Source organism: Mustelus asterias, chromosome 15, assembly GCF_964213995.1.
Source record: "Mustelus asterias chromosome 15, sMusAst1.hap1.1, whole genome shotgun sequence".
Taxonomy (NCBI): Eukaryota; Metazoa; Chordata; class Chondrichthyes; order Carcharhiniformes; family Triakidae; genus Mustelus; species Mustelus asterias.
The window spans coordinates 91,576,888-91,721,066 of NC_135815.1; the positions used below are offsets into that span (position 1 = coordinate 91,576,888).

The window sequence follows — 144,179 nt, forward strand, 5'->3', positions numbered from 1 at the left end:
ACTGTGGGGCAGTAGTGCTAACCACTGTGCCACTGGAATGTAAAGTGGCAGCACACGGGGTTGGACGAAAACAACAACTTGGGTGCATTGAAACGCTGTTGACTCTACAGAGAGATGCAGAAAGCGGCCACTCGGCCCATCAAGCCTATACCGACAACAATCCCACCCTGTCTATCCCCGTAACCCCACTTATTTATCCTGCTAACCCCCTGATGCTGAGGGGTGGATTGGAAGCTTAGGGATGGACGCTTAGGTGGATTGGCCATACTAAATTGCCCATTAGTGTCCAAAGGTGTACAGGTTAGGTGGATTGGCCATGCTAAATTGCCTCTTTGTGTCCCAAGATGGGCGGGTTAGGTGGATTGGCCATGTTAAATCGCCCATTAGTATCAACGGGCCTAGCAGGGTAAATATGTGGGTTTGCGGAGATAGAGCCTGGGTGGGATAGTTGTCGGTGCAGGCTTGATGGGCCGAATGGCCTCCTTCTGCACTGTAGGGATTCTGTGATTCAATGAAGTACAGTATATAACATATCACTGAGAAAGCCTCTCTCTATCTGCATAACTATGTGCATCTCTGCCCTTGCCATAGCCCAGGGAGGCATGGTGGCACAGTGGTTAGCACTGTGGCCTCACAGCACCAGAGACCTGGGTTTGATTCCTAACTTGGGTCACTGTCTGTGTGGAGTTTGCACGTTCTCCCCGTGTCTGTGTGGGTTTCCTCCGGGTGCTCCGGTTTCCTCCCACTGTCTGAAAGACGTGCTGGTTAGGTACATTGGCCGTGCTAAATTCTCCCTCAGCGTACCTGAATAGGCGTCGGAGTGTGGCGACTAGGGGGCTTTCACAGTAACTTCATTGCAGTGTTAATATAAGCCTACTTGTGACACTAATGAATAAACTTTAAACTTAGCCTAATTGCCGCTGAAACCCTAACCATGCCTTTGTCACCTTGAAGCGTGACTAGCCTCGCACATTCTTCCCCCAGTAACTTGTTTAGTGCACATTGCTAACCTGATTTTAAGCCCTTGCATCTGATGAGAACAGAGGGAGGCAAAGGCCTAGTGGAATCAGCACTAGACTATTAATCCAGAAACTCAGCTAATGTGCTGAGGGCTTGGGTTCCCAGAGGGAGCATCTGGAAAGTGCCTGCCTCCGGATGACTGTGGATGCCAAAACTGAGAGAAATTGTTTGGTGGGGGTCGGAGAGGGGGGTGGGGGTAATGTTGTGTGGGGGCAGGAATGGCTGGCTGTCATTTTTCCAGATAGGGGTGTTGATGCTTTGCAGCCTTCTCAGGACCAGAGCCACAGTAGAGGCATAAATCACTCAAGGCAAAGTCACCTGCACCTTCATTGCGGCAAGAAAATGCACATAGAATCTACAAAGGGCTGTGAATGTAGCCCAGTCCATCACCCAAACCTGCCTCCCACCCATTGTCACCGTCAACACTTCCCGCTGCCTCGGGAAAGCAGCCAGCATAATTAAAGACCCCACGCACCCGAACATTGTCTCTTCCACCTTCTTCCATCAGCAGAAAGATACAAAATCTGAGGTCACGTTTTTTGATTTGATTTATTATTGTCACATGTATTAACATACAGTGAAAAGTATTGTTTCTTGCGTGCTATGCAGACAAAGCATACCGTTCATAGAGAAGGAAAGGACAGAGTGCAGAATGTAGTGTCACAGTTATAGCTAGGGTGTAGAGAAAGATCAACTTAGTGCGAGGTAGGTCCATTCAAAACTCTGATGGCAGCAGGGAAGATCACTGGCACAATAACGTAATTGCAGTGTGAATGTAAGCCTACTTGTTGACCAATAAATAAATGTTAACTTTAAAGAAGCTGTTTTTGAGTTGATTGGTACATGCCCTCAGACACAGAAAGGACGTGTAAAGCCTGAGGATAGGCACAGAGAGGGGTGATAAAGCCTGGAGATAGGCACAGAGAGGGGTGATAAAGCCTGGAGATAGGCACAGAGAGGGGTGATAAAGCCTGGAGATAGGCACAGAGAGGGGTGGTAAAGCCTGGAGATAGGCACAGAGAGGGGTGGTAAAGTCTAGAAATAGGCTCAGGGAGGGGTGGTAAAGTCTAGAAGTAGGCTCAGAGAGCGGTGGTAAAGCCTGGAGATAGGCACAGAGGGGGGTGTTAAAGCCTGGAGATAGGCACAGAGAGGGGTGATAAAGCCTGGAGATAGGCACAGAGAGGGGTGGTAAAGCCTGGAGATAGGCACAGAGAGGATTTTGATTTTTGATTTGATTTGATTTATTATTGTCACATGTATTAACATACAATGAAAAGTATTGTTTCTTGCGTGCTGTACAGACAAAGCATACCATTCATAGAGAAGGAAACGAGAGAGTGCAGAATGTAGTGTTACAGTCATAGCTAGGGTGTAGAGAAAGATCAACTTAATGCAAGGTAGGTCCATTCAAAAGTCTGACAGCAGCAGGGAAGAAGCTGTTCTTGAGTCTGTTGGTACGTGACCTCAGACTTCTGTATCTTTTTCCCGATGGAAAAAATTGGAAGGGAGAATATATGGGGTGTGTGACGTCCTTAATTATGCTGCCTGCTTTGCCGAGGCAGCGGGAAGTGTAGACAGAGTCAATGGATGGGAGGCTGGTTTGCGTGATGGATTGGGCTACGTTCACAACCTTTTGTAGTTCCTTGTGGTCTTGGGCAGAGCAGGAGCCATACCAAGCTGTGTTACAACCAGAAAGAATGCTTTCTGTGATGCATTTGTAAAAGTTGGTGAGAGTTGTAGCTGACATGCCAAATTTCCTTCGTCTCCTGAGAAAGTAGAGGCGTTGGAGAAGTAAAGCCGAGAGATAGGCCCACAGAGGAGTGGTAATGCCTGGGGATAGGCTCAGACAGGGGTGATAAAGCCTAGAAATAGGCTCAGAGAGGGGTGATAAAGCCTAGAAATAGGCTCAGAGAGAGGTGATAAAGCCTGGATCTTAGGCCCAGAGAGGGGTGGTAAAGCCTGGAAATAGGCCTAGATAGTTTACAGTGTTAAATTTGTCTAATTTTGCCTGATTAAACATTTCTGACTGAAGTTCTGTAGTGCTCCACGTGAACCAAGTTCACTTTTTCCTGATCTTAAAAACACAAAGGCCTCGTTTACATTATTCACCTGCCTATCCAAACGGCAATGCCCCACTGCCGACATTATAAACATCCAAATAAGCTCTCGCCTCCAGTCAAAAACCAAGTCCTGCTAAACATACGATCACATCTTTCTCAAACAGTGTTATCGCTTTTGAAAGTCGAAGCTGCAAAACTTTCCCCGGCTATTTTTGTGCAGCCAACGAGCGTGATTAATAATTAATAAACTGCGTAATGCCTCCCAGTGCCAGCGCAGTTGGCTTTAAATTCACCAGGTAGAAAAGAAAATGGAGGGGTCACCCTTCACCCTCCACTGTTCCTGTTACTAAAAGGGTTTTTTTTAAAAAAGAAATAATCCCTCTTTTTGTCACAAGTTTTGCAAGTACACAAATTTTGGCTGAAACCTATCATTTGATCCTTTTTTTCTTAACTTGGAAGGTGTTTTTGTCTTGCGTTCTTCCTTGAAGTGTTTAACAAGGTCAAAACTGCCAGGAACAAAGCATGCGTGGCAATCTCATCCAGTGACTTAGCTAGCAAGATGTTCAGGGGTTTATTAGACACTTTCTCCTCAACTCAGCCAGCGCGATGCTTTATTTACCTATTCAAAAATTTAGTGGCGTGTTTATATTTAAAGCGACTTACCTCCCAGGTGGTTTAAATGGTGTTATTTAGATATAATTAAGCTCCTGTTGTCACTTACTGTTTGTGTACCCAGTTCGCGATACGCTGATTATTTTCAGACCTTTATGTCCTTCTGCAACTTTTTAATATCTTTATTTCTTTTCCTGTTGGTTTTTTAGTGTTGACTTAAAACTGTTTTATCGTCTTTTACTGATAGACTGTATTTTATTGGCCAATTTAATTGCAGAGGCTTTGGATTCGAACACATCACAGTAATATATAACTATAAATATTTGAACAGTATATGACAGTCTGGATGCAGCCAGAGCAAGGAGTAACAATTGGAGGTGCCACTAGGTGGACTGTGGAGCACCATTCAGTGTCAGATAACCCTGCCTTCAAAGCTTGGCAGGGTGTCTGAGGGTTGTAGCCAGAGGATCCGCATCACAAATCTACCTCTATCTAACTTCACCCTTCCCGTGACCCTTCTCAAAATGGTTGGCAAGTAGAGCGAATGTCACCAGATTTTTAAAAAAATCTCCGCCATTGGGTTTGCCGCCCCGGTGGGGGCTCTTTGCCCTCCCCGCTCCCCAACGTTCGGTCAGGGAGAGGCACCCAAATAGTCGCACTCGAGAAAAATAAATTTGCCTGGGTCCCCCCCGACATGCATTGGTTACTTCACCCGGGCGTTGGCGGCACCCAATCTTTCTTCTTCAAAGGAACTCCCGTCTCTTGCTCCCACTTTTTATTTTGAGGGGCGACGGTGGTTTTTGGGGGGGGGGTGACATTTTTTTTAATCGTCTGTGAATGAAGTTGGGGTGTGCGGGCGTGGGAGGTGGCTGGAGGGGGGGTTGTTGGCGGTAAAGAGACGTTTGGACTTGAAATGTAAAATCAGCCAGGAAGCAGAAAGGGAAGCAAACAGTGGAGCTAATTTAGACAGGCATAGCTGCCGCTGTTTGTGGTTGTCCCTGACAGCGCTGCTCACTCCAAAGCACCTGTGTTTGCTCACAAGCTTTCTCCAATCTGCCAGAAAATGGCCTCAGCGTGTCACATGACGGCGAGATAGTCCACGCACCATGGGAATACAAAAGCTTGGGCTTTTAGCACAGTTAATCATTAACACGGCTTTCTCTTTGTCCTATTGAAGAGTGCTGACAAGCTTTGATATTTCATATTTGCAATCAGGTTATTGCAGTTCGGGGCAGGTACTTATTGAACAGATCGTCCGCTCCTGGCGCGTAGCTAGCGACCTCACATATTGTCGGGCTTGGAATTGTACTCGCCGGATGCGGGACATTGTAAAGTTAATCTTTCCAGCTGCAGGTCGCATTTACCTGGAGAATTAAAAAAAGAAGTTAATAATGAATGACAATGAAAGTGTCTTGCTGCTTTTTTTTTAAACGTTTGGTTCATCTCAGCCGTCAGTTGCTGATAAGTCTCCACCATCGAGCAAAATAGTACAAAGGTCACTGGACAAAGCAACTGTTGTTCACGTTTTTTTTTAAAGACTTCTGTCAGATTAGGGAGGGCAGACTCAGTCTTTTCATCACGGTGCCACAATAATTTGCAAAATGTTTTTCACGTGCGACCCGGAATTTGCACCCCTCCCATCTGAGGCTGAGGCCATTTTTCCGGGTGGCACGGTGGCACAGTGGCTAGCACTGCTGCCTCACAGTGCCAGGCACCCGGGTTCAATGCTGGCCTCGGGTGACTGTCTGTGTGGAGTTTGCACGTTCTCCCCCGTGTCGGCGTGGGTTTCCTCCGGGTGCTCCGGTTTCTTCCCACAGTCCAAGATGTGTAGGTTAGGTGGATTGGCTATGCTAAATTGCCCCTTAGTGCCCCAAGATGTGTAGATTAGATGCATTGGCCATGATAAATTGCCCCTTAGTATCACAAGATGTGCTGGTTGGGTGGATTGGCCATGCTAAATTGCCCCTTCGTGTCCAAAGATGTGCAGGTTAGGTGGACTGGCCATTCTAAATTGCCCCTTACTGTCCAAAGATTTGCAGGTTAGGTGGATTGGCCATGTTAAATTGCCCCTTAGTGTCCAAAGATTTGCAGGTTAGGTGGATTGGCCATGTTAAATTGCCCCTTAGTATCCAAAAATGTGCAGGTTAGATGGATCGACCATGCTAAATTGCCCCTTAGTGTCCAAAGATGTGCAGGTTAGGTGGATTGGCCATGCTAAATTGCCCCTTAGTGTCCTAAAATGTGTAGGTTAGGGAGGATTAACGGGGTAAATACATGGGCTTACGGGGATGGGGTGTTGGTGGGATGCTCCGTCAGAGAGCTGATGCAGACTCGATGGGCTGAATGCCTTCTGCACTGTAGGGATTCCATGATCTATGATTCTCTTGTCTTTCCCAATCTGTGCCTTTTGCTCTTCTCACCTCTCTGCTTTCCTCCTTACCTCACCCTCCACTCTTATCCCTTGCCCCTCTCTATTTCCCCTCAATTATTCCTCACCTCATTCCTCCCCTCCTGTTCACCTCCCCACCTCCTGCTGCGTCCCCTCACCACCCCCCACCCCAACGATTCCCCTTCCTCCCAGTAGCTCCTACTCCTCTCTTGAAGGTACCCCATTCACTCCTTCTTAAAGTTCACTTGCACTTTCCCTCTTTTTAGGTCAAACCAAAACAAGTAAACAAACTCAGATTAAATCAGGACAAAGTAAAAGGGGCAGCTCCCCAAAAAGGAGGGGGAACAGCCCGAACAGAAATCAAAGTACAAAGGAAACTTAAAAACATCAAATTAAAATGTGATTATTGGGGTCAATAATGCACCCCAACCCCTGCGGTGCCCAGCGGGCGCGGAAAGCGTCAACCTCGCCTGTGGACACCGCATGCTCCCTCTCCAGGGACACCTGGCCGCGAACATAGCCGCGGTAGAGGGGAAGACAGTCAGGATGGACGGCCCCCTCGATCGCCCGCAGCCTGGACCGGTAAATGGCGCGTTTCGCCAGGCCCAGGAGCAGGTTCACGAGGAGGTCGCCATCCCGACCCTCCCCTCTCCGCACCGGGTGTCCGTAGATCAGGAGCGTGGGACTGAAGTGCAGACAAAACATCAACAAAATCACTTGCACTTTCCAACCAGCATGAACCCAGCCAGGGAGAGTCTGAGGCTATTGTCCACTGGGGCCAGGGGTGCAGGGAGACATCTCAACCAGACCGATCCAGGCCTGACATGACATTTGACCTTTGCACTTCCAGTGGGACTCATTGGCCAACTGCTGGGGGTTGTAATTCCAGCTGAATCCCCCAACATCCACCACCGCCCACCCTCACCCCACCCCCCTACACCCCCCCCCCCCCCACCGCAATCCCCCCTCCCCCACCTCCCTCCTGAGGAAGATTCCAATTAACATTCAGACCAATGGCTCTTCCACCCTTAGCTGAGATCAGCTAACTCCTTTGGTGACATGTGAACCTACTGAAAACCCATTCACTGACACAATTAATATCAGAATCTACCCCACCCCCCCCCCCCCCCCCCCCCCCGCCCAGTCCACATGGATTGTCAACAGTTGCCAATAGAATCACGAAGGCAGTATTCATGTTTAAAAAGATACAATTCATTTATTGGGATTTTCAATTTAGAATTTGAATTTTGTCCCTATCAAAGGCCAAACACCATAGGATCCCAACAGTGCAGAAAGAGGCCATTCAACCTATCGACTCTGTACCAACTCTCTGAAAGAGCATCTTACCCAGGCTCACACTCCCCCATCCCATCCCTATAACCCTGTACATTTACCATAGCTAATCGACCTATCCTACACATCTTGGACACTTAGGGGCAATTTAGCATGATCAATCCACCTAACCTACACATCTTTGGGCACTAAGTGGCAATATAGCATGACTAATTCACCTAACCTACACATCTTTGGACACCAAGGGACAATTTAGCATGACCAATCCACCTAACCTACACATCTTTGGACACTAAGGAGCAATTTAGCATAGCCAATCCACCTAAACTACACATCCACCTAATCTACATATCTTTGTCTATTATTGGTCATTTATATAAATGACATTGATGACTATGTGGGGGGTAGGATTATTAGGTTTGTGGATGACACAAAGATTGGCTGGGTGGTTAATAGTGAGGCAGAGTGTCTTGGGCTACAAGAGGATATAGACAAAATGGTCAAATGGGCGGGTAAGTGGCAGATGGAATTTCACCCTGAAAAGTGTGAGATGATACACTTTGGAAGGAGTATTTTGACAAGAAAGTATTCAATGAACGGCATGACACTAGGAAGTTCTGTGGAACAAAGGGACCTTGTCGTGTTTGTCCACAGATCTCTGAAAGCAGAAAGGCATGTTATTAGGGTGGTGTCAAAGGCATATGGGACACTTGCCTTTATCAATCGAGGCATAGATTACAAAAGCCGGGAAGTCATGTTGGAGTTGTATAGAACTTTGGTGAGGCCACAACTGGAGCACTGTCTGCAGTTCTGTTGCCACATTATCGAAAGGATGTGACTGCACTGGAGGGGGGTGGGGGGGGCGGGGGGGAAACGACAGATGAGATTTACCAGGATGCTGCCTGGGATGGAACATTTAAGTTATATAGAGAGGTTGGGTAGGCTTAGGTTGTTTTCATTGGAACAGAGAAGACTGAGGATGTGGCCTGATCAGGGTGTACAAGATTATGAGAGGCAAGGAGAGAGTGGATAAGGAGCAGCTATTCCCCTTAGTTGAAGGGTCAGTCATGAGGGGATGTAGGTTCAAGGTGAGGGACAGGAGGTTTGGGGAGAAGTGAGGAAAAACTTCCTTACTCAGAGGGTGGTGACGGTCTGGAATGCGCTGCCTGGGAGGGTGGTGGAGGCGGGATGCCTCACATCCTTCAAAAAGTAACTGGATGAGTACTTGGCATGTCATAACATTCAGGGCTATGGGCCAAGTGGTGGTAAATGGGATTAGGTAGGAGTTCAGGTTTTTCTAATGTGTCGGTGCAGACTTGGTGGTCCGAAAGGCTTCTTCTGCGCTCTATGATTCTATGATTCTATGATCTTTGAACACTAAGGCACAATTTAGCTTGGCCAAGCTACCTAAGCCACACACATGTTTGGACACTAAGGGACAATTTAGCTTGGCCAATTTATCTAGCCTACATACCTTTAGACACTAAGGGACAATTTGCCATGGCCAATCCACCTGATCATTATATATTATGCCATTACATAATAGGAAGATTATTTCAAAAGGGATTTGAGTAAAATATAATATTCTGATGGGCACACAGAATCAAAGGGAACATTGATAATCAGTCAGCATTGAGGAAACAATCCCATCTCACCATGATAAAATCGGAAAGAAACTAGCCAGAGATTTTGTTTTTCTTTACTGGGATTGGGCATCACTGGCAGTGCCAGCATTTGTTGCTCATCCCTAATTGTGCCTTGAGCAGTCACTTCAGAGGGCAGTTAATAGTCACCCACATTACTGTGGCTCTGGAGTCACATGTAGGCCAGACCAGGTAAGGACGGCAGATTTCCTTCCCTAAAGGATATTAGTGAACCAGATGTTTTTTTTCCGACTATCATTGAAAGCTTGATGGTCACCTGTACTGAGACTGAGAGGAATTTAAATTCCTTTGGCTGCCGTGGTGGGGTTTGAACCCATACCCCTCAGAGCAGTAGTCTAGGGCTCTGGCTTACTCATCCAGCGACATTACCACTACACCACCATCTCCCCAAATACATGATATATTATATCAGTAATTACAGTCAATATAATAGATATTGTAAATCAGTGCTTATACCTCTAAACAACTAATATAGTGATTGTGAGTTAATGTGAAATTGAATTTAATAATCTGTTCATTTGTAACTAACATCAGAAACTGGCTATGATTACTGACAAACTGATTTTTAAAACCCCACTAATTCACCAATGTTCAGGAATCGACTGTTCATCCAGCAGAAGGTAATCTTCACTTACAGGCAATAAAATGAAACAACACTTACTCCAACAGATAAATCAAAGAAAAAGGTTTAATAAAGAAACTTCATTACTCCAACACTTGCGGTCTCACCCTAGGCCATTCCACCTCTCCAACAATTCCCAACAGGTTCTAATTTATACTGAGTTAGCTGGTCAGCTGATCATCACATCATTTTGTCATTGGTTACATAGTTTACTGGGTCAGCTGATCCTTACAGCTTGTTACCATTGGTCACACTACAGATCCATTGTTATCATTGGTTACATTCTAATATCTACTACGCCAACTAGCCTAACATACATGTCACTGCAGTGCCACATAGTCTAGATGCCTCTTCATGTTAGTCATAGAGTTTTGCAGCACGTTTTGCAGGCCCTTCAGCCCATCTATCAAGCACCCACCTATTCCAATCCCATTTCCCAGCACTTGGTCCGTAGCCTTGTTTGCTATGACATTTCAAGTGCTCAACTAAATACTCCTTAAATGTGAGGGTTCCCACCTCTACCACCCTTTCAGGACGTGAGTTCCAGATTCCCACCACCCTCTGGGTGAAAACGTTTTTCCTCACATCTCCTATAAACTTCTTGCCCCTTAACGTAAATTGGTGCCCCCTGGTTATTGACCTCTCGATTAAAGAGGAAAGGTTGCTTCCTATCCACTCCATCTGTGCCTCTCATAATTGTATACACCTCAATCAGGTCTCCCACAAGACCATAAGACATAGGAGCAGAATTACATCATTCGGCCCATTGAGGCTGCTTCGATCATGGCTGACATGTTTCTGAACCCCATTCTCCCACCCTTTTCCCCGTACCCTTTGATCCCCCTACCAATCAAGAACCTAGGTATATCTGTCTTAACTACACTCAGTGACCTGGCCTCCACAGCTCTTGTGGCAATGAATTCCACAGATCCACCACCCTCTGGCTGAAGAAATTCTTCCTCATTTTGGTCCTAAAGGGTGATCCCTTGACTCTGAGGCTGTGCCCCCCCTCAGCCTTCTCTGCTCCAAGGAAAATATGATGTGGAAATGCCAACGTTGGACTGGGTGGACACAGTAAGAAACCGCACAACACCAGGTTAAAGCCCAACAGGTTTATTTGGAATCATGAGCTTTCAGAGCGCTGCTCCTTCATCAGGTGAGTGGAGAGTTGGGTTCACAAACATGGCATAGATAGACAGAGACACAAATGCAAGATAATGGTTGGAATGCAAGACTTTACAGGCAATCAAGTCTTTGCAGGTACAGACAGTGCGAGTGGAGAGAGGGATAATCACAGGTTAAAGTGGTGTGAATTGTCTCAAGCCAGGACAATTAGTAGGATTTTGCAAGCCCAGGCCAAATGGTGGAGGTTACATGGAGTGTGACACGAACCCAAGATCCCGGTTGAGGCCGTCGTCATGCGTGCAGAACTTGGCTATCAGTCTCTGCTCAGTGATTCTGTGTTGTCGTGTGTCTTGAAGGCCGCTTTGGAGAACGCTTACCCAAAGATTGGAGGCTGAATGCCCATGACTGCTGAAGTGTTCCCTGACTGGAAGGGAACACTCCTGCCTGGCGATTGTCGCACGGTCTCTGTTCACCCGTTGTCATAGCGTTTGCATGGTCTCGCTGATGTACCATGCCTCAGGACTTCCCTTCCTGCAGCGTATCAGGTAGACAACGTTGGCCAGATCACATGAGTATGTACTGTGTACCTGGTGGGTGTTGTTCTCACGTGCGATGGTGGTATCCATGTGCATGATCCTCTTGCAGAGGTTCCCGTGGCAGGGTTGTATTGTGTCATGGTTGCCCTTAAGGGCGGCACGGTGGCACAGTGGTTAGCACTGCTGTCTCACAGCGCCAGGGACCCAAATTCAATTCCTGGCTTGGGTTACTGTCTGTGTGGAGTTTGCACATTCTCCCCGTGTCTGCGTGGATTTCCTCCGGGTGCTCCGATTTCCTCCCACAGTCCAAAGATGTGCGGGTTAGGTGGATTGGCTATGCTAAATTGTCCCTTTGTGTCAGGGAGATTAGCAGGGTAAATACATGGGGTTATGGGGATAGGGCCTGGGTGGGATTGTGTCAGTACAGGCTCGATTGGCTGAATGACCTCCTTCTGTACTGTAACGATTCTATGAACATCAAATTAAAATGTCATTAAAGAGGTTGATGATATACCCCAGCCCCAGCGGTGACCAACGGGTATGGAAGGACTCAACAGTGCCCTCGGACACCCCATGCTCCCTTTCTAGGGACACCCGGCCATGAATATAACTGCAATAGAGGGGCAGACAGTCGGGTCGGACCTTGTCCAAGTGATCGATCCTTCATGAGCTGTTACAGTGAGTGTTAATAAATTGGGACATGGCATCAATATCCAAAGCCATTCAGTTTACGGCATATATCCAGGCAGATGCACTCTTCAACACAAGCCACCATATGGTAATCAGTTGCAAGGCACCAAACTAATCCTCCCTCATATGGGTGCACAGTGGCAAGTTTAATTGCCCCTGCTACCACCCTTAGTGCCAATGTCAGTTAAATCAGGACAAACTGGAAACCAAATCCAGGACGTTGTTGGTCGGTGAGGCTCAGTTCCATCAAGGAATCTTTAAAGTCACCAGCAAAGTTCTTCCAGTAAATAGTAAACATTGAAATATATTTGTAAATTATACTGAAAGGAGTTGAACCCTTACCGAGAGCCTGAGAATCTTGCCACCACAACAATGGCCGACCCAACAGGCTTTGTAACACGATAGGCTGAAGTCTTGGACTGATAATGAATTTTGACTCACGCACTTCAAAACAAAGAGAGAGAAAGAAGGGAACAGCCACAAAAGAGAGAGAGGAAAAAAACCAGCCCCCTGCGACAGAGAGCAAGAAGCAGTCACAACACTGAAAGAAAGCAAGGAGAGAGAGATAGAATGAGGTCGATCTTCTCCTGCTGTAAACATGCAAAACCTGGAAATAAAAGTCGGAAGAGCTGGGAACAGGTTTTGAGAGAGCATGTTTTGCACCATCGTAACAAATTAAGATCTGCCCCAGAAAGAGAGTGACAATAGCCAGCACAGGGTCAAATTCGTATTTATTTAATCTGTCAGTTTTGCTCAGTTAAGTACTTCTGTTTCCAACCAGAAGATTTTGCTTTCAAGCCATTAATGTTCGCCAGCGCACCTCAGGTGATTTTGATTTGATTTATTATTGTCACATGTATTAGTATACAGTGAAAAGTATTGTTTCTTGCGCGCTGTACAGACAAAGCAAACCGTTCATAGTGAAGGAAAGGGGAGAGTGCAGAATGTAGTGTGACAGTCATAGCTAGGGTGTAGAGAAAGATCAACTTAGGGCGAGGTAAGTCTATTCAAAAGTCTGACAGCAGCAGGAAAAAAGCTGTTTTTGAGTCGGTTGGTACGTGACCTCATTGTATCTTTTTCCTGAAGGAAGAAGGTGGAAGAGAGAATGTCCGGGGTGCCTATGGGGTCCTTGACTCTGCTGGCTGCTTTTCCTTTGGCAGTGGGAAGTGTAGGCAGAGTCAATGGAAGGGAGGCTGGTTTGCGTGTTGGACTGGGCTTCATTCACGACCCTTTATAGTTTCTTGCAGTCTTGGGCAGAGCTATCCCAAGCTGTGATACAACCAAAAATAATGCTTTCTATGTCGCATCTGTAAAAGTTGGTGAGCGCCGTAGAGGAAATGCCAAATTTCCTTAGCCTTCTGAGAAAGTAGAGGCATTGGTGGGCTTTCTTAACTAGTGGGGGGGGGGGGAGCCTTTAGTTGTAGGACTGTGTCTCTAACTCCGTTCTGCCATTAATTCCTCAACAATCTCTACCTCTGTTCTGCCAGTTACACATTCTGATCACCTTTCTTAGCCTTCTTCATCATCATTTACACTCCCTTTGTCCAATTACAGCCCCCATCCCCCATCCTACCCTTATAGTATAAATCTTGCCTGATTTTCTTTGCTCTTAGCTCTGGCGAAGGGTCAACCAGACGCAAAACGTTGCCTCTATTCTCTCTCCACAGATGCTGTCAGAGCTGCTGAGATTTTCCAGCATTTTCTGTTTGTGTTTCAGATTCTGGCATCTGCAGAATTTTGCCTTTATCGCATTATCCACCTTGCTGTCCTGCATATGAGATATTAAACTGACACCTGTATCAGGTCAACATTAAAGATTTCCAGGGGCTGCGTTGAGAAGGGAGCACAAAACCCTAAGACAGAGGAGCAGAGGTAGGCCATTCAGCCCGTCAAGTTATAACTATCATTCAATGAGATCATGGCTGATTTGATGCGATAACCCTCAACTCCACTTTCCCGCCTTATCCCCGTAACCCTCGATTCCCTTACTGATTAAACATTTGTCTATCTCAGCCTTGAACATACTTAAAGACCCAATCTCGACAGCCCTCTGCGGTAAAGAGTTCTTCCATCCAAAATACCTCTTTTCACCAACATAAAAATCGATTAGCTTGTTCTTCATGCTTGTGGGACGTAATTATTTTTATTAATTAATGGAACACGGGCGTCCGTGGCTGTCCAACATTATGATCCATCCCTACTTGTCCGAGGGCAGTTGAGAGTCAACCACATTGCTGTGGATCTGGAGTCACATGCAGACCAGACCAGGTAAGGACGGCAGATTTCCTTCCCCAAAGGACATTAGTGAACCAGATGGTTTTTTCTGACAATCGGCAATGATTTCATGGTCATCAGCAGATTCTTAATTCCATATTTTTTTCATTCAAATTCCACCACCTGCTGTGGCGGGATTCGAACCCAAGTCCCCAGAACATTAGCTGAGATTCTGGATTAATACTCCAGTGACAATACCACTAGGCCATCGCCTCCACGTAATTGCAAAGTTGCTGCTGAATTTGCAACACAAAATAACAATGACAGTTCTTCTTTTAAAGGTAAGGTTAAAATTAATTTATTTGTCACAAGTAGGCTTATATTTTAGTCTGGAGAGTTTTGGGAGGGTTTTAAGCATTTAAAGTTTATTTATTAGTGTCATAAGTAGTCACATTAATGCTGCAATGAAGCTACTGTGAAAATCCTTTAGTCGCCACACTCCGGCGCCTGTTCGGGTCCACTGAGGGAGAATTTAGCATGGTCAATTTCGGACTGTCAGAGGAAACCCACACAGATACGAGAAGAACGTGCAGACTCCGCACAGACAATTCCTGACCCAAGCCAGGAATTGAACCCTGGTCCCTGATGCTGTGAGTCGGCAGTGCTAACCACTGTGCCACCGTGTGTCCTGTACAGATTAATTTTTTCCTCCTTGGATAGTAGGAACCGTTTAATATGACCACAGGTATTATAGCAGGAGGTTCCCTTTATATGTTGCAATCTAAAAGCATCATACAAACACAAATGGCGATTTGTGAAGCTAAATTGTCCCGTGTAAGGATGCCGGTGCAGGGGGAGTTCAACAACTTTATCTGTTATCCAAGATAAATCAAGGGTTAGGTCTTAAAAAGCTATCTTAACCAAAGCAAACACGAAGTTGCATTGTTTCCCTCCTGATAGAATGTGAGATATTTAAAGAGCATTGAATGGAATGCAAAGCACTATCATCTGGGGCAGTATTAACATACTGAGGCCCTGTAAGCGATGTGATCTTGTGATGTGTCCATGTCAATGACCACTAGGCTGAAGAAATGAACTCAAGAGGGCAGGATGAATTTCTTCATCCTTGATTTGACTTGATTTGATTTATTATTGTCACATGTATTGGGATACAATGAAAAGTATTGTTTCTAGCGCGCTATACAGGCAAAGCATACCATTCTTAGAGAAGGAAAGGAGAGAGTGCAGAATGTAGTGTTACAATCATAGCTAGGGTGTAGAGAAAGATCAACTTAATGCAAGGTAAGTCCATTCAAAAGTCTGATGGCAGCAGGGAAGAAGCTGTTCTTGAGTTGGTTGGTACGTGACTTCAGATTTCTGTATCTTTTTCCCGATGGAAGAAGGTGGAAGAGAGAATGTCCGGGGTGCATGGGGTCCTTGATTATGCTGGCTGCTTTTCCGAGAAGTGTAGGCAGAGTCAATGGATGGGAGGCCACAGCCCCGACTTCCCCTATACTCTTCACCAGTCTCTCAAGCACAACGCTACATGAGTTTCAAGCTCCATTGCCCTCATCCTAGTCTGTACCAAGCCCAATGGATTTTACATAGAAATCTAGAAGCCGGAGTAGGCCATTGGGCCCCTCGAGCCTGCTCCACCATTCATTCTGATCATGGCTGATCATCAAATTCAATATGAGAGGCATAGATAAGATAGATAGTCAACATCTTTCCCCAAAGCTAGGGGAGTCTAAAACTAGAGGGCATAGGTTTAAGGTGATAGAGGAGAGATACAAAAGTTTTCAGAGGGGCATTTTTTCCCATAGAGGGGGGTCAGTGACTGAAACGAACTGCCAGAGGCAGTAGTCGAGACAGGTACAATTTTGTCTTTTAAAAAGCATTTAGACAGTTACATGGGTAAGATGGGTATAGAGAGATATGCCCAAATGTGGGCAATTGGGACTAGCATAGTGGTTAAAAAAAAGGGCGGCACGGACAAGTTGGGCTGAAGGGCCTGTTTCCATTCTGTAAACCTCTATGACTCTATGTCTCTAATATCCTGATCCTCCCTTCCCCCCATATCCCTTGACCCCACTAGCCCCAAGAGCTATACCTAATTTCTTCTTGAAATCACACAATGTCTTGGCCTCAGCTACTTTCTGTGGTAGTGAATTCCACACATTCACCGCCCTCTAGGTGAAGAAATTTTTGCTCACCTCAGTTCTAAAAAGTTTACCCCTTATCCTCAAACTGTAACCCCTGTTTCTGGACTCCCCCACCATCGGGAACATTCTTTCTGTATCTACCCTGTCTAACCCTGTTAGAATTTTATGAGCTTCTATGAGATCCCCTCTCACTCTTCTAACCTCCAGTGAATATAATCCTAACCGACTTAGTGTCTCCTCATATGACAGACCTGCCATCGCAGGAATCAGCCTGGTAAAAGATCATAGAAAATAGAAACTGGGGTAGGCCATTCAGCCCTTCGAGCCTGCTCCACCATTTAATAAGATCCTGGCTGATCTAACACTCACTTAAGTCCACTCTCCTGCCTTCTCTCCCTAACCCTTAAAACCCCTTAGAAAACTATCGATCTCAGCCTTGAACATGTTTAAGGACACGGCCTCCACAGCTTCCTGAGGTAAAGAATTCCAAAGAGTCACCACTTTGAGAGAAGAAATTCTTTCTCAAATCCGTCATCAATGAGCTCCCCCTTATTCTGTGACTGTGCCCTCTGGTCCTACACTCTCTTATGAGTGGAAACATCCCCCCAACATTTACCCTGTCTACCCCCCCAAAAAAAATCTTAAGCTTTATAATCATTTTATTCCTGGTATTTGTCAGCCTTCATTGGTTCCCTGCCATTCAGCGCACTAATCTTAAAATTCACATCCTTGGTTAAAAAGCCCATCTCATAAAGGCTCATCCGCTTGAATTCTGCACTCTTATTCATAAGAACATAAGAACTCGGAGCAGGAGTAGGCCATCTGGCCCCTCGAGTCTGCTCCACCATTCAATAAGATCACGGCTGATCTTTTCGTGGACTCAACTCCACTTACCCGCCCGTTCACCATAACCCTTAATTCCTTTACTGTTCAAAAATCTATCTATCCTTGCTTTAAAAACATTCAATCAGGTAACCTCAACTGCTTCAGTGGACAGGGAATTCCACAGATTCACAACCCTTTGTGTGAAGAAGTTCCTCCTCAACTCAGTCCTAAATCTGCTCCCCCTTATTTTGTGGCCATATCCCCAATTCTAGTTTCACCCGCCAGTGGAAACAATTTCCTTGCTTCTATCTTATCTATTCCCTTCATAATCTTAAATGTTTCTATAAGATCTCCCCTCATTCTTCTGAATTCCAATGAGTATAGCCCCAGTCTACTCAGTCTCTCCTCATAAGCCAACCCTCTCAACTCCGGAATCAACCTAGTGAATCTCCTCTGTACCCCCTCTAGTGCCAGTATATCCTTTCTCAAGTAAGGAGACCAAAACTGCACACAGTACTCCAGATGTGGCCTCACCAGCACCTTATACAGCTGCAACATAACCTCCCTGTTTTTAAACTCCATCCCTCTTGCAATGAAGGACAAGATTCCATTTGCCTTCTTAAGTACCTGCTGCACCTGCAAACCAACCCCTTGAGATTCCTGCACAAGGACACCCAGGTCCCCCTGCACAGCAGCATGCTGCAATTTTTATCATTTAAATAATAGTCCATTTTGCTGTTAGTCCTATCAAAATAGATAACCTCACATTTACCAACATTGTACTCCATCTGCCAGACCCTCGCCCACTCACTTAGACCATCTATATCCCTTTGCAGACTTTCAGTGTCCTCTGCACATTTTGCTCTACCACTCATCTTAGTGTCATCTGCGAATTTTGACACACTACACTTGGTCCCCAACTCCAAATCATCTATGTAAATCATAAACAATTGTGGTCCCAACACTGATCCTTGAGACACACCACTGATCACCAAACCGAAAAGACACCCTCTCAAACAGCCGGAAACTTACATTCTCCTTCTTTCTCCTTCTATTTCAACATCACTGGATGAGCATTCACTCTAAATTTTCTTCCTAAACTCTCCACATCTCTTCCACCTTCCAATTTTTCCACAAAGGTGATCCCTTCGAACACACTTTCATTCACTCCCTCATTTGTTTTTGTAACTCCTGATATTTTCCAATCCAGTATTTTGGGATGTTTCCCTCCACAAAAAAAATCTGAGCTCCGGAACATTTGTGGCAATTCTGAACAACACCTACTATAATTTCATAGAATCATCGAATCCCTACAGTGCCATTCAGCCCATCGAGTCTGCACCGCTTTTCCATCAGAGCATCTTACTCAGGCCCTATCCCTGTAACTCCACATATTTAGCCAGCTAATCCCCTTAACCACACATCTTGGGACACTAAGGGGCAATTTACCATGGCCAATCAACCTAACCTGCACATCTTTGGACTGAGAAGTTAAGTGCGAGTCTTCCAGTATGGCCAAAGGCAAGGAGGGGGCCTGGAAGGATTGGTTCTTAGATTAGTGGAGAGGTAGCCATGATGTAGCCTAGTCAAAAGTCACAGTGGGTGGGATTTTACAGCCCCAACCACCAGTGGTATTTTCCAGTCCCACTGAAGACAATGAAGTAGCCATGATGTGGCCTCGTGAAAAGACACAGTGGGTGGGATTTTACAGCCCCACCCACCAGTGGCATTTTCCAGTCCCACCGAAGGCAATATAATTTTGAAAGACTCATTGCATTTTCCACTCCTAACCCCTCCACCACGACAGAACCATAAAACTCCATCCATTAAGACTTGTGGACTGAACATAAATGAGGGAAAAGCTAAAGTTATGGCTCTTAAATGGCAATGGAAAAGTCAAGATTGGAAGCAATGCCAAAGACAGTGGAATAATAGCATGGCTTGATGATAAACAGCAAAGTTATATTGAAGAATAAAATTCAGGTTAGGTGAGCAAGGGCAAGAGGTATGACCGGTGACTTAATTATTGAAATTCAAAAGCAATCAGCATGAAGCTCACAATAATCGAACACGATCGCCAGTGGAGTGTTGCTCTCTTTGGGTGTGAGAATTGGGCTCTGGCGTGAGGAGATGAGATGAAGATAGCAGCTTCAGGAATGAGGGTGAGGCGGAGGATGCTCTGAATTAGTCGGATGGACAGAAAGGCAAGCAAGTGGGTTCGACCACGAGTAGAAGCTCAGGAATCAAAAGAATTGCTCAGTACAGTTGGAGAGAGAAAGATTGCTAAGAACACAAGAAATAGAAGCAGGAATAGGCCACCAGGTCCTTCAAGCCTGTCCTGCCATTCAATACCATCATGACTGATCTATGCCAGCCTCAGCTCCTTTCCTGTACCATTTCCCCATAGCCCTCTCAATTCCTCAATCTATCAAATATTTATCCACCTCCACTTTAAATACTTCCAATGATCCAGCCTCCACCACCCTTTGGGGCAGAGAATTCCAGAGATCCACCACCCTCTGCGAGAAGAAATTTCTGCGCAGCTCAGTTTAATTCTTGGGGAATTTCGCAGTAACTTCATTGCAGTGTTAATGTAAGCCTTACTTGTGACACTGATCAATAGATAAACTTTTAAATGACCTCCTCTTTATCTTGTAGCTATGTCCCCTTGTTCGAGACTCTCACTGGTGAAAACATCTCATTATCTACTCTGTCAAGCCCCCTCAGGGTCTTATACATTTAAATAATGTCACCCCACACTCTTCTAAACTCCAAGGAATACAGTGAGAAGTCTCACAACACCAGGTTAAAGTCCAACAGGTTTATTTGGAATCACGAGCTTTCGGAGCGCTGCTCCTTCATCAGGTGAGTGGAGAGGTAAGTTTTACAAACACGGTATATGTAGACAAAGACACAATTGCAAGGTAATGATTGGAATGCGAGTCCTTACAGGTAATCAAGTCTTTACAGGTGCAGACAGTACGAATGGAGAGAGATGTGAATTGTCTCAAGCCAGAACAGTTAGTAAGATTTTGCAAGCCCAGGCCAAATGGTGGGGGTCTTGAGAGAAGAACTCTCTCATCCCAGGAATTAGCCTGATAAATCTCCTTTGGACTGCCTCCGACGTTACTATATCCTTTTTTAGGTAAGGGGACCAAAACTGTATGCAGTATTCCCATGAGGCCTCACCAACGCCCTGTACAATTGCAACAAAACCTCGCTATTTTCAAACTCCAACCCCTTTGCAATAAAGGCCAAAATGCTGTTTGCCATCTTAACTATTTGTTGGGCCTGCATTAATAACTGGTTTATGGGACTAGATTTCTCTGTTTGTTCCAGATAGAATCTTGAATCACTTCGTTTATATAGCACCCTACATGTCCTCACCATTTTAACACATACTTGGTACTTTTGAAGCGTACTGACTGTAGTAATATAGGAAAAGTTCCCAATATTGTGCACAGCAAGATCCCACAAATGAATGATGACCAGATAATCAGTTTTTGTGAAGCTGATTGGAAGATAAGTCTTCAAAACAGGAACAAGGAATCTGAGGGGAAATGGGCACCAGGTTTAACATCTCATCTGAAAGATGCCACAGAGGGAGCGCAGCGAAGGTTCACCAGACTGATTCCTGGGATGGCAGGATTGGCGTAGGAAGAGGGATTGGCTCAACTGGGCCTGCATTCGCTGGAGTTTAGAAGAATGAGAGGGGATCTAATTGAAATGTGTAAAACTCTGACAGGGCTGGACAGACTGGATGCAGGGATGTTGTTTCCACTGTCTGGGAGAGTCTAGAACAAGAGGGTCACAGTCTCAGGATATCGGGTAGGCCATTTAGGACTGAGATGAAGAGAAACATCTTCACTCAGAGGATGGGGAACCTGTGGAATTGTCTACCACAGAAGGCCATGGAGACCAAGTCATTGAATATATTTAAGAAGGAAATAGATAGATTTCTGGATTCTAAAAGTGAGAAGGAATATGGGAGAGCACTGGACTATGGCATTGAGATAGAGGATCAGCCATGGGCGTCACTTGCTGGCCAGCATTTATTGCCCATCCCTAGTTGCCCTTGAACTGAGTAGCTTGCCAGGGGCCAGTTGAGAGTCAACCACATTGCTATGGCCCAGGTGTCACATGTAGGCCAGACCTGGTAAGGATGGTAGATATCCCACACTAAAGGACATCAGTGAAGCAGATGGGTTTTTCTGACAATTGACAATGGTGGATGGAGCCATTACAAGGGGGCATAACTATAGGGTTCATGGTGGGAGATATAGGAAGGATATCAGAGGTAGGTTCTTTACGCAGAGAGTGGTTGGGGTGTGGAATGGACTGCCTGCAGTGACAGTGGAGTCAGACACTTTAGGAACATTTAAGTGGTTATTGGATAGGCACATGGAGCACACCAGGATGATAGGGAGTGGGATAGCTTTGATGCGCGATTGATTCACACGGGAGGCTAGGACGTACCCGGGAATAAAGGCTTTTATTCACAACAAGGTTGGAGCACACTACTTAACAATATTATCCCAGACTAAGGGCTACTAGGAAGTAGCAGTGACCTTTATACTCCTGTAAGAAGGCGGAGCTGAACGGAGTGTACCACATAAACAATAATAACAGGTGGAACGCCCAAACCCTAACCCCAACAGTAACAAGAGTAACATATGTACAAGTACCCATAGTGATAACCATCTATGGTTCACCACAAGCTTGATCTTGGTTTCAGATAAAGCTCGGCACAACATCCTGTGCCGAAGGGCATGTTCTGTGCTGTACTGTTCTATGTTTCATGGTCATCAGTAGATTCTTAATTCTAGATTTTTTAAAATATTGAATTCAATTGAATGTGCAAGTTTAGTCTTCAAGAATGGAGGAGAGGGGAGAACGGGACAACCAGTTCGAGTCCCATCTTTGAGAATTGTTTAAACGCAGCTATATTTAGTGTCAATGAGCAATTTTGGGCCCCGTATCTAAGGAAGGATGTGCTGGCCCTGGAAAGGCACCAGAGGAGATTCACGAGAATGATCCCGGGAATGAAAAACTTGACGTATGAGGAACATTTGAGGATTCTGGGTCTGTACTCGATGGAGTTTAGAAGGATGAGGCGCAGCACGGTGGCAGAGTCATTAGCACTGCTGCCTCACAGCACCAGGAACCCGGGTTCAATTCCGGCCTTGGGTCACTGTCTGTGTGGAGTTTGCTCATTCTCCCCGAGTCTGCGTGGGTTTCCTCCGGGTGCTCTGGTTTCCTCCCACGGTCCAAAGATGTGCGGGTTGGGTTGATTGGCTATGCTAAACTGGCTCTAGTGTCAGGGGAATTAGCAGGGTAAAGACATGGGGTTACGGGGATAGGACACGGGTGGGATTATTGTTGGTGCAGACCCAATGGGCCAAATGGCCTCCTTCTGCACTGTAGGGATTCCACGAGGGAGGATCTCACTGCAACTTGCAGAATACTGAAAGGCCTGGATAGACTGGACGTGGTGAAGATGTTTACATTAGTAGGAAGAAACTAGGATCGAGGGCCCAGCCTCAGAGTAATGATTTAGGACCAAGATGAGGAGGAATTTCTTCAGCCAAAGGGTGGTGAATCTGTGGAATTCATTGCCACAGAAGCCAGGTCATTGAGCGTATTTAAGACAGGGATAGATAGGTTCTTGATTGGTAAGGGGAATCTAAGTGTACGGGGAAAAAGCGAGAAAATGGGGTTCATGATTGAATGGTGGACGCGATGGGCTGAATGGCCTAATTCTTCTCTTATATCATGTGGTCTTTTGGTCAGTGGGACGGTCTGTCTGAAGGTGATCATGTAACAAGAAGAAGACGGAGTGGTATATGAGAAGGTCAGAGAGGGGGAAAACCTATAAATGTCACAATGCTCGAAAATGCATTAGATGGCCTAGTTTTAACAAGTATATCCCAGGTATGGCCAAACAACAGATAAATGTTTAAATTCCAAATTAGCGACAGAAAACAAACCTTTTATCCATGCAGTAAAAGATGTCTTATATCAATAAACTTCAAGTTCTGTGTTTATTTACAACATAATTGAAAGCTTTAAAGTGATTTGGGCTTAGAGACTGCCTTAAACAAAGCAATCTCGCCATAGTAAAGTAGGCCGAAAGCCTGCACCATGGTTTCTCTCAGTTTATGGCTAACAGGGCATGAAGGGTACGGCAAGCTGAATTATTGAAATAGATGTCATTTAAAAAGACTGGGCGGCTTTTATATTTTATGTTGGTGGAGGAATTCATGTTTCAGTTGACTTTTGATGATGTTGGATTATGTGGTGAAATGCCAATGCAAATTTATTTTTCATTGCGTACATTTCAAAACCATCGGCACACATCGGGCCCATTTGCGTCAAGTGGCTGGTGTTTTCTTTTCTTGACTAAATCCCGTCAATAAATATAAAGATCAATACTTAGTCCATTCACAGCCAACACTCTGTCAACCAGCCTCGCGCTGTCAAACAACAAATTATTGACTAATCTCTCAATACGCACAGCCTCATGGAAAAGGCAAGCCAATTCAAATGTTATCTTTCACGCACAAATATCCGAGAATTAACGTGAGACTTGCCATACAGCTTTGTCACCTCTCCCAGGAACATCACAAGAACAAGAACAAAGAACAAGGAACAGTACAGCACAGGAACAGGCCCTTCGGCCCTCCAAGCCCGTGCCGATCTTGATGCCCTAACTAAACTAAAATAAAAACTTTCTACCCTTACATGGCCAATATCCCTCTATTCCCTCCCTATTCATGTACCCATCCAGATGCCTCTTAAATGTTGCTAACAGTGTTTAGCACTGCTGCCTCACAGCACCAGGGACCAGGGTTCGATTCCCAGCTTGGGTCACTGTCTGTGTGGAGGTTGCACATTCTCCCCCGTGTCTGCGTGGGTTTCCTCCGGGTGCTCTGGTTTTCTCCCACGTTCCGAAAGATTTGATTTGATTTATTATTGTCATATGTATTAACATACAGTGAAAAGTATTGTTTATGTTTCTTGCGCGCTATACAGGCAAAACATTCCGTTTATAGAGAAGGAAAGGAGAGAGTGCAGAATGCAGTGTTACAGTCATAGCTAGAGTGTGGAGAAAGATCAACTTAATGCAAGGTAAGTCCATTCAAAAGTCTGACAGCAGCAGTGAAGAAACTGTTCTTGAGTCTGTTGGTACGTGACCTCAGACTTTTGTATCTTTTTCCCGACAGAAGAAGGTGGAAGAGAGAACGTCTGCGGTGCGTCGGGTCCTTAATTATGCTGGCTGTTTTGCCGAGATAGTGGGAAGTGTAGACAGAGTCAATGGATGGGAGGCTGGTTTGCGGGATGGATTGGGCTACATTCACAACCTTTTGTAGTTCCTTGCGGTCTTGGGCAGAGCAGGAGCCATACCAAGCTGTGATACGTCAAGAAAGACTGCTTTCTATGTAAAAGTTGGTGAGAGTCGTAGCTGACATGTCAAATTTCCTTAGTCTTCTGAGTCTTCTGAGACGCGCTGGTTAGGTACATTGGCCATGCTAAATTCTCCCTCAGTGTACCTGAACAGGCACTGGAGTGTGGCGACTAGGGGACTTTCACACTTACTTCATCGCAGTGTTAATGTAAGTCTACTTGTGACTAATAAATCAACTTTTTAATGTGCCTGTTTCCACCACCTCCTCTGGCAGCGCGTTCCAGGCACCAACCTCTCAGTGTGGAAAACCTCCCCTGCACATCTCCCTTAAAATCTCTCCCTCTCACCTTGAACCTGTGCCCCCTTGTAATTGACACTTCCACCCTGGGGAAAAAGCCTCTGACTCTCCACTCTGTCTATGCCTCTCATTATTTTGTAAACCTCCATCAGGTCACCCCCCCCCAGCCTTCATTTTTCCAGTGAAAACAATCCTAGTTTATTCAACCTCTCCTCATAGCCAATGCCCTCGTGACCAGGCAACGTCCTGGTGAAGCTTCCTGCACTCTCTCCAAAGCTTCCACGTCCCTCTGGTAGTGTGGCGACCAGAACTGCACGCAGCACTCCAAATGCGGCCTAATCAAGGTTTTATATAGCTGTAGCCTGATTTGCCAACTCTTATACTCAAGTCTCAAAACAGCCCCCATACAAAGAATCACTTTGCAATGCAGTGGCTATTGCGACTTACACAATCTAGCTCTCATTTCATACATCAGGAGATTCCACAAACTCCATATATTCTGAACATGTACATATTCAAAAACTCCAAGCAATTTGTAAGGGACCGCTTGGCAATAAAACCAAAAAGGTCACCAAATGCCATCAAAAAATTGAATGCTAAATAAAGAGAGCTAACTGATGAGTTAGTTAGCAGCGCGGTGGCACAGTGGTTAGCACTGCTGCCTCACAGCGCCAGGGACCCGGGTTCAATTCCAGCCTCAGGTGGCCTGTGTGGAGTTTGCACATTCTCCCCGTGTCTGCGTGGGTTTCCTCCGGATGCTTTGGTTTCCTCCCACAGTCCAAAGATGTGTGGTTGATTGGCCATGGTAAATTGACCCTAGTGTCAGGGGGATTAGCAGGGTAAATATGTGGTGTTATGGGGATAGGGCCTGGGTGGGATTGGTGTCGGTGCAGGCTCGATGGGCTGAATGGCCTCCTTCTGCACTGTAGGGATTTGATGATTCTAAATTTTGTATCACCCTGTCTGCTTTTATTAGTGTTGCTTGAGGAAGTGGAGTTTTACTTTATTCATTCTTGGGATGAAGGTATCATTGGTTAGACCAGCATTTATTGCCCACCATAGTTGCCCTTGAGAAGGTGGTGGGTGAGCTGCTTTCTTGAACCGCTGCAGTCCATGTGGTGTAGGTACACCCCCAGTGCTGTTAAGGAGGGAGTTCCAGGATTTTGACCCAGCGACGGTGAAGCAACGGCGATATAGTTGCAAGTCAGGATGGTGAGTGTTTTGGAGGGGAACTTCCAGGTGGTGGTGTTTCCATGTGCCTGCTGCTTTTGTCCTTCTAGATGGTAGTTGTTATGGGTGTGGGAGGTGCTACCTAAGGAGTCTTGGTGAGTTCCTGCAGTGCATCTTGTAGATGGTACTTACTTCTGCCAATGTGCATCAGTGGCGGAGGAAGTGAATGCTTCTGGATGGGGTGCTAATCAAGCGGGCTACTTTGTCCTGAATGGCATCAAGTTTCTTGAGTGTTGTGGGAGCTGCACTCATTCAGCCAAGTGGATAATATTCCATCACACTCCTGACTTGCACCTTGTAGATGGTGGACAGGCTTTGGGGAGTCAGGAGGTGAGTTACTCGCCGCAGGATTCCTAGTCGTTGACCTGCTCTGGTAGCCACAGTATGTAGCTCGCCCAGTTCAGTTTCTGGTCAATGGTAACCGCCAGAATGTTGATAGTAGGGGATGATACTGCCTTCGAATGTTGGCTAGATTCTCTCTTGTTGGAGATGAACATTGCCTGATCTTTGTGTGGTGCAGATGTTACTTGCCTCTTCTCCACCCAAGCCTGGATATTATCCAGGTATAGCTGCATTTGGAAGTCCAGGAGGAACTTCTTCACACATAAGGTTGTGAGTCTGTGGAATTTCCTGCCCAGTGAAGCAGTTGAGGCTACCTCATTGAATGTTTTTAAGGCAAGGATAGATACATTTTTGAACAGTGAAGGAATTAAGGGTATGGTGAGCGGGCGGGTAAGTGGAGCTGAGTCCGCAAAAAGATCAGCCATGACCTTATTGAATGGCGGAGCAGGCTCGAGGGGCCAGATGGCCCTACTCCTGCTCCTCGTTCTTATGTTCTTATTTGGACATGGACTGCTTCAGTATCTGAGGAGTCGCGAATGATGCTAAACATTGTGCACTCATCAGCGAACATCCCCATTATTATTCAAGGCAGGTAAAGCAGCTGAAGATGAAGTGATGTCCTTGAACTGAACAAAGAACAAAGAAAATTACAGCACAGGAACAGACCTTTGGCCCTCCAAGCCTGCACCAACCATGCTGCCCGACTGAACTAAAACCCCCTACTCTTCCAGGATAGGGGGTTTTGAGATGATTAATCTCCAGCAACCGCAACCATCTTCCTTTGTGCTTCATATGACTCCAACAGAGATTCCCACCTATTCCCATTGACTCCAGTTTTGCTAAAGCCCCGTGGCGTTACACTTGATCAAATGCTGCCTTGATGTCATGGGCAGTCACTCTCACCTCACCTCTATAGTTCAGCTCTTTTATCCATGTTTGAACCAAGGCTGTAATGAGGTCAGGAGGTGAGTGACCCTGGTGGAACCCAAACTGGGCATCACTGAGAGGTTATTGTTGAGCAAGTGCCATTTAATGTTACTATTGGTGACGCCTTCCATCACTTTACCGAAGATCGAGAGAATCACCAAGCAGAAACTGATAGCCACGTTCCGCACGCATGAGGACGGCATCAACCAGGATTTTGGGTTCATGTCACACTACTTGTAACCCCACCATACTGCCTGGGTTTGCAAAATCCTACGAACTGTCCTGACTTGAGACAAAACAAAACAAAGAACAAAGAACAATATAGCACAGGAACAGGCCCTTCAGCCCTCCAAGCCCGTGCCGCTCCCTGGTCCAAACTAGACCATTCTTTTGTATCCCTCCATTCCCACTCCATTCATATGGCTATCTAGATAAGTCTTAAACATTCCCAGTGTGTCTGCCTCCACCGCCTTGCCTGGCAGCGCATTCCAGGCCCCCACCACCCTCCGTGTAATATATGTCCTTCTGATATCTGTGTTAAACCTCCCCCCCCTCACCTTGAACCTATGACCCCTCATGAACGTCACCACCGACCTGGGGAAAAGCTTCCCACCGTTCACCCTATCTATGCCTTTCATAATTTTATACACCTCTATTAAGTCTCCCCTCATCCTCCGTCTTTCCAGGGAGAACAACCCCAGTTTACCCAATCTCTCCTCATAACTAAGCCCCTCCATACCAGGCAACATCCTGGTCAACCTCCTCTGTACTCTCTCCAAAGCCTCCACGTCCTTCTGGTAGTGTGGCGACCAGAACTGGACGCAGTATTCCAAATGTGGCCGAACCAACGTTCTATACATCTGCAACATCAGCCCCCAACTTTTATACTCTATGCCCCGTCCTATAAAGGCAAGCATGCCATATGCCTTCTTCACCACCTTCTCCACCTGTGACGTCACCTTCAAGGATCTGTGGACTTGCACACCCAGGTCCCTCTGCGTATCTACACCCTTTATGGTTCTGCCATTTATCGTATAGCTCCTCCCTACATTATTTCTACCAAAATGCATCACTTCGCATTTATCAGGATTGAACTCCATCTGCCATTTCTTTGCCCAAATTTCCAGCCTATCTATATGCTTCTGTAGCCTCTGACAATGCTCCTCACTATCTGCAAGTCCTGCCAATTTTGTGTCGTCCGCAGACTTACTGATCACCCCGGTTACACCTTCTTCCAGATTGTTTATATAAATCACAAACAGCAGAGGTCCCAATACAGAGCCCTGCGGAACACCACTAGTCACAGGCCTCCAGCCGGAAAAAGACCCTTCCACTACCACCCTCTGTCTTCTGTGACCAAGCCAGTTCTCCACCCATCTAGCCACCTCCCCCTTTATTCCATGAGATCCAACCTTTTTCACCAGCCTACCATGAGGGACTTTGTCAAACGCTTTACTAAAGTCCATATAGACGACATCCACGGCCCTTCCCTCGTCAACCATTCTAGTCACTTCTTCAACAAACTCCACCAGGTTAGTGAGGCATGACCTCCCTCCCACAAAACCATGCTGACTATCGTTAATGAATTTATTCCTTTCTAAATGCGCATACATCCTATCTCTAAGAATCTTCTCCAACAACTTCCCCACCACGGACGTCAAGCTCACCGGCCTATAATTACCCAGGTTATCCTTCCTACCCTTCTTAAATAACGGGACCACATTAGCTATCCTCCAATCCTCTGGGACCTCACCTGTGTCCAGTGGCGAGACAAAGATTTGGGTCAGAGGCCCAGCGATTTCATCTCTCGTCTCCCTGAGCAGCCTTGGATAGATTCCATCAGGCCCTGGGGATTTGTCAGTCTTTAAATTCTCTAACAAACCTAACACTTCCTCCTTTGTAATGGAGATTTTCTCCAACGGTTCAACACTCCCCTCCGAGACACTCCCAGTCAACACATCCCTTTCCTTTGTGAATACCGACGCAAAGTATTCATTTAGGATCTCCCCTACGTCTTTGGGCTCCAAGCATAATTCCCCACTTTTGTCCCTGAGAGGTCCGATCTTTTCCCTGGCAACCCTTTTGTTCCTAACGTATGAATAAAATGCCTTGGGATTCTCCTTAATCCTGTCTGCCAAGGACATTTGGTGACCCCTTTTTGCCCTTCTCATTCCCCGTTTGAGTTCTTTCCTACTTTCTTTGTACTCCTCCAGAGCTCCCTCCGTTTTTAGCTGTTTGGACCTAACATACGCCTCTCTTTTCTTTTTGACCAGACAATACACACCTCTTTAACCTATGATTATCCCTCTCGCCACTCACACTGTGTGTACCTGTAAAGACTTGATGACCTGCAAAGATTCGCATTCCAACCATTCTTCACATTCTAATCTGTATTTTATCTTGCAATTGTGTCTTTGCCTATATATGCCATGTTTGTGAACTAACCTCCACCCTCTGAGGAAAGAGCAGCACTCCAAAAGCTCGTGATTCCAAATAAACCTGTTGGACTTTAACCTCGTGTTGTGAGACTTCTTACTGATAGAGAGTAGACTGATTGGACGGTAATTGGTTGGATTGGATTCGTCTTGCTTTTTGTATGCAGGACATACCTGAGCAATTTTCCACATTGCCGGATAAATGTCAGTATTGTAGCTGTACTGGAACAGCATGGCTAGGGGAATGGCAAGTTCTGGAGCACACGTTTCCTGGAGGAGCCCAAGATGACACTTCTGGCTGAAGATTGTTGCAAATGCTTCAGCCTTATCTTTTGCACTGATGTGCTGGGCTCCTCCATCATTGAGGATGGGGATATTTGTGGAACCTCTTCCTCCAGTGAGTTGTTTAATTGTCCACCACCATTCACAACTGGATGTGGCAGGACTACAGAGCTTCGATCCAATCCGTTAGTTGCGAAATTGCTTAGCTCTGTCTATCACTTACTCATTCATAAAATCATAGAGTGATAAAATCCCTACAGTGCAGAAGGAGGCCATTCGGCCTATCGCATCTGCACCAAGAACAATCCCACCTAGGCCCTATCCCCGTAATCCCACATATTGACCCCGCTAATCCCTCTAACCTACGCACCCCGGAGCACTAAGGGTCAATTTAGCACGGCCAATGCACCTAACCTGCACATCTTTGGACTGTGGGAGGAAACCGGAGCACCTGGAGGAAACCTACCCAGATACGAGGAGAACATGCAAACTCCATACATACAGTGACCCAAGCCGGGAATCGAACCCAGGTCCCTGGAGCTGTGAGGCAGCAGTGCTAACCACTGTGCCACCGTGCTGCCCTAATTATGCTGTTTGGCATGCAGGTAGTCCTGTGTTGTGGCTTCACCAGTTAATTTTTAGGTATGCCTGGTGTTGCTCCTGGCATGCACTCCTGCACTCTTCATTGAACCAGGGTTGATCTTCTGGCTTGGTCGTACTGTTTGAGTGGGGGGATATGCCGGGCCATGAGATTGCAGATTGTGGTTGAGTACAACTCAGCTTCTGTTGATGGCCCAAAGCCCCTCATGGATGCCCAGTTTTGAGTTGCTAGGTCTGTTGAAAATTTGTCCCTTATAGCAGGATGGCAGTGCCACACAACACGATGGAGCATTGTGCCATGGGATCGTTAGTGTTCAGCTGAATCAATGGAGCAGAGAGAGAGGACTTTGGCTGACTGGTTCATCCAAATGCTGGTACTTGGGTGAAGCAAAAACCCAAACCATGAGTACCCTCGATTATATGATCAAATCCAATGATGATTGAATCCAGAGGCTCTGATTTCAGAGGTCATAGTACTCTCAACTAAACGCATGATTAATCTCTAAGATTTGCCCATTTTCTTCGCATTTCTCCTTTCTTTCCCCAATGCTGCCCTATTGAATAATACCAGTTTCAATCACCCCATCACTGAATCATTGATTCACAGTAAGAAGTCTCACAACGCCAGGTTAAAGTCCAGCAGGTTTGTTTGGAATCACGAGCTTTCGGAGCGCTGCTCCTTCATCAGGTGAGTCTGAAAGCTCGTGATTCCAAATAAACCTGTTGGACATTAACCCGGTGTTGTGAGGCTTCTTCTTGTGCCCACCCCAGTCCAATGTCAGCATCTCCACCTCATGGCTACCACCAACACCACAAACTACCGCCTCAAAGTGGAGAGGATCTCCAAAACAATCGCGAATATCGACACAGACATCAAGTAACAGGGACTCACCTGATGAAGGGGCAGTGCTCTGAAAGCTCGTGATTCCAAATAAACCTGTTGGACTTTAACCTGGTGTTGTGAGACTTCTTACTGCGCCCACCCCAGTCCAACCCCGGCATCTCCACCTTGTGGAATCATAGAAAACCCTCCAGTTCACAAGTGGACACCCAGCCCATTGGGTCCACACCGACTCTCCAACAGAGCATCCCACCCAGGCCCTATTCCTCCTGTAACCCCACACATGTATCCATGGCCAATCCACCTAACCCACACACTTTTGGACACTAAGGGGCAATTTAACATGGCCAATCTACCTAACCAGCATCCCTTTGGAATGCAGGAGGAAACCGGAGCACCTGGAGGAAACCCATGCAGACACGGGGAGAATGTGCAAACTCCACAAGGACGGTCACCCAGAGCTGGAATCGAACCCGGGTCCCTGGCTCTGTGAGGCAGCAGTGCTAAACACTGTGCCACCATATTGCCCCGAACCACTGTGGCATGGTAAATGATGTAAAGGAACAGGGACAGGGCCAGATCCCCCAAAAAACAGAAAGACACCATATTGAATAACAACCTTGCTTACAGAACAGTACAAAGATTTTATTTGATTTATTATTGTCACCTAGAATCATAGAGTCATAGAGGTTTACAGCATGAAAAGAGGCCCTTCGGCCCAACTTGTCCATGCTGCCCAGTTTTTACCACTAAGCTAATCCCAATTGCCCGCATTTGGCCCATATCCCTCTATACCCATCTTACCCACATAACTGTCCAAATGCTTTTTAAAAGATAAATTGTACCCGCCTCTACTACTACCTCTAGCAGCTTGTTCCAGGCACTCACCACCCACTATCCGAAAAAATTGCCCTTCTGGACCCTTTTGTATCTCTCCTCTCTCAACTTAAACCTATGCCCTCTAGTTTTAGACTCCCCTATCTTTGGGAAAAGAAGTTGACTATCTAGCTGATCTATCCCCTCATTATTTTTTAGACCTCTAGAAGATCACCCCTCAGCCTCCTACGCTCCGGGGAAAAAGGTCCCAGTCTATCCAGCCTCTCCTTATAACTGAAACCATCAAATCCTGGTAGCTTCCTAGTAAATCTAATCCATGTACTGGGATACAATGAAAAGTATTGTTTCTTGCGCACTTTACGGACAAAGCATACCATTCATGGAGTACAAAGGGGAGAAGGAAAGGAGAGGGTGTAGAATATAGTGTTACAGTCATAGCTAGGGTGCAGAGAAAGATCAGCTTAATACATGGTATATAATATAAGGGAATAGGAAGCAAAAGAGAAAAGAAGGTTCACCTGGCCCAACTTAAAACGCAGATGTAAGTTATGTTCCACATTTTATTCTTTGTGTCCATGCTGCTTGTCTTTGGTACTCCTTATTCACTTATCCTCACTCTAAGTTAGTAAACCTGTCCAGGTCTCCAGACACAGGTTGCACCAAAATCAAAACGTTTTTTTCTAAATCACTCTGAACAGCTTCTGATAAAAAAAATGTCAAGTCTAATCCAACAAACCACAATGATAATCTCATGGAGAATCAGAGAATCTGGTGCAGAGGGGGGCCATTCGACCCGTCGAGTCTACACCGACCGCAATCCCACCCAGGCCCTATTCCCGTAACCCCATATATTTAACCTAGCTAGTCCCCCTGACACTAAGGGGCAATTTAGCATGGCCAATCGAACTAACCCGCATATCTTTGATGTGGAGATGCTGGCGTTGGACTGGGGGTGGGCACATTAAGAAGTCTCACAACACCAGGTTAAAGTCCAACAGGTTTATTTGGAATCACGAGCTTTCGGAGCGCTGCTCCAAACAGCACTCCAAAAGCTCGTGATTCCAAATAAACCCATTGGACTTTAACCTGGTGTTGTGAAACTTCTTACCGTGCCCACATCTTTAGACTGTGGGAGGAAAGCAGAGCACCCGGAGGAAACCCATGCAGACACGGGGAGAATGTGTAAACTGCACACAGACAGTGACCCAAGCTGGGAATCGAACCCAGGTCCCTAGCGCTGTGAGGCAGCAATGCTAACCACTGTGTTACTGTGCCACCACTATAAGTGCATGAAGCCAGGGAAGGTCAAGAGGGAATTAAAATGCAGTTATTTCCTGGTGCAGTTTACTCCCAACTTGGCTTGATTGGAGTTTTAACCTGCAGATTGTGCATTTTGCGTGGACCGTGACATTTTGCAATATTTTTCTGTTCTGGCGTCTCTTGATAAAATAAATGCTGGGACAAATTGAATGGCAGCTGTGATGGATGATGCAATGGTGTTATTGCACCATTGATCTTGTCATTATGTTTTTCCTTGTGTTTACTAACCCAGCAGGTGGTGTGTATAAGGATCAGCACCTGCCACGGTGTGGACCAATGGCCAATTAATTCCCATTGCCGTTCTTCCAGTCAAGCGCCACAAGGTCTGGAAACACCCCAAGCAAAGATGGAAACAGCTTTCCTCGCGGATCCTCGCTGGAATGGGGGCAGAGGAGATTTACCAGGATGCTGCCTGGGCTGGAGAATTTTAGTTATAAAGAGAGATTGGATAAACTGGGGTTGTTTTCCTTGTGGGGGGGGGGAGGGGGGGGGGCGGCAGTTGCAGTACGTGATTGAGGTGTACGAAATTATGAGGGGCATAGATAATCAGGAAGAAACGCTTGCCTTGGTGGAGGGATCAAGACCAGGGGGCTTGGATTTAAGGTAAGGAGCAGGAAGTTTAGAGGGGTTGTGAGGAAAAATGTTTTAATTAGGGCGGCATGGTGGTACAATGGGTTAGCACTGCTGCCTCACAGCGCCAGGGACCCGGGTTCAATTCCGGCCTCGGGTCACTGTTTGTGTGGAGTTAGCACGTTCTCCCCGTGTCTGCGTGGGTTTCCTTCGGCATCGAGCCTGCTTTGTACCTGACCAAAAATTGCTTGAAGCTTAACATAGAATCATAGAATCTCTGCAGTGCAGAAGGAGGCCATTCGGTCCATCCAGTCTGCACTGACCACAATCCCACCCAGGCCCTATCCCTATAATCCCCATGTATTTAACCGAACTAGACCCCCCTGACACGAAGGGGCAATTTAGCATGGCCAATCCACCTAACCTGCACATTTTTGGAGTGTGGGAGGAAAGCGGAGCACCCGGAGGAAACCCAAGCAGACATGGGGAGAATGTACAAACTCCACACAGACAGTGACCCAAGGCTGGGACTCAAACCCGGGTTCCTGGCGCTGTGAGGCAGCAGTGCTAACCACTGTGCCGCCCTGATGTTTACTTATCTTGGATAAAAAAATGTTTAAGTTCTATTCATGAGTGTCACATGTAGGCTTACATTAACACTGCAATGAAGTTACTGTAAAAACCCCCTAGTCGCTACACTCCGGCGCCTGTTCAGGTACACTGAGGGAAAATTTAGCACCTAACCAGCACGCCTTTCGGACAGTGGGAGGAAACTGGAGCACCCGGAGGAAACCCGCGCAGACACGGGGAGAATGTGCAAACTCCGCACAGACAGTCACTCAAGCCAGGAATCGAACCCGAGTCCCTGGTGCTGTGAGGCAGCAGTGCTAACCACTGTGCCACTGTGCAAAATGTACTCCTCATATCGTTATGAACAGCATAAAAAACAGTCAGCCTTTCAAATAAATAAAGGATTTCAAGTTACCAATATTTACTATTCATGTTTCTCAAGGGTTTTATAGTGTGATTTTACTGAGATCAAAGAAATAAAGAGCCAGCAGGATTCTGAGCTGCATTCTCTGAATCACGCAGACATATTATCATCTCAGGGCCATTTTCCCAACAGTTAGTCACCGATCAAATGAGTGCAATGGCATAAAGCTGTCCAACATTCTCAACACCAGGTTAAAGTCCAACAGGTTTATTTGGTAGCAAACGCCACTAGCTTTCGGAGCGCTGCTCCTTCGTCAGGTGAGTGGGAGATCTGCTCATAAACAGCAAACAGGGCATATAAAGACACAAACTCAATTTACAGAATAATGAATAATGAACAGTATTATTCATTATTCTGTAAATTGGGTTTGTGTCTTTATATGCCCTGTTTGCTGCTTATGAGCAGATCTCCCACTCATCTGATGAAGGAGCAGCGCTCCGAAAGCTAGTGGCGTTTGCTATCAAATAACCCTGTTGGACTTTAACCTGGTGTTGTTAGACTCCTTACTGTGTTTACCCCAGTCCAACGCTGGCATCTCCACATCACAACATTCTCAACAACAGCCATGGGACTGACGGAGTCAGCACTATCACAAGGCCGACCTTCACCCCTCTCACTAGATAACTAGACAATGGGGAGATGTACTGCCACAAAACTGCAAAGTTCCTAACTCGACTGGGTCGGCTGGGGATTGTAACTTTAATCAGCTTTGCTTAGAAACAAAATGCTCAATATCAGGCCGAAAGCTGGTAAGACTCATTTTTGTTTGAAATTAAATTGCTCCTTCACCGCCTGCCATTGCATGGAAAGACAGGATCATGGATACATAGGAGCAGGAGGAGGCCATTCAGCCCTGCAATGCTGCTCCACCATTCATTATTATCATGGCTGATCATCCAACTCAATAGCCTGATCCCCGCCTTCCCCTCCACGTTCTTTGATCCCCTTCACCCCAAATACTACATCTAACTGCTTCTTGAAAACGTTTAATATGTTGGCCTCAACCTCAATCGGGTTCGATTCTGGCCCCAGGTGATTACATGTGTGGAGTTTGCACATTCTCCCCGTGTCTGCGTGGGTTTCCTCCAGGTGCTCCAGTCTCCTCCCACACTCCACAGGTTAAGGGGATTGGCCATGCCAAATTGTCCCTTAGTTTCCCAAGTTGTGCAGGTTAGGGGTATTAGCGGGGTGGATGTGTGGGTTTAGAGGGATAAGGCCTGGATGGGATGCTCTGTCAGAGAGTTGGTGCAGACTCAATGGTCTTAATGGCTTCCTTCTGCACTGTAAGATTCTGTGACTGGGAGAAGATTTCTGTCTAAGACCTTTCAGCCATAGAGCACTGAGGAGAGGGGAATTGTATAGAACACCCTCAATCTGCAGGACTCACATTGAATGTATATAGCGAATATTACAGGTATCGCAATTGTATTGAAGCACCTTGGGGCGGCACGGCGCTGCAGTGGTTAGCACTGTGCCTCACAGCGCCAGGAAATTGGGTTCAATTCCCAACCTCGATCACTGTCTGTGCAGAGTTTGCACATTCTCCCTGTGTCTGCGTGGGTTTCCTCCGGGTCCTCCAGTTTCCTCCCACAGTCCAAAAGACGTGCTGGTCAGGTGCACTGGCCATGCTAAATTCTCCCTCAGTGTTCCCGAACAGGCGCCGGAGTGTGGCGATTAGGGAATTTTCACAGCAACTTCATTGCAGTGTTAATGTAAGCCTACTCGTGACTAATAAATAAACTTTACTTTAACTTGTTCTATGTAGACAACTTAAATAACTACACCATTTGGAATGACCATTTTGAAGTGTCAGTATTTTCTTTTCAGTGTAGTCAGTGCAACATGATCCATGTGGAAAACTTGAATGTTATTGCACTTTGTGTGATGGATATTTTGAAATGTTTGTTACATTCTTTCAGGTATTTTATGAAAATATTTTTGCAAAAGAAAATCCTTCACGGGTGCCATGAAATCTTTTGCAGCCATCTGAGAGGGTAAATAAGGCATTAGTTTAATGTCACCTCCAAAAAACAGCACCGCTGGCAGTGCAGCACTCCTTCAGCACTGTGCTCAAGTCACTGAACTGGGACTTGAGTCTATGACCTTCCGATTCAGAGGCTGGAATGCAGCGTTCGTGCTAAGACTGACTCAAATGAAGACATTTCCGGTCTCGCACACCCTGTCACCGTCGCCAATGAGAATGGAAAATTTGCCGCTCAGCCAAATCACCATTCACTGCAGCGGGGCTGGAGAACCCAGCCGCGGGCACGGCCGGAGAATTCAGCCATCAGATGCATGTCACCATTTTTAGAAATCAAGCCAACCAGTAATATTTGTGCGCAGGAGCCCCGCTATGGTACGGAACACGGTGTAACACGGCTCTGTCTTGGACCCCAGAGTTTTCCTTCTGCCAATGCGGCCATTATCCTTCTCCAGGTCCAACCCATTGTTGCCAACTGTCCCAGTATGGGCAGGAGTCTACCGGAATCGGCATCAATCTCCCGGCAGCCGATTGAAAGCAATCCAGGAGTTTTTAAAACAGTATTTGAAGCAAATATATTAGCATAATTTGTATGGAAGCTCATCACTCATTGCGCAATGGTGATCTGATTGTGTGCTTGGCAGGTGATGACACAAATCGTAAACTAGCACTGACGCACACGTGTTATGTGCTCATGAATGCTGTGGCTTGTTCTTTCCACCAATCATAGAGTCATAGAGATATATGGCATGGAGTGCGGCCCTTCGACCCAAGTGGTCCATGCTGACCATCAACTAAAAGGAGCAAACACTGCTGCTATCATATAAGCTGAATACTGGCAAGAGGTATGCTGAGAGTTACTGAGGTGGATTTAGTCCCAGTTGATTTTGTTGAAGAAATGAAACTATTTTGCAAGTTGGTGAGATTAATGCAGGAAGTTTCAGCTGGGCTTTTGCAGTGGGTACAATAGACGCCTCTCCAACTCCCACTGTCTCCCCAACTCCCACTGTTTCTCCAACTGCCAATGCCTCCCCAACTCCCAATGCCTCTCCAACCCCCAATGCTCCTCCAACTCCCACTGCCTCCCCAACTCCCACTGCCTATCGAACTCCCACTACCTCCCCAATTCCCACTGCCTCTCCAACTCCCATTGCCTACCCAACTCCCACTGCCTCTCCAGCTAGTCCCAATCTCTGCAAGCCATGCTTCTCTTGACACGATCTGGACCATTGCGGAGAATCGGATGTTGCGGGGGGAGGGTAGGGGGACATTCCAATTGGGCCCTCATCTGCATCCCATCAGTGGGACACAAATCAGTTTCCCACCAGCCATTAGCGGGTTTCCAGATCTGCTCTGGCACACGGCACACTGGCGTAAAATTGATTCTTGAGCCTCCCACTGAATGCTTCCCCCCCCACTCCCCATTGCCAAAACTTGCCATTGAACCAGCCGAAGAGTGAATTCCACACACGCCACAAGATATGGACTGTCTTATAGTGGAGACCTAGTTTATTAAGCTCATCACGTGTTGTCGGGTAACAACTCCACTGGGAAACTTAAGATTTGGAAATTTTGGTCTTCCCTTTTTGCGTTCGAGTACATTTGGTGAAGCGATGGCCTAATGGTATTATTGCTAGACTATTAATGCAGAAGCTCATCTCATGTTCAGGGGACCCGAGTTCGAATCCCGCCACGGCAGATGATGGAATTTGAAATTCAATTTTTAAAATCTGGAATTAAGAATCTACGGAGGATGTCCAAAGATGTGCAGGTTAGGTTGATTGGCCATGCTAAAATTGCCCCTTAGTGTCCTGCGATGCGTAGGTTAGAGGGATTAGTGGGTAAAATATGTAGGGATAGGGGGGTAGGGTGGGATTATGGTCGGTGCAGACTCGATGGGCCGAATGGCCTCTTTCTGTACTGTAGGGATTCTATGATTCTATGAGGACCGTGAAACCACTGTCGGAAAAACTCATCTGGTTTACTAATGTAGGGAAGGAGATCTGCCATCCTTACCTGGTCTGGCCTACATGTGGCTCCAGAGCCACAGCAATGTTGCCAACTCTCAACTGCCCTCCAAGGGCAAGTAGGGAAGGGCAATAAATGCTGGCCCAGCCAGCGACACCCATGTCCCAGGAATGAAGAAAAACTATTTGTAATAAAGACAAACATAGCAAAATGAAAGCATATGTCTGACAAAAGCCTTCCCAATCCAACATGAGTAAATTATTAACTTGTTTCCACCCAAGTGGCCAAGGGAAGGTCAAGAATCCTCACTAATATCAAAGTGGCAATTCCTGCCACTTACACTGGGTAACAAGTCAATGTCCGCAATCATTATAATTTCACGAGAGGCAAGACACACTGATAGAATCAGTTCACGGAGGCTCTTCAATCCACCCGGGCATGTATTGTTACACTGGTCGGAGCTGGAGGCTCACAGCGGAGACAAAGAGCACTAAAACTATGCAATCACATTGAGGTAAGGAAGGCGAAGAGATAAGATAGAGAAACAGAGTTGGTCTGAATGAGCAAATGGGTGCACAGCGCAAGGGCCTTGTTTCCACTTGCTGTGACCTATGAATGGCACCAGGCAAGTATGTTGGCAATGTTTAACAAGCCATTCATCTCTTGCCTGTTCCCAATAAACACAAACCCTTGTTTGAACCACGGACCCATTAGGCTTATTTGCAGTATGTTATCAAGGAGATTAATCTCCTTATCGCCACCATATTAAATTCATAATAAAGCCTATTTTATATTTACATTTAAAGCCAAAATGTGAAGGTAGATGTAGCCGCCTTGATTCAGGCCAATTTATTCTGAATTATTTTCATTTTAAACAATTTAGCTTCAATTTTTGGTGTATTTTATTTATTCACGGACCAGAGTTAATTCGATCACTGTATATCCTGGTTCACGTGACCAGTGTGCAGTTGAAACCACCTGCCCAGGCTTTTTTCAGGTTATATGACATGATGTAATTAAAATGCAATTATAACAACACATCCGTGCCACGTGACTGATACGCTTTATCCACTGACCTTTTAATGTATGCAACCAGGTGCTTTTACGTAGGTTTCATTGGAACATTTTCGACAGTGTCGGCTGGGCGCTTGCGAGGAGTAAACTTGCAGGGGCCATGGGGATAGAGTGGGGGAATGGCACTGTCTGGATTGCTCCACAGGTATGCATTCAATGGGCCAAATGGCCTCCGTCTGTGCCATAACCTCTCTAGGGCTCTCCAACATATGGACCAATCATGAATATTGGATCAGGAGAAAGGTTGTAGCAATGACTTGCATTTATCCCAATGGAGAGGTGATGGTTTAATGGTATTATCGTTAGACTATTAATCCAGAAACTCACCTAACATTCTGAGGACCCGGGTTCGAATCCCGCCACAGCAGATGGTGGAATTTGAATTCAATAAAAAATATTTGGAATTAAGAATCTACTGATGACCATGAAACCATTGTCATAGAATAATAGAACCCCTACAGTGCAAAAGGAGGCCATTTGGCCCATTGAGTCTGCACCGACAACAATCCCACCCAGGCCCTATCCCTGTAAACCCACATATTTACCCCCGCTAATTCCTCTAAACTATGCATCCCGGGACGCTAATGGGTAATTTTGCATGGACAGTCAACCTATTCTGCACATCATTGGAGTGTGGGAGGAAACCGGAGCACCAGAAGGAAACCCGCACAGACACGGGAGAATGTGCAAACTCCACACAGACAGTGACCCAAGCTGGGAATTGAACGCAGGTCCCTGGAGCTGTGGGGCAACAGTGCTAACCACTGTGCCACCATTGTCGGAAAAACCCATCTGGTTCACTGGTGTCCTTTCGGGAAGGAAATCTGCTGTCATTACCTGGTCTGGGCTGCATGTGACTACAGAGCCACAGCAATGTGGTTGACTTGCAACTGTCCTCCAAGGACAACTAAGGATGGGCAATAAATGCTGGCCAGCCAGCGACGCCCATGTCCCATGAATGATTTCTAACAAATTATCAGAGTAGAGTTGCCGCAGAGCCACAAAAGGAGATATTAGGCCAGACCAAAATATTGATCAAAGAATTTCACATGAGCTTGTGAGATTTTTAGGCAGGGATAGATTTCCCCCACATTCATGATCACAAGGAATCATGACTAAATATTTCCTCCCTCCCTTCCCTCTTTCCTGTAGCAATGGTACCTCCTGGTTGAGGTAAAAAAAACAGGAACCCAAGTTAAAAGGGAAAAATAGATCAGAAAATTCTTTGTTTATGCCCTTCGGCAGTTTTTTATTAATTATTTCATAGAATGTGAGCACTCCTGGCTAATTGCTCTTGATACTGTGGTGGTGGGCCACTTCCTGAGTGGCTCGCTTGGCCATTTCAGAGGATAGTTAGGAGTCTACGACGTTGCTGTGGGTCTGGAGTCACATGTAGGCCAGGCCAGATAAAGACAGCAGATTTCCTTCACCATATGAGTTTTTACAACAATTTAGTAATTTTGTTGCCACCATTACTGATTCTAGCTTTTATTACAGATTTCTTAATGAATTGAATTTAAATTGTACCATTTATTTACTCATACCTACAGTGATGGGATTTTAACTTAAATCTTCAGATCATTAGTTTAGATCCCTAATTCAGCTGAGGAATGTGATTGAAATATCCCGTTTATGGAGAACAAGTCAATGTAATTCTGCAAGTGGATTGGAGGAGAGGAAAATGAGGACAAGCCTGTGGTGATTGCCCCTTTCAGGGCAACACAGCAGAGTAAGGGTCACATGGCCCATCCGACCAATTGGGACTCAGAGGGTGGGATTTCACAGCCTCGCTCGTCCCGAAACTGTAAATCCCCCCCTTTCCATTGTCCGCCCCTCGCCCGCTCCGATTCCCGTGGCGGGCAAGGCGGTAAAATTCCTGCCAGAGTGTAGAATCATCCCATGGTGAGAAGGGCTCCAAGGCAAAGCGATGTTTTGGGAGCTAGCTACAGCTATGAGGCTGCTTCACAGCTCTTACTTTTAGTGTTCACTAATGAAGATTGTGAAAGTGCATCTCTGCCAGTCCCAGGACAGTTGGCTGTCAGCCTCATATACTCGATGTCATGCCAGCACTGCCTTAAAAAATAAAGACCTCAAACTTAGCCAGCTGAACTCATTCGAGGTCCTGGAGCTGTGTATAACAAGGTCATCCTATAAATTCATTAATTGTAATGGAACAGAATGGTTTAAGTTTTTGAAGTTTATCTGTTAGTGTCATAAGTAGGCTTACATTAACACTGCAATGAAGTTACTCCGAAAATCCCCTAGTCACCACACTCCAGAGCCTGTTTGGGTACACTGAGGGAAAATTTAGCATAGCCAATGCACCTAACTAGGATGTCTTTGGAGCGTGGGAGGAAACCAGAGCACCCGGAGGAAACCCACACAGACAAGGAGGACATGCACACTCCACACAGACAGTGACTCAAGCCAGGAATCGAACCTGGGTCCCTGGTGCTGTGAGGCAGCAGTGCTAACCACTGTGCCACCCTGCCGCTGAATGGTATTGAGGTATCACAGAATTACAGAATCGTTAAAGCACAAAAGCAGGCCATTCAGCCCATCACGTCGGCTCTCTGAATGGGCGAGTGCCATTCTCCCCACAACCCTGCACATTGTTCCATTTTGAATAACAGTCTAACTCCCTTTTGAAAGCCTCGATTGAAGCTGCCTCCACCACACTCTCAGGCAGTGCATTCCAGACCCTAACCACCCACTGTGTTACTATGTCAAGGTATTGTGCTTGGGCCCCAAGGTGTATCGAGGGAAGGGAAGTAAAGGATGGGTTCCAATCTCTGTGCAAGTTCCTATGCCAAGTTGTGCCAGACTCCTCCATGTAATTTAACATTGTATGGAAGCTTGCTGTTCAGCTTCCCAGGGCATCAGGCAATTAGTTGTGTACACTCATCAGTATTACTCTGTAGGCTGGTTCATCAATCTCTTTCTCTGAGTCCTCTGCAGCAGAACATATCGAACGTTGGAACTATAGAAAAATTACAGCACACAAGGGGGCCATTCAGCCCATCTTGTCAGTGCCAGCCCGAGGACATCCAGGCGCCTTTTTTAATCCCACCTCCCTGTACCCAGCCTATATCTTGCAGCTTACAGCACTTAAGGTGCAGATCATAGAATCATAGAACCCCTAGAGTGCAGAAGGAGGCGATTTGGCCCATCGAATCTGCACTGACTCTCTGACAGAGGACCCCGTAACCCCACATATTTGCCTTGCTAATCCCCTTAATCTGTACATATTGGGACACTAATGGGCAATTTAGCATGGCCAATCCACCTATCCTGCATATCTTGGGACACTAAGGAACAATTTAGCATGGCCAATCCACCTATCCTGCACATCTTGGGACACTAAGGAACAGGTTAACATGGCGAATCCACCTAACCCGCACATTTTTGGACTGTGGGAGGAAACCAGAGCACCCAGAGGAAACCCACGCAGACATGGGGAGAACATGCAAACTCCACACAGTGACCCGCGGCAGGAATTGAACCCAGGTTCCTGTAGCTGTGAGGTAGCAATGCTAACCACAGTGTCACCATGCCATGACCTCACCCAGTAGCCAGTTGGCACCTCTGCTATCCTTGCCACCTTCACTGGCAGCAGTCCACTTGTGCCCATTGAAGATGGCCTGCGATCATTTTTACAATAATGGGGGAGTCTTGTTGGACAGTTAATGACATGTTCGTGGTTTAGGAATTGATGTCGAAATTGGCCATTAAATTCAGGAGTATAAGAGTCATGCTCTGAGCCTTTATGAGAATAGTAAGAAGTCTCACAACACCAGGTTAAAGTCCAACAGGTTTTCCCCTTTATGAGAACACATGCAAATCATATTCAGAAATCTCAGTGCCATAAAGTACCTAATTCCTGACCCTTCCCTCCATGCTATTTAACCATGAAAGCCTTATCCTAAACCTTTCCCCAGGGAAGTACGAGGAGTTACTTCCTCTCTCATGCCCAATCGCATGTGCCAGTAATCCTCTCTTTTCCACTTCCCACCCACTTCCCACCCATAATATTCCTGTAGGATTCCCCTGGAGAATTCCTCAGGGGCAAGAGATCACACCTTGACTTGCTGCAATAGATGAGTCCAGCAAAACTGATGTTCCTTCAGGCAGTACTCAGTACTCTTGGCAAGTTCCCAATGGAGCTAAACATATAGCAAATATTGGCAGGTGGAGATATTATTGGCTTAGTTTTACTGCACCTCACTTGCCCCCCCCCCCACCCCCCCCCCCCCCACCCCCCCCCCCCCCCCCCCCCCACCCCCCCACCTTCCCCGCCCTGGCCAAACAAGATGATAGTGACATATTTATAAGACATGGAAGACATTATAAACTAGGGAAGTCAAAATTTATTATTTTTTTGCTTATTTAAGAATGAACTTTGCTGAACCAAATGATGGCTGCCACAAGTCATCTGATGTCTGGAATCAGAAGGTGACCTGCAAGGCATTATACGGATTGTACTGGAGATGTGCCCTACCATGTTGCTCATGGAATCTCTTACCAGGGACTGTCAAGGTTCATTTCAAAAATAAATTGTTGACAGAAAATGGATGTCATTCGCATCTTTATGATCTGTCCATCTAGTAGGGTCCAAGGGTCTACCAAGCTAGTAGCTACATAGAACAGGATCATCAATATTGATAATAGTTCTTTCAGAGGCTAATGAGTGAGCCATTATAAACCACAACAGAAAGACTGACCCAGACACCAAATAAATGTCCCTTTATGAAATCATTGTGGAGAAAGTAGGTCACATGACTGGGGTGACCATTTTGAAATTTCTATATACAGCTGAGAACTCAGAGGCAGAGGGAGTGTGCTGATTTCATTCCAACCTGCAGACATCAGAAAGCAGAACTCTTATCTATAAAAGTCTGATCTTTTTCAAAGCCAATTTCACTGAAGGTTTCTGGGAATTACCTCCCAAGCCGAACAAATCTCTGAATATCAAACTCTTCTCACTGCCCCACCATCATCTTTCAAGGAATTCTGCACTTCTACCTTCAGCCTAAATTGGAACTTTTCCGTAAAGGAAGAGCTTCTGGGTCTAGATTTTGGACAGGCTGAGTGAGTGGGCAAGGATCTGGCAGATGGAGTATAACGTTGACAAATGCGAGGTTATTCACGTTGGAGGAAATAATCGCAAATTGGATTATTATCTAAATGGAAAAAAATTGCAACATGCTACTGTGCAGAGGGACCTGGGGGTCCTTGTGCATGAGACGCAAAAACCCAGTCTGCAGGTGCAACAGGTGATCAAGAAGGCAAATGGGATGTTGGCCTATATCGCACGGGGGATAGAATATAAAAGCAGAGATGTCTTGCTGCATCTGTACAGGGCATTGGTGAGGCCGCAGCTGGAATACTGTGTGCAGTATTGGTCCCCTTATTTGCGGAAGGATATATTGGCCTTGGAGGGAGTGCAGAGAAGGTTCAACAGGTTGATACCGGAGATGAGGAGTGTTGATTATGAGGAGAGACTGAACAGATTGGGTTTGTACTCGTTGGAATTTAGAAGGCTGAGGGGGGATGTTATAGAGACCTATAAGATAATGAAGGGGCTGGATAGGGTAGAGGTGGAGAGATTCTTTCCACTTAGAAAGGAAGCTAGAACTAGAGGGCACAGCCTCAAAATAAAGGGAGGTCAGTTTAGAACAGAGTTGAGGAGGAACTTCTTCTCTCAGAGGGTGGTGAATCTCTGGAATTCTCTGCCCACTGAAGTGGTGGAGGCTACCTCGTTGAATAAGTTTAAATCATGAATAGATGGATTCCTGATCGGTAAGGGAATTAGAGGTTATGGGAATCAGGCGGGTAAGTGGAACTGATCCACTTCAGATCAGCCATGATCTTATTGAATGGCGGGGCAGGCTCGAGGGGCTAGATGGCCTACTCCTGCTCCTATTTTTTATGTTCTTATGTTCCAGACTCTGGCAATCAAGTGAATTGATATCCATACCTGCGGCCTTTTTGTTGTACTGGTAAGGTATTCATAGTTGTAAAACCTCTCTGTCCTATCCCTTACCATATACTTGTGTATGTGATCATCCCTCCTGGGTTTGAATGTGTGAATAAATTAAGCATCTGATTTAATCCTAAAAGAGTTTACTGCGAGTCACTTTAAAAGGTGACGACACAAACAAAGAGTTTTTGGAATAAGTGCCACAGTCCATTTTGAAACAAATAAGCCCTACTTAGAGACAGAAGTGAGAGAAAAAAGGAATTGACTTTTTTCTCCCTTCTCTATCTGTAAAAGTAGCAAGAACAGGGGCGGGTTGGAAAGAAGAAAAAATGAAAATCCCACCAAAATTGTGATCCTGTTCAGCTAACACCCAGTTTATGTTATTTTGTTGTTTACTACAATCATTCTGCCACACTACCAGAAGGATGTGGAGGCTTTGGAGAGGGTACAGAAAATATTTACCAGGAGGTTGCCTGGTATGGAGGGCATTAGCTATGAGGTGAGGTTGGAGAAACTTGGTTTGTTCTCACTGGATCGACGGAAGTTGAGGGGCGACCTGATAGAAGTCTACAAGATTATGAGAGGCAGGGACAGAGTGAATAGTCAGAAGCTTTTTCCCACGATGGAAGAGTCAATTACTAGGGGGCATAGGTTTAAGGTGCACGGGGCAAGGTTTAAAGGAGATGTAAGAGGCAAGTTTTTTACACAGAGGGTGGTGGGTGCCTGGAACTCGCTGCCGGGGGAGGTAGTGGAAGCAGATGCGATAGTGACTTTTAAGGCGCATCTGGACAAATACATGAATAGGATGGGAATAGGGGGATATGGTCCCCGGAAGAGTAGGGGGTTTTAGTTCAGATGGACAGCATAGTCGGTGTAGGCATGGAGGGCCAAAGGGCCTGTTCCTGTGCTGTAATTTTCTTTGTTCTTCTTTGTTCTTTCCTTCGCTACCAGCACAGTGGTTAGCACTGCTGCCTCCCAGCGCCAGAGACCCGGGTTTGATTCCCGGCTTGGGTCACTGTCTGTGTGGAGTTTGCACATTCTCCCTGTGTCTACATTGGTTTCCTCCGGGTGCTCCGGTTTCTTCCCACATTCCAAAAGATGTGCTGGTTAGGTGCATTGGCGAAGGTAAATTCTCCCTCAGTGTACCCGAACAGGCGCTGGAGTGTGGCGACTAGGGGATTTTCACAGTAACTTCATTGCAGTGTCAATGTAAGCCTTACTTGTGACTAATAAATAAACTTCTACCCTACTTACAGAATAATGCAGCATTAGTGAAATCTCCAGAGATTTTTTCATTCCTTCATGCTATGTTGCCTACTTGTCCACGATAAGGTGGTGATGAATTGCTTTCTTGAACCACTGCCATCCATGTGTTGTAGGAACATCCGAAATGCCGTTGGGGAGGGAATTCCAGGATTTGGACCCAGCGACAGTGCAGCAATGGCGGTTTTAGGGTGGCACAGTGGTGCACTGGTTAGCACTGCTGCCTCACAGCTTCAGCGACCCTGGTTCAACTCCGGCCTTGGGTGACCGTCTGTGTGGAGCTTGCACGTTCTCCCCGTGTCTGTGTGAGTTTCCTCCGGTTTCCTCCCACAGTCCAAAGATGTGCGGGTTAGGTGGATCGGCCGTGCTAAATTTCCCCTCAGTGTTCCAAGATGCGTAGGTTAGGGGGATTTGCGGTGTTAATACACAGAATTACGGTGATAGGACCTGGGTGGGATGCTCTGTCGGGGAGCAGGTGCAGACTCAATGGGCCGAATGGCCTCCTTCTGCACTGGATTCTAGGGATTCTATGATTGTTCCAAGACAGGATAGTGAGAGGCTTGGAGGGGAAATTGCAGATGGTGATGTTCCCATGCATGTGCTGCCCTTGTCCTTCTGGGATGGTAGAGCTGTGGGTTTAGAAAGTGCTGCTGAAGAAGGCTTTGTGTGATGCTGCAGTGCATTCTACAGATGGCACACACTGCTGCCACTGTGCACTGGTGATGGAGACACTGAATGTCTATTGCGGTGGATGGAATGCAAATCAAGCGGGTTGCTTTATCCTGGATGCTGTTGAGCTTCTTGAGTGATGTTGGGGCTGCACCCATCCCGGCAAGTGAGGAGCATTCCATCACACTCCTGACTTGTGCTTTGTAGATGGCGGCCAGGCTTCGTGGAGCCAGGAAGAGAGTTACGTACTGCAGGATTTACACTCTCTGTTCTTGCAGCCACAGTATTTAGAGAGCTGGCACAGTGCAGTTTCTGGTCAATGGTAACCCCCCAGGATGTTGCTAATGTTGAATTCAGTGATGGTAATACGATTGAATGTCAAATGGAGATGGTTGGAATCTCTCTTGTTGGAGGTGGTCATTGCCTGGCACTGGTATGAGGTGAATGTTTCTTGCTATTTATCAGCCCGCGCCTGAATATTATCCAGTTGTTGCTGCATGTGGACATGGGCTGCTTCAGTAGTTGAGGAGTTGTGAATCGCGCTGAATATTTCGCAATATTCACAAACATCCCTTCTTCGAAGCTTATGATGGACAGAAGTTCATTGAAGAAGCAGCTGAAGATGGTTGGATCGAGGACGCTACCCTGAGTAAATCCTGCAGCGACGTCCCCTGACTGGGGCGGCGTGGTGGCACAGTGGTGAGCACTGCTGCTTCACAGCGTCAGGGACCCGGGTTCAATTCCTGCCTTGGGTGACTGTGTCTGTGTGGAGTTTGCACATTCTCCCCGTGTCTGTGTGGGGTTCCTCCGGGTGCTCCGGTTTCTTCCCACAGTCCAAAGATGTGCGGGTTAGGTTGATTAGCCATGGTAAATTGCCCCTTAGTGTCCCAAAGTATATAGGTTAGGGAGAATAGTGGGGCGTTATGGGGTAAGCCTGGGTATGGGTTGGTGCAGACTCGATGAATCCTTCTGCACTGTAGGGATTTTCTGAGTTTATGACTGAAATTATTGTCCTCCAGCAACCACAGCCATCTTCCTCTGTGCGAGGTATGACTCCAACCAATGGAGAGATTTCCCCCTGATTTCCCTTCGTAAAACCGAGTGAATTGGATCATAGTTGCTTTTCACTGTTTACTTGCTTTGAAAGTAAAGCAGCTTAATGAGTCGCATCATCTCCTTGTCAAACAAGCATTTGCTTTGAAGAAACATATATGAAGGAAACCCACACAGACATAGGGAGAACATGCAGACTCCACATTGACAGTGACCCGAGGCGGAATTGAACTCGGGTCCCTGGTGCTGTGAGGCAGCAGTGCTAACCACCATGGCAGAGTGGCACAGTGGTGAGCACTGCTGCCTCATAGCGCCAGCAACCCAAATTTGATTCCTGACTTAGGGCACTGTCTGTGTGGAGTCTGCACGTTCTCCCCGTGTCTGCGTGGGTTTCCTCCGGGTGCTCTAGTTTCCTCCCACAGTCCAAAAGACGTGCTGGTTAGGTGGATTGACCATGCTAAATTCTCCCTCAGTGTACCCGAACAGGTGCCAGAGTGTGGCGACTAGGGGATTTTCACAGTAACTTCATTGTTAATGTAAGCCTACTTGCGATACTGATAAACTCTAAACACCTTGAACAGTGAACTTTAAAGTACTGCTTGATAAAGATGATAACTTCTTTTGTTGAAGATGCACCCACTTTGACAATAAATGAGTCACAATCAGCCGACAAAGGAGCACATTGCCCATCGAGAACAGGACATGTCTCCCAGCAACACTTTCCAATACAATAAAAAAACCTCACGTGGGAAGTTTACAGGGAGCCATCATGGCAACATGGGGAGTGGCACCGATCACCGTTCAGTTAATGTTACGACATCATTTGACAGTATAGTTATAATGTTTGTAGGTAATCCAAAAATCAACAGAGTGTTTCAAAACACTGTGGCATGGCATAACTGTTGAAATATAGCAACAGCCCAACCAGTATGTTGTAGCGTTTTTCGCCCAGGGAAGATAGCATTTCGTCAGATCATTTGCCAGATCACTTACAGTGCACACATTAAGCTATCAAGACACTGCTTACATGTTGTTGAATGATACGCATTCTTTTTGACAGTAATATTGAATAATTATTATGGTAGTGTGGAGCAAGCCTAACCTGACAGTGAAATTAGCATTGCAATCAGCTCCACTTGCATTCCATCAAACTCATTAATACTTATCCCGATCTTGGATATTTAATTGTATTTGGGCATCTTATTGCCCTGACGTGGCAAGTTTATTGTGCTGAAATTGGATATTAATGATATTTATAATTATGACCAAGAGTTTTTTGATTTGATTTGATTTAATTTTTGTAGCTTGCACTGGGATATAGAAAGAAGTATTGTTTCCTGCACACTATACAGACAAGGCATACCATACATAGAGTACATAGGGGAGAAGGAAAGGGGACCCGTGTTGCCTCTAGGTGTCAAGCTCTGAAATTCCCTCTTTATATCTCTCTGCCTCTCCCTTTCCCCCTTTAAGGCTCTCTGAAAATCCTACCTAATTGACCAATCTTTGATTTGATTTGATTTATTATTTTCACATATATTGGGATACAGAGAAAACTATCATTTCTTGCACGCTATACAGACAAGGCACACCGTAGATAGAATATATGGGGGAGAAGGAAAGCGGAGGGTGCAGAATGTAATGTTATAGACAAAGCTAGGGTGCAGAGAAAGATCAACTTAATGCAAGGTAGGTCCACTCAAAAGTCTGGTGGCAGCAGGGAAGAAGTTGTTCTTGAGTTGGTGGTGATTTCAGGCCTTTCTATCTTTTTCCCGACAGAAGAAGGTGGGAGAGAGTATGTCTGGGGTGCGAGGGGCCCTTGATTATGTTGGCTGCTTTTCTGAGGCCTACCATGCTCTCTCTCCTTTTCTTGTTTCCCACGCAAGTCAAATTAAAGTTCAAAGTGTCGGGGAGTGTGTCAAATTTAGTGACAGAGCCACAGAGGACGCTTTGCATTGGTGAAACCCCCTGTCAGCTGTGATATGAAAGAGTCCCGGTCAAACAGGGAGACTGTGTCACCACCCAGTGTCACCATCTTCAGCTGCTTCTTCAATGAACTTCTGTCCATCACAACCTCCTTGCCGATCCACACGGTCATTGACATGAGAGTTGCGAGGGCAAAAGGTGTGTTTTCAAAATTAAATTTCACTCGTCCATATTTCACCTTACATCGGACGGAATTCTCCCATCCTGTCCTTTCTGGTTTGGTGAGAATCTGACGTGAGCCAAAATGTCGGAAATCCACCGACGGAAAATCACGATGCAGTTCTCCCAATGGCTAGAGTTTTTTAAAGTTTTAACGTTTATTTATTTTAAAGTTTATTTAAGAAAAACTTGGACAGGTACATGGATGAGAGGGGTGTGGAGGGATATGGTCCAGGTGCAGGTCAGTGGGACTAGGCAGAAAAATGGTTCGGCACAGCCAAGAAGGGCCAAAAGGCCTGTTTCTGTGCTGTAATGTTCTATCGTTCTATGGTTCTAATGTCACAAGATAGGCTTACATTAACACTGCAATGAAGTAACTGTGAAAATCCCCTAGTCGCCACACTCCGGCGCCTGTTCGGGTACACGGTGGGAGAATTTAGCACCTAGCCAGCACACCTTTCGAACTGTGGGAGGAAACCAGAGCAAAACCCACACAGACATGGGGAGAATGTGCAGACTCCACACAGACAGTGACCCAAGCCGGGAATTGAACCCGTGTCCCTGGCGCTGTGAGGCAGCAGTGCTAACCACTGTGCTATCGTGCCACCCCTATGGGTTAATGGCGGGTCAGTCATCCTACTGACTGATGGCAAGAATGCAATTTTCATTCATTTGCATCTCCTGAATATTCATTAAAACAGTTGTCCAACTCCTGCCCCGTCAATCCTGCAGTGGGAAATCCCGTCAGTGTTAATCCCCATTGCTAATGAGTGCTGTGCGCAAAGGGGTCCTCAGTTTGCCAGAGACTTCGGGGTGAGTGCAATAACTTTCCACCATAGTGCTGCATACTCTGACACAGCGTACACCACTCTAACTGGGCAGGACTGCTTCCTCCCTCAATCTCCCACGTTGAGCTGGACAGCACTGTGCTGCTGTACCCGTGCACCCTCCTGTGTCACCGTGTCAATTCAGTACTGTGTCTGATGTTGTGGAGCACAGGATGGAGGGCAGTTCAAAGTCTCTTGTCTGACAAAGCCTCATGATGGCAGGCAGATGGACAAGGAATCATAGAATCCCTACAGTGCGGAAAGAGGCCATTCAGCCCATTGAGTCTTCACCAATCTCAATCCCTCCCAGGCCCTAGCCCTATATTACCCGACTAATCCCCCTGACATTAAGTGGCAATTTAGCATAGCCAATCAACCTAACTAATCTTTGGGGTGTGGGAGGAAACCGGAGCACCCGGAGGAAACCCACGCAGACACGGGGAGAACGTGCAGACGCCACACAGACAGTGACCCCCCCCCCACCCCCCCAAGCCGGGAATCGAACCTGGGCTAACCACTGCACCACCGTGTGGAGGGAAACTGGACCTGGATAAAGAACATAAGAAATAGGAGCAGGAGTAGGCCATCTAACCCCTCGAGCCTGCGTCGTCATTCAATAAGATCATGACTGATCTGATAGTGGTTTAGTTCCACTTACCCGCCCGCTCCCCATAACCCTTAATTCCCTTATTGATCAGAAATCTATCTACCTGTGACTTAAACATATTCAACGAGGTAGCCTCCACTGTTTCAATGGGCAGAGAATTCCAGAGATTCACTACCCTCTGAGAGAAGAAGTTCCTCCTCAACTCTGTTCTAAACTGGCTCCCCCTTATTTTGAGGCTGTGTCCTCTAGTTCTTGTTTCCTTTCTAAGTGGAAAGAATCTCTCTGTCTCTACCCTGTCTAGCCCCTTCATTATCTTATATGTCTCTATAAGATCTCCCCCTCAGCTGCTGCTTGCGTAGCTCACAAACAAGGGGGTCAAAAGTATATCACACTGATTACTGGATGGAGATGGACAAAGGCACCAGATGCGGTGGGTGGAAGTCCAAGTTGGGCACAGGTGCCTTGCTGGTAATGGGCTGGGGGGGAGGGGTGGGTATTTGAATCAGTCTTCCTCTTGAGGGCAGTTCACCTTTTTCCTCTGCACTGCCTGGTGAAGACAAGTGGACTGGAGAGAGTGATATGAGTGTGCTGGACTGGGATTTAAATATGGCGCCAGGACCTTTGAACCTGTCAGCTGGGGGTGGGCAGATGAATCAGCTGCCAGCTTGCCAGGAGAGTCAGAGGGGACCCTGCGGTGCATGATTAACGAGGCTTCAAGCGCAGAATCTGGCGCGGGATCTTGCTATTCTAGTGGGTGGGGCAGATGATGAAACAACATGCCACCTCACTCAGTCTTAAAATGGGAAAATTCTGCTCACTGGTTTTTCACCTGATTCATATGAGACTCATTGTTATTTGTTGAGGCTAGCTTGGTCCAAGAGATTCATGTGCAGACATGCCTCATTGCTGCCACACGTTGATGTTTACTGGGGAGTTCGGGACATTCTCAGGAGGCTAAGGAAATTTGGCATGTCCGCTACGACTCTCACCATCTTCTACAAATGCACCGTGGAAAGCATTCTTTCCAGATGTATCACAGTTTGGTATGGCTCCTGCTCTGACCAAGACCGCAAGAAACTACAAAGGGTCATGAATGTAGCCCAGTCCATCACGCAAACCAGTCTCCCACCCATTGACTCTGTCTACACTTCCCACTGCCTCGGAAAAGCAGCCAGCATAATCAAGGACCCCATGCACCCCGGGCATTCTCTCTTCCACCTTCTTCTGTTGGGGAAAAGATGCAAAAGTCTGAGGACACGCACCAACTGACTCAAGAACAGCTTCTCCCCTGCTGCTGTCAGACTTTTGAATGGACCTATCTCGCATTAAGTTGATCTTTCTCTGCACCCTAGCTATGACTGTAACACTACATTCTGCATTCTCTGCTTTCCTTCTCTGTATACGATTACATGTGACAATAATAGATCAAATCAAATTATTGTAGAAAAACCAATGTTGTGTTATTTTTTTGTTCACTGTTTATTGAATGTCCGTTTCAGAGTCCAGTATCATGCTCCCCATTTTATGGGACATGGCTGAACTTGTAGGGTTCATGTCACATTATCTGTAACCCCCACGACTTGCCTGGGCTTGCAAAATCTCACTAACTGTCCTGTCTGGAGACAATCCACATCTCTTTAACGTGTGCTTAACCCTCTCTCCACTCACATTGTCTGTACCTTTAAGACTTGATTACCTGTAAAGACTCGCATTCCAACCATTATTTTGTAAATTGAGTTTGTGTCTTTATATGCCCTGTTTGTGAACAGAGCTCCCACTCACCTGACAAAGGAGCAGCGCTCCGAAAGCTAGTGGCTTTTGCTACCAGATAAACCTGTTGGACTTTAACCTGGTGTTGTGATACTACTTACTGTGTTTACCCCAGTCCAACGCCGGCATCTCCACATCATGAACTTGTAGGCACAGCTGGCCCTCCCATCGATGCACTCTATAAGACTCTGAGATCAGTCCAAGCAGGGATAATTGAAATACTGTCGGTGAACTCGGATTCTTGTACAGGCTCTGCCAGCTAACACTCTGAGATGGACCCACAGGCGTAGAATGTCCTGTGACTGACATTGTCCTCTCTTTATTTTTAACTATGAATGACTGCCCCCAACACCAAGCCCCACCACAGTCAGGAAGCCAGCCCCTTCGCATTTCATCCCCACATGCCCCCGACCCCACTCCACAATGCCCCTCACCACTGACTTATCCTTATCGGCCCTGGGCCTCTATGCAAGAGTCCATTCTCCTGCCCCTCTCCCTATTTTTTGGTACTTTACAGTACTTTGATTCAAATCAAAAAAGCCAATTCAAGTTAAGTCCACTCATGATCCCTACACAAGGGACAAACAAGATCCAAACTGACTAGACAAGACGTTACATCCCATCTTGGGCTCGATCAAACAAGTTCCAAGCTGACAAGAAAAGACACAGTTTTGGTCCCCTTATTTGAGGAAAGATGTAGTGGCATTGGAGGCAGTTCAGAGGAGGTTCACTAGATTGATTCCAGAGATGAGGGGTCTGTCGTATGAAGAGAGATTGAACAGTCTCGGCCTATACTCTCTGGAAGAATGAGGGGAGATCAAATTGAGGTATTAAAGATGATAAAAGGTCTGGATAAAGTAGACGTGGAGCGGATGCTTCCTGTTGTGGGGCATTCTAGGATGAGAGGTCATAGTCTTCGGATAAGGGGCAGCAAATTTAAAACAGAGTTGAGGAGAAACTACTTCTCCCAAAGGGTTGTGAATCTGTGGAATTCGCTGCCCCAAAGTGTGGTGGATGTTGGGACAGTGAGTAAATTTAAGGAGGAGTTAGACAGATTTTTAATTGGGAATGCGTTGAAGGGTTATGGGGAGAAGGCAAGAAAATGGGGATGAGGAGCATATCAGCCATGATCGAATGGCGGAGCGGACTCGAGGGGCCGAATGGCCTAATTCTGCTCCTATATCTTATGAATTTATGAACTTATAAGACATTACATCCCATCTTGGGCTCAATCAAACAAGATTCAAGCTGACAGGGTGAGGCATTACACCCCCTCCCGAGCTTAATCTGATGTTTCATCTTAGCCAAAAGGCTGGATTGGCTTTGGAAAATTGCATCAGGTAAAGTCCTGGTTTAACCTCATTGGCTACCCTGATCCTTTACTCTATCCTAGCCTGGGCAAACCACCATCGCAGGTGTCAGCACACCCCCAGTGCAATGGGTTAGCCTCGTTCCCTGCCTGGTCATGGATGGGTCATGATCATGGTGCCATGTAGTCAGACAAGGAAAATCTGACCCACAGTTGCCCAAAATAGAATGTACGTCTCCTTTAAGCAACCATGGACCAGGGGCCACATTGTTCTCATGCATCACTGACTTTGTCCCGAGGATAGGAATCATAGAATCCCTACTGTGCAGAAGGCGGCCATTTGGCCCATCGAGTCTGCACCAACCACAATCCCACCCAGCCCCTATCCTCGTAGCCCCACGTATTTACCCTGCTGATCCCCCTGACACCAAGGGGCAATTTGGCATGGCCAATCTGCCTAACCCGCACATCTTTGGAGTGCGGGAGGAAGCTGGAGCAGCCGGAGGAAACCCACGCAGACACGGGGAGAACGTGCAAACTCCACACAGACAGTGACCCAAGTCCACCATCTTCCTGCCCCTTTCCCTACTTTTTGTGTACTTTAATTCTCATCAAATTATTTGGCCCATCGAGTCTGCACATTTTCCCCAGGTCTGCGTGGGTTTACACTGCATGGGCTTTTGTCAAAGGCCATTTTCACCCCAAAGATGGCATGGCAGCATGGTGGCACACTGGTTAGCCCTGCTGCCTTACAGTGCAAGAGACCCGGGTTCGATTCCCATGGTGCTGTGAGGCAGCAGTGCCAACCACCATGCCACCAGACTTTATTAAAAATTGTTTCTCACTACTGAGTCTCCTGCAAATGTACAAAAAAGCACAAAGCTGCCACGGATTGGTGTAATGCTGGAGATGCTGCTAGCTTTATCTCTGCATTACAACTCACCACCATTCGGAAGTTGCCATTTTGCTTCTTGCCTAATTAAGGATGCTACACTTCTGAGCTCCATAAAACTGCCCCTGGAGAGTTTAAACCTGAACAGCATAACCTAAAGAGGAGGATTTGAATCTAAAAAAAAGTTTATTTATTAGTCACAAGTAGGTTTACATTAACACTGCAATCAATGTACTGTGAAAATCCCCTAGTCGCCACACTCCAGCGCCTGTTTGAGTACACTGAGGGGCAATTTAGGATGGCCAATGCACCTCACCAGCACATCTTTGGATTGTGGGAGGAAACCAGACCACCGCAAGGAAACCCACGCAGACACAGGGAGAACGTGCAGACTCTGTACTGACAATGATCCAAGCTGGGAATCGAATCCCGATCCCTGGCTTTGTGAGGCAGCAGTGCTAACCACTGTGCCACCGTCTGTACTTACGCAGTTAGGTGGCAGATGGAATTCAATGTGAAGACATGAAGAGTGCTTCAGATGGGAACAGAAAATCCAGGAGTGAACTGGAGAGTGGAAATGAAATAATTTGGATAGGCAACAGAGCCAGGGTTTCTAACTAACAAAAGGTTTATTCTGATGTAACAAGGCTTCCTGGCAATGAGTGAAGCAAATCAGGTTTTGGGCTACGTTAAAAGATCGCTTGGCGGCACAGTGGTTAGCACTGCTGCCTCACAGCGACTGGGACCCGGGTTCGATTCTCCCTTGGGTCACTGTCTGTGTGGAGTCTGCACGTTCTCCCCATCTCTGCATGGGTTTATACCGCGTGGGCTTTAGTCAAAGGCCATTTTCACCCCCAAGGTGGCATGGTGGCACAGTGGTTAGCACTGCTGCATCACAATGGCAGGGACCCAGGTTCAATTCCCGGTTCGGGTCACTGTCTGTGCGGAGTCTGCGCATTCTCCCCGTGTCTGGCGGGTTTCCTCCGCGAACTCCAGTTTCCTCCAAGTCCAGTCCAAAAGATGTGCTGGTGAGGTGGGTTGGCCAGGCTAAATTTTCCCTCAGGCGCTGGAGTGTGGCGACTAGAGGATTTTCACAGTAACTTCATTGCAGTGTTAATGTCAACCTACTTGTGACACTAATAAATGAACTAAACTAAATGCAACATTGTGATTGTAGAACCAAAGCTATTACCGGGGCGGCACGGTAGCACAGTGGTTAGCATTGCTGCTTCACAGCTCCAGGGACCTGGGTTCGAATCCCGGCTCGGGTTGCTGTCTGTGTGGAGTTTGCACATTCTCCCTGTGTCTGCGTGGGTTTCCTCCGGGTGCTCCGGTTTCCTCCCACAGTCCAAAGATGTGCGGGCTAGGTTGATTGGCCATTCTAAATTGCCCCTTAGTGTCCCAGGATGCATAGGTTAGAGGGGTTAGTGGGTAAATATGTAGGGATATGGGGGTAGGGCCTGGGTGGGATTGTGGTTGGTGCAGACTCGATGGGCCGAATGGCCTCTTTCTGCACTGTGGGATTCTATGATTCTAATGTTGACAGCTGTAATAGGCATTAAATACAGGACAATGGGATAAAAGCCTAGGATTATATGGGATAGCTTTTCCTAGGCTGCCAAGGACAGAATAACCTGAATGGCTCCCTTTAATGTTCAATCTTTCCATGTAAATGGTGACGCAGGCATTAGGTATGGCAATACTGTAACCACACTGATATTCTTGTGAAACCATGTTTCATGAGAAAAAAATGACTATGAATTTATTGGTTGGAAACAACTAATTGAATTTTGAGGAAAATTAAGGTCACATTCTCGTGACTTTTTAAAAAAGTTTATTTATTAGTCACAAGTAAGGCTTATATTAACGTTGCAATGAAGTTACTGTGAAATTCCCCTAGTCGCCACACTCCGGCGCCTGTTCAGGTCAATGCACCTAACCAGCACGTCTTTCAGACTGTGGGAGGAAACTGCAGCACCCGGAGGAAACCCACGCAGACACGGGGAAAACATGCAAACTCCACACAGACAGTAACCCAAACCGGGAATCGAACCCAGGTCCCTGGCGCTGTGAGGCTGCAGTGCTAACCACTGTGCCAACGTGCCTCCCACTTGGAATCACTGACAAAGATGGCTGCACATTTGCATCACTGTACTTTCTGCATTATGTGGGTGTGCATGACCTTTGAGTCAGTGTGTAATAGTCAGAGGGTGGAATTTTACATTCCCGCCCACCAGCTGGATTCTCTGGTCCTGCTGAGGTCAACGGACGTAGTGACGACTTGTCACATTTTCCAGCCCCGCCACGCTGGGGCAGTATCATTCCACCCAGCGGGTTTTCATTTGTTTTCAGCATCAGGTTAGGTACAACAAATACTATTCTCTTTCATTTTACAAAACTCAAGGAAACCCGAACATGTGTGTCTTTTACTGTCACAGTATATCAACAGTTAAATATTCATCGAATTGGCAAACATGGATTCAACATGGAGTGGGAGCCATTCAACACCTCACCTGATCAGAACAATATTCACTCTGTTTTAGAGGCATATCATTTTTCAGATGTGTGTGTGTGTGCATATCTATCTATCTGTCTGTCTGTCTGTCTATCTATCTAGCTTTCTATCTATCTATCTATATAGCTTTCTATCTATCTATCTATCTATCTATCTAGCTTTCTATCTATCTATCTATCTATCTATCTATCTATCTATCTATCTATCTATCTATCTATCTATCTACCCATCTTTCGACCTATCCATCCATCCATCCGTCTATCTATCTATCTATCTATCTATCTATCTATCTATCTATCTATCTATCTATCTATCTATCTATCTATCTATCTATCTATCTATCTATCTATCTACCCATCTTTCGACCTATCTATCCATCCATCCGTCTATCTATCTATCTATCTATCTATCTATCTATCTATCTATCTATCTATCTATCTATCTATCTATCTATCTATCTATCTATCTATCTATCTATCTATCTATCTATTTGTCTAGCTGTCTGTCTGTCTGTCTGTCTATCCATCTATCTATCTATCTATCTATCTATCTATCTATCTATCTATCTATCTATCTATCTATCCATCCATCCATCTATCTATCTATCCATCCATCCAACCGTCTATCTGTCTGTGTCTGTCTGTCTGCCTGCCTATCTATCTATCTATCTATCTATCTATCTATCTATCTATCTATCTATCTATCTATCTATCTATCTATCTATCTATCTATCTATCTATCTATCTATCTATCTATCTATCTATCTGTCTATCTGTCTGTCTGTCTGTCTGTCTGTCTCTCTATCCACCTGTCCATCTCTGTCTTTCTGTCTGCCTGTTTGTCTGCCTGTCTGCCTCTCTATCCGCCTGTCTGTCTGTCTATCTCTGCCTGTCTGCCTGTCTATCTGCCTGTCTGTCTGCCTGTCTATCTGCCCGTCTGTCTGTTTGTATACAGGGGATAGGCTGAGGTGTGGATAAAAATGGCAGCATTGGAAAGGCAGAATGTGGCAATCTGAGAGAGAGCACATGGGGTTTGGAGCTTAGCTGTGAGGTGAACAGGATGTGAAGCTGCCACACAGTTTGGTTCAACCTGACTGACTGGGCAAGGATGAGGCTGAAGGATGTCACAACAGAAGGAAGGTTAAGTGACAAAATGGCACATCTGCTCCACAAATCATAATCAGCCCTCATGAACACCCATAGACAGAAAGCAATGGAACTCAAATATTTTTTGACAGTATTTTTTTAAATGTTTATTCCTTCGTTGGATGTAGGTGTCTGACAAAGCCAACATTTGAATAACAGTATGAAATGAGTGCGTACGCTATATTTATTTATTAGTGTTATAACTATGCTTACATTAACACTGCAATGAAGTTACTGTGAAAATCCCCTCGTCGCCACACTCTGGCACCTGTTCGGGTACACTGAGGGAGAATTTAGCATGGCCAATGCACCTGACCAGCACGTCTTTTGGACTGTGGAAGGAAACCAGGACACCCGGAGGAAACCCACACAGACATGGGGAGAATGTGCCGGCTCCACACAGACAGTGACCCAAACCGGGAATCGAACCCAGGTCCCTGGTGCTGTTAGGCAGCAGTGCTAACCAGTGTGCCACCGTGCCATGCAGGGATGCAGAGGCACCATCTGGTAATATTGATGATTTATTCCCCTTTGTTGAATGCTGCAATGTGTAAAATCAACTACACAAATTATATTAGTGCGTTGCTCAGAAAATAGCAGGCTGATTTTCTCACACAGTTTCCCCCAGGGACTGCTGAATCCCCAAATGGCTAAAACTGTGCACACATTGACTTGGGCTCTTCAGGAAATGAGGTAACGGAACAAGTCTATATACTGGTGGCACGGTGGCACAGTGGTTAGCACTGCTGCCTCACAGCACCAGGGACCTGGATTCGATTCCAGCCTTGTGCGCCTGTCTAAGTGGAGTTTGCACGTTCTCCCCGTGTCTGCGTGGGTTTCCTACGGGTGCTCCAGTTTCTTCCCACAGCCCAAAGATGGGTTAGGTGGATCGGCCATGCTAAATTGCCTCCTAGTGTCCAAAAATGTGTAGCCTAGATGGATTAGCCATGGGAAATGTGGGGGTTACAGGGATAGGGTTAGGGCCTGGGTAAGATGCTCTGTTACAGAGTTGGTGTAGACTCAATGGGCCGAATGGCCTCTTCTGCACTGTAGGGATTCTATGACTGGGATGAAATGCCAGCCACAAGGTGATATTCCTGGTTTCCTGCCTTTTCTTCCAGTGTTGAAATTTCTAGGACAGCCAGACTTTGATTTGACTTATTTTTTATTGTTACATGTATTAGTATACAGTGTAAAGTATTGTTTCTTGCACGCTATACAGACAAAGCATTGTGTTCATTATGTAGTGTTACAGTCATAGCTAGGGTGTAGAGAAAAATCAACTTAATGCGAGGTAGGTCCATTCGAAAGTCCAACAGCAGCAGGGAAGAAGCTGTACTTGAGCCAGTTGGTACGTGACCTCAGACTTTTGTATCTTTTTCCCGATGGAAAAAGGTCGAAGAGAGAATGTCCGGGGTGCGTGGGGTCCTTGATTATGTTGGCTGCTTTTCCTGAGGCAGCGAGAAGTGTAGACAGAGTCAATGGATGGGAGGCTGGTATGCGTGATGGCACAGGGGCACTCAAAGAAACTGGCAGGTGAGTTGCATCAGGGCTCCTTTCAGATCAGAGGGGGTCAAGCAGTCCCGGCAGAGACCAGAAGGCAGCCCAAGCAGACAATCAGCTTCATCAATCCTTATGAAGCATTGAGGCTTCGAGGCCAGTGGCCACAGGCACTCAGTTTGTCAGTGGCTTTGAACTTTACTGCCCTGTGTTGGGTGCAAGGCCTCCGTGAAGGTGTGGGGTTGGTGGCAGCAGGGTGGGTGTGGTGGAGGCGGACGGCCTGCGATGCGCCTCCTAACCTGGCACAGGAAATTACAAAGACACCGAGGCGTGGAGCAGCACACCTTCAGCCCTAACCCCAGGACATGTTCCTCACCCTTCTAAAATTAGTGCAAGTCCAACATTCTCCGATCTCACCCGCGGCTGGGATTCTCCGGTCTCACTGCAGTGAATGGAGTGTTAACAGAGTGCCGAATTCTCTGTGCCCACTGGCAGCGGTGGGCGAGTTGTGCGAGCTTGGAGAATTCCAATCACTATTGCATCCAATAATAAGAAGTCTAACAACACCAGGTTGATTGGGATCGTCACCTGATAAAGGGGCAGCGCTCCGAAAGCTCGTGATTCCAAATAAACCTGTTGGACTTTAACCTGGTGTTGTGAGACTTCTTACTGTGCCCATCCCAGTCCAAGGCCGGCATCTCAACCTATAGGATTCAAGAGTAACATGACTGACCATCTAACAAACATCAGGCATTTTAAAGTTAAAGTTTATTTATTAGTCACAAGTCAGGCTTACATTAACAGTGCAATGAAGTTACTGTGGAATTCTCCTATTATTCTAGCTATATCCAAAAATGCGTGGGTTAGGTGGATTGGCCATGCTAAATTGCCCCTTAGTGTCCAAAGATGTGTGGGTTAGGTTGATTGGCCATACGAAATTGCCACAAAGTGTCAGGGGGCTTAGCAGGTCAAATATATGGGGTTATGGGGATAGGGCCTTGGTGGCATTGTTGTCGGTGTAGGCTTGATGGGTCGAATGGCCTCCTGTAGGGATTTTATGAGATCTATAAATTCAAATCTAAATTCAATTGACAAATTCAATTGAAAAAAGACACTAGAAGCAGCAATGGTAAAAAAATGTCTTTACTTGAAAAAACAAGAGAATGATGCAGAGCAAAATACAATCTGCTTGCACTTTCGACTCAAAATACAATCTCCTCCACTTTCGACTCAATGGCCTTGACAAATTTTTGGGTTGGTTGTAAATAAAGTGGGGAAGATCTATGTTTCCATGTGCTAAATGTGTTGTACCCCAGTCACGTTTCCACAAAGGAGTTGACAAGAGGTGATGATATCCGCCTCTGTTTCCCTGTTTCGGTGATCGATACTAATGTTCTCACGACTGTGGAGTCAGTGATCTTCCCTACCCAAAACACCTTGACAGAATTCAGCATGGAGCAGTGTTAACTTGTACTCAATGCCAACACTCTGCATTCGGAAGTATTCTTAAGTCATATGAATCAGTGAGCTGAAAACCATATCGATTGCAAACATTGAACAGGATCACTTAATTAAATGTGATCAAGAATCAAGAGTACTGTTTCTTTTGTATAATAAACCATCTTCATAGGAACATAGAAACAGGAGTATCATGGAATCATAGAATCCCTACAGTGCAGAAGGAGGCCATTCGGCCCATCGACTCTGCACCAACCACAATCCCACCTAGGCTCTATCCACTAATGCTACTTATTTACCCTCCTAACCCCCCGATACTAAGGAGCAATCTAGCATGGCCAATCAACCTAACCCGCACATCTTTGGAGTGTGGGAGGAAACCAGAGCATCCGAAGGAAACAGTGAAAATATGCAAACTTCACACAGACAGTCACCCAAGGCTGGAATTGAACCCGGGTCCCTGGCACTGTGAGGCCATTCAGCCGTTCGAGCCTGCTCCACTATTCATTTTGATCATGGCTGATTATCGAATTCAATATCCTGATCCCCCTTCCCCCCCCATATCCCTTGATCCCTTTAGCCCCAAAAGCTATATCTAATTTATTCTTGAAATCACACAATGTTTTGGCCTCAACCAAATTCCACACATTCTCCAATCTCTGGGTGAAGAAATCTCTCCTCACCTCAGTTCAAAAAGGTTTGCCCCACATTCTCTACGTATGACCCCTAGTTCTGGGCTCCCTCACCATTGGGGACATTCTTTCTGAATCTACCCTGTCTAACCCTGTTAGAATTTTATAAGTTTCTATGAGAGGCTCAAATTCAGAAATGGCTAGCTGCTGTGAATCCTGATTTGATAGTTCCTTGCATGTCTCCTGATCTGGTCTTTGATTTGATTTGATCTGTTGTCCTTCTTGCTGACGTGTTGCAACTCTGATGTGTTTCGATGAAGGAGTTGATAAGAGGCGATGATGTCCGCCGCCATCTCCCCGTTTTGGTGATTGATATTTATGTTCTCTCAATTGTGGAGCCAATGATGTTTAGAGACCTTTCTTTGTAGCTCAGGCAGTCCTGTATACCAGATGTAGCTATAGATATATATGCTGTGTACATCATTGGCATAATTTTATGGCCCCATTGCAGCAGGCGTGGGACTGGAAAATACGGTGATCCGTGCAAACGTCCATTGACTTTGGCAGGACCAGAAAATCCTGCTGGCGGGATGAACCAGAAGATTCCGCCCCGTGAGTTGTATAGCAGAGCTATAGTGACAAGGAAGAAACCAAAGTGGACAGGGGAGGCATTGGCATAGTGATATTGTCGCTAGACTAGTGACCCAGAGACCCCAGCATCAAATCCCACAACGGCTGATGGTGAAATTTGAATTCAATAAAAATCTGTAATTAAAAGTCCAATGATGGCCATGAAACCATTGTTGGTTGTCAGAAAAACCCATCTGGTTTGCTCATTGTCCTTTAGGGAAGGAAATCTGCCATCCTTACCTGGTCTGGCCTACATGTGACTCCAGGCCAACATGTGACTCCAGACCCACAGCAATATGGTTGACTTGCAAATGCCCTCAGGGCTGGATAATTAATGCTGGCTCAGCCAGCTACACACACATCCTCTGAATGAATTTGTTAAAAACTGGCCTTTGCCATTCTCTGGTCACAGGCGGGATGAGAAGGAAAGGAAAGATTGCCAGATTCCCAGCCCCTTGTTATTTATCCAGCGATTACTGCTGGAATGTGAATGTTTGTGGTGGAGGACAGAGTCAGATACAAAGCCTCCAACCCTTCTGTGATGGTCCATTAGACTGCTGGTCGTCAGGGTTAGGGAACTACAAGCATCTATGAAATGGTGGTTCAGTGCAGGGCAACGCTCTACAAGAAAGAAGAGGTAAATGTTCACTCTATTTATTCTAATACTTCAATTATAGCTGTGAGTCTTCCAGTCCTGTAAAACAAAGACCAAAGAACTTACATTTACATAGTGCCTTTCACAACCTCAGGACATCCCACCATCTCTGATAACACGTTCCCAATGCTGCCTTGTACACACTTGACAAGCAGAAATGAAAAAAGCATAACTTTGAGAATACTTTTCATTTGTATCATTATGAGGAAGGATAAGGGCGGCATGGTGGCATAGTATTTAGCACCGTGCCTCACAGCACCAGGGACCTGGATTCAATTCCCAGGTTGTGTTACTGAGTGCAAGGAGTCTGGACATTCTCCCCGTGTCCGCGTGGGTTTCCTCCGGGTGCTCCGGCTTCCTCCCAACACTCCAAAGATGTGCCTGTTAGGTGGACTGGCAATGTGAAATTGCCCCTTAGTGTGAGGGGAAGTCACTAGGGTGAGCGCATGGAGTTATGGGGATGGGGCCTGGATGGGATTGTGGTCAGCGCAGACTCAATGGGCCGAATGGCCTCCTTCTGCACTGTAGGGATTCGATGAAGTGTTATTCTTGACATGTATTACCGTCAGTGAAAGCACTTAGCTACAAAGAACAAAGCCACTGTTAGCTGCACGCAATGTTTAGGTCAGTTTATTTATTAGTGTCACAAATAGGCTTACACTGCAATGAAGTTACTGTGAAAATCCCCTGGTTGCCACAGTCCGGAGCCTGTTCGGATACACTGAGGGAGAATTTAGCATGGACAATGCACCTAACTTGCACGTCCTTCAGAGGACAATAGTTTCTGTCATACAATCAAAGAATCCCTACGGTGCAGAAGGTGGCCATTCGGCCCATCGAGTCTGCACTGACTCATATCTAGGCTTACCCCATAACCCCACATAATTACCCTATCAACCCCCCTAACCTTGGGACACTAAGGGGCAATTTACTATAGCCAATCCAGCTAACCTGCACATCTTCGGACTATGGGAGGAAACCGGAGCACCCGGAGGAAACCCACGCAGACACGGGGAGAACATGCAGACCCCACACAGACAGTGACCCGAGCCAGGAATCGAACCTGGGTCCCTGGCACGGTGAGGCAGCAGCGCTGACCACTGTGCCACCGTACCGCCCAAGCAGGTTTGAGAAGCGGACCTGAAAAAGGCGTAACTTTGAGCATACCTTTCATTTGTACCGTTACAAGGAAGGATAAGTGTTATTTCTGACACCATCAATGAAAGCACCTAGCTCCAAAGTACAAAGCCACCGCTAGCTTAACGCAATTTAGCAGATAAACAAATAGCATTTCCCCAGTACATCTTGAGGCCGGACAATAATGTATCACATTATTATCTGGGGCCTCACTGTATACTTTGCCATTCAGTCTAGCGGCAGTCCTGTTGTTACCGAGAGGAGCTCCCGGCACCAAGATTTACTTTGACTGTTGAATATGTTTGATTATCGGAGGCTTTATAGAGAAGTTTTTTTTTCTGTTGTTGTTGCTGTTTTTTGTTCGGGGGACACTGTGTGTGTGTATGTGTGTGTGTTTCTTTGTGTGCGCGCTAACTGTGGGTCGGCATCGAGCAAGGATGAGCAAGCGGATCAGTGCGGACAAACAGACAGGTGCTTGTCTTCTCTAGAGACACGCGAGGTCACTTCTTAAGGCTACACTATAGACAATGTGAATCCTTTGGCTTTTCATGCTCTGCTTTTGACCACCCAGCAGGAAAGAGATACTGAAGGTTTTTTTCTTGTTCCCCCCTTCCTAAAAGCCCCGACAGCTGATGAGAATTGGCCCCATCTTCCTGTCTGCTTTCAGGTGTATTTTCTCTCTATTATTTTATCCTCAACACTGGTTAATTGGACTGCATTATGGCCAGGCCTGACTAACTATGTACCTCCTATTTGTAAGCATGCCAGCGCTCGGAGGAAAAGACTTACTGGATTCCTCTGAGCGACACTGATAAGGCTGTTTTAAAAGCAAGGGAAGAAGGGTTGAAGAATTTCATGGGTTTCCTTCAGATTTTTAAAAATATTGACTTGAACACATGAGCGGTCTTTCGAATTAATTGCACGCCGAGCCTGCAGCTTTTCCTACTGCTTCTATTAGCCGCTGTTTATCTTTCACCCTCGGGAGGGCAAACTAACCCTCCAGCACCACCACCCCCACCCCACATGTTTCCCCCACCCTCACACACTCCCCACCCCCTCCACACACACTCCCCACTCCCACCCCGACACCCAGATAGAAAACATCTCCACCGTGTGGATGTGTCTCTTAAGCAGGGAATGAAAAATATCACTGCAAGTCATGGCAGGAGCTAAAGATGTATAGAAGATAAAGGTGGCAAATGATTAAATAAGTGGGGGGGCGGGAGGGAGAGCCTGCAAATATGGAATAAAAAGTGAGCAGTCTGAAACCACAAGATCAGAGAAAGATAAAGTTAGCCCCCCCATTCTGTCCCAACACCCACCTCAGATCTGTTTACCCCTTTTCAAGGGACTGACTTGAGTTGTTTGCGCATTATTAAAGTTAAAGTTTATTGTCACAAGTAGGCTTACATTAACACTGCAATGAAGTTATTGTGAAAATCCTCGAGTCGCCACACTCAGGTGCCTGTTCGGGTACATTAAGGGGGAATTTAGCATAGCCAATGCACGTAACCAGCACATCTTTTGGACTGTGGGAGGGAACTGGAGCACCGAGAGGAAACCCACGCAGACACGGGGAGAATGTGCAGACTCCACACAGACGGTGACCCAAGCTGGGAATTGAACCCGGGTCCCTGGCGCTGTGAGGCAGCAGTGCTAACCACTCTTCCACTGTTCTGCCCAAACAGGGACTTGAACTTTGGACCCTCAGATTAAAAGTGTGATGCTCTACCGACTGAGCTAACCAGACCCTGATCGTCATAGGGTATTTGTAACACTGGGTCATACCCGCATTGTTTTTTAAAAAAAAATATTTATTAGTGTCACAAGTAGGCTTACATTAACACTGCAGTGAAGTTACTGTGAAAATCCCTGAGTCGCCACACTCCGGTGCCTGTTTAGACACACTGAGGGAGAATATAGCACAGCCAATGCTGAGGGTATGGGGGTAGGGCCTGGGTGGGATTGTGGTCAGTGCAGACTTGATGGGCCGAATGGCCTCCTTCTGCACTGTCGGGTTTCTATGATTTCTATGAATGCGCCTAACCAGCACGTCTTTTGGACTGCAGGAGGGAGCCGGAGCACCCAGTGGAAACCCACACAGACACGGGGAGAACGTGCAGACTTCGCGCAGGCAATAACCCAAGCCGGGAATCGAACCCAGGTCCCTGGCTCTGTGAGACAGCAGTGCTAACCACTGTCCCATTACCAGCATTTCCAGTGATCAGTTAGGTCATATAGACAGCAATAGCAAAGAGGAACAAATAAATGGATTTTGACCCTCATGTTAAGTCTCAAGAGTTAAGCAGTTTCCTTTCCCTTTGATTTTTGCTATGTTTTCTCATTTTGTGAGAGGAAGCTACAGTAACAGCCAGTGTGAATAATGGAGGCACTTTTGCTCTCATCTTTATTCGGAGGCGAGGCATCCACCTCTGTTCCACATCTGGCTAGTGCAAGACTTCTGATGTGGATACCCTGTTATATGTCCCAAGAAAAGGAATCCAGATTAGAAAGGATAGGGCTGGTAACTTGTTCTGGAGATCTGGGTGTCCATTCTCAACCTGCTTTACAAGACATTTTCTGCAAATTTCCCATTAGAAACATCCAGAAGTAGAATTAAAGCAAGCTGTCATGCTAAGTGACAGATCCTCATTTACAATATTCTTCCAATCAGCTTTGTTTTGTCATTAAGTTTTAAGTTTATTTATTAGTGTCACAAGTAGGCTTACATTCATGTAATTAAGTCACTGTGAAAATCCCCTAGTCACCACGCCCTGCGCCTGTTCGGGTACACTGAGGGAGAATTTAGCATGGCCAATCCATCTAACCAGCATGTCTTTCGGACTGCGGGAGGAAACCGGAGCACCCGGAGGAAACCCACGCAGGCACGGAGAGAATGTGCAAACTCCACACAGGCGGTGACCCAAGCTGGGAATCGAACCCGGGTCCCTGGCGATATGAGGCAGCAGTGCCAACCACTGTGCCACCGTGCCACCCACAAAAAGCGGGTGACGTCTAAATGGGAGGGGAAAAAACATTTGGGAAGAAATCAGAAATAGTTTTATGTCGGTTTAGTCTCAATGACACACGGGCGAATTTTCCAGTCCCGCCTGCCACAGGAGTTGGAGCGGGCGAGGGGCGGATCATGGAAAAGTCTGTTGACCCTTTAGATCGTAGCCGGGATTTTCTGGTTTCAGGGTGTGTGTGGCCGGAGAATCCCACCCACAATCTAAAAGCGTCATAATTGGCGGAATCTTCCCCCAGAAATTCCAAGTGTGATAAAAGTCCGAATACATTTTGACACGATATCCAGCGTTCCGCTTTCAAATAATGTGGAGAAAAGGCTGGTTGCGTATGTTTTGTGAGGCAGCGGATGCCATCAATTTAACTGGCAATCTTACAGTGGCTTTGCTTGTAGGTGGAAGAGTGTTTTTTCCAAACCTTAAAGAGTTAATGCCTCCAAGTCTCTGAGCTAAAACAGGGCAGAGGTGAAGGTAGATGCTGCAACAGCACATGCAGTTTGGATCATTGTGATCTGAAGTGATTGCAATCTCAGATAGGACTGCAGTGTAAACAAGAGTAAAGATAGCCTGACCAGCGAGAGGTTCTGCCTTGCATACCATAGCCTGCTAACTATACCTTAGTTAACTAACTTGTGGGATAATATGCTCCTCTGGCCAAATGTATAGGACAGCATTTGATAAAAGCAAATTACTGTGGATGCTGGAATTAGACCTGCTGAGATTTTCTAACGTTTTCTCTTTTGGTTATAGGACAGAGTTTGTTTTGTTCACTTTTATCCACATATATGGGGCGGAACAGTGGCACAGCAGTTAGCACTGCTGTCTCACAACGCCAGGGACCCAGGTTCGATTCTGGCCTCGGGTCACTGTCTGTGCGGAGTCTGCACATTCTCCCCGTGTCTGCGTGGGTTTCCTCCAGGTGCTCCGGTTTCCTCTCACAGTCTGAAAGATGTGCTGGTTACGTGCATTGGCTACTTGTGACCAATAAATAAACTTTAACTTGTTCTATGTCGACAACTTAGATAACTTTGCAACATTTGTAATGACCATTTTGAAATGTCAGTATTTTCTTTTCAGTGTAGTCAGTGCAACATGATCCATGTGGAAAACTTGAATGTTATTGCACTTTGTGTGATGGATATTTTGAAATGCTTGTTACATTTTTTCAGATATTTTATGAAAATATTTTTGTAAAAATAAATCCTTCAAAGGTGTCATGAAATCCTTTGCATCCATCTGAGAGGGTAAATAACACATTGCGTAGGTGGATGGGAGGTGATGGCCTAGTGGTATTATCACTAGACTATTCAATCCAGAAACTCAGCTAATATTCTGGGACCCGGGTTCGAATCCCACCATGGTAGATGGTGGAATCTGTAGTTATGAATCTACCGATGGCCATTGCCAATTGTTGGAAAAAACCCATCTGGTTCACTAATGTCCTTTAGGGAAGGAAATCTGCTGTCCTTACCTGGTCTGGCCTCCATGTGACTCCAGAGCCACAGCAATGTGGTTGACTCTCAACTGCCCTCTGCAATGGCCCAGCAAGCCACTCAGTTCAAGGGCAGCTCGGGTTGGGCAATAAATGCTGGTCCAATCAGCGTCCCACGAATGAATAAAAAAAACATTGGCCATGCTAAATTCTCCCTCAATGTCCCCAAACAGGCGCCGGAGTGTGGTGACTAGGGGATTTTCACAGTAACTTGATTGCAGTGTTAATGTAAGCCTACTTGTGACACTAATAAATAAATAAACTTTAAATAACGATTTAAAAAAAACACACAATAGCAAATGATCTTACTCAATTAGGTTTTGGGGACATATTCAAGCGGGCGCTCCCTTGCAAACTATTATTCCGATGGTTATCCATGGAAATGCTTTCAGTCGGTAAATGGTGGAAAATGTCCTCTCAGAAAATAAAGACAATGCAATCAACAGCTAGGAGTGCTGAACAAAATGTCATACAGTTAATGTGTTAAGGGAATTAAAGGGGAAAGTCTGAGGCCTTGCTCATCGGAGCTTGGCAGCTGTGCTCTTATCTGGCCGGGGGAAGATGCTTTGGCAACAAAAGGAGCCTAAAAAGCCCTGTTGATGCATGGGAAAGCCATTGGCCGAGCATTGTGGCTGTCCTTCTGCTGAGTAAATAGTTCAAACTGTTCATTCGCATCTTCTATTCTCTCCCCGGCACATTGTCTGTGTCCTTGCATTTTATTCCGCGAGGAAGATTGCTCCCTGGGCCTGTGAGCAAACAGTCCAAAAAAAAGAGCCAACTATCTTCTCCGCCAACCACCCCCCTCCCCCACCAACCCCCTCCCCCCCCTTCACCCCCCCCCGTCCGTTCCCTGGAGAACTTGCATTTTTTTTTCCAGCTTCAAGCTGTCAGACAGTTGAAGAGTTGATGTCAGCATCCTGAATTAATTGCCTTAAGTAGAGAGGAGACCACATTTGTCACCAAATGTGCAACAAAGCGGTTTCCCGACATTTTTCCACTGTTTTCTCTTCCAGCCGCATACCTTTTTTCACCTCGCCGGCCACTGCGGACAAGAACGAGGATCTATTTATTCCTTTGCGTTTGACAATAAATGATTTCTTTTTCTCTTTTGTCGGCCCTTGCTCTTGTTTCCTGTCCAGTGTAAATGAAAGGGGGTGATAGGGTGGGGGGAAGAGTGGGGTCGGGGTGGGGGGGGAGGAGGGCGGGGTGGGGGTGGGGGGAGTGTGCGGACGGTGAAATTGTTTTCAGCTAAACTGTTTGAAGAAGACCGTGATGAAGACAAACATTGTGGACAAGCATCAAGGAAGAAACCTACCCAAACCAATCGCAAATCGGACAACACAAAACATCCCAACGACAGAGCCCATCGGAAATATAATCCATTGGCACTGTTGGAAAACATCTCGTCTGATCCTGCCGCACGTTGTCCTGTTAATTCTGCAATTTAAAAAAATAGTTAAACCAATTTGATCAGAAAATTCGATTAGATTAAAATAAAGTATCTATCATCAATCTATCTGTCGCCTGCCACATCATAGAATCCCTACAGTACAGAAGGAGGCTATTCGGCCCATTGAGTCTGCGCCAACCACAATCCCAACCAGGCCCTATTCCCGTAACCCTACATATTTATCCTGCCAACACCCCTTAAAGGGTCAGTTTATCAAGGCCAATCAACCCAACCCTCACATCTTTGGAGTGTGGGAGGAAACCGGAGCACCCGGAGGAAACCCAAGCAGACACGGGGAGAATGTGCAAACCCCACGCAGACAGTGACTCGAGGCCGGAAATGAACCCGCGTCCTCGGCGCTGTAAGGCAGCAGTGCCACCATGTTAACAGCTTTCAGCTAGAATCATAGAATCCCTGCAGTGCAGAAGGAGGCCTTTCGGCCCATCGAGTCTGCACCAACCACCAACCACCCAGACCCTAACCCCATCACCCCATGCATTTACCCTAGCTAATCCCCCTGACACTAAGGGGCAATTTAGCACGGCCAGTCAACCTAAACCGCACATCTTTTGGCCTGTTGGAGGAAACCGGAGCACCTGGAAGAAACCCATGCAGACACGGGGAGAACGTGCAACAGGAAAGTGGCCCGAGGCCGGAATTGAACCCGGATCCCCTGGCGCTGTGAGGCAGCAGTGCCACCATGTTAACACCTTTCAGCTAGCTTGCTCTGACATTGCTTAATGGTCATTTATTTTTGCGATTAAACTGCATGATTCAAATCCATCGTATATTCAGTTTTATAATGATATCGTGGCTGGAGCCCATGTGAATCAATGGCCCCCTCATTTGTGGAGTTGCATAAAAGACATTTTATTATTTTGAAGCGGTCTGTGTTAGACTGATCTCATCTCGGCCACGCACTCCCTCCCCACCAGCCTCGCCTACCCCCCCACGCACCCCTACACCCCCTTGACTCAGCAGCTGCTCATTTCGTTTTATCCTCAGTGCGGAGCTGTCCCACATTAAAATGCGGCACGCAAGTGGTGCAGATTTGTTTGCTGCACTGTTACTGCAGGGTAAAGATGCCAACCTCACGCTGCCAGTTTCAAACCAGCTGTGAATCAAAAGTAATTCGAATGGAGCTTGAGTAAACAGCCGGCCTCAGATGCCTTCTGGTTTCCTCCTGCTTCCCACCAGCATCGCTCCCGCCGCCTTGCGTAACACAACGCCGCTGCAAGTGTAAAACAATACCCTCCAATCGGTGTCTCGCATGAGGGCCGTGGTAAAGACCATAAGACATCGGAGCAGAATTAGGCCACTCGGCCCATCGAGTCTGCTCCACCATTCAATCATGGCTGATATTTTTCTCATCCCCATTCTCCTGCCTCTTCCCCCTGATCCCCTTATTAATCAAGAACCTATCTATCTCTGTCTTAAAGACACTCAATGACCTGGCCTCCGTAGCCTTCTGCAGCTAAGAGTGCCACAGATTCAGCACTCTCTGACTAAAGAAATTCCTCCCAATATCTGTTTTAAGGGATCCTCCCTTTAGCCTGAGGTTGTGCCCTCTTGTTCTAGTTTTTCCTACTGCTGGAAACATCCTCTCCACGTCCACTCTATCCAGGCCTCGCAGTATCCTGTAAGTTTCAATAAGATCCCCCCTCATCCTTCTAAACTCCAACGAGTACAGACCCAGACCGTTCCTCATATGATAAGCTCTTCATTCCAGGGATCATTCTTGTGAATCTCCTCTGGATCCTTTCCAAGGCCAACACAACCTTCCTTAGATACGGGGCTCAAAACTGCTCACAATACTCCAAATGGGGTCTGACCAGAGCCTTATACAGCCTCAGAAGTACATCCCTGCTCTTGTATTCTAGCCCTCTCGACATGAATACTAACATTGCATTTGCCTTCCTAACTGCCGACTGAATCTGCACGTTAAAGGGTGGATTAAGTCACCTCTGTAAACAGGGCAGACCTGTGGTGTTTTCACTAAGATCCACCTGTTTCTTCATGGGTGGGACCTAAAGCATGGGTGGGGGCTTCAGAGTGCCACATGGGTAAAAGTACACCTGCAGCTCATTATAACCATGGAGACGTGTTTATTCTACGGGCGGGAACCATAGCCACATTTCTCATCATGGTTGGAACGTTCTATGCCACCTCCAAAACTCAAGAGTTATCATTTCCATTCGCACATTCCCCTCTCACTTTTAATGTTTCATCCTCCTGAATTGATTTGATTTGATTTATTATTGTCACATAGAAACCATAGAAACCCTACAGTGCAGAAGGAGGCCATTCGGCCCATCGAGTCTGCACCGACCACAATCCCACCCAGGCCCTACCCCCACATATTTTACCCGCTAATCCCGCTAACCTACGCATCTCAGGACTCTAAGGGGCAATTTTTAACCCTGTATTGGGATTGGGATACAGTCAAAAGTATCGGGTGAGATTCTCCCGGCCTCCCAACCGCCTGTTTCCTGCCGGCGGGAGGTGGCACATTGTTTGCTAGTGACGGGATTCTCTGTCCCACCGCTGTCAATTGGAATTCCCATTGGTGTCAACCCCCGTGCCGGCAGGAACACCGCGGGAGGGGGTGCGCTGCCGGTTGGACTGGAGAATCCCGCCGGCGTAAACGGCCGGAGAATTCCGGCCATTGTTTCTTGCGCTCTATACAGGCAAAGCATGCCATTCATAGAGAAGGAAAGGAGAAGGTGCAGAATGTAGTGTTACAGTCATAGCTAGGGTGCAGAGAAAGATCAACTTACTACATGATAGGACCATTCAAAAGTCTAATGACAGCAGGGAAGAATGGGCGGCACGGTGCCACAGTTAGCACTGCTGCCTCACAGCACCAGAGACCCGGGTTTGATTCCCAGCTTGGGTCACTGTCAGTGTGGAGTCGACATTTTCTCCCCATGTCTGCGTGGGTTTCCTCGGGGTGCTCCGGTTTCCTCCCACAGTCCGAAAGACGTGCTGGTTATGTGCATTGGCCGTGCTAAATTCTCCCTCAGTGTACCCAAATAGGTGCTGGAGTGTGGTGACTCGGGGATTTTCATAGTAACTTCATTGCAGTGTTAATGTCAGCCTACTTGTGACTAATGGATTAACTTCTAACTTGAAGAAGCTGTTCTTGAGTCGGTTGGTACGTGACCTCAGACTTTTGTATCTTTTTCCCAATGGAAGAAGGTGGAAGAGAGAATGTCCGGGGTGCGTGGGGTCCTTGATTATGCTGACTTGGCAACCCAATCACGAAGATGGCATTCATACCCAGAGGGCATTCTGCCCACGATCCCACGGGGAGCCAGCCTGTTGCTGGACTTGAGATGAATTGTTGAACGAGGTTTTTCTGAATTTCTTGTGCGAAATCCATCAGTTGTTTGGTGGAAACGAGCATTAAGTTTTTAATTTAAAAACCACTTTGCGTGTTTATGTTTATGCATTGCTGTTACAAGTAGGTTTACATTAACACAGCAATGAAGTTACTGTGAAAATCCCCGAGTCGCCACACTCCAGCGCCTGTTCGGGTACACTGAGGGAGAATTTAGCATGGCCAATGTACCTAACCAGCACATCTTCTGGACTGTGGGAGGAAACCGGAGCACCCAGAGGAAATCCACACAGACACGGGGAGAACGTGCAGCCAGTGGCCCAAGCCGGGAATCGAACCCGGGTCCCTGGCGCTGTGAGGCAGCAGTGCTAACCGCTGTGCCACCGTGGTGGTGTTGGCGCTTGCCTTCCGAAAAAGGCAGCAACATGGAGAGCTGAGGGAACAATTTTACATTCCAACTTCAATCAAAACTAGACTTGGATGAGATAATGCTGATTTTAACTCTGATAGAATATGCGGTCGAACTGCTCATGCGACCGAGATCAAAGTTACAGACAATCAGCTCAGGACTGTATTAATCCCTCCGAGTTATTGAATGATCTCGCTGCATAGAACTGATCAGTTTGGGGGAGATTAGATAGACCAATTAGTGGCTACATAGAAAAGCCACCCACAAGTCGAAGTTCCTAAAAGCCATTGTGTAAGGTTTCCACTTGACTTTTCATTGTCCCGTTGAACAAAGCCAAGTCTTCTATCCTTTTGGGATCGTCATACAATAGCTGGAGATAAATGCAGAACTTTAAAGTGCTTTAAATATCCCCCCAGATAAAAGAGTCCTGCTTCACTCTGTCCCTTTGTTTTCAGTGACATTTCTGACATGTTACCTCGTGAGGGTGGGGGGGGGGGGGGCGAAATTAGGCTGGCAGGTGGGCCCAAAGCGACTGGAGTGACTATTATTCTGAGCTCGGAAATATTGATTCTGTCAAATGAACTGTAGTTAATCAGTAACCATTGAGAGGTACCGGCGAAGTCGCCCGAATCAGATAAGGCAGCTGACGGCAGTTTCTGCCTTCAGGTCTCTAACTGGGGAGTTAGGCTGAGTCGCAGTCACAGTGATTAATGTTCTTTTTTAACTCAGCACCTTTCGTTCTCGTTCCCGCATGTCCATCCTTGCTCTGGTGAAGCCCAACCCAAAGCTGGTGGAGCAGCGTGTCATCTCCCGCTTGGGCACGTTGCAGCCCTCAGAACTCGATGTTGGGTTCGGGCACGGAATACTACAGTGCAGAAGAGGCCCTTCGGCACATAGAGTCTGCGCCCACGCATGAAAGGCCCTGACCTGCCCACCTAATCCCACTTGCCAGCACTTGGCCCATAGCCCTGAATGTTATGGCGCGCCAAGTACTCATCCAGGTACTTTTTAAAGGATGTGAGGCAACCTGCCTCCACCCCTCAGGGCAGCTTCAGATTGTGACCTCTCACCTCTGTCGTGAAACCCTTTTCAAAATATTTCATAGTTCGGGTGGCACGGTGGCACAGTGATTAGCACCACTGCCTCACAGCGCCAGGGACCCGGGTTCAATTCCAGTCTCGGGTGACTGTCTGAGTGGAGTTTGCACATTCTCCCCGTGTCTGTGTGGGTTTCCACCAGCTGATCTGGTTTCCTCCCACGCTACAATGATGTACGGGTTGGGTTGATTGGCCATGATAAATTGCCCCTGAGTGCCAGGGTAAAAGGTTACGGGGAGAAAGCAGGATTAGGCTATTGAGTTGGTCGATCAGCCATGATTGTAATGAATGGCCTCCTCCTGCTCCTATCTTCTATGTTTCTATGTAAATATGTGGGGTTACGGGGTTAGGGCCTGGTTGGGATTGTGGTCAGTGCAGGCTCGATGGGCTGAATGGCCTCCTTCTGCACTGTAGGGATTCTATGATGCGATACATGTATTGCCTCAATGCAAACCCCCCTCCTCCCCCATCCCCATCCCACACCGGGCCTTCCATCTCTTGCTCTTAAAGTTGCTACATTTTGTTGCCATCTCTCCCAGCTACACTTTAATCTCAAACACATTCTCCCTCCCTTCAGTCCCGACGACAAACCAAAAGGACTCGAAACGTTAACTCTGTTTCTCTCTCCCTTACGGATGTTGCCAGACCTGCTGAGATTTCCCAGCATCCTCTGTTCTTGTTTCAGGTTCCAGAATCTGCGGTTTATTATTAGCCAGTGACCAACATCCTGTTTGCAACAACAGTAACAACAACAACTTACATTTATATAACACCTTCAATGTTGAAAAAAACGCACCAAAGCTCTTCAGGGAGGCCCAAGGCAACATGAACACAGAATTAGTGGAAAGATTGGGAGAGGTGATTGAGGGTTTGGTGAAAGAGGTCAGTATGGGGTTGCCAACTCCATTCAGAGAATTCTACAGTGCAGAAGGAGTCCGTTTGGCCCATCGAGCCTGCGCCGATCACAATCCCACCCAGGCCCTATTCCCATACATTTTTCCTAGCTAGTCCCCTTCGTACTAAGGGTCAATTTAACATAGCCAACCCACCTAACCCGCACATCTCTGGACTGTGGGAGGAAGCCGGAGCACCCGGAGGAAACCCACGCAGACATGGGGAGAACGTGCAAACTCCGCTCAGACAAAGTTAAAGTTTATTTATCAGTCACAAGTAGGCTTCCATTGAGACTGTAATGAAGTTACTGTGAAAATCCCTGAGTTGCCATACTGCGGCGCCTGTTCGGGTACACTGAGGGAGAATTTAGCATGGCCAATGCACCTAACCAGCACGTCTTTCAGACTGTGGGAGGAAACTGGAGTACCTGGGGCAAACCCACGCAGACACAGGGAGAACGTGCAGACTCCGCACAGACAGTGACCCAAGCTGGGAATCGAACCCGGATCCTCGGTGCTGTCAGTAGCGGTGCTCACCACTGTGCCGCCCCTAATGACCCAAGCTGGGAATCGAATCCGGGTCTCTGACCTGTGAGGCAGCAGTGCTAACCACGGTGCCACCATGCTGTCCTGTGATTTAATGTATACCTGGAGGTTCTGTCACATGACTTGCCCCCCACACTCCAGCCATTAGTCAGCCAATGTATCCATCCTTATGACGCATGGCCTTCCTACACCAATGGAAAGGAAAAAGACTCATTACGCAATTGCATGATGGTTAACTATCAGCCACACAGCCAATATTTTTCGATCCAGTAAAGAGAAATATTCAAAGGAAATGACAAAAAATATATACTTTTGACTGTCCCAGTAATTTTGTTTTTCCAGAATTGCACGCAGCAGTGTCCTGGACATTGATCTTCAATTCCGGAGGTTCCAGGCCAATCCTGGAGGGTTAGCAAACTAGATGTACATGTCAAGAGCCTGTAGTGTTGTGATACCACAAAAACCCTGTTCAGAACAGCTCCAAATCAGTCGTGCCCACACCAAGAATACATTCTCATTGCCCCTTAGTGTCAGGGGGATTAGTAGGGGAAATACGTGGGGTTATGGGGATTGGGCCTGGGTGGGATTGTTGTCAGTGCAGGCTCGATGGGCCAAATGGCCTCTTTCTGCACTGTAGGGATTCTATGATTCCAGGTTTACGCTATCATCTCAGTGTGAAAGGCCCCTGATTTAACCTTTAAAATGCCCTCCTGTTTTAAATCTTAGAAAGTACTAATAGGGATGGCAGAATGGCACGGTGGTGAGCACTGCAGCCTCACAGCGCCAGGGACCCAGATTCAATTCCGGCCTTGGGACTGTGAATATGAGGACACTCATGACTAGCTTTTTATTCCAGATGCATTTGATTAATTGAGTGAACTTAAAATCCCCAGTTGCTGTGGTGGGATTTGAACTCATGTGACCCGATTAAATACACCCAAAAACCATTCACTTAAACAGTGTTAAAATCAGGCTTTTCTTGGGTTTATTTGCCCAGGCCCCTGGATTGTTAATCCAGTAACATATCCAGGGCGGGTTTGCATTGAGGCGATACATGTATACCATTATAGAAACCCTACAGTGCAGAAGGAGGCCATTCAGCCCATCGAGTCCCCATCGAGACAACAATCTCACCCAGGTCTTATCCCCGTAGCCTCACGTAACTCCAGTAACATAACCAATGTGCTGCTGTGGAGTTTACAAAAAAATGTATATTTTTCCATCAATTGAATTCAAAGCAACATGCCAAAGGCCCAGTGGAATTAGGAAGAATAACCAACGCAACACACTGAGGGAGAAACCAAGATGTTCAACACACATTAGGACAGCAGCCATGCTTTATCCTTTAGCTGTATTTAGAATCATAGAATCCCTACAGAGAGAAAGAGACCATTCGGCCCATTGAGCCTGCACCAACAACAATCCCACCCAGGCCCTATCCCTGTAACCCTACGTATTTACCCTGCTCACCCCCCTGACACTAAGGGACAATTTAGCATGGCCAATCCACTTAACCCGCACATCGTTGGAGTGTGGGAGGAAACTGGAGCACCCAGAGGAAACCCACGCAGACACAAAGAACAAAGAACAATACAGCACAGGAACAGGCCCTTCGGCCCTCCAAGCCCGCTCCGCTCCCTGGTCCAAACTAGACCATTCTTTTGTATCCCTCCATTCCCACTCCGTTCATGTGGCTATCCAGTTAAGTCTTAAACGTTCCCAGTGTGTCTGCCTTCACCACCTTGCCCGGCAGCGCATTCCAGGCCCCCACCACCCTCTGTGTAAAATACGTCCTTCTGATATCCGTGTTAAATCTCCCCTCCCCTCACTTTGAACCTATGATCCCTCGACACGGAGAGAATGTGCAGACTCCACACAGACGGTGACCTGACCCAGGAATCGAACATGGGTCCCTGGCGCTGTGAGGCGGCAGTGCTAACCACTGTGCCACCATACCGCCCAAAGCCGATTAAGATAAAAGTAGCTAGAAATCAGCATTAAGAGTTGATACACACTGGATATGCATTCGAACATTCACAGTAATCTACGCTTCGCTCCTGCACATGCTCTCCCCAAAATATTCCCCCCACTCAGTTCACACGTTTGCTTGCAAGCTCTACTGGGCATCTGCCAGGTGTCCTGAATTTAGTTGGCAGGAAAATAGCAAGTGATTTATCACAGGACTTTGGAATAAATGCTGGCCCTGGCTGAAATCACCTGTGCAACACCTCCGACTTGTTATTCCGATCCAGGACTGGAGTAAATAAATTCCGACTGTTTACTCTCGGGAACGTTCAATAAACCGGCTACAGTATAAAATCACAGGGAATGCTAATGTCCAGCTGTGGTGGAAATGGGGCTTGTGAGGGCTGTTAAGGGTTCGAAGGAAAATGAGTTTGGACAATCTCGTGCATGTTCCCAGTGGACGGGTTTGCAGCTGAAAATTCCTCCCACACTTGGCACAGTTGGTGCTAATTTGGCAATCTTCATCGGACTTGGCATAGGGTTGGACCATTTGGGAAGCAGAAATTGCTCTTCTCATCATATAAAACTCACTAACAATTAGACCAAAGGCAATAAAAAGCCGATGATCATCAAGTTGCCACAGATACGCACGTTCGCTGAAAGTAGGCGCACTGATACAGCAGGCAGTAAAGAAAGCAAATGGTATGTTGGCCTTTATAGTGAGAGGATTTGACTATAAGAATAGGGATGTTTTGCTGCCATTGTCTAGGGTATTGGTGAGGCCACACCTGGAGTATTGTGTGCATTTTGGTGTCTTTATCTGAGGAAGGATGTCCTTGCCATAGAGGGAGCCCAGCGAAGGTTTACCAGGCTGATTCCTGCGATGGCAGGTCTGTCATATGAGGAGAGACTAAGTCAGTTAGGATTATATTCACTGGAGTTTAGAAGAGTGAGAGGGGATCTCATAGAAACTTATAAAATTCTAACAGGGTGAGACAGGGTAGATTCAGAAAGAATGTTCCCTATGGTGGGGGAGTCCAAAACTAGGGATCGTAGTTTGGGAGTAAGGGGTAAGTCTTTTTGGACTGAAGTGAGGAGAAATTTCTTCACCCAGAGAGTGGTGAATGTTTGGAATTCACGACCACAGAATGTGGCTGAGGCCAAAACGTCTGATTTCAAAAAATAAATTAGATATAGCCCTTGGGGCGAAAGGGATCGAAGGATATGGGAGGAAAGGGGGGGGATCAGGATATTGAATTTGATGATCAGCCATGATCAGGATGAATGGCGGAGCAGGCTTGAAGGGCCGAATGGTATTTATTTCTATGTTTCTCGGTTCACCTTCGCCTTAACCATTTGGAGTGAGAGAACTATCAAATTTAGGATATGGAGGCAACTAACTGATAACGCACTAACTCGTCTCCTTCGATTTAAACTATATGGGTGACTATTTGTTGCCTTTATTTCCACCAGTTTTCCACACCACCCACGTGGCCATTCTTCAAGTCCCAGATTAGCGTGTGAGGACAGGCAAGCTATTCAACTGTGGAGAGCACAACAGTAAAACTTATTCTCCCCCTCACACAAATATCACTAAGTGCACCCTTTCCATCAGGAATCACTGGCTAATGATCAGGGATGGGGCCAATGTATGTTTTTTTAGGTAAAGTGAAACCAATTACTTCACACCCTCTCCCCCACCCCCGGAACAATCCCCTCTCCACGCCACTGACTTCCAAACTCTGGTCAGCGATTTATGGCATAGGCCAAGGATCTGCCATGTTACACTCAGGTCATACCATCAGCATGCATTTACCCAGTTGGAGCAGGGATGATGTGCCATTTGTATTGTCAACGTATGAAACTATATACTTCTCAGAACTCCCTTTTCCAAGACTTTAGACTGGATTTTCTGGCCTCTCTATCGACAGAAACAGGACAGCAGTGCTCCCAAAATGGTGGATACTGGCATACCAAAGGCGGTAGCTGAGGCAAAGGCTCCTGTTGCTAGGAGGCTGGAATAAAAGGCTTGATGTATGAGGAGTGTTTGAGGAGTCTGGGTCAGTACTCAATGGAGTTTAGAAGGGTGAGGAGGGATCTCATTGAAACTTACAGAATGCTGAAAGGCCTGGACAGAGTGGATGTGGGGAAGATGCTTCCATTCGTAGGAGAGACTAGGATTCGAGGGCACAGCCTCAGAGTAAAGTAGAACCGAGATGAGGAGGAATTTCTTCAGCCAGAGGGTGGTGAATCTGTGGAATTCGTTGCCCCAGAGGGCTGTGGAAGCCAGGTCATTGAGTGTATTTAAGACAGAGGTAGATAGGTTCTTGATTGGTAAGGGGATCAAAGGTTATGAGTGAAAGGCAGGAGAATGGGGTTGAGAAACTTATCAGCCATGATCGATGGGCCGAATGGCCTAATTCTGCTCCTCTATCTTATGGTCTAAACACAAATTGAGGTCTTTTGACATACTCGATTACCATTTCTGACCTAAGTTGCGAGGAGTGCATGCCTCACACTTTCTGACCTCCAGCAGCTGATTGCCTTACTGGAGACTTTACATTCCCTTCGATCTTTTACTAAAAACTGTCAATTTAAATTGTCCCTGCCCAATAGCCCGGCTGTTAAATCTGTCCGAGTACACGGATTACTGGCTGGTCGATTTTGAATTTATTAAATTTGACAATGTTTTAAAAGCATTCTGCAGTTGAAAGTTTAAGTGTTAATATGCTCAGAGCCGGTTGGGTGGGGGGAACAGTCGCGTATATTCCTCTGTGACAAAAAAAATGATGAACGCTGTTTGCTAATATCGCTGCCTAGGTTTCTTTTTGAAGAACCCATGTGACTTTAATGTTTATGACATTTCTACTTGGCTCACAAAACGAACAAAGGGTCCGTGTGTATCTCTGGCCCCTTCCTGGGTACCTTGGTAACCAGGATTCAGCACATCGGACAACTGTTACCCAGACTTTGGTGCCAAAACTCATCCGTGTCCGGATGCTCATTCTTCACTTGCGATCGGAATCGTTGACGCTTTCAGGCCCGGGATTGGGACATGAGTTTTAAATATTTCAACTGGTTTCGGCAATGCCTTTTTATTCTGCATTTATCACTTTCAGCACAACCACACGCTCAACCTTTGAACGAATAATGGCGGCGTGAGCCGCAGGGAGGTAGCCGGAAGCATTTCATTCAAAGAAGGATGCTCCTTCCACAGCATGCGCATGACAAAAAAATTCAATCACTTGCCAGAACGACAACAACAACTTACATCGACAAAGCACCGTTAAAGCAATCAAATGTCTCAAGGCGCTTCACAGGAGCTTGACAAAGTGAAGTATGACCTCATGAGGAGGTATTAGGTCAAATGCCATCGCCTCTACTTGCTCAGGAGGCAAAAGAAATTTGGCATGTCCATTCCGACTCTCGCTAATTTCTACAAATGCACCACAGAAAGCATTCTTTCCAGATGTATCACAGCTTGGTATGGCTCTTGCTCTGCCCAAGACCGCAAGAAACTACAAAGGGTCGTGAATGAAGCCCAGTCCATCACGCAAACCAGCCTCCCATCCATTGACTCTGTCTACACTTCCCACTGCCTCGGAGAAGCAGCCAGCATAATCAAGGACCCCACGCACCCCGGACATACTTGCCGGAATTTTACTGCCTCACCTGCGCGAGGCTCGTAAGATCCCACCCGAGGCCAACCAAGAATGCCGCTCGGCGAGCCTCTCGGCCATTCTCTTCCACCTTTTTTTGTTGGGAAATAGATACAAAAGTGTGAGGTCACGTACCGACCGACTCAAGAGCAGCTTCTTCCCTGCTGCTGTCAGACTTTTGAATGGACCTACCTTATATTAAGTTGATCTTTCTCGATACCCTAGCTATGACTGTAACACTATATTCTGCACCCTCGCCTTTCCTTTTCCCCTTTGCACTATATGAACAGTATGTTTTATCTGTATAGTATGCAAGAAATAATACTTTTCACTGTATCCCAATACATGTGACAATGATAAATCAAATCAAATCAAAGATTGGTCAATTAGACAGGATTTTCAGAGAGCCTTAAAGGGGGAAAGGGAAAGGCAGAGAGATATAAAGAGGGAATTCCAGAGCTTGAAACCTAGAGGCAACTGAAGATACTGTCACCAATGGTAGACCAATTAAATAGAAGCAAAATACTGTGGATCCTGGACTCCTGAAATAAAAACAGAAAATGCTGGATTAAACTCAGCAGGGCTGGCAACATCTGTGGAGAGAGAAACAGAGCTAACACTTCAAATCTAAATGGCCCTTCTACAGAATTTGATTGGATTTGATTTGATTTGATTTATTATTGTCACATGCATTAGTATACAGTGAAAAGTATTGTTTCTTGCACGCTATACAAGCAAGATATGCCATTCATAGAGAAGGAAAGGAGAGAGTGCAAAATGTAGTGTTACAGTCACAGCTAGTGTGTAGAGAAAGATCAACTTAATGCAAGGTAGGTCCATTCAAAAGTCTGATGGCAGCAGGGAAGAAGCTGTTCTTGAGTCAGTTGGTATGTGTCGTGGGGTCCTTAATTATGCTGGCTGCTTTGCTGAGGCAGCGGGAAGTGTAGACAGAGTCAATGGATGGGAGGCTGGTTTGCATGATGGATTGGGCTACATTCACAACCTTTTGTAGTTCCTTGCGGTCTTGGGCAGAGCAGGTCTTGGGCACAGCCATACCAAGCTGTGATACAACCAGAAAGAATGCTTTCTATGGTGCATCTGTAAAAGTTGGTGAGAGTCGTAGCTAACATGCCAAATTTCCTTAGTCTTCTGAGAAAGTAGAGGCATTGGTGGGCTTTCTTAACTATAGTGTCGGCATGAGGGGACCAGGACAGGTTGTTGGTGATCTGGACACCTAAAAACTTGAAGCTCTCGACCCTTTCTACTTTGTCCCCATTAATGTAGACAGGGGCATGTTCTCCTTTATGCTTCCTGAAGTCGATGACTGGAACAATTCGAATTGGGAATGCAAAAGAGGCCAGCACTAGAGGAGCTTAACTAATTCCGAGGTCGTGGGGCTGGAGGAGGTCACGGAGATAGGAGGGGGAAGAGGCCATGGAAGGATTTGACAATGACTTGAAATATAATGGACTGTGTCACCTTCCTGCATCTCAGAGAGCATAAACCATGCATGTTTCCCACCCGTGGTCACTATTCCACGCACTAACCCGGTGTGTGGTCAGAACAGAATGGACTTGAACTGTAATGGCCCTGCTGTCATATGGATGTTGACAATCGCTACCCAACCTCATACATAAGGACTGAGGTCAGGATGATAGAATCCCTACAGTGCAGAAGAGACCATTCAGCCCAGCGGCTCTGTACCGACTCTCTGACAGAGTATCCCATCCAGGCCCTCTCTCCCGTCTATCTCCGTAACCCCACACATTTACCATCTAACCTACACATCCTGGGACAAAAAGGGTCAATTTAGCATGGCCAATCTACCTAACCTGCATTTCTTGGGACTGTGGGAGGAAACCAGAGCACCCAGAGGAAATCCACACAGGCACGAGGAGAACATGCGAACTCCACACAGATAGTCACCTGAGGCCAGAATTGAGGTCAGAAAGGGGCGGCACAGTGGCAGTGGTTAGCACTGCTGCCTCACAGCGCCAAGGTCCCAGGTTCAATTCTGGCCTCAGGTCACTGTCTGTGTGGAGTTTGCACGTTCTTCCCATGTCTGCATGGGTTTCCTCCTGGTGTTCCGGTTTCCTCCCACAGTCCTAAGATGTGCGGGTTCAGTTGATTGGCCATGCTAAGTTGCCCCTTGGTGTCAGGGGGATTAACAGGGTAAATGCGTGGGGTTATGGGAATAGGGTCTGGGTGGGATTGTATTCGGTACATGTGTGGCAGCAGTGCTAACCGCTGTACCACCATGCCACCCCGATGGACAAGGTGCCAAATGGCAACAAACCGTCAATGGCCTAAGAATTGCTTAGAAGTCAGGGGTAGATCTTGACTTTGTGCAATAATGCAAAAGGAAGGAGCCACCAGTTTGCAATCAGTCACTTTCCCTCATCTGCCTCAGTGCCGGAGCTTAATATTTCAGTTCCATTTTTGACTTGACCTACTCAACGGCACATGGCAAGTGCTGCTCCATATGTTTTCAAGGGAGAATGGCTACAAAGCCATTCTTCCTTGTAAAACATGACTGCAAACAGATGAAGACACAAACCGCTGACCTGATGATCTTTCCTCACTACGTCATTGGCTTTTCATTCGAGTTCCACATGGAGACTTCAATTCATTTTACATCTTTCCAAGCAACGGGCAATTGAGCTGTCATCCGAGCAAGGACATCTTTCCTGAAGTGCTTACGGTTCTGAGCTACGGAGCGCACATATTAGAGTCAGGACGACACCAACTAGGTTGATTGGCCATGCCAAGTTGACCCTAGTGTTAAGGGGATTAGCAGGGTAAATACATGGAATTATGAGGATAGGGCCTGGGTAGGATTGTGGTCAGCGCAGACTTGATGGGCGGAGTGGCCTCCTTCTGCACTGTAGGGATTCTATGATTCCACGATGAACTAGAGTCATAGAGATATACAGCACGGAAACAGGCCCTTCCACCCAACTCGTCCATGCCGACCAGGTTTCCTAAACTGAACTAGTCCCATTTACCTGCGTTTGGCCCATATCCCTCTAAACCTTTCCCATCCGTGTCCCTGTCCAAATGTCTTTTAAATGTTGTAATTGCACCCACTTCTACCACCTCCTCTGGCAGCTCATTCACGCACCACCCTCTGTGTGAAAAAGTTGCCCCTCGGGTCCCTTTCTCTTCTCACCTTAGACCTATCCCCTCTGGTTTTGGGCTCCCTGACCCTGGGGGAAAAGAGCTTGGCTATTCACCTTATCAATGCCCCTCATGATTTTATAAATCTCCATAAGGTCACCCCTCATCCTCCTACACTCCAGGGAAAAATATCCCAGCCTATCCAACCTCTCCTTATAATTCAAACCTTCCAATCTGAACACAAATAAAGGTGAAAGAACACAGAGTATAATCGAGGGATTTGGAATGTGATCTTGAGGTCATGATAGGCTTGTCACTTTCAATATGGAGACAATGTGGAGAAGCTTTTTTTTTACTCATTCATGGGTACCTGGGCATCACAAGTGAGGCCAGCCTTTATTGCCCCTCCATAATTACCCTTGAGAAGGTGGTGGTGAGCTAGCTTCTTGGAACCCTACAGTCCATATGGTGCAGGGATACCCACAGTGCTATTGCGAAGGATTTTGGCCCAGCAACAGTGAAGGAATAAGACCATAAGACCATAAGACATAGGAGCAGAATTAGGCCACTCGGCCCATCGAGTCTGCTCCGCTATTCAATCGTGGCTGATATTTTTCTCATCCCCATTCTCCTGCCTTTTCCCCATAACCCCAGACCCACTTATTAATCAAGAACCTATCTATCTCTGTCTTAAATACACTCAATGACCTGATCTCCACAGCCTTCTGCGGCAAAGAGTTCCACAGATTCACCACTCTCTGGCTGAAGAAATTCCTCCTCATCTCTGTTTTAAAGGAGCGTCCCTTTAGCCTGAGGTTGTGCCCTCTGGTTCTAACTTTTCCTACGAGTGGAAACATCCTCTCCACATCCACGCTATAAAGGTCTCACAGTATCCTGTAATTTTCAATAAGATCCCCCCTCATCCTTCTAATCTCCAACGAGTACAGACCCAGAGTCTTCAACCGTTCCTCATACGACAAGCTCTTCATTCCAGGGATCATTCTTGTGAACCTCCTCTGGTCCCTTTCCAAGGCCAGCACATCCTTCCTTAGATATGGGGCCCAAAACTGCTCACAATATTCCAAATGGGGTCTGACCAGAGCCTTATACAGTCTCAGAAGTACATCCTTGCTCTTGCATTCTAGCCCTCTCGACATGAATGCTAACATTGCATTTGCCTTCCTATGAATGGACAACATATTTTCAAATCAGGATGGTGAGTTGTTTGGAGAGGAACTTGCAAGTGGTGGCGTTCCCATGCATCTCCTGTACATGTCCTTCTAGGTGGAGAGGCTATGGGTTTGGAAGGTGCTGTTGAAGGAGTGAGTTGCTGCAAGGCACCTTGTTGCTAGCGCACACTGCTGCCACTGTGCGTCAATGGTGGAGAGAGTAGATGTTTAAAGTAGTGTTTGGGTGTCAATAAAGTGGGCTGCTTTCCTAGACAATGTCGAGCTTCTTGAATGTTCTTGGAACTGCATTCATCCAGGCAAGGGGAGAGTATTCCATTGAACCATAGAGAAGTTATGGCACAGAAGTAGCCCATTTGACCCATCCTTCCATGCCAGCCCAGAACACCCAGTGCCCTTTCTAATCCTTTCTTCCGGGCCCATAGCCCCAGTACACTGCTCTGACTTACGCTTTGTAAATAGTAGACAGGTTTTGGGGAGTCAGGAGATGAGTTACTCACAGCAGAACTCCCAGCCTCTGACCTGCTCTTGCAGTCATGGTAGTTACATAGCTTTCCAGTTCAGTTCCTTGCCCAAGGCAAACTATTGGGTCTATTCATTCCTTTGAACAGACGAGGGGACATCCACTGGTATGAATTTTAAAATTAATTTCTTTTATTGAACAGAGGTTAAGCAAATTAACATGACAGAGGAGTGCTGGAGGCAAGCCAAATGCTAAGTACCATCGGGATGACGAACCTCTGCAGTTGTCCACAGGACAGCAGATGCTATACACCTAGCAAGAGTTCATAGAATCATAGAATCCCTACAGTGCAAAAGGAGGCCATTCGGCCCATCATGTCTGCACTGACCACAATCCCACCCAGGTCTTAGCCCCGTAACCCCATGCATTTACACTAGTTAGTCCCCCTGACACTAAGGGGCAATTTAGCATGGCCAATCCACCTAACCTGCACATCTTTGGACTGTGGGAGGAAACTGGAGCACCCCGAGGAAACCCATGTAGATATGGGAAAAAAGGTGCAGATTCCCCATAGACAGTGACTCGAGGCTGGGAATCGAACCCGGGTCCCTGGCTCTGTGAGGCAACAGTGGTTAGCACTGCTGCAGCACAATGGTTAGCACTGCTGCTTCACAGCGCCAGAGACCAGGGTTCAATTCCCGGTTTAGGTCACTGTCTGTGTGGAGTCTGCACATTCTCCTCGTGTCTGTGTGGGTTTCCTCCAGGTGCTCCGGTTTCCTCCCACATTCTGAAAGACGTGCTGGTTAGGTGCATTGACCCAAACAGGTGCCAGACTGTGGCGACTAGGGGAATTTCACAGTAACTTCATTGCAGTGTTACTTGTGGCTAATAAATAATTTATTTTTTCTTTAGTTACATAGAGACGTAACTAACTTTTGTTTAGTTACATTGAGATACCAGAGAGGTTGGGTGATCTGTCACGTTCTTCTGAAGTAAACAGCCAGGCTATGCACACAAGTAATCACCTACTCTACACAATGTGAAGCTCTCTCCATTGACAGACTGGTGGCTGTCTTGGAGGACAGGACCTAGCAAATTACTGAATTATGAACTTGATCAGGGGAGGTGATGGCCTAGTGGTATTATCGTTGGACTATTAATCAAGAAACTCAGCTAATGTTCTGGGGATCCAGGTTCGAATCCCGCCACGGCAGATGGCGGAATTTGAATTCAACAAAAAAAAATCTGGAATTAAGGATCTACTGATGACCGTGAAACCATTGTTGATTGTCGAAAAAACCATCTGGTTCACTAATGCTCCTTTAGGGAAGGAAATCTGCCGTCCTCGCCTCGTCTGGCCTACATGTGACTCCAGAGCCACAACAATGTGGTTGATTCTCAACAGCCCTCTAAGGATGGGCAATAAATGCTGGCCAGCCAGCGACGCCCATGTGCCACAAATGAATAAAAAGAAAATGCATTTTGACCTGTGCCTATCACCTTGTCTCTGAGCTCAGGGGCCCAGAACCTGAGTGATTGAGGGAGCACAATGAACATGGAGTCAAATGCAGCCCTTGGCTCCTCAAAGCAGGGAGGGCCAGATGGACCTCATGGCAGAAGTTGAGGGGCAGCTGATGACATCTGGGGAACCTCTCAGGGCATTTCTGAAGCGGGCAGTCTCGGCCATGGGCACAGAGGCCATGGGATGCCCTGTCAACAGATAGGTCTTCTGCTAGTGTGCTGGACAATTGCACAATGTCTGGATCCTCATGGCCTCAGGACGATTGGCTAAGTCTTTGCAGACAAGGGGGCACAAGCGTCGGCGGGTGGCCTGTCTCCATGGCAACGAGGTGGGTTGGGGGAACACCAAGCTGCAACACCCAGGAAAGAGTCAAACCACCCCCACCCCCCCCCGCAACCACGCCAAACAGTAGTCATGCTTGGATGCATTTGGATGAATTTATGGTTTGTACTATTTGCACATTGGTGAGTTCCTGTGTACATAAATGATTTATCGTTCCAATCTCCTCCAGAAGACGATTGGTTTATTTGCTAAATGTGAGAGTGCCTGGAGATGGATTTCAGGTGCGCCGTCTGGAAGTGTGGTGGAGGCAGGTTCAATCGAGGCATTCAAGCCGGGGGGGTTGGATGATTACTTGAATAGAAACAATGTGCAGGGGGTACGGGGACAAGGCAGGGGAATGGCACTAAGTCATGATGCTCTTTTGGAGAGCCAGTGCAGACAGGATGGGCCAAATGGCCTCCTTCTGTCCCGTAACAATTCTGTGATTCTGTGGTATGGCTTTGGAGTGAATTATTGCAGTTGGTCGGACTGCGAACAATATTGTAACTGGTGTTCGCTGGAAGATACAGAATGGTGGGCAGGGTGCCCACTGTATCATTACCTGATGATGACATTAAGGTTACGATCATTGCACTGGAGATTACGTTTCAGCGAGATGACGACAGTCTGGTTTTTGAGTGGTAAAATTCAGCCACTGGCTGGGATGATTGGAGGACTAGAGGCATCACATATGGAGCCTTGGGGCTATGACTGAGCTGGGATATTTCGCTCAAATGAAACATAGTCATGGACCCCGTTGAGGAAGGCTTCTAATCTCATGATTTCCCTGGCCAGGTATTGGAAAACCCAACTCCAAATTTCCTTCCTCTGCGACTGTTTAGCTTCAGTGGCTTGTTGGGAGTGGGATTGATAATTAAATCCAGCGGAGACGTTGGCCTGGATTCATAGACAGCCCATTCCCATTGATTGGTTGCGTGCAGATTGCTGGGATTTGCTGGGCCTCCGAATAATCACGGCTGAAGACTGATTACTTCAGAAGCTGATAAGCTTCCATTGCAAACTAATTAAAAAGCGGCTGAATGCTGGCGGCGGGAGATGGCTGCAAGAAATGTCAACATCTAGCTTCCTAGAAACACAGAAGTTGATTCAAATTGCAAACAGGGAAGTGATATTTCTATGAAGCTATTGCAAGAGATATTTTTCCACCAACTGGGTAAAGCTGGTCGTAGTCAGATCAATTCCGAGTCGCTTTTGCTTGCGGTCCAAGTGTCTGCAAAATGCAACAGTTGCTGGCTGTGAATTCAGAGTAACATACATGTTTTAAAGTTTATTTATCAGTGTCACAAGTAGGATTACATTCACACTGCAATGAAGTTGCTGTGAAAAATCCCCAGTCGCCGCACTCAGGCGCTGTTCGGGTACACTGAGGGAGAATTTAGCACGGTCAATGCACTTAACCAGCACGTCTTTCAGACTGTGGGAGGAAACTGGAGCACCCGGAGGAAACCCACGCAGACACGGGGAGAACGTGCAGACTCCACACAGACAGTGACCCAAGCCGGTAATTGATTCGTGGTCCCTGGTGCTGTGAAGCAGCAGTGCTAACCACCATGCCGCCCCGTTGTTTAGCAAACGTGTTGAGCTGCTGTAAGCAAGTGTTAGTGGTGTATTTTATCACTTTTTGGCTATTTTCAAGATATTATTGATTGACGTGACTTATTAAACAGTGGGGTATTCATGCAACTTGACTTGTTGCACCTATATACTCACTGGGGTAGTGTGGCCCCTTTAAGAGGGTGTTTCATAGAATCATAAAATCCCGACAGTGCAGAAGGAGGCCATCCGGCCCATCGAGTCTGCACTGACCACAATCCCACCCAGGCCCTATTCCAGTGACACCATACATTTACCCTGCTAATCACCCTGACACAGTAAGGAGTCTAACAACACCAGGTTAAAGTCCAACAGGTTTATTTGGTAGCAAATGCCACTAGCTTTCGGAGCGCTGCTCCTTCATCAGGTGAGTGGGAGTTCTGTTCACAAACAGGGCATAAAGACACAAACTCAATTACTACCATCAATCCCCCTGACACCAGTCAATTTAGTGTGGCCAATCCACATAACACATATACCTTTGGACTGAGGGAGGAAACTGGAGCATACGAAGGAAACCCACGCAGACACGGGGAGAACGTACAGACTCCACACAGACAGTGATCCAAGCCAGAAATCGAACCGGGGTCCCAGGCACAGTGAGGCTGCAGTGCTGACCACCGTGCCACAGTGTCACCCCCAACAACACTTTGTTCCTCATTGTTTTATTGTCCTCGTTGGGGAGGTTATGGGGGGCAGGGGGTTTGGCAGGGGTGCGGCTGTGGTGAAATTCATCCTGATTAAAGTGAAAATCATTCACTCGCTTATCGTACGTGGCATACGACGTGGGGCGGCATGGTGGCACAGTGGTTAGCACCACAGCGCCAGGGACCCGGGTTCAATTCCTGGCTTGGGCCATTGGCTCTGTGGAGTTTGCACGTTTTCCCCGTGTCTGCGTGGGTTTCCTCCGGGTGCTCTGGTTTCCTCCCACAGTCTGAAGATGTGCTGGTTAGGTGAATTGGCCATGCTAAATTCTCCCTCAGTGTACCCAAACAGGCGTCGGAGTGTGGCGATGGGGGATTTTCACAGTAACTCCATTGCAGCGTTAATGCAAGCTGACTTGTGACTAATAAATGAACTTATTTTTCCTCTCACTTTCCAACAATTAAATAGCCAAACAGGTGAAACCAGATGTTCCCACTGCACAAGGAGACTTTCCTTTTCACACGGGCAACGTCATTAAGTGCTAGAGTTATGCAGATTTCAATTCCATGATGCTACTTCCCTTTCAGGGGGGGGAGAGGGAGTCCTTTATGGTGCAAATTGCAAAGCAAAGAAGTCAGCCCACTCTCTGACTATCTGCCACCTTAAACAATGTGGCTCTCTTTCGTGTCACAGCCAAATTCAATCAAATTAAACCGCGCAAATCATTTAATTTTTCCCGGCTAATGCTCTCAAGAAAATTGCAGCTACCAGGGGAGTGTAAAGATGAGGGCAAATGTTTGTATATAGAATAAAGATCAACCCAACGCAAAAGAAACAGAGGTCCCTTTGAATGTATTTGTGTCAGGTGTGAATCTGTAAGTCTGGCACTGTGAAACACTGTTAACGCACCACATGTGGTGTTGCCATCCCTGTTGCACAATGTCACAACGCAACTTTTCTCGTTAGCTGCGACACAGGGTTTCTTGCTCCCTGGTGTAGGAGGTAGAGATCAGTAATCCATTTGATTAGTGATGTAGGAAGTAGGACGCCAGGTTATTTTATTCCGTTTTTGAAGTGGTGCGTGGGCCTTTGCTTTACGATCTTTTTCAATGGCATCTTTCTCAATGCACAGCAATGATTCACATTGGCTGCAGTTGCATAACAGAACCGCTCGATTGTTCCCAATCTGTGGGAACGTCGCAATTTTTTATAGAACTGATTTTCAAGTTTGCTGATGATGCCACTGTAAGTGGGCCCGATCTCAAACAGTGACGAGACATCGTAAAGGAAAGAGATAGAGAATCTGATGAACTGGTGTGACGACAATAATTTCGCCCTCAATGTCAATAAAACGAAGGAGATAGTCATCGACTTCAGGAAGCGTAGTGGAGAACATGCCCCTGTCTACATCAATGGGGACAAAGTAGAAAGGGTCAAGAGCTTCAAGTTTTTAGGTGTCCAGATCACCAACAACCTGTCTTGGTCCCCCAATGGTGACACTATAGTTAAGAAAGCCCACCAACGCCTCTACTTTCTCAGAAGACTAAGGAAATTTGGTATGTCCACGACGACTTTCACCAACTTTTACACGTGCATCATAGAAAGCATTTTTTCTGGTTGTATCACAGCTTGGTATGGCTCCTGCTCTGCCCAAGACCGCAAGGAACTACAAAAGGTTGTGAATGTAGCCCAATCCATCACGCAAACCAGCCTCCCATCCATTGACTCTGTCTACACTTCCCGCCACCTCAGCAAAGCAGCCAGGACCCCAAGCACCCCCGGACATTCTCTCTTCCACCTTCTTCCGTCGGGAAAAAGTTACAAAAGTCTGAGGTCACGTACCAACCGACTCAAGAACAGCTTCTTCCTTGCTGCCATCAGACTTTTGAATGGATCTACCTCGCATTAAGTTGATCTTTCTCTACACCCTAGCTATGGCTGTAATGCTACATTCTGCACTCTCGCATTTCCTTCTCTATGAACGGTATGCTTTGTATAGCGCACAAGAAACAATTCTTTTCACTGTATGTTAATACATGTGACAATAATAAATCAAATCAAATCAAATCGATGGCCTAATTCTGCTCCTATGTCTTATGGTCTTATGGCGTTTTTCACTTGCTGATTTCATTATGATTATCCTTCGGCCTTTAGGTGTGGTTCTTATATTTTGTCCATTGTTAAAATTACACCCAAGTGGTTTGCTTACCTTTTTTGTGCCAGGTACTCATTTCTCTTCTCAACCAGCCCACATTTTCTTTGGAACATGAACTCACCCAGAATTCAAACATGACTCTGAGTTTCCTGGTCAGAGCAAAAAAAAAACAAGGGAAAGGTTACTATCACCTTGTGTCCTGATTTACCTCACCTATCTGCACTATGAACCTTTTGTCCTTGAATTCAGTTGCTCAACAATTGAAAACCAAAATGCATGGGCCTGTGGTTACATGTAAAAGGAATTTGCTTACGGGACTATCTAACTGAGAATCTCTCATTAACAGTTGTGAGCCACAGCGTCTGTCCACTGTTCATCACCAAGACATCCGGGCGGCACGGTGGTTAGCACTGCTGCCTCACACTGTCGATTGTCAGAAAAACCCATCTGGTTCACTAATGTCCTTCAGGGAAGGAAATCTGCCGTTCTTACCAGGTCTGGCCGACATGTGACTCGAGACCAGGGACACAGGTTCGATTCCCGGCTTGGGCCACTGGCTGTGCGGAGTCTACACGTTCTCTCCGTGTCTGTGTGGGTTTCCTCCGGGTGCTCCGGTTTCCTCCCACGGTCTGAAAGACATGCTGGTTAGGCGCACTGGCCGTGCTAAATTCTCCCTCAGTGTACCCGAACAGGCACCGGACTGTGGCAACAAGGGGATTTTCACAGTACCTTCATTGCAGTGTTAATGTAAGCCTACTTGAGACACCAAGAAAAAAACTTAAACCATTTCGAAAGGGAATCTATTCTGAGATCTCACCATGTGTAGGAATAAACAGAACTTGACAAGATATTTGAATACACTTCAAGTGCAGTGCTGATTTAAAAGTTACAGTCCAAAAGATGCGTGGGTTAGGTACAGCCATGCTAAATTATGCCTTAGGAACAAAGGAACAGAGGAATTAGAGCAGAAGTAGACAAATTCAGCCCTTCGAGCCTGCTCCGCCATTCAATCAGATCATGGCTGATCTCTCCCTGGTCTCAAATCCACCTCCCCACCTGTTCCCCATATCCTTTTAATCCATTTATAAAAATCAGAAATGTATCTATCTTCTTCTTGAAACCATTCAATGATTCAGACTCCACCGCGCTATGGGGCAGCGAGTTCCACAAATTCACCACCCTCTGCGAGAAGTAGTTCCTCCTCATCTCAGTTTTAAATCTGCCACCTCTCAACCTATACCTGTGACCTCTTGTTCGAGATTTCCCCACAAGAGGAAACATTTAAGTTAAGTTAGTTTATTTCATTAGTCACAAGTAGGCTTACATTAACACTGCAATGAAGTTACTGTGAAAATCCCCGAGTCACCACACTCCGTCGCCTGTTCGGGTACACTGAGGGAGAATTCAGCATGGCCAATGCACCTAAGCAGCACATCTTCCGGACTGTGGGAGGAAACTGGAGCACCCGGAGGAAACCCACGCACACACGGGGAGAACGTGCAGACTCCACACAGGCAGTGACCTACATTTACCAATCTGTAAACGGCTGTAACACTACATTCTGCACTCTCTAGTTTCCTTCTCTATGAACGGCATGCTTTGTCTGTAGAGTGTGCAAGAAACTATACTTTTCACTGTATGTTAATACATGTGACAATAATGAATCAAATCAAATCAAAATCAATCCCTTTTAGAATTTTACATACCTCAGTCAGATCCCTCTCATCCTTAGTGTCCCAAGATGTGAAGGTTAGGGGGGAATTAGTACTGGGGAATGTGTGGGGTTACGAGCGGGGGAGAGGGCTTGGGTAAAATACTCTGTCAGAGAATCAGTGCAGACTCGATGGGCCGAATGGCCTCTTCCGAACTGTGGGGATTCGATGACCCTGTGACCAAACTACTGATAATTAAGTCAACAAATAGCTATGTTTAATAGGATTCTTTACCGGTGAGTGTGCGCCACACCAGCCTCAGAAATGTAGATTAAAGAATGGGATATGGAGTTATGTTTTGGACCAATGACAGGTTGTTAAAAAAATTACATGCACAATTTAGCTTTTAGGTTTTTATGGTTCCTCAGAATTTTCTGCCTGTCATAATATTGGACTACTTGCATATTTTGTTTTCATTCTGCGAATTTAATTAAGAGCCATTTTTAATGCCTCTTTTGGGTCACAGTGATTCACTGCAAATACAGATATCAAAGTTAAATAACAAACAGCTGTTACTTTTTATCTGCTGCGTGCAATATTGGATGGATATAAATGCCATTCTTTTCACAGTTAAAGCAGCCAAAGCTTTCGTTCCTAGGGAGTGCCATAGGTAAATGCATGGTGCTGAAGAAAGGTTGATCAGGTTTGACTCCGATTCCAGGCTAGATTATCTGATCTCAATCTGGGTCAGAGCAGGGTGGCACTTAGTTTTAATTGTTCACCCGCTGTCAGGAGACTCATTGCCCAGGCGTTTCCCTTTCTGATTGTTGTCCAGTGACGCCGGTTTGGGACGTTCTCATGCAAGGTGGACTTGGGTTGAGATAAGATTGGACAGACCCAACAATGTCACAATGCACCAGCACGAACTGGATTCACCCAGATAGCCACTTGGTGAACTAACCTTGGCATAAAGGAGTTGACAGAATCGTGCCATTAGTCACCATTATTGAAAAGTCAAAAGAATCATAGAAGAAAATCATACAATCCCTACAGTGCAGAAGCAGGCCCATCGAATCTGCACCGGCTCTCCCCGATAGAGCCAAACCCTAGCCCTATGACCCCACATATTAATCCCGCTACTCCTCCAAATCTTTTTTTAAAATTCATCTGTGGGATATGGGCATCGTTGGCTGGCCAGCATTGCGGTACGGTGGCACAGTGGTTAGCGTTGCTGCCTCACAGCTCCAGGGACCCGGGTTCAATTCCCGACTTGGGTCACTGTCTGTGCGGAGTCTGTACGTTCTCCCCGTGTCTGCGTGGGTTTCCTCCAGGTGCTCCAGTTTCCTCCCACAGTCTGAAAGACATGATGGTTAGGTCCATTGGCCTTGCTAAATTCTCCCTCAGTGTACCCGAACAGGCACCGGAGTGTGGCGACTAGGAGATTTTCACAGTAACTTAATTGCAATGTTAATGTAAGCCTACTTGTGACTAATAAATAAACTTTACTTTATTGCCCATTCCTAGTTGCCCTTGTTTAGAGGGCAGTTGAGAGTCAACCACATTGCTGTGGATCTGGAGTCACATGCAGGCCAGACCGGGTAAGGGCAGCAGATTTCCTTCCCTCAAGGACATTAGTGAACCAGGTGGGTTTTTCTGACAATTCTTTCATGGATCATCAGTAGATTCCTAATTCTAGATATTTTTGATTGAATTCCAATTCCACCATCTGCCGTGGCAGGATTCGAACCTGGGTCCCCAGGATATCAGCTGAGTTTCTGGATTAATAATCTAGTGACAATACCACTAGGCCATCACCATCTTGGGACATTAAGATGTAATTTAGCATGGCCAATCCACCTAACCTGCACACCTTTGGACTGTGGGAGGAAACCGGAGCACCCGGAGGAAACCCACGCAGTCACGGGGAAAACATGCAAACTCCACACAGTCACCCAAAACCGGAATCAAACCGGGCACTGTGAGGCAGCAGTGCTAACCACTGTGCCGCCATGCCACCCATGGAACTGGAGAAAGACAACAAAAAATGTAACAATGACAGCATGCATCAATGCCTGTTGGAAGAGAAAATACACCTTGAGTTCAAATTCATTTATTATTTGTGGTACTATGCATATGATTGTAATCTTGTTGCAAATCTCCTAAATATACCCTAGTCTCCCCTGAGAACAGACTCAACAGGTGTGGTAGTAGTGGAGAGGTATTATCACTGGACTAGCAATCCAGATACCCAGGGTAATACTCTGGGGACCCGGGTTCGAATCCCACCAGAGCAGATGGTGAAATTTGAATCCAACAATAATATCTGGAATTAAAAGTTCATTGTCGATCGTGTGTGACTGAGACAAATATTGGTGTATGGCGTATTGTAATCCTCTGCAGATGTTCTCACATGCAATCCTGAAAGGCAGATTCATTTATACTTTATTAAATAAGACAAGGTTGAAGGTTTGCCCATAAATCAACTTATTTTGCCACTGTTAAATGGATGTTCAGTAAGACATTGGAAGTAAATCTCAGTAACATACAACTCGATTCTGTAACCTTTCTCTTAAAAAGTCATAGGCGAGAAGACCGTCAGACAAAGAGTGCACCGGTGTCCTCCAACACTCCAAGATGTGTGGGTTAGGTTGACTTGCCATGCTAAGTTCTCCCTTAGTGTCAGGGGGACCAGCAAACTAGCAGGGTAAATATGTGGTGGCACAGTGGTTAGCACTGTTGCCTCACACAGGGCGAGGGACTTAGGTTCGATTTCCGACGTGGGTCACTGTCTGTGTGGAGTCTGCACGTTCTCCCCGTGTCTGTGTGGGTTTCCTCTGGGTGCTTCAGTTTCCGCCCACAGTCCAAAGACGTGCTGGTTAGGTGCATTGGCCGTGCTAAATTCTCCCTCAGTGTACCCGAACAGGCGCTGGAGTGTGATGACTGGGGGATCTTCACAGTAACTTCATTGCAGTGTGAATGTAAATATACTTGTGACTATTAAATAAATAAATGGAGGGAGAATTTAGCATGGCCAATGCACCTACCTACACATCTTTGGATTGTGGGAGGAAACCGGAGCATACGGAGGAAACCCACGCAGAGATGGGGAGAACGTGCAGACTCCATACTGACAGTGACCCAAGCTGGGAATCGAACCGTGCTCCCTGGCACTGTGAGGCAGCAGTGCTAACCACTATGCCACTGTGCCACTATACATGGTCTTGGTCATACAGAGCAACCTTTGGAGCTTTTAAAAAATTTATTAGTGTCACAAGTAGGCTGCAATGAAGTTACTGTGAAAATCCCCTAGTTGCCACACTCAGGCGCCTGTTCGGGTACACTGAGGGAGAATTTAGCACGCCCATTGCACCTAACTAGCAGGTTTTTTGGAGAAGCATGACTAAAATTGGGGATGCTCCCTGTGGGTCAGAATTGGGGGAGTGTGGCTATCTCAGATAGTGTGGAGCTGGAAGAGATTACAGATATCTGGAGGGTGTGGGTAAGTTGGGGGTTGAGCGAGCTGGGGGGGGAATGGGGGAAGGTGGGAGTTATGAAAAGATTTGAAAACAAGGATGAGAATTTTGAAATCGGGGCATGGTTTAATATTTCCCAGGCCAATTGGGGATGACTCAAAATTTGCCAATGAGCAGGGCAGTAGAGTATTCAAGAGGAGATTTTGGAGGGATTTGAATATGAGTTTAAGAATTTTCAAGTCAATTCATCACCTGACTAGCAGCCAACGTAGGTTCAGCGATCACAGTGGTGGTGGGTAAATGCGACTTGGAGCAAGTTAGGATATGCCGGCAAAATTGTTCTCCAATTCTGTTTCCCCCGACCAGCAAGTTGGAGGCTTGAACTCGCGCTCCCCCTCCTGCCTCAGGTTGCCTCTGTAGAACTATCAATTCAAACACCCACAGCTACCCCTGCGGAGGAGGCCTTGAAGAACTAACATCTGCCTTTTTCCCAATTAATGAGGTTTTTCCCAACACAACGAGCTTCGCACGGATGATGCCACAGCTCTGACTGTTTGATCAGAAGACAGGCTCCATTCTGCGGATTGGTCTGTATGGCTTGGTTTGACTGTACATCTGACCTGCCTGTGGTTGAATCCTACAGAGGATATCCTTCTGCATGCGGAGAAGCATACGGGTGGCCATCGTTTGCGGCCATCTTGTGTTGTCAGGGGGCACATTTTTTTTATTTAAAAATTATAATGAGTGCAACTTAACTTATCAATTCATTATTATTTGTGCTCAGATCTCCTGCCACAGAATTATTCATTGAATTGAATCGAATCCCTACAGTGCAGGAGGAGGCCATTCGGCCCATCGAGTCTGCACCGACCACAATCCCACCCAAGCCCTATTTCCATATCCCCTCACATTTACCCTGCTAATCCACCGGACACTGGGGTTAATTTAGCAAGGCCAATCAGCCTAACCCGCACATCTTTGGACTGTGGAAGGAAACTGAAGCACCTGGAGGAAACCCACGCAGACACGGGAAGAACATGCAAACTCCACACAGGCAGTGACCCGAGGCCGGAATTAAACCCGGTTCCCTGACGTTGTGAGGCAGCAGTGCTAACCACTGCGCTGCCCGGTTAGATACAGGAACAAGTTATTCAATCAGATTGTGACTGATTTGCAACTCAATTCCATTTTCATACCTTTAGCTGCACATCACTCAATGAGCTCATAGAATCATAGAATCCCTACAGTGCAGAAGGAGGTCATTTGGCTCATCAAGTCTGCACCAACCACTATCCCACCGAGGCCCTGTTCGCATCACCCCACATATTTACCCTGCTCATCCCCTGACACTAGGGTCAATTTATCATGGCCAATCAACCTAACCCGCACATCTTTGGACTGTGGGAGGAAACCGGAGCACCCGGAGGAAACCCACGCAGACACGAGGAGAACGTGCAAACTCCACACAGACAGTGACCCGAGGCCGGAATTGAACCCAGGTCCCTGGTGCTGTGAGGCAGTAGTGCTAACCACTGTGCCACCGTGCCACCCCATTGAGTATTGAAAGACGCAACTACCTTAACATCCACAATCTTTGGAGAGAGCACAGGACAGGTTTACCAGGATGCTGCCCGGATTAGAGGGTACAAGGAGGGGCTGGGCAAACTAGGGTTGTTTTCTCTGGAGCGGCGGAGGCTGAGGGGAGCCCTGATCGAAGTCTATAAAATTATGAGAGGCACAGATAGGGTTGACAGTCAGAATCTTTTCCCCAGAGTTGCAATGTCTAATACTAGGGGGGGCATGCACTTAAGGTGAGAAGGAGAAAGTCTAGAGACGATGTGAAGGGCAAGTTTTTTTACACAGAGAGTGGTGGGTGTCTGGAACACGCTGACAGGGGTGGTGATGGAAGCAGATACAATGGGGGGGGGGGCGCGGTTTAAGGGGCTTTTAGATAAGCACATGAATATGCAAGGAATGGAGGGATATGGACCAAGGATAGGCAGAAGGGATTAGTTTAATTTGGCACCAGTTCGGCACAATCAACCTAATCCGCACATCTTTGGACTGTGAGGAGAAACTGGAGCACCCGGAGGAAACCCACGCAGGCACAGGGAGAATGTGCAGACTGCACACAGGCGGTGACCCGAATCCGGAATTGAACCCTGGCGCTGTGAGGCAGCAGTGCGGGGCTGAGAGACTTCTTACTATTGCTAAGGAGTGAAGATAGGTTTTCCTCATTAAATTGAAGATACCTTCTAAAATTAAAGCAAAATAGCGCGGATGCTGGAAATCTAAAAGGAATCACACAGTCTCGAACTGCACACTCTATTTTCTCTCTCCACAGATGCTGCCAGACCCGTTGCGTTTTTCCAGCACTTTCTGCTATTATTACTGTTGAAGGTAGCCTCCTGTCAGCACTGCTGACAGGACACTGTTGTCAGTCATGCTGGGAAGGAAGGGCAAAGGGCAAACTTAGAAGCCCGAACTTTGCATCCTGAGCACACTCTGGACCTTGGCAACTCGGGGTCGTACACCACTACACTCAGTAACCACATGGCCCCCGCCTGTCCCTCAGCAGCAGGCTCCAAGACCAGCCCTACAGGCAGTGTAGAAAGTCATTTTACCAGTCGCACCAGGCATGACTTAGCATGAGGAAACATAGCCAAAAGCAGCAAGGCATAAATAGATCAAGAGACCCTATAACCAATTAAATTTAAAAGAAAATAAAGATTCACATTTGTACACTGCCCAAGGACCTCTCAAAGTGTTTCAAGTTTATTTATTGATTAGTGTCGCGAGTAGGCTTGCATTAACACTGCAATGAAGTCACTGCGAAAATCCCCGAGTCGCCACACTCCTGTTCGGGTGCACTGAGGGAGGATTTAGCATGGCCAATGCACCTAACCAGCACATCTTTCAGACCGTGGGAGTGAACCGGAGCAAACCTACGCAGACATGGGAAGAATGTGCAGACTCTGCACAGACAGTAACCCAAGCTGGGAATCGAACCCGGGTCCCTGACCCTGTGAGGCAGCAGTGTTAACCACTGTGCCACCGTGCCGCCCTCTTGCAGCCAATAAAGCATTTCCGAAGTGAACTCACTGTGGTAACGTTTGTTACATTAAAACAGCACAGACACAGGGAGAACGTACAGACTCCACACAGTCACCGAAGGCCGGAATTGAACCTGGGGTCCCTGGCGCTGTGAGGCAGCAGCGCTAACCACTGTGCCACCGAGTAACATTCCATACTTTTTCCCGCAGGATTGAGTATAATCCACACAGGAGATTTTCAGATATGACTAAATTACATTCTCAGAATTTATATTCTCAGCCATCTTTGGCTTGGTAAGGCCCTTTCTAAAAATACCTATCTTTTTTATATATCCACATATAATTTGAATTTATGATCCTTCATTACTACAGCATTTGTATGGCTGGTTCTGTTCAATTTCTGATCTATAGTAACTCCCAGGATATTTATGGTGAGAAGGGATTCAACAATGATAATGCTATTGACTGTCATGGGGATTTGGATGGCATGGAATCGATACGTTCTCCCCATGTCTGTGTGGGTTTCCTCCGGGTGCTCCGGTTTCCTCCCACAGTCCGAAAAACGTGCTGGTTAGGTGCATCGGTCATGCTAAATTCTCCCTCAGTGTACCCGAACAGGCGCCGGAGTGTGGCGACTCGGGGATTTTCACAGTAATTTCATTGCAGCGTTAATGTAAGCTTACTTGTGACACGAATAAATAAATTGGGACTTGTGCAAAGATAGTTCCCACAGAAGGAAGGGAGTGGGTAACATTAGGGGACATTGCCTGGGGACCAGTTGTAATAATACGCTGGCCACAAGAGCAGGTCAGATGCTGGACTTTAGGAGGAATAACTCAACCCCTGTCTCCCCAAAGCATTATGATTTAGTAGACACAATATGACCGGAAGAAGCAACAACTCCCCTGGATAAAGCAGAGACAATGGCCCGTGATAGCATTGCAGCAGTGCCGAGGTAGACCATCACAAGAAAATTAGCTGTCCCATTGCCCGAATGCAGTGGAGACAGTAGCATTTGCCCAACAATGTGGAGAATCACCCAGATATGTGTATGCACCTTGTATTCTACTTTTCCAAGAATAAAGACCAGCATTCCATTAGCCTTTTTGATGGGGAGGCGTTGGCCTAGTGGTATTATCGCTCGACTATTAATCCAAAAACTCAGCTAATGTTCTGGGGACCCGGATTCGAAATCCCGTCACGGCAGATGGTGGAATTTGAATTCAATAAAAATATATCTGGAATTAAGTATCCACTGATCACCATGAAGCCATTGTCGGAAAAACCCATCTGGTTCACTAATGGGAAGGAAGTCTGCTGTCCTTGCCCGGTCTGGCTTACATGTGACTCCGGAGCCAAAGCAATGTGGTTGACTCTCAATTGCCCTCTGAACAAGGGCAACTAGGGATGGGCAATAAATGTTGGCCAGCCAGCGATGCCCATGTCCTACAAATGAATTTAAAAAAAGAACCCAAAAATCGATCAATCCCACGGCATGGGTGGATACCTTGGTGAAGAAATGCAAAGTGCTGACGCTGATAAATTTAACTGATGCATCGTCACTACCAGTCACTGTGTTTTTTTATTGGAGAGATGCAGAGATGACACAGCAGCACGGTGGCACTGCTGCCTCACAGTGCCAGGGACCCAGGTTTAATTCTGGCCTCGGGTCACTGTCTGTGTGGATTTTGCAAGTTCAGTTAATTGGCCATGCTAACTTGCCCCAATGCGTGACACCAGTTTCTATGTTGGAACAGGAGCTTTATTTATAATGCTTTTAAGGTGTCTGCTCCCTCACTTATATCTTCTCCTGGGTCCGGCACAGTGGCACAGTGCTTCGCACTGCTGCCCCACAGTGCCAGGGGGGCCCGGGTTCGATTCCCGGCTTGAGTCACTGTCTGTGTGGAGTATGCACGTTCTCCCCATATCTACGTGGGTTTCCTCCGGGCGCTCCGGTTTCCTCCCACACTCCACAGATGTGCACGTTAGGTCAACTGGCCATGGTCAATTGCCCCTTAATGTCAGGGGGACTAGCTGGGGTAAATGGATGGGCTTAGGGGGATAGGACGTGGCTGGGATTGTGGTCAGTGCAGACTCGATGGGCCGAATGGCCTCCTTCTCCACTGCAGGGATTCTATGATTCTTTCTTCTGTTTAGTTTCCTTTTCTTTGTGACCACACCCCAGTCTTGAGTGACAGCACAGATAACAGAACAGATGCCAGGCACACATAATCAAACACCAAACAATGGAATTGATTATTTCAGTCCAGTCAGGAGGGCGGTAGGTTCAGCACAGGATGATGCATTGAGTGGGTTTAGGTCAATATGCAAATTATTGTTGCAGATTGCTTGAAAATTGTCAAATTATAGATGGCGCTGGAGTGTGGTGACGTCTGGTGAGCTGTCCCCAGTATACCCTCAAACTCCATCTTTGTCAGGTCTATGTTTTAAAACTGTACTCTAAGGGCGGGACTTTACAATCTCACTCACCCTAAAACCGTAAAATCCCACCCGAGGTCAAAGGTCCTGTCCATTTTTCGCCCCTCGCCCACTCCGATTCCCGTGGTGGGCGGAACGGTAAAATTCCGGTCTAACACTTTTAAACTCTTTCATAATGTTACCTATCATATATTAAGCTGATCTCTCTCTACGCCCTAGCGATGACTGTAGCTGGAATTTTTCTGGCACGCACACCCCGGAATCGGTCCGGCGCAGCTCGCAGAACGGAATTCTCCGTTGGTCTTGGGTGGGATTTTACGAGCCTCGCCCGAGCGAGGTTGTAAAATACCGGCCTGTAACACTACATTCTGCACCCTCTCCTTTCCTTCTCCCCTATGTACTCTACGAGCGCTATGTTTTTGTCTGTGTAACGCGCAAGAAACAATACTTTTCACTGTATCCCAATACATGTGACAATAATAAATCAAACCAAACTTACTGAGCGTCAAAACATCTTTTAAATCACTTACAGGGAACTTTGTAAGCTGTTCACATAGCCCACACTTTATGCAGCCTCCCATCCGTTGATTCTACACACTTGCCGCTACATCGTAAAAGTAGCCAGTATAATCGAGGACCCCACATGTTAGAATGTAACTGGTGACAACTTTGTATTGGATGTCATGTGACCAATGGGAACAAGATGTAGGGGTCAGTCAACCCAGTAAACCATGGAACCAACTACAGAGTGATGTAATAGTCAGCTGACCAGCTGATTCACTATAAATAAGGAACTATGTGGAATTGTGGAGAGCTTGGAGTGGCCCAGGGCGAGGCCCCAAGTTTGGAGTAATGAAGTTTCTTTATTAAACCCTTTCTTTGATTTATAAGTTGGAGTAAGTTTTGTTGTATTTTCATTCGCTGCATTTTGAAGAGTTCCTTCTGAAGAAACACTGCACACCCCGGACATTCTCTCTTCCACCTTCTCCCATCGGGAACAAAATACAAAAGTCTCTGAGGTCACGTACCAACCGACTCAAGAACAGCTTCTTCCCTGCTGCTGTCAGACTTTTGAATGAACCGACCTTATATTAAGTTGATCTTTCTCTGCACCCTAGCTATGACTGTAACACTACATTCTGTACTCTCTCCTTTCCTTCTCTATGAACGGTATGCTTTGTCTGTGTAGCACGCAAGAAACAATACTTTTCACTGGATACGAATACATGTGACAATAATAAATCAAATCAAATCATCTTTTAAAATCAAACATTTACAGAGGGCTTCATGAAATTAATGATAGTATAGTTCAAGGCTTCCTCCACTCTACTTAATTCAAGTCATGGTGCGGGGAAGCCAAGGCAGTGACTGAGTCTGACACTGGGCTGGAGCTAAATTGACATCAAAGATACGTTCACTCACCCAGCAGCACTCCCGCCACCTTCGTTAATTCAGTCCCCTTGTCCTGTGACTGCTGGCGAAATGTTAGGAACTAAGAAAGGTCATTTGGCTCAACATGCCATTGATCTCAAACCCTGACCTCTGACCTGCATTTTCACCCTATTCCTCTTCCTTTACCGCAAGGCAAGTTTCCACTTGAATCCATTTATCCTGCTCACTTCAATGGTCATTCCTGGTGAATTCCTATTGTGTGGGGGGAGAAAAAAATGAATTCCACCTCATTTTCTTGCTGCTGATTTTGTAAGGTCTAACTCGCATTCACTCATATTCGAGCCTTATGCCTTTGTGACTAACTTTCCCAGACCAATTGTTCAAATCCTCCTCCATAATCTCGAAAGCTTCGACTGGGTGATCTCAAAGACCCTTTCCAAGAAAGAGAAGCTGAAAATTCCTCTCTCCCATGGACTCAGAAACACAGAATCCCTACAGTGCAGAAGGAGGCCATTCGGCCCATCGGGTCTGCACCGAACACAATTCCGCCCAGGCCCTATCCCCGTAACCCGAGTTACCCTGCTAATCCCCCTGACACTAAGGGGCAATTGAGCATGGCCAATGAACCTAACCAGCACATCTTTGGACTGTGGGAGGAAACCGGAGCAGCCGGAGGAAACCCACGCAGACACAAGAACAAGATGCAAAATCCACACAGACAGTGACCCAAGCCAAGAATCGAACCCCGGTCCCTGACGCTGTGAGGCAGCAGTGCTAACCACTGACAAACTGTGCCGTCAGATGTTATCATCAGTCGCGAAAGGTCATAAAGAAAAATAAATCAAAACGCAATCATTTGCATTTTTATAGCTCTTTAATGCAGTAAAACAGACAAGGGCACTCCACAGGCAAATCTCATGTTAATGTTATCGTCAAGGCTCATAACAGGATATAAAATACAGTGTATTTTACTGTACAGAAGGACAGTGCAGAAGGACGTCAATCAGCCCATCTAGTCCGCATCGTCTCTCTGACAGAGCATCTTAACCCATTAACCCTGTAACCCTACACATACGAAGGCAGATCGACAGAAGCTTGGTCGAAGAAATCGCTTTTAAGGAGAGTCAGGGCGGAGGACAGAGAGGGGGAGAGATATTAAACGAGAGAATTTCCGAGTTTGAGCCTTCAGCAGCGGAAAGTACGGCAGCCAACGCTGAAGCGATTAAAATCAGGATGCTGAAGAAACAGAAATTGCGGATAGGGGGTTATCTCAAAGAGCTGTTGTGCTGGAGGAGATGACAGAAATGGGCGGCATGGTGGCACAATGGTTAGCACTTCTGCTTCACAGCACCAGGGTTCGAGGCTTGATTCCCGGCTCAGGTCACTGTCTGTGTGGAATTTGCACATTCTCCCCGTGTCTGCATGGGTTTCTTCTGGGTGCTCTGGTTTCCTCCCACATTCCAAAAGACGTGCTGGTTAGGCACATTGACCTGAAAAGGCACCGGAGTGTGGCGACTTGGGGAATTTCACAGTAACCTCATTGCAGTGTTAATGTAAACCTTACTTGTGACTAATAAATAAACTGACTTAGCTTCAGAGATGAGGGTGGGATGAGGCAATGGAGGGATTTGGAAACAAGGATCGATATTTTAAAATTGCGGTGTTGCTTCACTGGGAGGCAATAGAGATCAGAGGTTGGATGTTAAAGTTCCTTAGAGGTCGATGCAACTGATTTTAAATTTGATTTGTGTACAACAGTCCTGTGGAAATTGCCTGCCAAAACCTTTTCACTTACAGTGAGGTTTTTCTATATCTGGCACGGTGGCACAGTGGTTAGCAGTGCTGCCTCACAACACCAGGTACCTGGGTTCAATTCCCAACTTGGGTCACTGTCTGTGTGGTGTTTGCACGTTCTCCCCGTGTCTGCATGGGTTTCCTCCGGGTGCTCCGGTTTCCTCCCACAGTCCAAAGATGTGCAAGTTAGGTTGGTTGGCCATGCTAAATTGCCCCTTAGTGTCAGGGGGACTAGCTAGGGTAAATGCATGGTGTTATGGGGATAGGACCTGGGTGGGATTGTGCTGCAGGCTCCATTGGCCGACTGGCCTCCTTTTGTCGGGATTCTATGATTTGATTTGTAGTTGTCACATGTATTGGGATACAGTGAAAAGTATTGCATCTTGCGCGCGATACCATTTGTAGAGTACATAGGGGAGAAGGAAAGGAGAGAGTGCAGAATGTAGTGTCACAGCCATAGCTAGGGTGTAGAGAAAGATCAACTTAGTGCGAGGTAGGTCCTTCAAAAGTCTGACGGCAGCAGGGAAGAAGCTGTTCTCGAGTCGGTTGGTACGTGACCTCAGACTTTTGTATCTTTTTCCCGACGGAAGAAGGTGAAAGAGAGAATGTCCGGGGACGCGTAGGGTCCTTAATTATGCTGGCTGCTTTACCGAGGCAGCCGTGATGGTCGCAGCTAAATGCAGTCCTGCCAACAGTACAAATCGAAATGGTCTTGAAGTGGATTCCAGAAGTGTGTCAACTGCAAATGTACTGCAGTGGATCTTGATTCGGAAGAATTTCCTGAGATCTTCCCACATAATCGCCATCATGTTTCTTTCTATTGAGTCCATGGGACTTAATAGGATGGAGGGTTATAGGTAGACCTAGAAGGTAGGGATATGTTCGGCACAACTTGTGGGGCCGAAGGGCCTGTTTTGTGCTGTAGTTTTTCTATGTTTCTATGTAAGCACAACCTGGTATGGCACGGATCTGTTATCATGACCATAAAATTATGCAAAGTTTTTGAGGCTTTGAAGAAATCAGCCACAAATTGGCTTGTACAACGGTGGAATTTGCCTACAAAACCTTTTCACTCACAGTGGGGTTTTTTATGTCCAGCACAGTGGTTAGCACTGCTGCCTCACTGCGCCAGGGACCCGGGTTCGATTCCGGTCTCGGGTGACTGTCGGTGTGGAGCTTGTACGTTCTTCCCGGGTGGGTTTTTATGGTCGCGCTCGAGCAAGACCGGAAATACCCACCCAAGGTCAATGGACATTTTTGTTTTCCGCCCCTTGCCCGTTCCGATTCTGTGGCAGGTGGAGCGGTAGAATTCCGGCACCCGTGTTTGCGTGGGTTTCCTCCGGGTGCTCCGGTTTCCTCCCACACTCCAAAAATGTGCAGGTGAGGTTGAATGGCCGTGTTAAGTTGCCTCTCAATGTCAGGGTAAATACGTGAGGTCACGGGTATAGGGCTTGGATAGGATTATTATGCTTAGGAAATCAGCAACACCAAGGGGCTTGGGAGTCCTCATTCAAGATTCTCTTAAGGTTAACGTGCAGGTTCAGTCGGCAGTTAGGAAGGCTAATGCAATGTTAGCATTCACGTCGAGAGGGCGAGAATACAAGAGCAGGGATGTACTTCTGAGGCTGTATAAGGCTCTGGTCGGACTCCATTTGGAGTATTGTGAGCAGTTTTGAGCCCCATATCTAAGGAAGAATGTGCTGGCCTTGGAAAGGGGCCAGAGGAGGTCACAAGAATGATCCCTGGAAAGAAGAGATTGTCGTATGAGGAATAGTTGAGGACTCTGGATCTGTACTAGTTGGAGTTTGGAAGGATGAAGGGGGATCTTATTGAAGCTTGCAGGATACTGCGAGGCCTAGATAGAGTGGACACGGAGAGGATGTTTCCACTCGTAGGAAAAACTAGAACCAGAGGGCACAACCTCAGGCTAAAAGGGCGATCCTTTAAAACAGAGATGAAGAGGAATTTCTTCAGCCAGGGAGTGGTGAATCTGTGGAACTCTTTGCCACAGTAGGCTGTGGAGGCCAGGTCATTGAGTGTATTTAAGACAGAGATAGATAGATTCTTGATTAATAAGGGGATCAGGGGTTATGGGGAAAAGGCAGGAGAATGGGGATGAGAGAAATATCAGCCATGATTGAATGGCGGAGCAGATTCGATGGGCCGAGTGGCTTACGGTCTTATTGTCAGCGTCGAATTGCCTCCTTTTTACTGTGGGGATTCTAAGATTCTATGAAGCAGGTGTCTAAGGAAATGTAACAAAAACAGAAAATGCTGGAAAATCTCAGCAGGTCTGACAACATCTGTGGAGAGAGAATAGAGCCAACGTTTCGACTCTGTCTTCTGTTGGCTCTATTCTCTCTCCACAGATGTTGTCACACCTGCTGAGATTTTCCAGCATTTTCTGCTTTTATTTCAGATTCCAGCATCCACAGTCTTTTGGCTTTATCCAAGGAACTGTGCACCAGTCTGGGTCAGCAACTTCGGGAGAGAAAAATGGAGGTTCAAAAATGAAGGGAAACTCAACACTGTAACTCTTCATAGAATTATAGAATCCTTACAGTGCAGAAGGCGGCCATTCGGCCAATCGAATCTACATCGATCAGAATCCCACCCAGGCCTTATTCCTGTAAACCCCCCCATATTTACTCTGCTAATCCCCCTGATACTGGGGTCAATTTAGCATGGCCAATCAACCTAACCTGCACTTCTTTGGAGTGTGGGAGGAAACCGGAGTACCCTGAGGAAACCCACGCAGACACGGGGAGAACGTGCAAACCCCACACACAGAGAGTGACCCAAGGCTGGAATTGAACCGTGGTCCCTGGCACTGTGAGGCAACAGTGCTAACCACTGTGCCACCGTGCTGCCCAATTTCCATTTTATGGCTGATGTGGCAATTTTTCGGTCTGAACAATCGCCTCTTTCATTGATACTGAGACAGAAGAGCCCTCAAACGGATCAAAGAGATTTTTTTTTTTACCTGTCACAAAAATGTTTACATTATTAATATTGTAACACCCAGCAATCGGCATCTTGACAGCTCCAGTTTGTTGCAACTCATGAGGGAGTGACTTGTTATGCACTGGTTGCATATATAACAGTCTGCTTCCAGGGGAAGGGAGACAAACACAATCTTTGTTTTGTTACGCACTCAAACATATTTGATGTAGACAAAAAAGGAGCCATCGGTCTCCGAGAAGGAAGTTCTTGGACCGTGGAAAAAGTTGGCACCAGTGTGTGAGAGGAGCAGGTTTCCAGGATTGTAGGGAAGAAGGAGAAAGAGGACTCTTGTCTCACTCGCCACATGTTGTTTGCTAACACGGACTTGCTAGGGCTGTGAAGGTTACACAGACTTAGAGAGATTGGTAGAATTGTTCCAGCCAAGGACAAACTACACAGTCGTGTTGTTATCATGAAGGTTGGGGGTGAGAGGGGGGAGGTCACGCTGTAGTAAATTCTGCTTTTTTCACTGTTGGGTTTCTGTTTAGCAAAAGACCTCTCTCAATTCCACCAGGGTTTCTGCATCATATATTAGGAAGTTGGGTTGCAAGTTCTGCTCATATCAAACCTCATCATGAACAGAATATAATAGAAGCAAAAAAAATGTTGATGCCAGAAATTGGAAACTAAAAACAGAAAATGCTGGGGAAAGTTTAAGACTGCAGTTGGGAGCTTTATGTGCATTTTTGGCTCCATGTTGTGTGAAGGGGTGGCACGGTGGCACAGTGGTTAGCACTGCTGCCTCACAGCGCCAGGGTCCCAAGTTCCATTCTGGCCTCGGTCACTGTGCAGAGTCTGCATGGGTTTCCTGCGGGTGCTCCAGTTTCCTCCCACAGTCCAGGCTCGGTTGATTGGCCATGCTAAATTGACCCTAGTGTCAGGGGGGTTAGCAGGGTAAATATGTCGGGTTACGGGAATAGGTTGGGATTGTGGTCGGTACAGACTCAATGGACCGATTGGCCTCCTTCTGTACTGTAAGGATTCTATGTTGAGGCAATAGCGAGGATTTGGCACAGATTCACCGGGATGCTACCTGGTATGAGGAAAATGTAAGCAATGGCACACGTTTTCATTGAAATAGAGAAGATTGTGTGGTTATGTGAAAGAAGTGCTTAACAATATGATAGGGTGAATCACAATAGATCGAAACAGACTGTTTCCTTGGTAAGATGCTCTTTTGGGGAGTTGGTGCAGACTTGATAGGCCGAATGGACTCCTTCTGCACTGTCCGGAATCTACAGACTCGATAAGAAAAGATGATGCCCAATTTAATCATAGAATCAGAGAATTGAATCCCTACAATGCAGAAGGAGGCCATTTGGCCCATCGAGCCTGCACCGACCACAATCCCACCCAGGCCCTATCCCCGTAATTGCACATATTTACCCTACTAATTCCCCTGACGCTAAGGGGCAATTTAGCACGGCCAATCAGCCTAGCCCGCACACCTTTGGACTGTGGTAGGGAAACTGGAGCACCCGGAGGAAACACATGCAGACACGGGGAGAACGTGCAGACTCCACACAGACAGTGACCTGAGGCAGGAATTGAACCCGGGTCCCTAGGAACGGGTTTGATGGATTGCTAAGGTAAGAGAGAGTAAAGAGGTCACCGAACATAGTGGCCAAAGGTCAGCCCCTTGGATGGGAGATAAACACCAACATGGAACCATTGGGTTGAACAGTGTATTTCCGCACTGAAATTCCTATATATTTCCAACTCCTGGGGAATGACGACCATGATAAAAGAATCATAGAATCCCTACAGTGCAGAAGGAGGCCATTTGGCCCATCGAGTCTGTACCGACCACAATCCCACCCAGGCCCTATTCCCGTAACCCCACATATTTACCCTGTTAATCCCCTTGACACTAAGACCAATTTAGCATGGCCAATCAACCTAACCCGCACATCTTTGGACTGTGGAAGGAAACCGGAGCACCTGGAGTAAACCCGGAGAAAGTGCAAACTCTACACAGACAGTGACCCGAGGCTGGAATTGAACCTGGGACCCTGGCGCTGTGAGGCAGCAGTGCTAATCACTGTGCCACCACGCTGCAAGAAAAGACTTGCTTGGGTATAAGGTCTCACAGGGCATCCTAAATCGCATTACAGTCAAAGACGGGGAGGCGATGGCCTAGTGGTATTATCACTAGGCTATTAAACCATTCAGCTAATGTCCTGGGGACCCGGGTTCAAATCCCACTACGGCAGATGGTGGAGTTTGAATTCAATTTATTAAAAATCTGGAATTAAGAATCTACTGATGACCGTGAAACCATTGTCGATTGTTGGAAAAACCGATCTGGCTCTCTCATGTCCTTTAGAGAAGGAAATCTGCTGTCCTTACTTGGTCTGGCCTACATGTGACTCCAGAGCCACAGCAATGTGGGTGACTCTCAACTGCCCTATGAACTAGGGCAACCAGGGATGGGCAATAAACAAAAACATGACTGCCGGGGACAATGGCACACATACCTTTCCCACCATTTCTCCAGGATTTTCCGCACTACTTCAGCAAATGTTTTGGGATCCAATTGGAAAACAATTCCCTGCCCCATGTGGCAATCTGTGCACTGGAACCCTGCTGTTGGAATTCAACCCACATTCTGGAGGTAGAATGAACCCACTGATCCAAGCTGTCATGGCCGATGGAACCTCTAAATCTATTGATAAAAAAACTGTTGAATATGTTCATACAAGCCGCATAAAAAGAAAGCTGCCAGCTTCTCATTATATGCCACTATTTAGTTGCCATGCCATTCTGCTGAACACAATGCCCCAGATTCTACAGTCACCTTCTTCCGTGTGGAAACACGTACCAACTGACTCAAGAACAGCTTCTTCCCTGCTGTCATCAGACTTTTGAATGGACCCATCATATATTAAGCTGATTTTTCTCTACGCCCTAGCCATGACTGTACCACTATATTCTGCACCCTATCCTTTCCTTCGCCCCTATGTACTCTATGAATGGTATGCTTTGTCTGTATACCACGCAAGAAACAGTACTTTTCACTGCATCCCAATACATGTGACAATAAAGTAAAGTTTATTTATTCATCACAAGTAGGCTTACATCAACACTGCAATTAAGTTATTGTGAAAATCCCCCAGTTGTCACACTTTGGTGCCTGTTCAGGTACACTGAGGGAGAATTTAGCATGGCCAATGCGCCTAACCAGCACGTCTATTGGACTGTGGAAGGAAACTGAAGCACCCGGAGGAAACCCACGCAGACACGGGGAGAACGTGCAGACTCCATACAGACAGTCACCCAAGCCAGGAATCGAACCCAGGTCCCTGGTGCTGTGAGGCAGCAGTGCTAACCACTGTGCCACCATAATAAATCAAATCAAATTAAACAATTCAGCGATAAAGCAATGATACTCATCACTGACCTCAAAGCAAACTGCCACGGAGATATAGTGATCTCTGGGATATGGTCTCTCCCTTTCCTGATGACCGTTTAAATCTGGTGCCAAGTCATGGAGATATCCTGGTGTGAAGGAGGAGCAGTGATGTTAGCCAGCAGATCAACATTGAAGTACTCACCTACAACAAGCTAAAGAGCTAAAAACGCCTAAGACACTGGCCGACTGGTATTATCGCTAGACTATTAATCCAGAAACTAATGTTCTGGGGACCCCGGTTCGAATCCTGCTATGATAGATGGTGGAATTTGAATTCAGTAAAAATATCTGGAACTAAGAATCTTCTGATGACCATGAAACCATTGTCGATTGTCAGAAAAACCCATCTGGTTCACTAATGCCCTTTAGGGAAGGAAATTTGTCATTCTTACCTGGCCTGGCCTACATGTGACTCCAGAGCCACAGCAATGTAATTGAACCTCAGATGCCCTCTAAGGGCAGCTAGGAATGGGCAATAAAGGCTGGCCAGCCAGCGACGCCCGTGTACTGCGAATGAGTTACAAAAATCCATCACTTCTGATTTAAATTTCCAGGTAGTGACAACAAATGATTTTGATTGAATAATGGTAACAGCTAAAATAATAAGCACAAGCAAACTTCCGAAAAGGGAAAAATATACATATTTTTAAAATGTGTGATCTTTTTTATCATTGTGGAAAAATGTGGCACTCTACCAACATGAGATGATCTTTTCAGGGTCATATAGGATGTTTAAGAGTTATTGTAAATATAATACCCCATTAAAAACCCAGTTACACCCGATTCAACAAGCAGTAACTTTGTCAAGGGTTTTTACAATGGCAATAACAGAATTAGAGGAGTTCTTCTTGATCCAATTGATTTTCTTGATTGCCAGTCTGTGGAGTAGCAAGTGAGAGTGGCGTCGAATTTTAAAATTCATTTGTGTGACATGGGCCTTGAAACTGAGTGGCTTTCAGAGGGCAGTTGAGAGCCAAACATGTTGCTGTGGCTCTGGAGTCACATGTAGGCCAGACCAGGTAAGGACGGCAGATTTCTTCCCTCAAGGACAATAGTGAACCAAATGGGTTTTTCCGACAATTGACAATGGTTTCATCGTCATCAGTAGACTCTTAATTCCAGATATTTTTTATTGAATTCAAATTCCACCACCTGCCATGGCAGGATTCGAACCTGGATGCCCAGAACATTAGCTGAGTTTCTGGATTCATAGTCTAGCGATAATACCACTTGGCCATCATCTCTCCTTAACATCCCACCCGAGAAAGGAAGTATAGAACCACTGGCAACAATTTCTGGATATCTGCGTTACTCTGTGCATGTGCGGACTCCAGACGTTGCTGATTGGGATGATAATGGTAATGCCAAATTTGGGCTATATTCACAACCTTTTGTATTCCTTGCAGTCTTGGGCAGAACAGGAGCCATACCAAGCTGTGATACAACCAGAAAGAATGCCTTCTATGGTGCACCTGTAAAAGTTGGTGAGAGCTGTAGCTGCGCTTTATGTAAAACCTGAGCTTTGGCTACCATCTCATAGAATCATAGAATTCCTGCAGTGCAGAAGGAGGCCATTTGGCTACAGCTCTCACCAACTTTTACAGGTGCACCATAGAAGGCATTCTTTCTGGTTGTATCACAGCTTGGTATGGCTCCTGTTCTGCCCAAGACTGCAAGGAATACAAAAGGTTGTGAATATAGCCCAATCCATCACGCAAACCAGACTCCCATCCATTGACTCTGTCTACACTTCCTGCTGCCTCGGCAAAGCAGCCAGCCCGCACCCCGGACATTCTCTCTTCCACCTTCTTCCTCCAGGAAAAAGATACAAAAGTCTGAGGTCACGTACAAACCGACTCAAGAACAGCTTCTTCCCTGCTGCCGTCAGACTTTTGAATGGACTTACCTTGCATTAAGTTGATCTTTCTCTACACCCTAGCTATGACTGTAACACTGCATTCTGCACTCTCTCATTTCCTTCTCTATGAATGGTATGTTTTGTCTGTATAGCGCGCAAGAAACAATACTTTTCACTGTATGTTAATACATGTGACAATAACAAATCAAATCAAATCTTTACCCAGCAACAATACCAAATGCATTTAGATTGCCCCTAGAATATCGATGTTACAATTTTGTCAGCAACATCTCTGCAGGTTCATATGTAAAACCAGCCCAAATCCAGCATCAGGTCCGCACCAGAAAGAAGTGGAACAAAGGTTGTCGGAGAAGTGTCATTCCGCTTTGCTTGGATTTTCATTCCAGGTTTATCGTCCAACTTGCACCCCGGGAAGAGTAATATTGACTTTGGACAATAGTGTAAAATGTGTGAGGTAGTGTCAGCCGCCCAATAAACACCATCCTTGATTTTTGTTTCCATTGATGTCTCAATGAAGCCTTCCTGGGATGCCACTAATTTACATTGCTGTGAAGCTGGAATCACTTTGCACTAATATCAAACTAATTTCACCCTTCAGACATCACAGCTGAAGTCAGTCATGTATGTCCTACCCTGCCACCCATGCGCATGCATTGCTCAGCAAGCATATCACAGTGGAACTGGGAGTGATTTCTGTTGATATCCGGTGCTGTGAAATGGGACAATCCGACTTCACCCAAGGCTAACACCCCAATGAGCATGAACATTCGCTAATAAAAGTAACATTGAAATTTAGTCCTGCTGCTTCTGAGGACACTGAATGAAGCTTGAGTAGGACTCTAAATGCTAGCCTCCAGTATCTTGTACAAGCAGCCATTGTTCCCATGCGGGTTTAGAAAGCCAACATGCTGAGTAACCACGGTGGCATCACAGCAGATAACAATCCTGCCCCTCCTCTGGCAGTCATGCCCATGCATTATCCTGCAGTGAAAAGTGACCTGGAATAAGACCACAAGAAACTACAAAGGATTGTGAACATAGCCCAGTCCATCACGCAAACCAGCCTCCCATCCATTGACTCCGAGTAGCCAGCATAACTAAGGACCCCACGCACCTTGGACATTATCTCTTCCACCTTCTTCCATCCGGAAAAAGATAGGAAAGTCTGAGGTCACGTACCAACCGACTCAAGAACAGCTTCTTCCCTGCTGCCCTCAGACTCTTGAATGGACCTACCTTATACTAAGTTGATCTTTCTCTACACCCTATCTATGACTGTAACACTACATTCTGCATGCTCTCCTTTCCTTGTTCCCTATGGGCTCTATGAACGGTATGCTTTGTCTGTATAGCCTGCAAGAAACAACACTTTTCGCTGTATCCCAATGCATGTGGCAATAATAAATCAAATCAAGACATTCATGAGAGTCCTGCCTCTCCACCACCCCCCCCCCCCACCCCACCACTCCACCCTCACGTGGTTCAGTTACACTGGGTCTAATCATAATGGACTTGCCTGCAACCACCTGAGATTAGCCAACTCAACAGGAACTCAACTGGACTCGCCACATAAACACAATGGCTACAAGTGCAGGTCAGAGGCTCGGAAAACTGTAGCAAGTAGCTCACGTCCTCACACCCCAAAGCCTGTCGACCATCTACAAGGCACAAGGCAGGAGTGTGATGGAATACTCTTCCCTTGCTCTAACAACGCTCACAAAGCTGAACACCATTAAGGTCAAAGCCATCCGCTTGATTGGCACCCCATCTACCATCTTCAACATTCACTCCCTCCACCACTGATGCACAGTAGCAGCAGTGTGTACTCCCTACAAGATGCACTGCAGCAATTCGCCACAGATACTGAGGCAGCACCTTCCAAACTCATGGTTACTTCCATCTAGAAGGACAAGGGCAGCAGACACATGGGAACACCACCAGCTGCAAGTTCCCCTCCAAGCCACTCACCATCCTGACTTGGAAATATATCGCCGTTCCTCTGCAGTCACTGGGTTATGTTCTCACTGGAGCGACGGAGGTTGAGGGGAGACCTGATAGAAGTCTACAAGATTATGAGAGGCACGGACAGAGTGGATAGTCAGAAGCTTTTTCCCAGGGTGGAAGAGTCAATTACTAGGGGGCATAGGTTTAAGGTGCGAGGGGCAACGTTTAAAGGAGATGTGCGAGGCAGATTCTTTACACAGAGGGTGGTGGGTGCCTGGAACTCGTTGCCGGGGGAGGTAGTGGAAGTGGATACAGTAGTGACTTTTAAGGGGCGTCTTGACAAATACATGAATAGAATAGGAATAGAGGGATATGGTCCCCGGAAGGGTAGGGGATTTTAGTTAAGTCAGGCAGCATGGTCGGTGCAGGCTTGGAGGGCCGAAGGGCCTGTTCCTGTGCTGTAATTTTCTTTGTTCTTTGGGTCAAAATCCTGGAATTTCCTAACATTGTGGGTCATCCCACAGTACATGGACTATAGAGTTTCAAGAAGGCAGCTCACCACCACCTTCTCAAGGACAACTAAGGATGGGCAATAAATGCTGGCCAGCCAGCGAGGTCCACAAAACAATAAATTAAAAAAACTAGGGTCCAAATTGAGAATCTTGCTGGATTGGTGGTCTCATCATCTCTCCAGGTGACACATATCAGGCACCAGCAGAGTCAGAAACATAATTTTCCGTTCATAATGTTACAGTGGTCTGACGCGGTTGATATTTCTGCAGTATGATAGCTATAATGCCCACACCAGCAAACTCACAACGCATCAGGGGATTCTAAAAAGACAAGACCTGAAGGAAAAGGTGATGGGCGACACAGAACCACTTCTTACTGTGTGCCAAGGAAATTTGGCATGTCCACCGCCAACTTTTACAGATGCACCATAGAAAGCATTCTTTCTGGTTGTATCACAGCTTGGTATGGCTCCTGCTTTGTGCAAGACCACCAGGAACTACAAAAGGTCGTGAATGGAGCCCAATCCATCACGCAAACCAGCCTCCCATTCATTGACTCTGTCTACACTTCCCGCTGCCTCGGCAAAGCAGCCAGCATAATCAAGGACCCCACACACCCCGGACATACTCTCTTCCACCTTCTTCCATTGGGAAAAAGATACAAAAGTCTGAGGTCACGTACCAACCGACTCAAGAACAGCTTCGTCCCTGCTGCCATCAGACTTTTGATTGGACTTACGTTGCATTAAGCTGATCTTTCTCTACACCCTAGCTATAACTGTAACACTACATTCTGCACTCTCTCTTTTCCTTCTCTATGAATGGTATGCTTTCTCTGTATGGCCCACAATAAACAATACTTTTCACTGTATGCCAATACATATGACAATAATAATTTAAACCAAATCAAATCAAATTAAAATCAAAGTAAACTGTGCTCAACACTGTCCAGATCAAACCTCTACTGAGGTCAATAGAACTAAGGTTAGTGGCTTGAATTTTCACCCTGAAGGGACACAGACACAGAGAGGAGGCCATGAGTTTTCCTTTGTCATATTGCCATTGCTTTTATCATTGTTTCCCTTGTTGAAATGGGCGCATCATTTGGCATTTATTGTCCATTCCCAATTGGTGGCAAAATATAAGATATCGAACAATTGAAATGCTCCGCTGATTAGATGCTCTGTGCCCAGTGTACAATGATAGTGGTTAAAAGAGCAAGGACTTCAAATTTTAAGACTCAAAGAAGGAATATAGTGGAGTAGGTTTGCCATGTTCTTGGGCTTCATTTAGATTTATGCCCATTTATGCCCACTTTAAGTTTGGGCATATTCTAATATGATTGAGAGGCAGCATGATGGCACAATGGTTAGCACTACTGCTTCACAGCACCAGGGACCCAGGTTCGATTCCAGCTTCGAGTGACTGTCTGTGTGGATTCTGCACATTCTCCCCGTGTCTGCGTGGGTTTCCTCCGGGTGCTCCGGTTTCCTCACACATTCCAAAGATGAGGTGGATTGGCCATGCTAAAGTGCCAATTAGTATCAAAAGATGCTCTCCTGCCCACATGTCCGTCCTTGGCCTTCCTAGCGAACCCCAACACAAACTGGAGGAACAGCAACTCACCTGGTGACGAGGAGCTTTACAGTCTTCCAGGCTGAACATTGAGTTCAATCACTTCAGAGCATGAACTCTTCCCTCCATCTTCATCCCATTTCCATTTATTTTATCTCATTTCATCTCATTCTCCATTTTATCGCTCTCCTTCCCCCCCCACCTCCCCCCCCCCCCCCCCCACCCCCCGCTTCTTCAGACCAATTGCCCCATTCCTCAGGCAGTCCTTTACCAAGCTGTACCTTTGTTTTGCCATTCACACATTCTGATCACTTACTGGACACTTCCAACACATTCTCAGCCTCCCGCACGCTCATTGACATTCCCTTTGCCCAATTCCATCACCCCTCCCGACTCTCATAGTATAAATCTCCACTAACTCTCTTTCCTCTCAGCTCTGACAAAGGGTCATCCAGACTCGAAATGTTGGCTCTATTCCCTCTCCACAGATGCTGTCAGACCTGCTGAGATTTTCCAGCATTTTTCTGTTTTTAGAACATAGAACATAGAAAGCCACAGCACAAACAGGCCCTTCGACCCACAAGTTGCGCTGATCATATCCCTACCTCTAGGCCTATCTATAGCCCTCAATCCCATTAAATCCCATGTACTCATCCAGAAGTCTCTTAAAAGACCCCAACGAGTTTGCCTCCACCACCACCGACGTCAGCCGATTCCACTCACCCACCACCCTCTGAGTGAAAAACTTACCCCTGACATCTCCTCTGTACCTACCCCCCAGCACCTTAAACCTGTGTCCTCTCGTAGCAACCATTTCAGCCCTTGGAAATAGCCTCTGAGAGTCTACCCTATCCAGACCTCTCAACATCTTGTAAACCTCTATCAGGTCACCTCTCATCCTTCGTCTCTCCAGGGAGAAGAGACCAAGCTCCCTCAATCTATCCTCATAAGGCATGCCCCCCAATCCAGGCAACATCCTTGTAAATCTCCTCTGCACCCTTTCAATGGCTTCAACATCTTTCCTGTAATGAGGTGACCAGAACTGCGCGCAGTACTCCAAGTGGGGTCTAACCAGGGTCCTATAAAGCTGCAGCATTATCTCCCGACTCCTAAACTCAATCCCTCGATTAATGAAGGTTAGTACGCCGTACACCTTCTTGACCGCATCCTCCACCTGCGAGGCCGATTTAAGAGTCCTATGGACCCGGACCCCAAGGTCCTTCTGATCCTCTACACTGCTAAGAATGGTACCCTTCATATTATACTGCTGCTTCATCCCATTGGATCTGCCAAAATGGATCACTACACACTTATCCGGGTTGAAGTCCATCTGCCACTTCTCCGCCCAGTCTTGCATTCTATCTATGTCTCGCTGCAACTTCTGACATCCCTCCAAACTATCCACAACACCACCTACCTTGGTGTCGTCAGCAAACTTACCAACCCATCCCTCCACTTCCTCATCCAGGTCATTTATGAAAATGACAAACAGCAAGGGTCCCAGAACAGATCCCTGGGGCACTCCACTGGTCACTGACCTCCATGCAGAGAAAGACCCCTCCACAGCCACTCTCTGCCTTCTGCAGGCAAGCCAGTTCTGGATCCACAAGGCCCCTTGGATCCCATGCCCTCTCACTTTCTCAAGAAGTCTTGCATGGGGGACCTTATCGAACGCCTTGCTGAAGTCCATATAGACCACATCCACCGCTCTTCCTTCGTCAATGTGTTTGGTCACATTTTCAAAGAACTCAACCAGGCTCGTAAGGCACGACCTGCCCTTGACAAAGCCGTGCTGACTACTTTTGATCATACTAAACTTCTCTAGATGATCATAAATCCTGTCTCTCAGGATCCTCTCCATCAACTTACCAACCACTGAGGTTAGACTCACCGGTCGGTAATTTCCCGGGCTGTCCCTGTTCCCTTTCTTGAATATAGGGACCACATCTGCAATCCTCCAATCCTCCGGAACTTCTCCCGTCTCCATCGACGATGCAAAGATCATCGCCAAAGGCTCCGCAATCTCCTCCCTCGCCTCCCACAGTAACCTGGGGTACATCCCATCCGGTCCCGGCGACTTACCAACCTTGATGCCATTCAATAGTTCCAACACATCCTCTTTCTTTATGTCCACATGCTCGATCCTTTCTGTCCACCGCAAACCAGCAGTACAACCACCCAGATCCCGTTCCACCGTGAATACCGAGGTAAAGTATTCATTAAGCACCTCCGCCATTTCTAACGGTTTTTGTTTCTGATTCCAGCGTCCGCAGTATTTTGCTTTGATCTCAGTGTTCAAAGATGTGTAGGTTAGGGGGATTGGCCATGCTAAATTGCCCCTTAATGTCCAAAGATGTGTACGTTAGGGGGATTGTCCGTGCTAAATTGCCTCTTAGTTTATTGGTGTCACATGTAGGCTAACATTAACACTGCACTGAAGTTACTGTGAAAATCCAATGATGTGCGGGTTAGATGGATTGGTCATGGCAAATTGCCCCTTAGTGTCCAAAGATGTGCAGGTTGGGTGGATTGGCCATGCTAAATTGCCCCTGAGTGTCCAAAGATGTGTAGGTTAGATGGACTAAGCAATGGTAAATGTGTAAGATGATACGGATAGGGCGGAGGGAAGGTCCTGGGTAAAATACTCTGTCAGAGAGCCGGTACAGACTTGATAGGTCTATTGGCCTCTCCTGCACTATCGAGGTTCTATGAGAGGGCCCTTAGGTGCAACTTGGCAGCTCTTGTGTACAACTTCAGGTGGATTAGCTGGAAGGGCGGCATAGTGGCACAGTGGTTAGCACTGCTGCCTCACAGTGCCAGGGTCCCAGGTTCAATTCCGGCCTTGGGTCACTGTGGAGTTTGCACGTTCTCCTCGTGTCTGCATGGGTTTTCTCCGGGTGCTCCAGTTTCCTCCCACAGTCCAAAGATGTATGGGTTAGGTGGATTGGCCATGACAAATTGCCCCTTAGTGTCCAAAGATGTGCAGGTTAGGTTGACTGGCCATGCTAAATTGCCCCTTGTGTCAGTGGGATTAGCAGGGTAAATGCATGGAGTTACGGGAATAGGTGGGATTGTGGTCGGTACAGACACGAGGGGCTGAATGGCCTCTTTCTGCACCGTAGGGATCCTATGATCACCCAAGGTGGAAACTCCAAGCGTCTTGCTTCAAATAAGTATCAGTGTTGTGGTTACTCATCGTATTCATAACAGCTTTTAACAGCTTGTACTGGAACTGTTCTGTTCAATCAATGCTGAGGGAAGTTGACTGATCATCCTAACCATGTGGGGAAAAACAGATGTGCCTAAGTAGTAAGCACACGCCATCAGCGCCATCCATTACGGGACCTGCCAGATCCTAGTAGCATTGGGTGAAAGGTAATTACCAAGTCAACTGTCACAAGGGGATGTGACTGCCAGAATAAGAGCAAGAACGCGGAGTATGAAGCTCCAACACTGAAGTCTCTTCCCCCACCCCCTCCTGCCATGCTTTTAACAAAAACATTGCAAACAGGAATGCAGTTCAAAGAATCAACTCTGCGATTCTCAAAAAAAATACAGAGAATCATTTCTTTTACGCACGCCCTCATCAACAAGGAGCGAGCGGGAAAGCAACAGGAAGGAAAAGCAAAGCCCAGAATGTTACACCTCTCTGCAAGACAGCCGCACACGAGACAGAGACTGAGATGAAGACTGAGGCTGGAATTTTACCACCCCGCCCGCCACGGGAATCGGAGCAGGCAAGGGCAGAGCACAGGAAGGTCCGTTGACCTCAGACGGGGTTTTACAGTTTCGGGACAAGCGAATGGAAAGGTTCCACAGGCAACATGTGTCACCCTCTTTCAGAAAGGAGAATGCTTCAGTTTCATAGAATCATAGAATCCCTACAGTGCAGAAGGAGGCCATTTGGCCCATCGAGTCTGCACCAACCACAATCCCACCCAGGCCCTATCCCCATATCCCCATGCATTTACCTTAGCTAGTCCCCTTGACATGATGGGGCAATTTATCACGGTCAATCCACCTAACCCACACATCTTTCGGACTGTGGGAAGAAATCGGAGCACCCAGAGGAAACCCACGCAGACACGGGGAGAATGTGCAAACTCCACCCAGACAGTGACCCGAGGCCGGAATTGAACCCGGGTCCCTGGCGCTGTGAGCCAGCAGTGCTAACCACTGTGCCACCGTTTCCTCCTCCTCTTTCAAAGAGCAAAGAACAAAGAACAGTACAGTACAGGATCAGGCCCTTCGGCCCTCCAAGCCTGGATCGACCATGTTTACCTATCTTGACCAACCCTCTATTTCCTGTTTGTTCATGTGCCTATCCAGATAAGTCTTAACTGTCACTAACGTAACTGCCTCAACCACCTCGCTTGGTAGTGAATTGCAGGCCCCCACCACCCTCTGTGTAAAAAACTTCCCCCGCACATCTCCACTGAATCTTTCCCCCCTTATCTTGAACTTGTGCCTCCTTGTAATTGTCATTTCTGCCCTGGGAAAGAGCTTCCAACTGTTCACCCTATCTATACCCCTCATAATTTTATTAACTTCTATCAGGTCACCCCCTCAGCCTCCCATCTTTCCAGGGAGAACAATCCCAGTTCATTCAATCTAGCCTCTAGCTAATACCCTCTATACCAGGCAACAGCCTGGTAAACATTTTCTGCACTCTCTCCAAAGCCTTCACGTCCCTCTGGTCGTGTGGTGACCAGAATTGGACACAGTATTTCAAATACCAGTGTTCCGTATGCAGATGGTGGATGCATTGCGCTCGCTTTTAATTTCAGGCTCTATCCTTCTGTCGATAAGTGTGAAACGGCCAAAACAGTGCCACAGTCTAATTGTTGGAGGGAGCAGTGAGGGGGTAAGAAACAAGGGCCAGGCTGGGAGGAGGTGGGGGTGCGGGGTGGGGAACGTTGCGGGGGGAGAGAGATAAAGGAGAAAATGAGCTAATCCGCCTGTCATTATCAATTGGAGAGGGCAGGTTACAATCACCTGGTCATTTTAAACTATCAGAAGCTAATCAGATCGGATCGGGTTACAGAGCTAAACTTTTTCAATAAACCTTACAGTCTGCAAACAGAAATCCTGGGCCCTCTATTTGCTGAACGTGTGTGACTGTGTCCTCCCCTCCCCCCACATGGTCGGACTTGTGGTGTAAAGAGTAAGTTCATTCAGACCCTCACAATGAGGTTACTCTTCGATACTGTGCTCCTCCCCCCCCCCCCCCCCCCCGCCACTGTTGTCCCTTCCCTCCTGAAGACACTGACTTTCTGCAGGATACAGATCAGTGTTTTAAAATGAAGTTTTTTTAACTGGGGGTCTTGAATACACCAAGTTATTGTAACCTCTGACATCCACGTCATCAGCTTGTCCTCAGAAGAGTTCAACCTTCTTTCTTCTGATAGAAAGTGGATGGGAATAAAATGTGGCAATTTAAACACATTTGTGTTGTTCGTCTAAAGAAAATCAACTGATGCCAAATGTGGAACTTCATCCCGGAGCTGTGACAATCCCTGTTCTTAATGTATTGCATTGGGCTGCTATATTAACAGCGTTTCTAGTTTGTAATTAACCATCCAGGGCAGGTTTGGCAGAAAGGAAAGCAGGCTAATTTATAAGCTACCTTTTAAAATGGTTTGTGGTCCATTGCAAGAACACACTGAACCTGGCCAGACAAAAGGCTTGCAAGGATGATTGAAAAAATGGCATTTGCAACACAAACAACAATATTTGCTGGGTGGATGGTGACTCATTGAAATGTGCCTTATGCATAAAGTACAGCCAGTATGTGCTGTTTTGTTTAGAACCTACCTAGGTTTATCAATATGCTGGTTTGAGTTGACAAATCTTTTTAGTGACATGTAGAATCATAGAACCATATAATCCCTAAAGCAGAGAAGGAGGCCATTTGGCCCATCGAGTCTGCACCGACAACAATCCCCATACCCTCCCCCCACAACCCCATTTATTTACCTTAGATAATCTCCCTGACACAAAGCGCAACTTATCACGGCCAATCAACCTGACATACCCAATGTATGTTGTGCTTATATGAATCCCAAAAAGTAAAACTGAACACATAAAGAATGGAAGACAGTAACTTTTGTTTTAAATGGGCACATTTAATCCATGAATTGATTCATTGTCCTTTGGTCCCGTAATTTCTACATGAATCCTATTTGATTGTGTCTGGTCAATCGTAGGATCAAAACTAGGCGATAAAACCCCACAAAGCTGTTGTGTGATTCAATTAATACATAACTAATCTGCAACCCAGAGAGAAAATGCTGGAAAATCGCAGCAGGTCTGGCAGCATCTGTAAGGAGAGAAAAAAGAGCTGCCGTTTCGAGTCCAGATGACCCTTTGTCAAAGCTCATTGTAAAACTCATTGCACTGAACTGCAATCTTAACTCCCTTCACCCACCTTTGCATCAAATCGCTTAATACCCTCAAGTCAACAAAAACCTAGTGACAATGGGTGGCACGGTGGCACAGTGGTTAGCACTGCTGCCTCACAGCGTCAGGGATCTGGGTTCAATTCCGGTCTCGGGTCACTGTGTGGAGTTTGCACGTTCTCCCCCGTGCCTACATGAGTTTCCTCTGGGTGCTCCAGTTTCCTCTCACAGTCCAAAGATATGCGGATCAGGTTGATTGGCCATGCTAAATTGCCCCTAGTGTTAGGGGAATTAGCAGAATAAATGATTGGAGTTACGGGAATAGGGGCTGGGTGGGATTGTGGTCAGTGCAGACTTGATGGGCCGAATGGCTTCCTTCTGCACTGTAGGTATTCTATGAAAAGTAGAAAATGCTGGAAAATCTCAGCAGGTCTGACAGCATCTGTGGACAGAGAATAGAACCAACATTTCAAAACATTGGCTCTATTCTCTCTCCACAGATGCTGCCAGACCTGCTCAGAGTTTCCAGCATTTTCTGTTTTTGTTACAGATTCCAATTCCAACACCCGCAGTATTTTGTTTTTATAAACATCGAGTGATGTCAGTTTTGAGAGTTACATTGAAGCTGGCATCCATAATATACAAACACATGAACATTCCAGAAAGGAGAAGTATTAGGCCATTTGGCCCCTTGAGCCTGCTACACCATTCAATAAGACCACTGCTGATCTGTTTAGTTTCAAGTTCTACGTTCCCATCTATACCCAATAACTTCTGGTTCCCTTCTAACAAGGATCTATCTACCACTGTCTTAAAAATATTCAGTGACCCCCCCTCCTCCTCCTCCTACTGAGGCAGAGTTCCAAAGTTGCACAACCCTCTGAGAGAAAAAAACTTCTCCTCATTTCTGTCCTAAATAGATGACACCTAATTTTAAAACAGTGTCCCCTAAGTTCTGGACTCACTCATAAGAGGAAACATCTATTCCACGTCCACCTTATGGTTTTAAGTTTTTATTTATTACATTATGGGTTACACTGGGGCAGCATGGCGGCACAGGGGTTAGCACTGCTGCTTTACAGCTTCAGGGGCCTGGGTTCAATTCCTAGCTTGGGTGACTGCATAGAGTTTGCACATTCTCTCCGTGCCTGCGTAGGTTTCCTCTGGGTGCTCTGGTTTCCTCCCTCGGTCCAAAGATGTGCAGGTTAGGTGCAATGGCCATGCTAAATTTTCCCTTAGTGTCCCGAGTAGGTTAGAGGGATTAGTGGGGTAAATATGTGAGGTTATGGGGACAGGGCCTAGGTGGGAATGTCATCAGTGCAGACTCGATGGGCCAAATGGCCTCCTTCTGCATTGTAGGGTTTCTATAATTTCCATGATTAACACTGCAATGAAGTTACTGTGAAAATCCCCTCGTCACCACACTCCAACGCCTGTTCGGGCACACTGAGGGAGAATTTAACATGGCCAATGCACCTGACCAGCACGTCTTTTGGACTGTGAGAGGAAACCGCAGCACCCGGAGGAAACCCACGCAGACACGGGGAGAATGTGCAGACTCCACATGGGCAGTCAACCAAGCTGGGAAATGAACCAGGGTTCCTGGCGCTGTGAGGCAGCAGTGCTAACCACTGTGCCACCATGTTGCCCTTGTCATGACTATTCAGGATCTTATATTCTTCAATCAAGTCATCCCTCACCCTTCTAAGCTCCAGTGGAAACAGGCCCAGCCTTTCCAACCTATCATCATAACCCACTCATTCCAGGTATCTAACCTTGTGGGAATTAGATTTTCTATACACTTGTTCTTGATTTCTCCACAACAACTAAAATGTTGATTTGTACAGCTGCTTTACAGTAGCAAAATGCCCAATGGTGTTTCACCGGAGCAGAATCAAGTGAAATTTGATTCTGAGTCGCAGGGAGAGATATTAGAGCAAATGACCAAAACCCGCGTCAAAGGCGTAAGTTTTAAAGAGTGTCCTAAAGAAGGAAAGAATGGTGGCGAGGTTTAGTGGAGGAATTTCAGATCTTTGGTCCTTGGCAGCTGAAGTTATTTTTTTATTTATTAGTTAATGTCAGAAGTAGGCATACATTAACACTGCAATGAAGTTACTATGAAAATCCCCTAGTCGCCACACTCCGGCGCCCGTTTGGATACACTGAGGGAGAATTTAGCATGACAACTGCACCCAATCAGCACGTCTTTTGGAGAATCATGGAATCATAGAAGCTACAGTGCAGAAGGAGGCCATTTGGCTCATCGAGCTTGCACCAACAACAATCCCACCCAGGTCCCATCCCCATAACCCATTTACAGTCCTAATCCCCCTGCCACTAAGGGGCAATTTATCATGGCCAATCAACCTAACCTGCACATCTTTGGGCTATGGGAGGAAACAAGAGCACCCGGAGGAAACCCATGCAGACAGTGACCCGAGGCCGGAATTGAACCCGGGTCCTGGCACTGTGAGGCAGCAGTGCTGACTAAAATTGGGAATGCTCCCTAGGGGTCAGATTTGGAGGAGTGTGGCTATCTCAGAGAGTTGTGGAGCTGGAAGAGATTACAGAGATCTGGAGGGGGGTTGGAGGGGGGGGGGCAGTTATGAAAGGATTTGAAAACAAAGAGGAGAAGTTTGAAATCAAGGCGAGGCTTAATATTCCCCAGGCCAATATTTGCTTCATGGCATGGGAAACAGGCAGGGTAGGAATACAAATGCTACAGTAAAGGCAAAATACTGCAGGGGGTGGAAAACTGAAATAAAAGCAGATAATACCTAGAAAAACTCTGCAGGTCTGGCAGCATCTGTGGAGGGGGAAACAGAGTGAATGTTTCGAGCCCAATCTGACTCTTTGAATGAGAAGAAGATGAGTAAAGTTAACTCTGTTTCTTTCTCTTTGCAAATGCTACCGGACCAGGGGATGTGATGGCCTAGTGGTATTGTCACTAGACTATTAATCCAGACACTCAGCCAATGTTCTGGGAACCTGTGTTCAAACCCCGTCACAGCAGATGGCAGAACTTGAAATTCAAAAAGAAATCTGGAATTAAATATCTACTGATGACCATGAAACCACTGTCAGAAAAACCCATCTGGTTTACTCATGTCCTTTAGGGAAGGAAATCTGCCATCCTTACCTGGTCTGGCCTACATGTGACTCCAGAGCCACAGCAATGTGGTTGACTCTCAACTGCCCTCCGAGGGCAATAGGGATGGGCAATAAATGCTGGCCAGCTAGCGACGCCCATGTCCCACAAATGAATAAAAAAAGCGATCTGCTGGGTTTTTTTCCCAGCATTTTCTGTTTTTATTGCAAATCCGAAAGATTGTGCCTCATTTTGAGTAAGGAGTCGAACAACACCAGGTTAAAGTCCAACAGGTTTATTTAGTAGCAAATGCCACTAGCTTTCGGAGCGCTGCTCCTTCGTCAGGTGAGTGGGATCTCCCACTCACCTGATGAAGGAGCAGCGCTCCGAAAGCTAGTGGCGTTTGCTACCAAATAAACCTGTTGGACTTTAACCTGATGTTGTTAGACTCCTTACTGTGTTTACCCCAGTCCAACGCCGGCATCGCCACATCATGACCTCATCTTGAGAGCATTTTCTCACATTTTAAATTGATTTTTAACCTATGATTCTCAGTTATTTCTACCGTGCAGGGCGGCACGGTGGCACAGTGGTTAGCACTGCTGCTTCACAGCTCCAGGGTCCCGGGTTCGATTCCCAGCTCGGGTCACTGTCTGTGTGGAGTTTGCACATTCTCCTCGTGTCTGCGTGGGTTTCCTCCGGGTGCTCCGGTTTCCTCCCACAGTCCAAAGATGTGCAGGTTAGGTTGATTGGCCAGGTTAAAAAAAAATTGCCCCTTCGAGTTCTGAGATGCGTAGGTTAGCGGGATTAGCGGGTAAATATGTGGGGGTAGGGCCTGGGTGGGATTGTGGTCGGTGCAGACTCGATGGGCCGAATGGCCTCCTTCTGCACTGTAGGGTTTCTATGATTCTTTCTATGATACTTTCCACCTCTCAATGCAGTCACATTAAACATCCCTGTAAAAATATGGCAGGTGATCAGTTCTTACTTTGTCACTGTTGAAATCATAACTAGCAACATAGGAACATAGGAATTAGGAGCAGAAGTAGGCAAATTCAGCCCTTCGAGCCTGCTCCGTCATTCAATCAGATCATGGCTGATCTCTCCCTGGTCTCAAATCCACCTCCCCATCAGTTCCCCATATCCCTTTAACCCATTTTTGATCAGAAATATATCTATCTCCTTCTTGAAACCATTCAACAATTCAGACTCCACCGCGCTATGGGGCAGCGAGTTCCACAAATTCACCACCCTCTGCGAGAAGTAGTTCCTCCTCATCTCAGTTTTAAATCTATTGTCTCGCAACCTATACCTGTGTGTGATAAAACAATTGGTTTTTTTTTCTTCTTGCTCTGTTTGAGAGAAATACTTGGCCTTCAATCTGCCTCTTCTATTGACAACGCATCTAAGATAATGAACTCTGTACATCTGGAGGAGTGTGGGCACAAACATGCATTGGCACCGTGCCACTCTTAGATCTTGTACAGCTTCAGGTTAAACTATGGGAATATCACCGGGATATGACTACAGGACATTTGACAAGCACCTCTTAAAATTCTTATCTCCCAGAAAATCCATTAAAGTCTGTATTCAGACCAGCAACTCAAACACCCCAAATAAGCCAAAGGTTTCTTTAAAAGAATTCTTGACTGGTCCTCATTATGAGCTGTCTCTTTTTTTTGAATAATTCAAAGGTTTTCTGTCTCTGTGCACAGGCACTGTTGCAAAATGTATTGAAAGTAAAATGACATATTATTCCTGCAATGTTCTTTGGAACATCTTCCTTTTGAAGTCCCTTTCAGAATGCAGTCAGTGGCCGCAGCAGTTTTGTTGTTTGTTGCTATGGTTATCTTTCTTGATTGGATTAATAAAATCAGCATGGAACTAAAGAAGCCTACAAATTGTGCTCAAAGTTCAAACACGTAGCCTATCTATGGAGTCAGCGTCTACTTTTCTTCGCAACATCGACAGCTCATTTCAATGTGGAAGGAAAATATGTTAACAAATGTTTAAGTTTAAGTTTATTTATTATCGTCACAAGTAGGTTTACATTAACACTGTTACTGTGAAAATCACATTTTTTTTCCAATTACTTTACAAGAATGCATCCCTTTCAATTCCCTTTTCCCAGCGATGGCAATATACATCATATTATGTAAGTCTTCGGTTGATCTAAGTTATATTCAGTGTTTGTTCTCAGCTGGATATATTCTGAGCCAATAATGTATAGTCAAATCAATTTAACCAACCATTATATGAAATGACTATATGTTACAGATGTTAACATCAAAAATGTGCTGTGATCTATTAAAGTGCAATTGAAACCTTTTGCTAAAGAGTTATAGTTTGTTCCTTGTCTTTGTTTATCCAGCAGTGAGTGTTTGCAAAAGTTGACTTGGAAACAATCGCTAAATGGACTGTAGCTATTCAATGATTCTGTCTGATCTTTAAACAATCTATTTCTCTCGCGGTTCTTTGAAAAGCGTTTAAGATGCAGTTTGGCAGCTTTATTCCTATTCCGTTCTACGAGCAGAACACAGAGCTGCAAGTGGTCAGGGAGAACAAACAATGGCAGCATATTGCTCGGGATAATGTATAAAGGTCTTTCAGATACCAGAGGGTGATAACAAGCCAGTGGTCTAAATGGACGGGCTAAAGCGACAAACGTAGAACAGTTTACAGCCACCATGTGAAAGCTGGGATGAAAAAAGAAAGCTTATTTATTTTTAGTCACAAGTAAGGCTTACATTCTCACTGCAATGAAATTACTGTGAAAATCCCCTAGTCGCCACACTCCAGCGCCTGTTCGGGAGAATTTAGCATGGCCAATCCACCTAACCGGCCCGTCTTTCGGACTGTGGGAGGAAACCGGAGCGCCCGGAGGAAACACACGCAGACACGGGGAGAACGTGCCAACTCCACATGGGCAATTAGCCATGCCGGAAAATGAACCAGGGTTCCTGGCGCTGTGAGGCAGCTATGGAACGACTGTACCACCATGCCGCCCATGAGTGCGGAGTGAAAGAAAACTGGTCATTGCTAGAAATATGATTTAATTTTTAAATTAAAAATTCTGCAATTCTGAAATTCTGCAAGTTAGTTAGCATCTCAAAGAGCCAATGTTGGGTTGGACTATCAGTTGAAATAATTATCAGCAAATTACCCAAAATATGGGTCATTTTTGTACAATATATTATGCGAATGCCCCATGGCAATGCTTACAGATAAAATAAGAAACAGTTAAGTAATAAATACATCTGTGCCATTGCCTTCCACCATTCCATTATATTGTACTTGGAAATAGAACGAACGCACATGATGTGGAGATGCCGGCGTTGGACTGGGGTGGGCACAGTAAGAAGTCTCACAACACCAGGTTAAAGTCCAACAGGATCATTTGGAATCATGAGCTTTCGGAGCGCTGCTCCTTCATCAGGTGAATGCACATTAAAACATTGAATATATTGCAGATCAAGCTACATATAATACTAGAAATCTATATAAACTATACCCAATTGCATCAATTTGTAACAATCTAATTATATCAAATTAGCTAACTGTTAAAGATTATACATATATATTGTAAAACGCAAAATATGATTACACAAGTAAAAGGTTTATTTATTTTATTTTTTGGCATTTAGAACATATCCAATTACTTAACACAAGAGTAACTAATACACTGAAGTATAGCTAACTGTAAATGTAATTGTGATTTCTAATTATTAGATATAAAAACAGCTATGGGATTAACTCAAAATTGCTTTCTTCTTTCCCAGGACATGAGTGTTACTGATAAAGCCTGCATTTGTTACCTATCCCTAATTGCCTTTGAACTGAACAATTCAGAGGGCAGTTAAGAGTCAACCAAGTGACTGTGGGGTCTGGGGTCACATCGAATCCCTACAGTACAGAAGGAAGCCATTTGGCCCATCGAGTCTGCAAAAACCACAATCCCACCCAGGCCTGTAAGCCCACACATTTACCCTGCTACCCCCCCCTGACACTCGGGTCAATTTAGCATGGCCAATCAACCTACCTGCACATCTTTGGCCTGTGGGAGGAAACCGGAGCACCCAAAGGAAACCTACACGGATACTGGGAGAATGTGCAAATTCCACACAGACAGTGACCGAGGCTGGAATTGAACCTGGGACTTGGCGCTGTGAGGTAGCAGTGCTAACCATTGTGCCACCATGCTGCTCCACATGCTGGCCAGACCAGGTAAAGTTGACAGATTTCCTTCCTTAAAGGGCACTAGTGAACCAGATGGGGTTTTACAACAATCAGTGATAGTTTTGTGGCCACTGTTACTGAGACTAGCTTTATATATGAATGCTTTGACACATTCAAGTGACAGTTTAAGTTTAAAGTTGATCTATGAGTGTCACAAGTAGGCTTACATTAACACTGCAATGAAGTTACAATGAAAATTACCGAGTCGCCACACTCCGGCACCTGTTCGGGAACACTGGGAGAATTTAGCATGGCCAATGCACCTAACAAACACGTTTTTCAGACTGTGGGAAGAAACCAGAGCACCCAAAGGAAACCTACACAGACACGGGGAGAACGTGTAGACTCCGCAGGGACAGCGACCCAAGCCAGGAATCGAACCCGGGTCCCTGGCACTGTGAGGCAGCAGTGCTAACCACTCTGCCACCATGCTGCCCATAAGCATGGGTTTTATAGAGACAGAACTAACCTCAGTGACAATGAGCAATGGCATATTGGAAAAGGCAGTAAGAATTTTAACAACACCAGGTTAAAGTCCAACAGGTTTATTTGGTAGCAAATGCCATTAGCTTTCGGAGCGCTGCTCCTTCATCAGATGGAGTCGATATCTGCTCTCAAACAGGGCATACAGAGACACAAAATCAAGTTATAGAATACTAATTAGAATGCGAAACTCTACAACCAACCAGGTCTTAAAGATACAGACTGTACCTTTAAGACCTGGTTGGCCGTAGAGATTTACATTCTAATCAGTATTCTGTAACTTGATTTTGTGTCTCTGTATGCCCTGCTTGAGAGCAGATATCCACTCCATCTGACGAAGGAGCAGCGCTCCGAAAGCTAATGGCATTTGCTACCAAATAAACCTGTTGGACTTTAACCTGGTGTTGTTAAAACTCTTACTGTATTTACCCCAGTCCAACGCCAGCATCTCCACATATTGGAAAAGGAACAGTTCCAGTAGGTGCTGGAATACCCCTGTGTATTTCTGCCAATCCCTCAGAAGAAGATGGGGAAACAATGGCAGGGCGCACTTAGTTTGCATATCATTGGCTTATCGATACACAAAGACAAATGATTTCTGTACGCATTTCTCCAGTAAGGATTTAGTTTGGTGGGCTAGATATGGTTGGGGAATTTCAAAGGAAGGTGCAGCCAAGTTTGATGAGACTTGTCTGTGATTCCTTTGACTCTAGGATGGAGAAGTGTTGTATATATCTGATGGAGCTGGTCACCTTTTTCTGACTTTATATGCACCTATTATGTTTATAGTTTTTCTTTATGGATGAGAATTTGGTGATTGAGGAATTCAACTGACAACTGTAGCGTTGAGACATTCGCAGTAATATGATTGGGTAGAATTTGTTTTCTATGTAATTGATGATTCCCCCCCCCCCCCCCCCGAAAGTGATTGATGACTTTTTTTCCCATTATTGTTTGGGAGAGAGAGGGTTTCTTTCAAACAAAATGATAGGTAAGGGGATGCCAGGAACAAACGGTCAGTAAGAAAGGGGATGGCACAGTGGCACAGTGGTTAGCACTGCTGCCAGGATCTCGGGTTCGATTCCAGCCTTGGGTCACTGTCTGTGTGGGGTTTGCGCATTCTCCCCGTGTCTGCATGGGTTTCCTCCGGGTGCTCCGGTTTCCTCCCACAATCCAAAGATGTGTGGGTTAGGTGGATTGGCCACGCTAAATTGCCTCTTAGTGTCAGGGGGGCTAGCTAGGGTAAATACATGGGGTTATGAGGATAGGTGGGATTGTGGTCGGTGCAGACTCGATGGGCCGAATGGCCTCCTTCTGCACTGTAGGCTTCTATGATTCTATAAAGCAGATGCAGTTAACAGACAAAATGCTGCTCCTCCCAGTCTAAACTGCTCCCAACACTCATTACAAGGACAGACGGATTAATGAATTGATCCCCTAAAATATATGGATTGGTTTTGCTGTCTTTTAGGACAGGGTTTATGCTCTTCAGAGGCTGCCAGTCTGACTGATCATGCCATTGATTCTGAAGATGCTTCTGTTCAATGATTGCAGCAAACGTTGAGGCGCAACGTTTGAAATATAATGCAAAACTGAGGAGCAACATTTTAGATAGACCGTACAGCTTCCCGGGTTGTGACTATAGCATTGACATATATTATGATTCTGCTTATTTCAATTTGATGGGGCCCAGTTTTATGCATATCTACAATGTTGCCCATATTATAGATCGAGGCACCTTTTTGTATTGAGAAGGCATGCTTTAAAAAATCCCTGTGGGGTTTTTTTTCAACCAACATCGGGCCACATGGAATCGATAATCTAATGGCTCTTTGCGGCAAGTAAGTGTAATTGGTGAGGTTCCGGTGTAAATGGAATATTGCACTGTAATTTATTCTTTTTTGAGTTTTTTTTCTGCACAGCGTTGCTTCATTGAAAAAAAAAAGGAACGACTCGATGCCGTCTTAAGAAAATAGCACACGGAGTGTCCGAGTTGTTTCGGGAATGTCACTTGGTTGTGCCGGTTGGAGACTGGGATTGATCTAAAGATGTCCGAGGCGGAGCCTGACACCAAGCCGCCAGATTTGGACTTGAGCAAAAGCTCTGAAGCGCATTCCAATCAGCTCGGGGTCCCATCGTCTTGCTGCCTCTGCTAGCATGCCAATTTGGATGCTGACCTAGCCAGGGGAAAACTTCAGCATACCGGCTCTTGTGCTCTCTGGGCAACTGGAGCAGTGAGGTTGGAGGCTTCCTCTCATCCCCACCCACCCCTTCTTAACCGTTAATTCAAAAATATAGCTGAATAAAGTCGATTCAAATCTAGCAGAGGCGGTCTATTATATTTTTGCTGGTTAAATTCGATTCAAATCTAGCAGAGGAGGTCTATTATATTTTTGCTGGTTCTTGGAAACCCTGTCCAATTTTCCCCACTCCCCCATAGCCCCACAAATTCCCTCCTGCAAAAACTTATCCAGATCCATACATGTGTATGTTACTTATATGTTATATGCATGTGTATATATTCCTTATATATATTTGCATATATATATATATTCCTTGTGTATGTATACTCCTTATGCATATGTGTGCATGTATACATATATTCCTTGTATATTCTACTTGTGTATGTGTGCATATCCCATATATTATATGTATAGAAATATATATTCCTTACATATTATATTTCTGTACGTGCATTGCTATTCTTTTACATGATATTTATATGTGTTTGTATAGTCCTTATATATTGCATGTATATTTGTGAATATATATATCTTATATATTATATTTCTTGTGTGTATATATATCTTATACATTAAATTTATATGTGTGCATATTCCTTATATATTATATTTGTGTACATGTATTCCTTATGTATTATATTCTGTATGTGTATTTCTATTCCTTATACATTATATTTATATGTATGTATATTCCTTGTACATTATATATACTCGTACATATATATTCATATATATTATATTTGTGTGTATGTATATATTCCTTATATATTTTATGTATATTTGTATATATGTATTCCTTATATATTATGTGTATATTTATATATATATTCCTTATACATTATATTTGTATATACACATATATATTCTTTATATATTATATGTATATTTGTACACATGTATTCCTTATATATTATATGTATATTTATATATATATATATTCCTTATATATTGTATTTGTGTATGAGTATATATAATCCTTAAAAATTATATTTGTGTGTGTATTCCTTATACATTAGATTTATATTTATCTATATATTCCTTATATATATTTGTGTATGTATATATATATTCCTTATATATTATATGCACATGTGTATATATTCCATTTATTTTATATATGTTTGTGTAAAAGGTATAAATGCAATGTATAGTGTAGCAGTTGCATATATTAATGTATACTGTATAGAACTGTTACATTGCGGAGACTGTTTGAAAGTTATTATTGAATTTATTCTGCTGCCCTTCCAAGTCCCAACAGCTTAACTATTTGTTTTCGCTTGCGTCGACCCTGGCTCATTGGTTCATTTGCCTTGAATCCATGTTACCTGGCTACCAATGGGAACCGTCTCTGCCTGTTCACTTGATCAAAAAAAACGTGAGTTTGAACACCTTGGAAGTTTTCACAAGCAAGTCTTGGTACATGAAAGCAGGGGGACGGTGGTTTAGTTTAACATCATAGCCTAAACGCTGGTTTTCTGGAGGATTCAGAGGGGAATGTTCCGGACTTCATCGCCTCGGCTTTAGACTCTATTTTTTTTGCGCCAATCCCAAATGAACGCGAATGGGAGTTATGCTGCAGTGTACATATCTGAAAACACGCACCAGTCGACTCAAAAACAGCTTCTTCCCGACTCTCATCAGACTTTTGAATAGACCTATCATATATTAAGCTGTTCTTTCTCTTCACCCTACCTTTAACTGCAACCCTACATTCTGCTCCTTCCCCTTTTCCTTCGCCCCTACTTACTCTATGAACGGTATGTTTTGCATGTTTTGCACGCAAGAAACAATACTTTTCACTGTATCCCAATACATGTGTGGATAACAAAAAATCAGATCTAATATTACCCTATCTGTAACTGCAACACTATATTCTGCACCCTCTCCTTTTCCTTACCCCCATGTACTCTATGAACAATATGTTTTGCCTGTACAGCGCGCAAGAAACAATACTTTTCACTATATACCAATACATGTGACAATAATAAATCAAATCTCACAGTGTCCCATCTGTAACTGCAACACTATATTCTGCACCCCCTTCTCCTTATGCATAAGTGTATATGTATACATATGTTCCTTGTATATTATATTTGAGTATGTGTGCATATCACTTATATATTATATGTAAAATCTAATATATATGCGCTATACAGGCAAAATCTACTGTTCATAGAGTACATGGGGGTAAGGAAAAGGAGAGGGTGCAGAATATAGTGTTGCAGTTACAGATAGGGTAATATTAGATTAGATTTTTTGTTATCCACACATGTATTGGGATACAGCGAAGAGTACTTTTTCTTGCGTGCTATACAGGCAAAACATACCGTTCTCCCCTCTGTGCTTAATGAACGGTGTGTTTTGTCTGTACAGTGTGCAAGAAACAATGATTTTCACTGTATCCCAATACATGTGACAATAATAAATCAAATCATATTAGAATATATAGAGACTAGGTATTTATTTCTCTATCGATCATTTTTCATATCTTCATCAGGAGGGGAAATTGTAATCTATAATAACCGCTGCACTAATTTCCCACAAGTAATTTCTTTCCACCCGCAGCCCTCAAAGTGATCTGTAAACAAAAACCTACAGAGAATTAAATCGTTAAGTTTATCAAACAGGGCAGTCATTTTTTCCCCCACCGCAAGCCAATAATGGTTTATAGGGCGTAGAGGTGTAGCCTCAGATTGTTAGAGATGGACCACACACACACGCAGACACTCAAGCGGGTAAATATAGTTGTATCAGGACACGTCAAGATGCTTTCCTGAAAGACTTGCAAACTTGGATAACACAGTGGGTGTTTTTATACAGTATCCGGGTGGAGGTTGGGTTTTTTTCTCTCTTGACGAGAATGAGAGAGCCAAGTTCAGAATTGAATTCTATAGTCTGACCAGAGATACATTCATTATGAGTGTGTGTGTGTGCTGGGAGGGGGAGCGGTCGCGATTATCAACTGTTAATTTGTGCAGTCGACTATTACGATTGCATTTCGCTCCAAAGTGTAAAGTTATGTTCACGAAATCAACAGTTTGGGGGGCTGGGGGGAAATCCCTTCCAATGCGTGCCTGTCAAGTTATTTATCACATTTCAAGATTACCAAACATTCTTGGGCAGTTGCCCTACTCTTTGTAGAATTATTCCTGTCATTTTCCCCTAAATGACAAACGAGATCACAAGTTGAAACAGAATGAGAACAAGGCTCTCTGCATCGCCAGTGGGAGGTGACTCCTGTTTACAGGTGAGGTCACCTCGAGGTCAAAAGGCAGGCGTGTTTTGCCTCGTTTTTTTTTCTCCGCTCAAGCCCACTCAAATGTTACACCGAAAGACTTCACATATTTTCGACGCCCCTTAGCGAATAACACCCACTCCTACTCTTTGTTCTTTCGTACGTGATTGGCACACAGTTATACATGGGGACAACATACTTAACACATACAGAGTGAACAGATATTCACATACAAAGAACACACCAACATTCTTCACATGCATACATTCACACTAGAACGCACACGGAGCATACATGTGTGTGCCAAGATACACGACACACACACATTCACGAAATAAGCAAATGGGCGTGCAGCAATTACTGACATCCATTCATACAGAAATGCAGGCACGGTGGCACAGTGGTTAGCACTGCTGCCTCGCAGCGCCAGGGACCCGGGTTCAATTCCCAGTTTGGGTCACTGTCTGTGTGGAGTCTGCACGTTCTCCCCGTGTGGGTTTCCTCCGGGTGCTCTGGTTTCCTCCCACAGTCCGAAAGACGTGCTGGTTAAGTGTATTGGCCATGCAAATTCTCCCTCAGTATCCCCGAACAGGCGCTGGAATGTGGCGACTAGGGGATTTTCACAGTTACTTCATTGCAGTGTTAATGTAAGCCTACTTATGACACTAATAACTAAACTTAAAATACCAAACATGTTCCCCATTCAAACAGACCAAATGCCTGCTTACTTTCAAACCGTGATGTGGAGATGCAGCGTTGGACTGGGGTAAACACAGTAAGAGTTTTAGCAACACCAGGTTAAAGGCCAACAGGTTTATTTGGTAGCAAATGCCATTAGCTTTCGGAGCGCTGCTCCGAAGAGCAGATTTCCACTCCATCTGACGAAGGAGCAGCGCTCCAAAAGCTAATGGCATTTGCTACCAAATAAACCTGTTGGACTTTAACCTGGTGTTGTTAAAACTCACTGTACTTTCAAACCTACAGAGCACACCACTTCCACACACAAGCAGATTTCAACACAGAACTTACACATAAAAGAAAATTTAAAACACACCCACTCTCACATACTAAGGGGAGGCGGTGGCCTGGTGGTATTATGCTTAGACTATTAATCCAGAAATTCAGCTGACGTTTTGGGGACCCGGGTTTGAATCTGGTCACAGCAGATGATGAAATTTGAATTCAATAAAAAAAAATCTGGAATTAAGAATTTGCTGATTACCATAAAACCATTGCATAAAAGCAAATTACAGTGGGTGCCGGACTCTGAAACCAAAAGACAAAATGCTGGAAAATCTCAGCAGGTCTGGCAGCATCAGAAGAGCTTTGACCAAGGGTCGCCTGGACTTGAAACGTCAGCTCTTTTCTCTCCTTACAGATGCTGCCAGACCTGCTGAGATTTTCCAGCATTTTCCCTTTTGGTACCATTGCGGATTGTTGGAGAAACCCATCTGATTCACTAATGCCCTTTTGGGAAGCAAATCTGCCGTCATTACCCTGGCCTGGCCCACATGTGACTCCAGACCCACAAATGTGGTTGACTCTCAACTGCCCTCCAGAGGCAACTAGGGATGGGCAATAAATGCTGGCCTGCCAGCGACACCCACGTCCCACGAATAAAAAAAACTCTGGAAAAGTGAATACACTTTTATAATATAACACACGGTGTGCAAGCATACACACAAACACATTGACAGATTATCATTGAAAAACTCACATGCACACACGTCAACACATGTCATTTACACGGAAGGACAATATTTGCAGGCAGATACACAGTGTGTAGGCACGCACACATACCCTCACAGATCATCATTGAAACACACACACACAGAACGAACACACGTGCACATAAGCAGAGCATAGTCATACTCAAACACACATGTCTTGTGAACAGAAACGCCCCAAAATACACACAGGGCGTGCACATATTTAGACACTGCGCAGAATCACACATACTATCGACATGTACAGACATTCACAAAGTCACACACGGCGCACATAATAGTGCAAACATTTGTACACGGCTTACAACCGGAATCATATTTGCAGAAATATCTGCACCCATCAAAGCACACGGAGGACATATAGAACCCAGATACACACACATGTCAACACATGTCATTTATATGGAAGGACAATATTTGCACGCACACAGTCATAAGATCCATCTGCACACACTGAGATGTGCACACGCATAGTACATGCTGCATTCGCATTCATCCAGGCACACACGGGCGCAAATCCATCCACATACTCCCAACAGAACACAAATCCGTCCACATTCACATCTAACTGGAACTGCTCGCTGTAAATCTGGCTCAGAAACTTATTTCACCGGAGCGGAATCCCCCCAAATGTAAGGGCTGACAAAACGCAGCCATTGCCGCAGTGACAGTGCCCGGTGTGAATGCAATTATTCCTAAGGAGCTTCGCGAATCCCGACCTGTTAAGTGGGGAACAATTTATCGGGACCCACTCATCCCGGGTTCCCACTTCATGTAAATAACTCGAGATCCGCGCTAGCCAGCCGAGTGGGAGCGGAGGTTAGTTCCTTAGGTGGGGGTGAGGGCGGAGAGTGGGTGCGAAATTCCAATATGACACGGACAAGATTCCCTGTGAAAGGAGCGTGGAAATTCCCGGGTAAACTTTCCGAATTATCCCCAAGAAAGGAGAGAGAGAGGGAGCTGCGAATGATTGAAAAGCGAATTGAAGAATGTGTAATCGATGAAGAATTTGTGTTAACTTAAAACCATTCAAAAGCCCCCGCCCCCCAACCTCCAAAATAGGGGTTTTAAATTAAAGCCCGTAATCTGGAACAATTTTGGTGTTTTAAATTCAGTTTATTTATTAGTGCCACAAGTAGGCTTACAGATGGAGAATAAGGTCGACAGATAAAATGACATGGGTGAGAGAATGTTGTCCACCGGTTACTTGCTGAGCCGCTATTCGTATCCGAATAGAATT

The 144,179-nt window shown here is 46.1% G+C and overlaps 1 long non-coding RNA gene across 4 annotated transcripts; it reads right to left on the bottom strand.

The window, feature by feature from the left end:
* Positions 1-65,133: 65,133 nt before the first annotated feature.
* On the bottom strand, positions 65,134-119,451 carry LOC144504651 (uncharacterized). 4 transcript variants are annotated; one of them, XR_013499686.1, is made up of 5 exons: positions 119,332-119,451; positions 115,608-115,705; positions 95,456-95,550; positions 72,334-72,455; positions 65,134-65,405 (listed from the first exon to the last, which is right to left on the bottom strand). It is a non-coding gene; the product is annotated as an uncharacterized LOC144504651 (long non-coding RNA). The 4 variants fall into 4 exon arrangements; XR_013499688.1 differs by lacking the exons at positions 115,608-115,705; positions 119,332-119,451 and adding exons at positions 72,040-72,149; positions 97,108-97,287; XR_013499685.1 differs by lacking the exons at positions 115,608-115,705; positions 119,332-119,451 and adding an exon at positions 97,108-97,285.
* Between the last annotated feature and the right edge of the window lie 24,728 nt (positions 119,452-144,179).